The sequence below is a fragment of the Dendropsophus ebraccatus genome, chromosome 1, assembly GCF_027789765.1.
Source record: "Dendropsophus ebraccatus isolate aDenEbr1 chromosome 1, aDenEbr1.pat, whole genome shotgun sequence".
In the NCBI taxonomy this organism is placed as follows: Eukaryota; Metazoa; Chordata; class Amphibia; order Anura; family Hylidae; genus Dendropsophus; species Dendropsophus ebraccatus.
In genome coordinates, this window is record NC_091454.1 from 198,724,887 (window position 1) to 198,869,065 (window position 144,179).

Here is a 144,179-nt window from a genome sequence, read left to right on the forward strand (position 1 = left end):
CTAAACAGCCCAGAGACAAGCCTCACAACTTCTGGAACAAGGCCATTTGGAGTGATGAGTCAAAATCCAACTTTTTGGTCAGAACCATAAACATACATTTGGAGAGATGTCAGCAAGGCCTATGATGAAAGGAACATCATTCCCACTATAAAGTGGATTGCTGATGTTTTGGGGATGTGTTAGCTACAAAGGCACAGGAAACCTGGTCAAATTGAAGGAAAGATGATAGCAGGCGGTTATCAGCAAATACTGGAGGCAAATTTGCACTCATCAGCCCGGAAGCTGCACATGGCACGTACTTGGACGTTCCAACACGACAACGATCCAAAATACGAGACCAAGTCGACCTGTCATTGGCTAAAGCAGAACAAAGTGAAGGTTCTGGAGTAGCTATCTCAGCCTCCTGACCTCAGTATCATTGAGCCACTTTGGGGAGATCTCAATCACGCAGTTCATGCAAGACAGCCCAGGAATTTACAGGAACTGGTGGCCAAGAAGACTGGGCAGATTTACCATCTGAGAAAATAAAGAGCCTCATCCACAACTACCACAAAAGACTTCAAGCTGTCATTATTATTAGAGGGGGCAATACACAGTATTAAGAACTGAGGTATGTAAACTTTTGATCAGGGTCATTTGGATGTTTTTGGTTGTCATTATGATGTAAAAAGAGAAAACACAGAAGTCTGACAATAAATGGCTTCACCCGACCACTAACCACGAGGAAGAGGTTTTTGTGTTATCATTCATATTCTCTGAAACAAAAGGACAAGAAAGCAAAAATTTAACTTTTGAGCACAATTCTAGATAGATGAATAGATAGATAATAGATATAGATAGAAAGACAGGAGAGAAATAGAAAGATAGATAGATAGATAGATAGATAGATAGATAGATAGATAGATAGATAGATAGAGAGAGAGAGAGAGAGAGAGATAGATAGATAGATAGATAGATAGATAGATAGATAGATAGATAGATAGACAGGAGATAGGTAGATAGATTATTGTAAAAACATATTCTTGGTGCCAGTAAATGAATGTCTGTCACGGATCAGATATAGAGATTGCCATATATGAATATATTGTACATTGATGTGTCAGTGTTTCGGGAATGGGCCACATACATGGCACACATTTCTCACTCTGTGTATATATATTACAGCGGCAGCTCGTATATCAGACAGCAGTCAGTAACTCTCTGTATGTTTACAGGATCTTCCTTCCGCCATTGCACTGCCCGGGCTCTGTTTCACGTTCCAGGGATCAGCCAGATGACTCAGACAACATTATGGCGATTCACACTAAACAGAAGTGTAATGGATGACACCGTCCGGAGAATTATTTATGTCGTAAGTCATCCAGCACTGTCTTACGACAGCAACTAATATTGCAAACACTCCTGGCATATCTTTCTGGCTGATATGACTAACTAAACACAATACATTCATGAGTGCTAAACTTCAAATCAATTGGAACCAGAAAGTTAAACAGATTTGTAATTTACTTCTATTTAAAAAAAAAAAAAAAAAAAAAAACACCTCAAGTCATCCCGTACTTACCAGCTTCTGTATGTCCTGCAGGAAGTGGTGTATTCTTTGCAGTGCTCTCTGCTGCCACCTCTGTCCATGTCAGGAACTGTCCAGAGAAGTAGCAAATACCCACAGAAAACCTCTCCTGCTCTGGACAGTTCCTGACATGGACATGGCAGCAGAGAGCACTGTGTCAGACTGGAAAAAATACATCACTTCGTACAGGACATACAGCAGCTATTAAGTACTGGAAAACTTCAGATTTTAAACAGAAGTAATTTACAAATCTGTATAACTTTCTGACACCAGTTGATTTGAAAACTATTCAGTCAGATACATAACCCCCTTGGGGTGTCTTCTCACATTAGGGTTTCTGATGCAGCTTTTGTTGACCAGGAATGGGTCATAAATGGAGAACATGTATAGAAGAAAAATCCAAGAGGTGTCCTCTTTATAAATCCAGTCTTGATGTTAAATTTAAAAACTTTATTAAAAAACTGAGCATGGGAACACACACCTAATGACCATGACCGTGTTTAACCTTCACATCACAATTTTTTTTTAAGTATTTGCACCCCCATATACCATCATCTCTAACTTTTTCTATTTTGTAGGTCATAAAAGTTGCTGTTAATGAACGTATGAACCTTATATTACAGTCTGTTCTCATAGTATGTGGATAACAAATAGGTATATGATAAATTATTATAGTGGAATTTTATTAATATTCATTTTGAATTCTCCCCATCCCCATTTGACTCCATCCTGAGATTACAAAATTTCCTCTAAGACTGAAATACTGACTCAAACATGTCTTATATAAGTATTGCTGCTGTATAACATTACATTACTATCTCTATATGCAATAATGGACAGGCAGCCTCCTAACACATAACTAGATATGTGCTCCCAGGCACCATCATGGGACAGGCCTGGGGTCTTGGCTAGGTTATTGCCTGCCAATCTATGAATGATGGCTATATAAACAGAATGCAGGGGTGAAGATCTTCTATAAAGAGGACCCCCGTCCCTAATGGAGAACCTATCATCAATGTCATGCTGTCTGAACCACAGGCAGCATAAAGCACAGAAAAGCTTTTTTATTACAATGGTTCAAGATTTACTCTGTAACACTAATGTCCCTGTTTCAGGCCATTCAAAACCATTTGTGGAGGAGTTAAATGGCTGGAAGTGGAGTTACCTCTGATCCCAACCATTGCTACATGCAGTTCCTATGAAATAAGAATTCTGGATAATCTTTTCTTATAGCTCGGTGATGTGCCACTCTTTTGTTAGGCTACATAAAGCCACACATTCAGTAGGTTTGACCATAATTGTGGATCCTCAATTTAGGCCAAATTTGAGCTGTTTACACTGTTCATAGCTTTACGGACCAGTAATCTGCATAAATTGGTGCCGCAAAAGTTACTGACAAGCTCTATTACCAACCAAAATTACGGCACAGATTTTCCTATTGAAGTCCATAATTTTTGCAAGTTTATACTTTTTACGGAAGTAACATTCGCAAATCTGTACAAAATAAGGGCCAGTAATCATTTCAACCATTCCCACGTATTTAACTATCACAGGTCAGGACGCTGTACTCTTAGTTTACTCTGTGAAGGTAAAAAGTAGCTACTACTTTTTAACTTGAAATGTGTAAAGCTTTACCTCACTTACCTTGCATCTCATGCAAACATGGGGTGAAAACACAAGTTTCATGCACATGCTGTTGAATTTGATCCCAGAACCCCATCGCCACTCACCACGGTACTGTGCTGTCCCTAACATTACATACCCCACCACGGCACTGTGCTGTCCCTAACATTACATACCCCACCACGGCACTGTGCTGTCCCTAACATTACATACCCCACCACGGCACTGTGCTGTCCCTAACATTACATACCCCACCACGGCACTGTGCTGTCCCTAACATTACATGCCCCACCACGGCACTGTGCTGTCCCTAACATTACATACCCCACCACGGCACTGTGCTGTCCCTAACATTACATGCCCCACCACGGCACTGTGCTGTCCCTAACATTACATACCCCACCACGGCACTGTGCTGTCCCTAACATTACATGCCCCACCACGGCACTGTGCTGTCCCTAACATTACATACCCCACCATGGCACTGTGCTGTCCCTAACATTACATACCCCACCACGGCACTGTGCTGTCCCTAACATTACATGCCCCACCACGGCACTGTGCTGTCCCTAACATTACATACCCCACCACGGCACTGTGCTGTCCCTAACATTACATGCCCCACCACGGCACTGTGCTGTCCCTAACATTACATACCCCACCACGGCACTGTGCTGTCCCTAACATTACATTCCTCACACACACACACAGAGCACAGTGCTGTCCCTGTCATTACATTTAATTTTTTTATACTTTTATTTTTATATTCATATTCTTTTATCTTTTATCTATTTTTTTATACCTTTTTTTTTTTACACTTCTTAACTTTATACGACTGGAAAAAGTTGTATTATAATTTTGTTATAATATTAGTGCACCAATGACCCCTGTAAACCATTCACAATTGTGCGGTGGGGTTAGCTGTGATCTCACCTCTGCACCGAGACCCCCAGTGTGTGAATTAAGGACTGATAGGGAACAGATGCTTGTATATTGTAAGCCATTCATCGCTGCGCTCCTGACTCTCTGTTTAATAATACATTACTAATGAGATGTATATTCTGAGCCTGGTCCTGAATACAGGAGTTACACACCATAATAAATGGATACAGTAGTGTGGAGAATATATAAACATATGAATGAGTAGTCCTCAGATCATGCCGACTCTCTATGGTAGTGAATAATAGGGCAAGGATAAGGAATCTTCGGCCCTCCAGCTGTTGCAAAACGACATTTCCCATCATGCCCGGACAGCTAAAGCTGATGTCCAGGAAATGAGCCACGAAACCTCACATCCAAACTGTGCTGGAAAAAAAGATGTTTTCTCAGTCTGGACAATCCCTTTAAGAGACTGTATCTTGCAATATAAAAAAACGACACTTATTGCACTCAACTCAACACTAGGCCACATTTGCACACAGATACCACCATTATAGCATGCTTATAGTGGGTCAAAGACAATTCTAGTGCATGCAGAACTCAAGAAAGGCGCCCAAGGTTCCTCTATGGCTCTCAAGCTACTATGACACCTCTAGCTCTATCTGAAGTACTACAATTCCCAGATGGCCCTATACAACAGGTACCCTTGCGTGCCATGTGTGGAGGCCACCATATACATAGGAGGCCACCATATACATAAGAGGCCACCATATACATAGGAGCCCGCCATATAAATAAGAGACCAATATATACATAAGAGACCACCATATACATAAGAGACCACCATATACATAGGAGGCCACCATATACATAGGAGGCCACCATATACATAAGAGGTCACCATATACATAAGAGTCCACTATATACATAGGAGGCCACTATATACATAGGAGGCCACCATATACATAAGAGGTCACCATATACATAGGAGGCCACCATATACATAAGAGGCCACTATATACATAGGAGGCCACCATATACATAAGAGGTCACCATATACATAAGAGGCCACTATATACATAGGAGGCCACCATATACATAAGAGGCCACCATATACATAAGAGGTCACCATATACATAAGAGACCACCATATACATAGGAGGCCACCATATACATAAGAGGTCACCATATACATAGGAGGCCACCATATACATAAGAGGCCACTATATACATAGGAGGCCACCATATACATAAGAGGTCACCATATACATAAGAGGCCACTATATACATAGGAGGCCACCATATACATAAGAGGTCACCATATACATATGAGGCCACCATTTACATAAGAGGCCACTATATACATAGGATTCCACCATATACATAAGAGACCACCATATACATAAGAGGCCACTATATACATAGGAGGCCACCATATACATAAGAGACCACTATATACAGTACATAGGTGGCCACTATATACATAAGAGGCCACCATATATCTAGGATTCCACCATATACATAAGAGACCACCATATACATAAAAGACCACCATATACATAAGAGACCACCATATACATAAGAGGCCACTATATACATAGGAGGCCACCATGTACATAGGAGGCCACCATATACATAGGAGGCCACCATATACATAAGAGACCACCATATACATAAAAGACCACCATATACATAAGAGTCCACTATATACATAAGAGACCACCATATACATAAGAGACCACCATATACATAGGAGGCCACCATATACATAAGAGACCACCATATACATAGGAGGCCACCATATACATAAGAGGTCACCATATACATAAGAGGCCACTATATACATAGGAGGCCACCATATACATAAGAGGTCACCATATACATAGGAGGCCACCATATACATAAGAGACCACCATATACATAAGAGGCCACTATATACATAGGAGGCCACCATATACATAGGAGGCCACTATATACATAGGAGGCCACCATATACATAGGAGGCCACCATATACATAAGAGGCCACCATATACATAGGAGGCCACCATATACATAGGAGGCCACTATATACATAGGAGGCCACTATATACATAGGAGGCCACTATATACATAGGAGGCCACTATATACATAAGATTATCTGTTGTAACTAATATCTATTAGTAGAGTAAGTAGAAACCTTGGAGAATTTTTAGGGATTCCTGCCAAGCCCAGGAGATATACAGTAAGTGATCTACTACATCTTATGTGTCCAAGAAGGAATTTAGATTTCAAAACTTAGACAAGCTATTTCTGGTATATGAGTGAAAGTTCCTTCCCAGAAACTAGAAAAAAGCCCATTATAATCTTAGTAGACTGTTGTTCCTGTTGCCTGGTTTACATGTCTTTATCATCTACATGCCAGACTGTGATCTCACCCTAATTCTCCATCACTGAATCAGCTGTAATGTATAGTTGTAGCAGCCATGTGGAGATCTGCCTATGTGCAATGCAGATGAGCTGTCACCAGCTTCTGTGCTTCTTTGTAAATGTCCTGCCGGAGATAAGACACCAGCATAGGGGTCTGATAGCAGCTTATTACACTATTTCTATTGAAAAAAACATTGTATGCCCAGTTAGGCTGGGTTCACACTGCGTTTTCACTGTCCGTTTAATGGATCTGTTTAATGGGGAAAAAAAGATGAAAAAACGGTTGCATTTGTGGGCATCCGTTTGGATCCGTTTTTCCATTAACTTCCATTATTAACCCCTTGATAAACCAGGACGTAAATGTATGTCCTGATGCTGCTAGGGGACTTCAGAGGGGGGCCGCGCCATGACCCCGCTCTGGATTGTCGCACTTCCGGCTACTACCAGTAGCCGGGTACTGCGGCAGTTAGCGGGCACGGTCCGATCACCACGCCCACTAATTAAGACAATTAAATGCTGTTAATCTTTATCATCAGATAATTGGTCTTTATTATGCTACGTTTACACGGAACAATAATTCGCCCGATCGTACGATTAACGATGTCGAAGTAACGATGTGTTTTTCATAACGATCAGCGTTTAGACGGTACGATATATCGTACGGAAAATTTGTTTTGTGATCATTTTGCGATCGCTTAAGCCTATCTCGCACATAGGGTAAGTCGTTGAACGACTGTTTACACGGAACGATCTGTGAATTTTTTAAAAAGCGATCAATGACGATTTGAGAACTTGTTGAAAGATCAAAATGAACGATTTATCGCTCGTCGCTTGATCGTTCGCAGCGTTTACATGTACGATTATCATTTGAATTAGATCGTTATCGTGCAAATTTGCACGATAATCTATCCGTGTAAACGCAGCAATAGATGGAGCAATGATCTGCTGAATCGGCCTGATTCAGCAGATTATCGCTCCATGTAATGTTGCGTACACACGTAACGATTATCGTGCGAATTTGCCTAAGAGTTGGACAGCTTTTGTAATTTGCTTGGATCGGTACAATTTTTTCCATGGGAAATTCTAACATTTCTTTAAATATAACATAATATAATAATATAATATAATAATATAATATAATAAGAGAATACCAAAAACAGGTCTGATATATTTTCCATTTGGTAGAAGAGGCGACTTTAGTTCCCACCAGTACTTACTGGTCAGACTGGACAGAGTACTATGCCTCTATAATAAAAGTCTATGCCAATGGTGAAAGTGGAGGTTGTAAGTGAATATTCTGTTTCCCCCATTTTTTTCTATTTTCACTGAATTCATTAAAAAAACAGTCTTTTCCATTCTCAGGTTCCTTGTTGGCAAAGGTCAAAGGTTAACAGTCTTTGTGATAAGGTTTTTATCAGCACAGAGCGGCTGCTAGACCTGGAGCCTGAAGGTCGAACAATTCTCAGAGTTTAAGATTCCTAACAAAACAAAATCCAGGACTGTGCAAAGAGGGTGTGAGGGTGACAGTGTCAGTCAGTGCCCCGGGGGTGCCTGGATCCTGGCAGGAAAAGCAAATTCTGTAATAACGCTGTTTTCTTTAAATGGAGGAACCATGCCCCCGAGACTCACCCTGTCGCATTACTATTAGATGAGGCAATCAACCATACAGCCCTCTGTCTCTAGGCATGGTATACATGAGCGAGTGAGAAACTATCCAGAGACATGACTGCCCACCATAGCCGATAACCTACCTGGTAAATTTCATTTGGTTGTAGGTAAACAAGTTCCCTCACCTATGCCAAACGTAGCAGAGCCCATTAGAATCCCTTATGGAGCACTTCTGGTTATTTATCAGTATCATGTTATAAACCCAGAAAGGCAGAAAGAATGAGAAATGAGGGCTCGGAGATAAAACCCTATGACCTATCCTAAGAGATAGGAAGCTGATGGGGAGATCTAACCACTAGGGCCCCCACTGATCATGAGAAGGGAGGTCTATCGTCCCCAAGTGAATGAAGCTCATCCACTGCTCCATTCACTATCTATAGGACTCCCGAATATATCTGGTATGTTATCACCTGTAAATAACTTCTTTTTTTTTTACTTGGGATACTTGGGATATCCCCTTTAGGAAGGCCCTTGACCAAAATCCACAGTGACATTCAGTAGTGTTATTAGGGGGTGTATGGTAGCCCCAGATCCTGAGTGTAGCGGAGACACCACTGGCACCAGCAGAAAGTGTTAATAAAGTTTTATTTCTAATGAGAATACTTACCACTTTGGATGGTTTGTGGCGACAGGGCTGCCACACATTACCACTCCATAGGGTACAATATTACAATGGTGTGTGCTACCGAAAGTAAGGAAAAACTTAAATAAGCATTGCTTTTTTTGGTTTTATTCTTCCCCCGCTGCAGGCTGCCACATATGCTTACCAATGCTGATCCAGTCCTACGGTGCAGCTTGGATCTCGCTGGCGGTGACATCACAGCTCTTTTGACCCTTTTTCTTTCTATAGGTCTATTGAAAGCCGGAAGTCATGCTATCCTTTTTATCTTTAGGCGATGTTCACACGGCGTAGATCTATGTTCACTCTGCAAAGATCATCCCGGCCGGTGCTGCAGTAGTTCTGATGCGGGAACATCAGCGTGTGCCCGCATCAGAACTCTCATAGCACACAATGAAGCAAGCGGCCGGAGCCGCTGGCTTCATTGTGTGAACTGACAGGTCTTTCTGCGGCCGTAATTCACTGAATTGGGGCCGCAGAAAACTGACATGTCAGTTCTTTGCGGTGCCGCATGGGCCGATGTGTATACGCTCCGGCCGGGATCCCATAGAAGAAAAGGCAGTGGCCGATGGCAACAACGACCGTACTTTTACGCTGTGTGAACATAGCCTTATAGAAATGCATTGGAGACCCTGACTTCAGGCTTCCAGAGCTGAAGAGCTGAAGCTGAGGAGATCACGTGGGCACCAGCGGGATCTGAGTGGCAACATAGGACCAGAACGAAATTGCACCGAGGGACACTGATCAGCATTGTATATAGGCAGCTGGGGAAGAATATTTAAAAAAACTGACTGCTTCTTTAAGGTCCCCATCCACCTTCAATAACTGATGGCCTGATAATCAGTTACCTTTCTCACCTGGCCCCAATCATCCCCATACACTGGAACATTTGGCACAGCTGAGGGTTAATGTGTTCTCTATAAGGAGGGTTAAGCCCCTTTTACACTGGCCGATTAGCGTTCCTAGAAACAATCCTTTGGCCGCTAATCGGCCAATGTGAAGGTGTCAGCGCGGAAAATGCCCCATCCTCTGCTGATCTTAACTTGGGCGGTAATATCTATCGCTATCGCCCACACATTTCCCTGTGTAAACAGGACATGTGCAGCCGATAGCAATACATTAAAATTGGCTAGGAAGCGAGAGCTGCACTCAATTAGAAGACACAACTAATCGAGCATCAGGGCCGTACAAACAATGCACTTATCATTACTGTGGTGCGAATCAGCCACTTAAATAGGTGCAGACCTTGCTAATGCGTCCTTGCACAGTCCCATATCAGGTCGTGTAAAAGCCACAGCCAGAGAGCTCTGGATGTGCTTATCTCTCCCAGAACAAAGGGGCCAGGCAGTGATTTTCCATAACGCCTGAACCAAATCACCACCGACTTGGAAGAGCCCCATACACCTTATACTGACATCAAACCTGCCCCCAAGTGGCTGGAACAACTGATAAGAGTATAAAGCATGGGGACCTTATCTTTGTCACTTCAGTGGCTGAATGGGCCTGACAACCAGTTTTCTGAGACAGAAATTTGGTCACTCCCTTGTCCCTCCCTTTTTCGCACCTCTTTAGCAAATACATACAGCACGTTACTCAACATGGGACAACAGCGACCTCACAAGAAGGCTTCTTCCACTGTAAATAGACTATGACAACGTATCAAACTTTATGCAAAAGAACAATAGAGAAGGTGCCCAAGAGCAACCAATCAGCTTCTAGTTTTTAATTTTAAAAAGGCTTCTAAAGAATGAAAGCTGGAAATCTCATTGGCTTGTATGGACAACTACACCACTGTTCCTTTGCACAAGCGATATCTGGCCATATCTGAAGATCTGAGCATGATATAGAGACAACTAATTCCCTTTCATGGTATTTATAGCCAAACCATGGGGCCCTTGAAGAAAGAGGGCCCATCTTTTGTTGGTATTAAGCCTTGTGCCATTGAATGGTGTGAACCCTTGCAGGAAGAACTAGATAGTCAACAAGTAAAAGGGTGAACGTTTTGGTTCTTTGGTTACGGAAAGGATATGGAGGTGGAAACCAAACATTATACTCTTCTGTCCTGGGCGGCACCATAAGGGGGGAAGTTTGGTCTTTGCTATGGGTCTCCATCTCTTCTATGTACACCAAGAAATAAGAGTCAATGGACAAGGTGCAGAAAATAGGCATCGGATATGGCCCATAAGCAGAAAGTAGTTTTCTTGTGTAACTTTAAGAATGCTTACATACCACAGGCATTAAGATTAGATAGGTAGGACACTGCCAAAAAGTGGAAGTATAAATAAACATGCGGAAATGCCTGGATATAGGAGACTAAACTGTTACCACTGAGTTCTTCACGCAAACACCAAAAGGGTTAAGTGGGTTCAATAACCTCTAGAAATGATACATAAAAATGGAATGAAAAACATATTTCCTAGTTAGGGCAGATGGATGCCAAATTCTGAAATTTAATTGGCCAAGAACTTTGCAGCGCTCCAAATGTTTACTGTCCAAGCGCAGACACGAAGGAGGACATTACCGAGACGTGGAACATAATCATTTCTATCCCTCTCTATACTAATTTAGGGGGAATATAATTGGGAGAAATACTTTGTATTGCTGTAATTGCATCATACTGTACATACTCATTGTGCGGTGGGACATAATGTACACGCACGCAAAGTAAATAAAACTATCGACTATGAGACCAGACTGCGCAATCTGAAGCAAGGCTTGCTCATAGACATTAATGATAATTTTTCCCCCCAAAATCTAACATGAGTAAACATAAGAAAACCCTTGGAGGACTTTGATGAGGAACTTGAGGTGGATTTTAAGTGTGTGACTACATGTTGCTATTATTATTTATTTATAAAGCACCCTTAATTCCAGAGCGCTATACAATAGATAGGGGTAACAAGCAGGAACAATACAAGAAGGCAACACATTACATGAAGGCAAATGGCAGACTGGTACATGGGGGAAGAGGACCCTGCCCGCGAGGGCTTACAATCTATAAGGAGTCATAGGTAAAAGGGCCTGAGCAGACGGCACAATGAATGTGGCCATACAACTGTTCTCACCTATTTTAATCCTGAAGCACTGTTCACCCTGTCTGTTGCCACAAAGTTCACACAAAGTATTTTTTTGAATTAATCATGGACGTTGTTGCAATTTGTAACAACGGCAGTGATTAATATAAAAAGTCATTTCAATGGAAAATTAATGGGATCCCGTCCGGAGTGTATACACATATGGGATCCCTAGCGGCCGTAGCAACATGTCAGTTTTGTGCAGCCGTTATTCATTGAATAGCGGCCACACAAGCCTGACAGGTCACACAATGGAGAGTGCGGCTCCGGTGTTCAATGGTGAAATGGGATGCGAATGCACATGGATGCCCCCCCATCCAAATTCAATAGAATTGAGAAGTTTATCCGTCTGGCATAAACTTCACTGACACCGGCCATTCTGTGACTTGGCCAGGTCACAGAATGGCCGCTGTGAACCCGGTCTTAATCTGTATAGCCTGAAAAAAGGGAAAGGGGGGGAAATGATCGTAGCCTTTATAAATGTTAAATAAGGTTCAGAAGCGAAGAAACTTAGAGGTTACTGGGAGAAAAATCATGAGCAACGCAAGAAAATATTCCTAAAAGATTAGAAGCAATACCCGCTGCCTGTGGATTCTTGACTCTCCACTGACTGAGATGAAGGGTCAGGCGTGCTGGATTTTTGTTGCCTGATCCTATTGTTCTGAGAGGAATAAGTTGGCGGGCGCTAGAGCTGGCTACGGCCTACACCTCCCCTCCCCATAGAGGAAACATGTTCATGTGTATGGCGTTGGCCGACAACATGGGATTATGACTCTATTGGCCCATTCAGAAAGCAGAAATGCATGCGTGTGCACAAACTATGGCACATCGATATGATGCAGGACACTATGGGGGAGATTTGTCAAACATGGTGTAAAGTGAAACTGCCTCAGTTGCCCCTAGCAACCAACTAGATTCCACCTTTCAATTTCCAAAGCGCCTGTGCAGAATGAAAGTGGAATCTGATTGGTTGCTAGGGGCAACTGAGCCAGTTTCACTTTACACCAGTTTGATAAATCTCTTCCATTATGCCTCTGGACTTTGCAGAAAGTAAGTTTATGGATGGAGACAAATGAAGAAGTCGGTGGAAATTACAGACTTACATCATTCACTCCAGAGATAATCACTTTCATGAGAATAGATGACAAAAACCAATGTATATTGCTCCTTTGTATGAACTCATATACTTTTCCGTATCCCTTATAACTGCACCATTACCTTCTCTTCTAACAGCTGCTTATCCCCCACTAACACACAGGAAATCTGGCAAATACACCATCTATTGTCTCCAATGACCTTCATCCCCGGCTCTGCTGCCTGACACAGGGAGGTATCAATTCCTGGCTCCCAACTCTTGGCTAATGTGCTGCAGATAATGAGACATGGCCTGTTTTATATTAAATTACAGGCATGCGAGCCAGTGAGCAGCTGTGACAGTGTGAGCAGGACATTGTTATACGCAGAAACATGTGGCTTATTTATAAGGATTGTATGACGTGGGTCATCATGGAGCAATGTGCGGAGGCTTCAGACGCCTTATAGTGGCCATTTCTATAGATTTCCAAAGCCGAGATGAGTACCTTTACATGAAAACATTATTGTCTATTTCGTATAGAGAACGTTGATTATACTTTCATGACTTAAAGGGAATGTGTCGCCTAAATTTTCTTTTACTGATTAGAATCAGATACAAAAATTGTTCTTTTATTCTAATCTGTTTCTATTTTATGACTGTATTTTATTTTTTATTTCACTTTTTGTACATTGTTATGGGGGCTGACATATTGCCTGGGATGTTCTTAACAGCATTTAGTGACATGCTTTACAGCAAGACTCATGGACATAGACAACAAAAGACAGCCTCTGTCCCCTTGGAAACCGTTACTGAGCAAGCTCTGTGACCTTTGAAGAGGTCATGCCACAGGGAGCTGCTATTGTCTCCTCTATCTACCAGTGTCACATGTCGCTGCAATCCTGTACAGATCACTTTACAGCAGTCTCCACTTATCACCACAGACACAACAGGAAATCTCGGCTTAGTTTTAGCCCCAGTGGTGAGAATGAAAACTGCAAGATGTCAGGATTATTTTATAATATAGATAGAAAAATAGAAAATTAGAAGAAGAAAAAAAATCCACCAAATTTAAAAAAAAAATGTTTTAGCATGAAAACATTATTTAAACAATAAGTCATTTTCTGATGAAACATTCCCTTTAAGGGTATGTTCACACAAGGAGTTTCATTGCATTATTGCTGAACAGCAATGAAATCATGAATTACTGAAAAGAGGTGATGCAGTATGGCAATGAAATAATCATTCACATTGCATTTTCATTGTGTAACAGCATGTGTGAACATGGCCTTACACATCAGATACAGACTAGACAAACCTACCAATTGCAGTAGAACAGAGCGAGCATCTAATGAAAATTGCAGCCTACCAAGGCCATGTTCACACGTGCAGTAACACAATGAAAATGCAATATGAATGGATCATTTCATTGCAGTGATTATTTGATTGCCGTCTAGTCGCCCTTCATTGCATTAACGCAATGAAACTCCAATGTGTCGGTACATGGAGGTAGGGATGAGACGAGACAGAGGGCCCTGAGTCTGAACCCACCCACTGTCCCTACCTACTTGCCTCAAACGGCCCTAGGCAGCCGTGGACAACCAAGAAGATGTGCCCGATACTGTACAGGTGTAACACAGGATGAGACTAACAAACACAATACAGGAGAGTCAACAAGCCAAAGTTAGAACCAAACAGGCAATGTAGTACAAAATCAGGGAACAATTGGATAGTCAACGGTCAGGCGGGAGGTTAGGTAACAAGTCGAGCAAGCAGTGGAATTAGGAACGGGGATCACAGGAATAGACAGGTGGAGCTGGGATCAGGGTATGAACCTTAATAGCCAGCACTGAGAGACTGGCCACTGCTTTCCTTTATGAGGACCAAAAGCCTAGTCCGGATCCCCATTGGACCGGCGCTCTAAACCTCAAGGTTTTGGACAGACAGAGGCAACTGTCAATCAAACAACACTGCTCAGCTGCAGCGATCAAGGCTAGCAGTGAGCAGTGTAACTCCTGCCTTGCCAGAGGCTAAAGGCAAGCCGGTGTGTCAGACAAAAAGTAAAAACAGACCCAGTTCACACCAGGCTCACTGCACATTCCTGACACAATGTGTGTGAACATACCCCAAAGGCAGATGTTGAAAACATGAGTATGGGGCATTCTGGCAACAGCTATCTAAAGTGTATGGCCTACTTCATGACAGATACACAAACATATTCCACAGGTGTTTTATGCAGGATCCATGCTAAAAGATATTGTATATTGTTTCGTCTATGGGTACACAAGAGTAGAGAACAATCCATTGATTTTGGGTGCCACCTACTTAAATGGGCATTGTCGTTACCAATAAATAAGGATAAATCAGCAGGGGAGGTGATATCCAACATCTTTGCAATTGACTCCAACACTGAGGCCATTTGGTTTTTAGTAACAGCAAAACTGGAGACCAAATGTAGTAGGTGATGTCAGCTCACCCAGTGATGGTGAATGCTGATTGGCCAGCAGCTACAGAAAAAGCACAGTTACTTTATTGCAAAAACAGCACCACCCCTGTCCTCAGGTTGTATGTGGTATTACAATTCATCTACGGTACCTTTACTTCATTGAAACTGTGCTGCAGAAACCACTCTCAAAGTAGTGCTGTTTCTAGAAGAAAGCGGACATGTTTTTCTAAGCTTCAATAACCCCTTAGAGGGTATGTTCACAATGCGGAATACACGCAGAGACTTCAAGTGGGATTCCCCCACACCGCCTCTGCTTGAAGTTCCACCCGTCCCATAGACTCAGTGATATTTGCTGGTGAATTGCACCTTCCGCCCAAAGAATTGACATGTACTTCTCTTTTCTGTTGGATCCTCTGGTTTTGGTACAAAAACTGGCATGTGTGTTTCCAGACTTAGTAAAGCTCTCACAGTCAGAAAAAAGCCTAAACATTGAAAGACTGAGGTAAAGCAGGTGGACATAATTCCTTATGTACATGAATTCTAAGGCCCTTTAGGGTACGTTCGCACTACAGAATCCGTGCAGAGAACTTCCCATGGATTCCTCCGCTCGTCTCCATGCGCTTTCACTTGAATCTCCGCCTGTCCCATAGACTCCATTCTATGCTCAGGCGGATTTCGCCATCTGCCCAAAGAATTGACAAGTCAATTTTATGTATTTTATTGTTTTGCTCATTAAATTTTTTATTTCTTATGATCAGGCCCTTGTGGTGGACAACCTGCGCCTACTCGCCTGCACAGAGCAATTTCCCATTGTGTTCAGTGGGATTTCCATGTCAATTCTTTGGGTGGATTCTGCTAGAGAAATCCCATAGAATTGGGGCTTTGAATTTCTGCTCAAATTCCTCAAGGACTGAAGAAGAGGAAATTTCAATCAGAAAACTCGCCCCGTCCTCAGTGTGAACATACCCTAATATCTTGCAGTTTTCGATTTCATCACTCAGCCCTATTACACGGGACGATTATCGCACGGTAAATCGTTATATTGTTCGAATTTAAACAATAATCGTCCAGTGTAATTGCGGGCAACGATCAAACGATCAAAAAAATCGTTTATGTGTCGTTGATTTGGATCCGACCCTAAAATCATTGTTAATCGTTCATTATAATTCCACATTTGTTCACTATACGTTCTGTGTAACTGCTCATCGTTTTTTTCAGAAAAACACTGCGGCTAGATGTTAGCGGAAAGTCAACAGTGACATATATAACACACATGTTTTTTGGGCACTTTTTATTTAGCTGCCTAAGAAAAAACATCTGAATAAAGCTATGTTTACACACACCGCTGAAATGACGTCCGTTTTTGTCGGATGGTCATCATTTAACATCAAATGACGGCCGTTATTTTAACGTTTTGTGAAAATAGACCAAATTCAATCCAAAGCATGCTGTGTTATAAAAACATGCATGCAAGTACAGAAATACACCACAAAGAAAAAACGTGGCTTGTTGTGTTTTTGTTTTTATAATCTCCCTTATGCCTTGTGACTAACATCTGGCTATAACATTTGTAAAGAATGAAAAATTACTGGTGAAAAATTACAAAAACAAAAGTAAAAAAAAGTTGCAATTTTCCCAAAAATGTAATACTCCATGGCCATGCTGCTGTGCTATTACAGTGCCACAGAGATTCAAACCCTTTTCCCCCTCCTGGCATGATATTGATGCATCATGCCGTGCAGGGAAACAGTCTGGTAAAGGCAGTCACCGCCCATGTTTCACAGACAGAACATAGAACATGTGACTGCAGCCCCGTGCACAATAACATACCCCGTCCCCTTTAAAGTCCGGCGAAATTTTTTTATTAAAGTATTGTATTGCCCCCCAAAAGTTATACAAATCCCCAATATACACTTATTACGGGAAATGCTTTAAGGGTACGTTCACACTTACCGGATCCGCAGCGTATTTTCTGCTGCGGATCCGCAGCAGATTTCATTTAAATAACTGAACACAGCATCAAAGCTGCACCATTAAATCTGCTGTGGATCTGCTGCCGATCCTGTAGGTGTGAATGCACCCATAAAGTGTTTTTTTTTCCCTGCACTTACTACTGCATCAAGGCTTCACTTCCTGGATAACATGGTGATGTCACTTCCTGGATAAACATGGTGATGTCACTTCCTGGATAACATGGTGATGTCACTTCCTGGATAACATGGTGATGTCACTTCCTGGATAACATGGTGATGTCACTTCCTGGATAACATGGTGATGTCACTTCCTGGATAACACGGCAATGACCCGACTCCCAGAGCTGTGCGGGCTGTGGCTGCTGGAGAGGATGATGACAGAGGGATGCTCAGTGTCCCTCCAATGCCCTGTGTCCCTCAGTGTCTCTCTGCCATCATACTCTCCAGCAGCCACAGCCGCACAGCTCTGGAAGTCGTGACATCGCCATGTTATCCAGGAAGTGACATCACCATGTTATCCAGGAAGTGATATCACTATGTTATCCAGAAAGTGACATCACCATGTTAGCCAGGAAGTGACATCAACATGTTATCCAGGAAGTGACATCACCATGTTATCCAGGAAGTGACATCACCATGTTATCCAGGAAGTGAAATCACCATGTTAGCCAGGAAGTGACATCACCATGTTATCCAGGAAGTGACATCACCATGTTATCCAGGAAGTGACATCACCATGTTAGCCAGGAAGTGAAGCCTTGATGCAGTAGTAAGTGCAGGAAAAAGCACTTCATAAGCATTTCCCGTAAGTGTATATTGGTGATTTGTATAACTTTTGGGGGGGCAATACAATACTTTAAAGTGACTGTACCACCAGGCCCAGGCTGAAGCACTAGAGGCGGGCGGACCCACCCTTAGTGGGAAGAAACTCCAGCCCCTCCATGACGTGACTCCATTAGAATCAATGGAACCCTATCATAGAGGGGGAAGGGTTTCCTCCCACTAAGGGTGGGTCGGCCCGCCTCCAGTGCTTCAGCCTGGGCCTGGTGGTACAGTCACTTTAATAAAAAATTTTGCCAGACTTCTCCTTTAACATACTTGGTATGGCTGGGTAGGTAAATGTCAAAACTATTAAAATAAAAAATGATTGATCCCGCCACAAACAAGAAATACCTGATGCCAAAGCTGCTGATTTTTAGTCAAATTTCATCCTAGGAAACTAATAAAAAGTCTCATCTACCCAGAATAGTACAAAAAAAAACTACAGGTCTCCGTGCAAAAAAACATGAACCCCAAGCAGATCAGTGGACGAAAAAACGTCAATGTTATATGGATGCAAAGGATTTTATTTAAAAAAAAAAAAGTTCTTTTTTTTTTTTTTTTTTAAACGTAAATCATAAAAACCTATCTGTATCTGGTAGCTCTGTAATAGTACTGACCCGCAGAATAAAGAGAATATGGAGTTTTGTAGTATTGCGTTTTTGTCAATTAAACCCCACAACATTTTTACAAAATCCTATACATTTTAAAACAGTGTGTGCAGCCTATAGGGTGGCTGACTGCATTACAGACATTGCTCCCGATGCAGATAGATTACTGAATACTCAATATTACTCATTTTATCTGCGTTAAACTGTAGCACAAATAACGCGCGTTCTGTACGCTGTCCTATACCGCGATTACACAGCCGACAGCGCATGCTCAATACTACGGGCAGAGCGCGCGTGCTCCACTGAAGGCACAGTCCGGGCGGTCATGTGATCCTGGTCACGTGTCGCTCCCGGCTCGCCCCTCACTCTCTTTACGGCTACCGCTAAGCGCTGCTAGAGCCAGCAGACGGAAGTGGGTGAGTACGGGCTGTGGGGGGATTTGGTAATTTGTACTGATATCAGGTGGTGGTGACGTATGAAGGCGATCATGTGTTATATACACGGTGCTGTGCGGTATACAATGGCAAGGAATACTCTCCTCTGCATCTTTGTTATGGTTGATGATCCTGCTCCATGGTCGGGGTGTGTATATATATATATATATATATATATATATCTGCCTTCATTATTACATACCTATAATGTATGTATATATGGCTAAAGGAAAGTATTCTTTTGAGAAGTGTTCCTCAAGCTGTTGCTAAACTACAACTCCCAGCATGCCATGACAGCTGATGGCTATGAGGGCATGCTGGGAGTTGTAGTTTAGCAACAGCTTGAGGAACCCAGCCTTAAAGGGGTGTGAGCCTATTCATAGATGTTTTTAGACTGTTGCCCATAGCAACTAAGCACAGCTTATATTTTGTATCCGGCTGTTACTAAAACTATAGCTGTGATTGGTTGTTAGGGGCAGAAGAGTGACGGCAGCATATCACTGCTATCTAAGTCATGTCGGCTGATGTCTTCTATTATGCTACGTTTACACGAAGCGATAATTCGCCCAATCGATCGTTTAACGATTTTGAAACAACTATTTTGTTTTTATAACCATCAGCGTTTAGACCAATAAATCGTTAAAAAAAACGTTTGAAAATTTGGAAGAAAAATCGTTATTGAGTTCGTTTTTAAGATCGCTTAAGCTCATCTTTCACATAGGGGGAATCGGAGAAAGACTGTTAACACGAAGCGATCTGCGAATTATCAGCGAACGACAATCTAAGAACATGTTGAAAGATCAAAATGAACGATTTCTCGCTCGTCGTTTGATCGTCTGCTGTATTTACACGGAACGATTATCTCTCAAATGCCATCGTTTATGCGAAATTTAGAACGATAATCGTTCCGTGTTAACGCAGCATTACACAAGACAATTATCGGCCGCAACGGCTGATAATCGTTTTATGTAATAGGGCTAGGGGGCTTTTCCTATAGCCTTGGTATGAGAGAGGCCCTGTGGAGGGAGGGCTTGTCTGGTCCACACTGCACCAATGATTTGTTTGCCCACAATCCAGTATGGTGGTTAATAAAGTGTCATCGAGTAAGTGAATTATGGACTCTTACTGCAGTCCAGGACTATATGACTATAGTATTATCATACCTGCTCTATCTTTGAGAATTAGGAGTCAGTAGGGGAGTCAAAGGTGCAGCCTTTCAAAACTACAATTCCCATCATGCCTGGGCAACCAAAGCTTAGTCCAGGAATTATGGGAATTGTAGTTTTGCAACAGCTGGAAGGCCAAAGGTTTGACACCTGTGTCTTGGACAGTGGATGGAGCAGCTGTGCGCGCACATGACTGTCGTTGGGGCAATCGGGGCCCTTCTCCTGTGAAAAAGTGATAAATGTTGCATGTGGGACAACACTTTAAGTGATACTGATAATCATTTAGTCTGCTGATCTGTACACATCGATGGATAGCTTCGATTGTAATTAAATAAAAACTAGAAACATATGAATAAGATAAAAACATTGGGTCCATTCCTGCTGACAAAAGAGGGCGTGTCCCTACATAGTTTTAATGTCCGCTCTGATTGGGGGTGGGGTCTCCCCCCCCAACTAGTTGTCCATTTATTCATGTTTTAGGAGAAATGGCAGACTCTGCGTAACACAGCAATAAGAGAAGATGTTGCAGAAGTGTCATTTTATTGTGTATTTACTAAGGTCAGGACAGGCCTTGGGTCCACTTTAAATTGGTAGTTTATCTTCCTTATTACTACTTTAGATCTGAAGTGATATTTTTTTTCTTTGAAATCAACAGGTGTCAGAAAGTTATGCAGATTTTGTAAAATACTTCTGTCTAAAAATCTCCAGTCTTTCAGTACTTAACAGCTGCTGAATGTTCTGCAGGAAGTGCTGTATTCTTTCCAGTCTGACACTGTTCTCTGCTGCCACCTCTGTCCATGTCAGGAACTGCTCTGCTCTTCTTGCTCTAGACAGTTCCTGACATGGACAGAGGTGGCAGCAGAGAACAGTGTCAGACTGGAAAGAATACACCACTTCCTGCAGGACATACAGCAGCTGATAAGTACTGAAAAACTTGAATTTTTTTTAAAGAAGTAAATTACAAATCTTTATAAGGGTACAAACACACACCGTATAAGCAGCGTATTTACTGCTGTGATACGCAGCAGATACACAGCAGATTAGATCTAAATAACTGAACACAGCATCAAATCTGCACCATCAAATCTGCTGCAGATCTGCATATGCATCTGCATCTGCTGCATATACGGTGTGTGTGTTTGTACCCTAACTCTTTGACACCAGTTGATCTGAAAGAAAGAAAAAAAATCACTGGAGTGCCCCTGAAAGGAAGAGCTTTGACTCGGAGAACTCCTCATCCAGTGCCCTGGGACAACTATTTTGCGCCCCTACTGCTGCTTGCGTTCTTTGATGATCTACATTGTGTAACAGAATTTTACAGCTTTGGTTTTTTATATTTGCACCATGCCCCATATGTCACGGGTTATTTCCCCTTTGCACGGCTGTTTAACATGTGCCTATATAACACAACAGACAGAACGCGGAAGGTAGCCCTATAGAACCCAGTTATCGCGCTTTACAAGAGATATCACCAGGGTATAATACCACTCCTCATCCGGCTGCGGCGACAGTACCTCCCAGTACAGGACCGAACGTAGATCTCTATAGAATCCTATGGTGATCTGAGCTCAGTGTAACAGGACGACTACTTCTTGTCTGGGATCTGCAGTAGTGTAGCTGTAGCCTTTGATTATTGGCCAGTTATTGCTCTATGTAAAAGCGATCGGCTAACAAATGACTGCGAGGATCTTGCAGCACTATAAATCCTTGTTAGTCGGCCTCTGTGCTGCTGACAGTGATGGAAGTTAATGGCTAAAAGAACGATCAAGTTGACTTTTACGCATTCACTCCCAATAACTGCACCATGTAAACATAAAGCTTCTCTTAACAAGCTCCAGTCAACTAAAAGTGCTCATATTGGATGCCAAACTGCATAGATGTCACTGTAAGGTGTAATAATATAGATAGGAGTGTTGGTTACTGGAGGCAATGACCTCATCTCTTGGAGATCCTAGGTCAGGGAGTCAAGTGTGTCAGTGCAGGCTGACGGACATACCATAGCATCACATCACTTCCGAAGATATATGCTTATGTCATCCTGACACATGTGTAGAGAGTGGTGACCTCCCTAGCTGATCTTTTCACTGTCCCTATGGAGTGTGAAGGTTCTGTGTGTTGAGGACACATTATTTGCTTTTCATACATCAGAGGTGTCAAACTGCCACCTACCAGCTGTGGCAAAACTACAATTCCCATCATCCCCTGGACAGCAGACGCTAAATCCCCTGACACGTCCACCATGCATGAATGTTTGTGTAATGCTATGTAATCTTTAGTCACGTTTCTTTCATTGTCTTTTCCAGATTGTGGCGTTCGTGGCCATGAGACCGCAGGCAGCTGTGGCTGGTAAAGTCTTCATCCAGAGAGACTACACCAATGGCACCCTGTGTCAGTTCCAGACCAAGTTCCCCTCCGAGCTGGAGGCCCGGGTAGGTTGGGGTGACACATGCAGCGATGTCTCTTCACTGCTATGTATGCTATTCCTTATATAACTCTAGTGGCCATTATTGCACATTCAGGGCCTTCTATATCACAGGAAATCCCGGGCAACCTGTGAACTGTGATTTAAAGCATTACTGTTAAACAAACTTTCGATATGTCAAAAGTTTTGGTCTGTTGGGCCTTGGTGCGGAGATGCCTACCAAATTTTAGATCTGGACGCAAGCTCCATTATAAGTCTATAAAGCCTGACTCCTACAATAAGACAGATTGTGCATTGGGGAGGGAATTATGCTTCCTTATACTTCTCCTAGCTACATCTAAAGATTGGCGGAGGGGTCAGCAACGTGTCAAACTCGCAGACTTCCAGCTATTGCAAAACTACAATTCCCCTCATGCCTGGACAGCCTATCCTATTAGACAGCCAATGATGGCCCAATAAATAATGTAAACGAGCAGTGATCTGCTAGATCGGCGCTCATGTATTGAGCAGATTACACGGATCCATAATCGTTTAGCAAGGGCTGTGCGTGTGTGTGTGTAGATATATTATATAATCTCGATAGTGATGTCTGTGCAGCCCTTGCCCTAAACTGTAAATACATTGCCTCTTCACACTTCCGGTCTTCTCCTGCCCTGTCAGCTCACAGACCGCCCTGAAGCTGCAGCCGTAGCACCAGGAAGCAATGTATTAACAGATGTACGTTTAATAGCAATGTGCAGCCGACGAATAATGATTGAATGATTTTGCTGTCAGACCATTTGACGCGATCAGCCAATGATCGTTGTCTCTATTAGGGGCCATTTACACAGAAAGATTATCTGACAGATTATCTGCCAAAGATTTGAAGCCAAAGCCAGAAAACGGCTGTAAACACAGATCAGGTCATAAAGGAAAGCCTGAGATTTCTACTCTTTTCAAATCCATTCCTGGCTTTGGCTTCAAATCTTTGGCAGATAATCTGTCAGATAATCTTTCTGAGTAAATGAACCCTTACTCGGAGTGGTAATTTGTCTGATTTAAGCGATTATCGATCCATCTAATAGGACCCTTAAGCCGGCCATACACATACTGAGGCTGCGATGTGTATGGGGGGGGGGCTCTTGACTCCCTCGCGAGGGCAGATGTTAGGCAACATACTAGGTGTCTGGCATATGCACCTACAGTTGAGCTGTGCGTGCATGTGTATGGGGGGGGGTAGTACAGACATTGACAGCTATTTTTGGTGTATGGCCAGCTTTGTACATTTGCTACCTGGTTTCTGGATGGCATCCAACACCTACATTCTGGGAGATAAGGTTACCGGTGACTCATGGGTCATCTTTCGGCAGCTAGCTGGAGCCATAGCCGCACAGGCCGGCCATGGTCTGTGTTATATAAAGAGTTTATTTAGGATGGCCACAATGTCTGGTTTTCTACACCTTCTCTCAGGAAGATTTATGAAGATTTTGGTGAAAATTGTCCAAGTCGTTCTTGGCATCATGACTGTGTGTCTTAACCTGAGTGGGTGATACTGACGGGAATGCAGAGTTTCCTTGGCTGCTGTCCTCTCTACTATGGTGTAAAGTATCCTTTCACCAGTCAGCGCTGAAAAGGAGCCAGAACTTCCAGCTCTATTATTATTATTATATTTTTTTCTCTCTCTCATTGGTTTAGCTTGAGCGTTGTATCTTCATTGTGTCTCCATGGAGGGATTACGCTGACTCGCAGTTCTCCACAGAGACTCTATTCATTGTGCTGCGGATTGTTTTAAAGGGGTCATTTGCAGAAATGTTGCTGACTTAGATGAAGGTGCCCTGGGCACAATGTGGGCGGCTTGTCTGATGCCGTCTACATCCAGAGGGCTACATTACGTTCCGTTACAATCGGAAACCTTGCTTTTTTTTCTGGGGGTAAAAAGGGCTAGCAATGGGTAAGATCAATATAGACTGACCTAAAAGTATTACAGGCCAATAGACATTATCTGTCTGCTGACAAATTCTTTCTAGTAAAACAAGTATGGTGTGTTTTTTGCTAATAAATTTCGTTAATGACGTGTTGGCAGCCATTCTAGCATAACTGCTGCTGTCGGTAAGGGCTGTGAGTACACTACTAATACTGTACACTAAACTATTTTGCATAATAGTTTCCTTCTATACTCAAAAAGCTTCAGCTTCAGAAGAAGCAGGATTTCTATATCCATTATGCTCTATGGAGAGGGGACTGGGAAAAGTGATCATGGAGAGGAGAAAAGGCAGCCCTGCACAGCACAACATCCTGCAATCTTCTCTCACCAAGTTCCCAGATGAGCACTGACCTTTCTGATCTGTCAGTCCAGCGTTCTTTGTGCCCCGACAGTCTCCAAACTACACAGCTACTTCTCTGCCCACTCATCCCCCACCCCCCCCTATATTTGTTATATTAAATTCAGCAAACCCATCTCAACTTTGCTTCTCTGATAATGCACAGACAAAAAGTCAGGTGGGGGGGGGGGGGCTGAAAAACAGCTTTTTGAGTATAGAAATAGGCTTTTTTGCCTAGTAAAACCTATTTCAGAGTTTCTTAAAATCGTTAGTACTTTTGATTTCTGCCAAAAAAAATTTAAATGACAGCCACACTTTAAAGAGGCTTTCTTATGAAACCATTAAATCAATGCCCCCACAGGACAGCTGATATAAGGGCTAAGGACTAAAGGCCCCCATACACCTTCAGTAACTGACTGTCAATAGATCGTATAGACCCGCCGGCCTCTCCATACACAGGAACGTTTGGCACTGCCGAGTGTTCCTGTGTCCTTTATGGGTAGGGGAGGGGTAAGCCACAGCGAGAGCTGCCGACCCCTATCGCCAACCAGCATCATCTGCCAGTGATCGTTCAGAATGGACTCGTACACCTGAGATTGACAGCCAAGTCGATAGGTTCGGCCTTCTAAAGTCTGATATGTATGGGGAGCCTTAGAGCAGAGCTGTTCCTGGCGTCATACCCAACACAGCCACTACAGAATGAATGGCGCTGTGCGTGACAATGAAGAGTCTGCAGCACTCGTCAGCTGATCAGTGAGGGTGCCAGCAGTCAGCAGCCCCAGTGATTTGATATTGATGGCCTTATATAAGGATAGACCTTCAGTTTTAAAGTCCTAGAAAGACCCCTTTTATTAAAACCTATTCAGCAGATTGATTATAATAGCACACCTCAATGTCTGACTACATGGATTCCCAAATTATCTAGTAAAAAAATGGTGCCCGATCTGTCTCCACCAGCAGATAGTAGACCATAGATATCAACCTTGCAGCCCTCCAGCTGGTTCAGAACTACAATACCCATCATGCCTGGAAATCTTAAGCAGTGACCTGCGTATTCTGGAAGTGCATGTTTCCTTGGTCATGTTCTCTGTGTAGAGGAAATGCTGACTGAGAATACATGGCATCAAGGAGCCCTTATGCAGAAGTTATTAGTCAGCCGGATTCGGGAGCCGCCATAGAGTTGTGTATGCAATGTTGCTATATAGGGGGATGGGTTGGGGTCGTCCGTCCTGTATCGCGGCTCCCACCATTCTTCCTCTGTTATTTCTCCACATTCCTGTCCCTCGCTCCGTGTTGCCTCAGGGCTTCTCAATATCACATGCATAAAACTAATATTTTTCTGTCCAAAAAAACCCCGGCCTCATTTGATTTTGTTGGCTCTGGTTTAAGCTGAAAATGAGATGACCGAGCCCCTGTCTTTCCCAGGTCAGCTCACTCCTGTCCAGAAAACTTTGGTACATATCCTGCCACACAGTGAGCGTGCATAGGAGTGCCCCTATATAGATGTATATGGGTCATAGGTTATCTCTCTACATGGAAGGAGAAGCGAGACCAGTTAAAGAGACCCTATGAGAAACTACTATTGGGTGGTGAACCATCTATGCCATGGGCACCAGTGACCCAAAGGCTTACTATCTGTCCTTCTATCTTCCTTTTTACAGTATTGTACATAGTATTGAGCTATGTTTTTATTATTATTATTTATTCCCCCCCCCTTTCATGATTTTATTGCTTTGTAATGGAAGTCACCTGACTGATTCTCACTCTTGTTTCTTCCTCAGATTGACAGACAGCAGTTCGAAGAGACAGTACGGACACTGAACAACCTGTATGCAGAGGCGGAGAAGCTGGGGGGCCAGTCCTACCTAGAGGGCTGCCTGGCCTGCCTCACTGCCTATACCATATTCCTGTGTATGGAGACACACTACGAGAAGGTGGGTGTGTGGGCCATGATAATGGTAGGGGCTTAGCGCGGCTTTCCTCCTCTTCTTCACTATAGGAAGAGTCCGCATGCCTCCATCTTGGCGCCCTTTAAACCCTTACAAAGGAGTTAATTTTCCTCCCAAAGAATTAAAGCTTAGTGCGGATAGAAAGCGAGGCGGTTTTTATTCCCGGTCAGCTGTGTTTAGTTGAGGTTTCTTTGGAGAATGAATTGAAACCTTTCAGCAACTCGCAGATGAAATGGCTCGCCACGTACAGACAGATCCTGGATTTATTTATTCAGTCAGGGCTGGCCAGACTCCGGTAAACCCTCTCCCTGCCACTGAGGAGAAAGAGACAGTGCTCCCACCTAAACCCTTGTATGTGCCCACCATCAAAGTGGTTAATAAGCGCTCTCTGTGTCCTCCAAACCCCCCTGCCCCCTTCAACCCGACCGTAAATATTGGGTCCTTGGACAGCTCTTCCTAAGTGGCAGAGAAAGCAATTGATTTGGATGAATTCACCTCTGTGAGAGGTATATAGTGTACGCACACAACTGTGTTCTTAAGCAAGCATTTTATGTATTTATCCGCCTTGATCTTCCTGCGGGTTAACCCCTGTGCTGCTGAAGCAATGTATTTTTGGATGCACCTGACAATTTCACATGTAATGGGCAACAAAAGCTAAAATTAGAGGAGGCTCAGAATGACCTGGCTGGGGTTAAGGCATCATACAATGTATGGCGGCGGCACTCCAAATGTATGGCGGCGGTCTCCAAATTGGACTTACAGTTAGGGTTTGTTCACACTATGGAATCCGTGTGGATAACATCCCGCTTGCCCCCGCTTGACTCTCCACCCATGCCATAGACTCCAATCTGTGCTCAGGCAGATTCCACCGTCCACCCAAAGAATTGATGTTATCAGAGCGGATTCCATAGTGTGAACATGCCCTAAATCTGGATATCTTAGCAGATATGATCAGTAGAGGTTCAAGTCCTCCAGCCGTGCCAGCGAGCAGCCAAAACAAGAAATTCCTTATTTGTCGGCTGATAGCGTCTTTTTTGTGAGCATTAAAGCTATAAGAAAAACCACATCAAAATCCTCACAGTAAATTTCACATAGATTTGTAAGGTTTTTTTTTTTTTCTTTTCCAACAATCCATGTTTAATCTATAAAATATACCCATTTCTGTGTTTTTCTAGGTTCTGAAGAAGATTGCAAAGTATATTCAGGAACAAAATGAGAAGATCTATGCCCCTCAGGGCCTGCTCCTGACTGACCCCATAGAAAGGGGCCTCCGAGTGGTATCTTTTTCTACATTTTTTTTTTTCTAATTTTAGAAAGTCATAGACTGCTTTTTTTATACATATAGAGGTCTGTGATCTGTAAATGGGAATCACTGAGGATGATCCTGCCTTATATGCTATTGATGGCACAGGACATGACCTGTACACATGGGTCGTGATGGTGAGGGGCTCACTACATCATCTTGTACAGGAGGATGATCTTATACCTCCGGCTTATAACACCATTGAGTGTATATAGATTATAAGGAACAGAGGCCAGTGATCAGTAGTGTCAATAGATGATAGACTCCTAAAGGTGTGTTATTAGGATAGGGACATTAGATGACATGCCATTCCAGTCTTATTAAAGGAATTCTCCCATTGAGACTATCTGTGGCCATATAGCCTGTTAAAGGGAGATTCCAGCCCCCCATTTTTTTTTTTTAATAGTAAGTTAAGGTACTGACCTAACCAAAGATCCCACCAATTCTGTTGTTGTCTCTAATGCTCACTACTGCTTTCTGGTCCCTTTCATACATTGGCCCTGCGGGAGTTGCTTACCGCCTTGGTGAGCAGTTCCTGTGGGGACATTGTATCACAGGGACCGAGAGCAGTTGGGCCAGGTGAGTAACCATTCTTTTTTTTTAACTTCATAAAATCCTCGCACATTTTTCTGTGGCTGGTGTACCCCTATAAGGCGTATAGATGTCTTAGAGCAAGGGTAGGGAACCTTGGCCCTCCAGCTGTTGCAAAACGAAAACGTAGTTTTGGTTCCCTACCCCGTCTTAGAGGGAGGTTTCAGCTCTGGTGGACTCTAAACGGACACCATATAATGCTAAATGTCTGCTTGGCCAAGGCTTCCCCTTGCACAATCATCTGTTTGCCCAGGGGTCCCTGTGATGATGCAGCCCCTTTTTCCCAGTTTCAATAATATATTTCAGTATAATTGCGCCAAATAGCATCACTGTCAAACGTATACGGTAGCTAGTTAAAAGGTTTTCTCTGGCCCTTTAAAAGATAAAGAATAATCTAAGATGGTCCTGGTTTCTGAATAGTACATTATGATGACTTCCATCTGTTCCTATGGAAACTAATATAATAGGAGGCAGAATGACAGCCCTGTATAATGCAGCAACCGGTGTTATTAATAAACATAAGGTAACGGGAAACTATGGAGATGTCTCCTTGTAGTCCTCTCATTCTGCAAAGTTCAGCATGGAGGGAGACCCTGCACGTGGTGGGTGGTCGGGTTGGTGTGGTAACTACACATCCAGCGAGTTATATGTATACACTGATATTGGTTAGAAAAGGGCTCGTTCGTTTAACTCACTGGAGGTTGTACAGTTGCATTTGCAAGTGTTCGACCATTGATCACCATAGGGCCCTAAGCATTCAGCATCTGTAACCCCCTGTGGTTTGCATGGAGGGGCTGCGTCCCCCCACATCTATGGTGCTGTAAGTTCAGGTGACCCTTGATGAGTGGGTTTTTACAGATTTTAGTACAATACATTATGCCTGACAGGAGGAGGTCATAGTCTTTCCGATGTTACATGTCTCAGAGTTCCTGTTCCTTGACCCAGTTTACAGATTGAGATTACTATCTATGAGGACAGAAGCCTGACCGGCAGATAGGACAGGTATGTTGGATCACTTATTTTGGAATGTGTGAAAGAAATCCAGTTCTTCATAATCAGATCCCATTCTAGTTTTATGTCTGGTTCACATCATGTTCACCAACTGTGTGTGTGTGTGTGTGTGTGTGTGTGTGTTTACACCCGAATAGCAAAAAAGGTATTTGAAATGTTCACTCATATAGTGAATAAACTCACAGCTAGGTGCTTCCATCCGTGTCGGGGGAACCCTCTAATGCAGGGACGGGGAACCTTTCGGCCCTCCAGCTGTTGCAAAACTACAATTCCCCTCATGCCTGGACAGCCAAAGCTTCACTTTGGCTGTCCAGGCATGATGGGAATTGTAGTTTTGCAACAGCTGGAGGGCCGAAGGTTCCCCATCCCTGCTCTAATGCCATACACATGAGAGAAGACGGCCCTTTTGGCCAACCATACACTTATTGATCCTTTGAGAGACTCCTGCATGCCAATATGTGATCAGAAAGGTTGCCCTTTTTTTTTTACCCAAGCGTATGACGTGACCAGCTGCATTCCGCCAGTCACTTGTCACTTTGCACAAGCCGATCAATTGTCCATGGGAGCAAAGTCCTGTGTTCATAGCCATTACATTATCACCACCTATTGAGTAACATCATTGCCAATAAGGTGTTTCCCTACACACAAAGATGGATGAGCTTGGCCTACATACTGGGTTATACAGCACAATGCTGACAGCTTTATACGACTAGATTGTATATCGTGCACTGACTTTTTCTCTCTTATATCGGTGTATATCCAGGTGATTGATCTTTTGTGTTGTAAATACTCTCCGCCGCAAGACCGTCCTCCCTGACATTCCTTCGGTTGCCATTCCCATGTCAGCAGCACATCCTTACTGATGTCTCCTTACTGTACCTCATGGACCCAGTACCCCTTCCTGTGCCAATCTGTGACCCTGCCAGCTTGCCCTCTTGGATCGTGGCATCTTCTCCACCAGGACCTGATGAGAAAAGGTTGACTGTGGCTCAGCAGAACGGACATCATCCTGTGGGGTGGATTCTAACTCGGGTGGGGGGGGTAGTGCCAAGATTTTCACCTACTTTTAATGCTGTGGCGGGATCTTTGCGGTCACTTTTTTTTTTATTAATTAGAGTGAAAGTATATACAGTAAGGATGGATAGCTTCAGGACATCAGGCTGGTGTGCGGCTGGACTGTGCTTGTGCCAGGTTGTCAGCCATCCGTCTCTAGATGGAATTCATTGTCTTACACAGGCAGCACCTACTGTCAGTGATGTTTTTCCTTAAACTGTATTATTACCATTGTCGTTTCCCCTTTTGTGTTTTCTCTTTTTATGCCCCGACCCTCCTGATTTTTTTTATTTTATTTTTTGCATTATTACAACTTGGTATTTATGATATATGTAAAACACCGAAAGGTTTGTGAAGGTATTATATCCAATAAGGCTGTGGTGGTTGTAAATGGATTTGTTTTTCTGAATGTTGGCATACCATACGGTTGCTCACACGTGGATAGAGACCATATGTGAAGGACGTATACTCATTGGTAGGTTGAGTGCGCAGCCCAAAGCGTCTGAAGAGAGAGGGAGAAAATGTGTTTGCCATGCCAATTCATTTTCCAGCTTGCCCAGTTGTTGCTGGCACAGCTCCTCGGCCACCTCCCTCTGTTCCCTGGCACAGCAGGCTGGTAGCAGATCGGTGAAAAGATCCACTGCGTGTGGTAGCTGGTGTTGAATATAGACCCATTGCTCATGCCATGTAAATCAATGTACATGAAGTCACTGTAAGAAACCATGTGCTTTTATGTATTGGATTTATTATGAATAAACATTAATTTATAGGGAAATCACTATTGGACTGTCTTTTTTTTTTATATTCTTTCTAAGTAAGTTCGAGTCTGTCCAAGCCTGACCGTTCTATATTTGATTACCATTGGCTGGAAAAGTTGGATGCAGCCCTAGGGAGTCCAGGAAAACATGGATATGGCCTATGACTGTATCCATGTTTTCCATGCAGCCTTAGAGCTGCATCCATCTTCTCCAGCCAAGCGAATGCTGAGTGATCACACTCATCTCTAGTAACTATCACTTCAGGTGACCCCTCCCTCCCCCGGAAACTCAATCCCTCTGGCTACTTTCCCTATGCTCAGCTGCAGTTTGGATGCAGACTGGCCTCTGTTGTGGCTCCTATTCACCATATAGTCATTAAAAACAGGATCCTGCAATCCTACCTCACTGTACTTTCAGAAGCTCCCAGACCAGCAATGAGCAGTGTTAGGCTGGGTTCACACTACGTATATTTCAGTCAGCATTGTGGTCCTCATATTGCAACCAAAACCAGGAGTGGATTAAAAACACAGAAAGGCTCTGTTCACACAATGGTGAAATTGAGTGGATGGCCGCCATATAACAGTAAATAACGGCCATTATTTCAATATAACAGCCGTTGTTTTAAAATAACAGCAAATATTTGCCATTATATGGCGGCCATCCACTCAATTTCAACATTGTATGAACAGATCCTTTCTGTGTTTTCAATCCACTCCTGGTTTTGGTTGCAATACTGACTGAAATATACTGACTGAAATATACATATACTGACTGAAATATACGTAGTGTGAACCCAGCTTTATGGTGCATTCATACAGAGAGATTTATCTGACAGATTTTTGAAGCCAAAGCTAGGAATGGATTGGAGAAGAGGAGAAATCTCAGTCTTTCCTTTATGACCTGTTCTCTGTTTATAGTCTGTTCCTGGCATGGCTTTACAAATCTGTCAGATTAATCTCTGTGTAAACACACCATAACATGTGAATCCAGTGTTTTCGGTGGCCGCAAAGTCTGCGGTCCCCTCCATAGGCTGTAATGGGCAACGCAAACCCGACTTCGCTCTGCTGCAAACAGCTTTGCCTTAATAATGAACAGCTAAAAAGGGGTGAGGAAACAGCAGAAGGAAGCTGTTTCGCCTAATAAAATATATAAAATTGATAAATACCAATTTTGCAGGTAACATCCCGTGGATTTTGCCGCACGCTCCCGCTTGAATTTCTGCCCGTGTCATAGACTGCATTCTATGCTAGGGCAGATTCCACCTTCCGCCCAAAGAATTTACATGTCAATTCTGTGGGCGGACGGTGGAATCTGCCGAGCATAGAGTGTAGAGAACGCACCCTAAGACCAGATTTAAAGGATGGCCAGTGTTAATGAAGATCTTAATTTCTTGTGAATATGGGTGCGGGCGCATCCGTGTGTGCCTGCATCCCAATTCACAGCTGCATTATGTGAACTGACATGATCTGTGCGGCCGCTGTTCAATGAATAATGGCTGCAGAAAACTGACATGACAGAAGAGCTGTCATTTTGGAGATGCTTAGAACTTGTCGCCTGACCATCACAACTCGGCCTTTGATGCTCAGATCCTTAGGGTCCTATTACACGGAGTGATTTTTAACGACTAACGATAAACGATCGCAAACGAGATTGTTTATCGTTAATCTGAAATTGTTCACCATATTACACAGAACGATGGTCGTTAGTTACGATTGTTACTATCATCGTTTATTCCTTCTGATCCCAGGAAAACAATGTGCAATTACACTAAACGATTAGTGAAAAAATGCGGAACTTGAGCGAATGAATGTGGAATTAAAGCAAACGATTAGCGATAATTTTAGGTTCAGATCTAAATCAACGACATACGAACCATTTTTCGATTGTTGCCTGCAATTACACAAAACGGTTATCGTTTAAATTCGAATGCTATACCAATTTTTCACATGATAATCGTCCCGTGTAATAGGGCCCTTACACTCATGTTTTTATTTTTTTTCTGCTTTTTCAACACATCAACTCCAATAACCGATTGTCCACTTGGTGCCTTTATATCTCACTTTTCTTGACAGGAGCCATTGTCCGGTTATCCACTTTTCCCATCGGTGATTTTAATGTTCTGGCCGATCTCTGTAATCGGTTTCATGTGCGTCTGCATTTGTGGATTGATGTCTACCCTCCATGTTACACCATGTAACCACATCAGCGGCTCCTCTCTTATTATTGCTTGTAGGCCGAGGTCTCCTCCTCGGTGTTTGTTCTGTGGAGCTGTATCGCTGTCCTTCTTGGCAGTGAATTGGGAGCTTGTGCCAGCGCTGCTGAACCAGGAAATCTGGGAGGCCGGGATAGAAGTTTTAATTTCCTGCACAAGCTCCGGACTCTCAGGCCCTAGAGATTTAATTGTCTGACTGGAATTTGGAACCAATTAAAATTAATGTGGACCCATGGGCTGCAGGAACACGTACACCGTATAGGCACGTATAGAGAACCAGACCGCCAGGGTAATCCCTACTCACTACATTCCAGTTTAATATCACAAATCTAATTTATGAGGAAGATTTTCTTCCCAAGGTGACAAATGCCTGGCTGGCCCCCGAATCGTGAAAAATTAAGAGGGGTTTTTTTTTGTGCATTTATTTAGAGCTCATGTTCACTAGATGGTAAGTTGACCAGGGAGGATTAGATTTGAAGAGTTAAAGGGAAAGTTCACCCAAAAAAAAATTCTTTCAAATCAACTGGTGTCAGAGATTTGTAATTTGCTTCTATTAAAAAAAATATATATATCTCAAGCCTTCCAGTACTTATCAGCTGCTGTATGTTCTCCAAAAAGTGGTGTATTTGCTCCAGTCTGACACAGTGCTCTCCGCTGCCACCTCTGTCCTTGTCAGGAACTGTTCAGAGCAGTAGCAAATCATCATAGAAGACCTCTCCTGCTGTCCAGAGTGGAAAGAAAACCACTTCCTGCAGGACATACAGCAGCTGATTAGTACTGGAAGACTTGGCATTTTTTAATAAAAGCAAATTACAAATCTCTGGCACCAGTTGATTTGAAAGAAATAAAAAATGGGGTGAACTACCTCTTTAATACCCACCAAAGTCTTTCTCAATACACACATCCAAGGTTGTAAATTTTGCAGGCTCTACAATCAGACTTGTACGACCATTTGTCGTCTTAGTAATTTAAAAAATTTGGAGTTGAGCTCCAGTGGTTGTTGCCATACTTCAGAGAAAGTAACCGATCGTAATGGGTCCCGTTCCGTTGTACAACAGGCTCTGATGCTAGCCAATGGAGACATGACGTAGGACCGAGTAGGATGCAGTGCTATAACCTCTGAGTACCTGTGTATGGAGATACCAGCATATGCTGTCAGGTCTATGCTGGTCATCATGGGTGCAAGCCATGGATATTTGGAAGAGCAAAGAGTGCTCTCCCCTCCAATTGCTTTCTCTAAGGGCCCTTTTACACGGAAAGATTATCTGCCAAAGATTTGAAGCCAAAGCCAGGAATGGACTATAAACAGAGATCAGGTAATAAAGGAAAGCCTGAGATTTCTCCTCTTTTCAAATCCATTCCTGGTTTTGGCTTCAAATCTTTGACAGATAATCTGTCAGATAATCTTTCCATGTAAAAGGGCCCTAAACAGCTAAATAGGGGGTCGATTCTTCAATTGCTGAAAAGCATTATTGTGTTTAATTTTTCCTACTGACCCTCGGCTAACATCAGGCCGCAGTATTTATAAGCTAAATGAATGACAAGCACCAATTTGGCGTTATTCCAGCCTTAAAGAATCACGGCCCTTTTTTTTTTGGACAGAAATCAATAGTCCAGGCAATTTTAAGAAACTTTGTAATTGGGTTTATTAACCAACAAAACACAATAATCAGTGAACTCAAGGAGAACAGCGAAAAAAAATTCCAATGAAGTACTCAATCAAGAGTCTCCACTGATGCCCCCAAAAATTTGAATATGCAAAACAGGAGTCCGTGGAGCCTCAGTTGCGAGTCTCAAAACACGGGATAGCCAGATAGCCTGTTGCCAACGGGGTGCCTCCATGATGGGGAGAGCACCACACCACCCTGATAGGTAGCCCCTTAAGTCCCACTCGGTTGCGAGTATTGGAACATAAATAGGGAAACAACAGGGTGGCCCCTTTTGTCAATGTCTAACTCAAGATGCGAGTATTGCGATCATGACAAGGGCTTACAAAGGCAGGCCTCCACCCACAGACAGCCGTTTTGGGGTATTTGCCCCTCGTCGGTGTGGGGTAGGATTCTGGCTAGTTGGGGCAATTACAAATCAACCTAACAAAACACAGTAATCACTGAACTCAAGGGGAACAGCGAAAAAAAATTCCAATGAAGTACTCAATCAAGAGTCTCCACTGATGCCCCCAAAAATTTAAATATGCAAAAGGGGCCACCCTGTTGTTTCCCTGTCTATGTTCCAATACTCGCAACCGAGTGGGACTTACGGGGTTATTTATCAGGGTGGTGTGGTGCTCTCCCCATCATGGAGGCACCCCGTTGGCAACAGGCTAGAGATATCTGGCTATCCCGTGTTTTGAGACTCGTAACTGAGGCTCCACGGACTCTTGTTTTGCATATTTAATTGGGTTTATTAGGCAAATCTGCCATTATCTGCATTCAAAGAGACTTTCCCCAGGTCCCCCCTCCCTCCTCTCTCTTATTCACTGCTCATTATCAGGAAATTGCGTCTTTTTTACATCAGACGTGCCCTTGTCTGTTCTATGGAGAGGGGTGGAGAGAGATTAGTCGCCAGCAGAGAGCAGACAACAAAGGATTACACAGTGGGAGCTGTATGAAAGCCGGTATTTAGAAGTCAGTGAGGTCAGTGCTGACTGTCAGAGGAGATAGCCCGGTGATGTAGCTGTAAATTAACTCTTTGTTGTCCTGTTTTGGTGCCTCATCCCACTCCACCCCTCCCCTGTCCATAGACAACCATGAAGACAGAGGGGAGAGCCTCAAACTGCTTTTTCATGATAAAAATGTATTTTTCAGCTAATAAACCCAATTACAAAGTTTCTTAAAATCGCCTGTACTATTGATTTCTGCAAAAAAAATGTAAACAACAGTGACACTTTAACCCCTAGACGACCCAGGACGTAGAGTTACGTCATGGAAGTCTGTCACCAGACTACCCTGGACGTAACTCTACGTCCTGGGTGTTTCTCCCGCTATGAAGCGCGCTCCAGAGCGGAGCGCGCTTCATAGGAGGTGGGGGCCGGCTGCAGTGAGGGACCTCACCAGTAATGACACGCTGCAGCGATCGCGGCGTTTAAGTGTAAGTGACAGGGGGAGTCCCCTGTCACTTACCGATCGGGACCCCTGCAGTGTGACTGCGGGGGTCCCGATCATTGAAACGGACCGCCGGAGGTCTCTCACCTTCCTCCGTGCGGTCCGATCGGCGATCTGCTGCACTAAGCCTACACAGGCAGGCTCAATGAGCAGATCGCCGATAACACTGATCACTGCTATGCCTATGGCATAGCATTCATCAGTGTAGAAATCAAACTAGTGTATGTAAAAGTCCCCCAAAGGGACTTCAAATGTGTAAAAAAAAAAAAAAGTTAAAAACACCAATACACTACCCAAAGCCCCTCCCCCAATAAAAGTTGAAATCACCCCCCCTATCCCATTATATAAATAAAACATATAAAAATAAATAAATAGATAAACATATAATATACCGTAGCGTGCGTAATTGTCCGATCTATTAAAATATAACAAGCGTCATTGTGATCGGTGAACGGCGTACACGAAAAGAGGGAAAAAAGTGCGCAGATTACCGATTTTATGTTACATTATATATTAAAAAAAATCAATAAAAAGTGATCAAAACGTCCGATCTTCACAAATATGGTATTAATAAAAACTAGAGATCATGGCGGAAAAAATGACACCCCATACAGCCCCGTAGGTGAAAAAATAAAACTGTTATAAGTGTCACAATAGGCCCATTTTATTAATATTTAATTGCCCAAAAAAAGGATTTCATAAAAAAAATATATATAACATTAGAGAATCTGTGTAACCTGCATATGGTTGTGTTCGGACTGACCTATAGAGTAATAGTGTCATGTCGCTGTTACCATATAGTGCATTACGTAGACACAGGAACCCCCCAAACGTTACCATATTGCATTCTTTTTTACGATTTCACCTATTTATATCTTCATAAATAATATATTTGGAATTCCATCATACATGTTATGGTAAAATGAATGACGCCATTACAAAGTACAACTATTCCTGTAACAAATAAGCCCTTACATGGCTTGTAAATAGAAAACTGAGAGTGCTGGAGCTCTTAGAAGGGGAGGAGGGAAAAATGAAAACACTAAGATCAAAATTTGCGCGGTCCACTGGGTCATTTTGGGCCTGGTCCTCAAAGGGTTAAAGGAAAACCTATACTTACCAGTCCCCGTCCCCCTGCGTCCTTCTCCCGGACCCCTGGTGGCGTTCTCCATCTCTCCCCACTGCTGGTGGACATACCAAGAAAAGGAGAGAAAATGACATCCGTCAGGGTCCGGGTGCCTGGTGATGTTGCACTTTGGGGACCCGAGGACTAGTAAGTATGGGTTCTTTATTATGTTACCCCCCCCCCCCCCTCCTGCCTGCAATGTCATTATTAATTTTGCTGGACTTCTCCTTTAATAAGGTTGGGGTTTATTAGATAATTGGTGGTGGTCTCAGTGGCTGGACCACCTCTAATGAGACATATCATTAATGTCTTTGATGAGGAACCCTGTAGGCTTCATGTACATTCTGATGCCCATTCCCAGTCTGGCTATACCCATGTTATATATGATGCTGCCAACTATGGGTCATATAGATATAATTTACAGCCATCTTTCCCATGGTGTATTATATGCATGTAAATGTCGGGCTAGTTCTATAAATCTCTTCTTACTGACCTGTGTGGTCATGACTTCAGGGATTGCATTTTCACTGCTATATCTGAATACAGATTTTCTTGTAAGACGGGGACAATGGCTGTTGTGTCTCGGACAGGACATCCCAGTCATCTCATTTACAGGCCGCCCTCCAGACGTGCCCCCCTCCCTGGGCACAGGGGGTTTGATTACAATGCCTATTATTGGGGGGTCCTGAGAGTCCCCTTTCACTGACAGTTTTGCTCGGCTGAACGCGGGTAATTCAAGTTGTATTCTGATGGGGTGTGTGGGAACATACGGAGCACAGTGCTCCTGTGTGTCTGGGCTGCACATAAAGGAGACATTATTCCCTGACGGCTTTCCCTCAATCCACTTCCAAATTCATTGAGATCCTTTTACACAGTTCAATGTGACGGTCATTTCCCTCTGACCTGGGCCAAGACACCAACCATTTCAATAGCTTACACAGTCACTCAGCATAGGCCGCCGCCATCAGGCCCACACAGAGAGACGATTCCCTATTTAGAGGCAGCCTCTTGTTTTATGATCTGACTTGTTCCATGAAATTTGGGGTCATGGGGGAAGGAGGCCGGGGGGTAATGGCACCATTCTGGGGTTCTACCTCCTTTACATTTAACCCATAATCATAGCTCATGTCTGAGGCCTCAGCGGTAAAGCTGTACTACATTCCCCATGTCCATCATGCAGTGATAAGTGGACTGACATAATGTGTGTTAATGCCAAATTATTCTAGTATGAAGATCATTAGAAGTCAAAATTATCTTGTTGAATCATGGAATAGAAAGCTCTACAGAGAGCTCTACCCCCTTTGCTGCATAGAAATGGTGGGCAATACATGGTACATCTGTGGCTATCAAAGTGTCCGCCTCTTAAAGGAGTTATCCAGGATTAGAAGAAGAATAAAGCTACTTTCTTACAAAAATAGCACCACCTCTGTTTTCAGGTTGTGTGTGGTATTACAATTTATCTCTATTAACTTAAATGGGACTGAGAGGCGAAACCCACACTGAAACTGAGTATAGGAGATGTGCTGTTTCTGGAAGAAAGCTGACTTTTTCTAAAGTCTGGATAACCCCTTGAGCTTTCAATGGGACTGACTTTTCCCTTATCCCATTTCAGCTTGTTAGCAAGAACAAAAGGAGAGATGGAAGGAGACGGAGTATAGCTACAGGATCAGACTACACTGGATTTGTGTGCGGTCTGTTGCCATGGAGACACATAAGTCTGCACAGGAGCTGTGGATATAAATTTTTGTTTTTGCAGTTTCATTTTGAAACAAAATAGTTGTGAAGGTAAACATGCCCAATAAGGTTTTTTTTATTATTATTATTTAACCCCTTAAAGGGAACCACTCACACAAAAATTGGCTATAAAGCTAAGGAAACGTGCTGGTAGATCAGCCAGCATGCTTCCTAACCATCCCCCTGTCCCCTCCGTCCCCTGTACATAGAGCCCGCAAAGTTAGTTTATTAGTCTCCCGGGCTCTATGCAAATTACCTTGTAAGTAGTCACGGTGGGCGGGCGGCTTCTTCAAGTAGTCACGGTGGGCGGGTGTCTTCTTCAAGTAGTCCGTGTCCTGGGCCGGCTCCAGCGCTGTATTCACGCCCCTCATGGTGACGTCATTAGGGGGGCCTGGCCGACGTCTTTATTAAGCTGCGCATGCGCAGTACTGTGGGTGGAGCCACTGCTGTACTACGCCGCGCAGTGCCGCAGTGTCTTCTCCGGCTGCACTGCGCATGCGCAGCTTAGTAAAGACGCCGGCCCCCCCTAATGACGGCACCATGCGGTGCTTTCTACACAAGCCCAGAGGGGCGTGATTACAGCACTGGAGCCGGCCCAGGACACGGACTACTTGAAGAAGACACCCGCCCATCCTGACTACTTACATGGTAATTTGCATAGAGCCCGGGAGACTAATAAACTACCTTTGCGGGCTCTATATACAGGGGACGGAGGGGACAGGGGGATGGTTAGTAAGCGTGCTGGCGGATCTACCAGCACGTTTCCTTAGCTTTATAGCCAATTTTTGTGTGATTGGTTCCCTTTAAGGGCATATAAAACAAATGTATGCCATGGAAGCATGTCACTTGGTTGTTCACCAAATTTTTTTTTCTTTCAAATCAACTGGTGCCATAAAGTGCCAGAGATTTGTAATTCACGTCTATTAAAAAATCTTAAGTCTTCCAGTACTTATCAGCTGCTGTGTGTCCTGCAGGAAGTGGTGTTTTCTTTCCTGTCTGACACAGTGCTCTCTGTTGCCTCCTCTGTTCATGTCAGGAACTGTCCAGAGCAGTAGCAAATCCCCATAGAAAACCTCTCCTGCTCTCCAGACTGGAAATAATACAACTTCCTGCTGGGCATACAGCAGCTGATAAATACTGAAAGGCTTGAGATTTTTTTTAATAGAAGAAAAATTACAAATCTCTGGCACTTTATGGCAGCAGTTGATTTAAAAGAAATTTTTTTTTGATGTACAACCCCTTTAAGTCCGGGGGCTCTATAAAGAGCTCATAGAGGGTGAGGACCCAGGTTCTCACAGTTAATGACGCGCAACAGCAATTGCGCTGCTGCCCGTCATTAACCCCTTGGATACAGCTGATCAGCACCGTGCGGCTCCTGTCACTGTCCGATCGGGTTCCAAAAGTTTTTCCTGACTGATGGAGTTACAGTATAATAACTAACTCCGGGCAGTTTGATTGGCCATCAGGCAGACTGTATGAGAAGATAGCAGATAACACTGATAGCATTGCATTGACACGTGTAAGCAATCTAATGATTGCATGTAATAGTCCCCTAGTGTTAAAATTGTTTACTGTTATTTAGGCCCAATGCACATCACATTTCTGAGGTATATCACTTAGGTACATTTGGATACCAGGGAAAGAGAATGTCCACTGACTTTACAGGACCAAACATGTTTACTAGTGTCTTTTTTTTATGTGAATCTGACATGTACACTCACCGGCCACTTTATTAGGTACACCATGCTATTAACGGGTTGGACCCCCTTTTGCCTTCAGAACTGCCTCAATTCTTCGTGGCATAGATACAACAAGGTGCTGGAAGCATTCCTCAGAGATCTTGGTCCATATTGACATGATGGCATCATACAGTTGCCGCAGATTTGTCGGCTGCACATCCATGATGCGAATCTCCCGTTCCACCACATCCCAAAGATGCTCTATTGGATTGAGATCTGGTGACTGTGGAGGCCATTTGAGCACAGTGAACTCATTGTCATGTTCAAGCAGAAATCGAGACTCATCAGACCAGGCAACATTTTTCTAATCTTCTACTGTCCAATTTTCGATGAGCTTGTGCAAATTGTAGCCTCAGTTTCCTGTTCTTAGCTGAAAGGAGTGGCACCCGGTGTGGTCTTCTGCTGCTGTAGCCCATCTGCCTCAAAGTTGGACGTACTGTGCGTTCAGAGATGCTCTTCTGCCTACCTTGGTTGTAACGGTTGGCTATTTGAGTCACTGTTGCCTTTCTATCAGCTCGAACCAGTCTGCCCATTCTCCTCTGACCTCTGGCATCAACAAGGCATTTCCGCCCACAGAACTGCCGCTCACTGGATGTTTTTTCTTTTTCGGACCATTCTCTGTAAACCCTAGAGATGGTTGTGCGTGAAAATCCCAGTAGGTCAGCAGTTTCTGAAATACTCAGACCAGCCCTTCTGGCACCAACAACCATGCCACGTTCAAAGACACCAAATCACCTTTCTTCCCCATACTGATGCTCGGTTTGAACTGCAGGAGATTGTCTTGACCATGTCTACATGCCTAAATGCACTGAGTTGCCGCCATGTGATTGGCTGATTAGAAATTAAGTGGTAACGTGCATTTGGACAGGTGTACCTTATAAAGTGGCCGGTGAGTGTATACTTATATGCAGGACTCAAATGGTAGATCTTTTTTGTCGGGATCACCATGTATACCAGCAGCATACCCAAAAGGTCATATGAATAGGGCCCCACAAGTGTTTGCAGTTCAGGTCATTAAACCTAGAGTTATGTTGCGTTTACACGGAACGATTTTCATTCAAATTTTCGCAATAACGATGGCATTTGAGCAATAATCGGGGAACGATCAAGCGACGAGCGAGAATTCGTTTATTTTGATCTTTCAACATGTTCTCAAATCGTCGTTCATCATTCGCTTAAAATTCGCTCATCCCTTCGTGTAAACAGTCTTTCACAGATTCATCCTATATGAAATATGGGCATAAGCGATCCTAAAAACGATCACAATAACGATTTTTCTTACAAATTTTTATAGCGATTTTTCTAACGATTTATTAGTCTAAACACTGATCGTTATAAAAACCAAATCACTTCTTCAAAATCGTTAAACGATCGATTTGGCGAATTATCGCTACGTGTAAACGCAGCATTAGGCCGGGACTCCATAAGGCTGTATTCACACTTGGCATTAAAAAAAATAGTCAATAAGAACACAAAAATTCTACAAATGTAGCAGCAGCCGCCAATGGTTAGCATGGAGTTAGTATTGAAATATGAAACGCGCCATACCCACATGGCATTTTTATGGTGTTTTTCAAATTTTAGTGGCGTTGTTAGGCTCATTTAGGGTGCGTTCACACGTACTGGATCTGCAGCAGATTTGATGGCGCAGATTTGAAGGATACAAAGCAAATCAAATGTAGGCCATGAAATCTGCTGCAGATCTGCTGAAGATCCTGTGCGAGTAAACGCACCCTTAGGCCTTATGCAAACGTTCAGTAATTTTTTCTGGTCCTGAAACAACCCGCTAAAATTTACGGATTGGACATCCGTATTGCATCCGTATTTCCGTAAATCCATTTTTACTACTCCAATGCTTTTCAATGCACTTCATCCGTATTTTTTTACGGAAATATGGATGCCAACATGTTACAATCCGTAAACAATCCGTAAACAATTGATTTCAATGAGAGGTTCCGTAAAATATTCAGGGTTCTGCAACGGGTCCGCACTTGTACATGTCCTTTTTTTTTTTTCAGGATTGATTTTCATTCATTTCTGCTACTGATAGTGTCAATAGACATCAATGTGCACTAACTCGGATCCGTAAATTACGGAACGTGTGCATAAGGCCTTAAAATCACAGAAAGCTCCAGGCATGGATCTTTTTGTTCTAGAAATTGTTGAGTTTTTTTCCCTCCCATAGATTCATATAGGTGGGGGAAAAACACACCATGGGGGGAGATTTATCAAACATGGTGTAAAGTGAAACTGGCTCAGATTCCACCTTTCATTTAAAAAAAAATTAAATATATATATATATATATATATATATATATATATATATATATTACTTTACTTCCAATGGAAGAGCGGGCAGAAGGGTACAGGTAAGGTGCCCCTTTAAGGTTGTGTTTGCACGGAAGCATGGTGCAATTTCAGCTCAAGACACTTCTATACCACAACTTTTTCCCCTTTAATTATGATAGCTTTCAGGTTTATAAATATATATATATATATATATTATTATTTTTTTTTTTATTTTTTTTTTAACAAGGCAAAAGTGTTCTCACATTGACAACAAAAAAATCCCATACAGAATGTGACAGGCACAGCAGAAGCCCTCCTCTAACCTAATATTAGCAGTGGCAAAACTACAACTCCCATCATGCCCTGACAGGATGGAGAACATTGCCTCTGCCTTTATGTTTCCCCTTGCTGGAGCGCTAGGTGGCGCTGCGAGCGCTTAACAACCTATATAAAAGCGAGGAGCCACTAGAGGGCGCTGTGGCAGCTGGAGTGCATGTTACAGACTCTAGGCTGGAGGAGGGCTGTTTGTCCCGTGACGAGGTCTCCAGGGAAAGAGAAAACAGCGCCAGAGACGGGCACACGCTGAGAGACTGACAGCCTGCAGGCTCCTGTGTAAGAGACATCCCGAGTGCACGAAGCGGCCGCTCAGCGGGGAAGCTTCTGGCAGCTTCTCTACTAAAAGCCCCCGGCATCTTTACTTGCACCCAGTGCATGCTGGGAAGTGTAGTTCCTTAGCAGCTGCAGAGCTGGCGGTGGTCTTTTCTGCAATGATATAGTCTGACTCTCATAGCTGGATGCAGCAGTCACTTCCTAATGAGACTGGAGTAGTTATCCCAAGCAACCAATCAGATTGCAGCTTTCATCACTCAGGGCAACCTTGGATGCTAATAAGCTGTGATGTGATTGGTTGCTATGGGTAACAGCGCCAGTGCTCACAGATCTCTGTATTCTGTATGAATACTGGCCGCCATGTATGCCCCGTACTCACATATTCTGCCATATTTTCCTAATTGAACTGATTTATGTGATATTTGCAGCAATGTGATGAATTTCCATAGAAACAAGTTGGTATAATGGAGCGGCTTCTTTGGCCATGTACAGACTACGTAAGAGACCGGCCGTTCCCTGACCCGGCCGGTCTCTGAAAAGATCATCTGCAGTACCGGCCGGATGATCTTTGCAGCTGCAGAGTTCTGATGTGGGCGCATCCGTGCGCGGCCGCATCAGAACTCCCCACTGTATACTATGGAGCGTGTGGCCGGTGCTGCTCGCTCCATTGTGTGGACTGACAGGGTTTTCTGCGGCCGCTATTCACTGAATATCGGCCGTAGAAAACTGACATGTCTTTCCTATGATGCCGCTATGGATCTTGGCCAGAGTGTATACTATGTGTATATGCTCCAGCCGGGATTCCTTAGAAGACTAGGCAACATATTTTTGTAAAAAGACCGGCCGTTGTTGGCGATTGCAACAACGGCCATACTTTTATGAAAATATAAGTTGTGTGAACAAATCCTCAAAGTGGCATTTTCATCCCATGGTGTGCCTGGCTGTTACCATGACACCCATATGTGGCCCAGTGGCCGGCCCCTGGGGGCCCCATTCTAGCATCTCAGGTTGGGTACTGCTGCTCCAGAGTATCTAGAACACAGGTATCAATCTCGGGCCCCCTCCATTTGTTGCAAAATTACATTTCCCATCATGCCTGGTCCAGGCATGATGGGAATTGTAGTTTTATAACAGCTGGAGGGGCCTGAGTTTGACACCTGTTTTCTAGATACTCTGGAGCAGCAGTACCCAACCTGAGATGCTAGAATGGGGCCCCCAGGGGCTGCTCCAGAATATCTAGAAGATGCTCTATGACAGAGATGGGGAACCTTCTGCCCTCCAGCTGTTGCAAAACTACAATTCCCATCATGCCTGGACAGCCACTTGTTTTGAGCTGGAAAACACCACAAAGAACAGCTATACTAATACACACTATTTAGGGGAAAAAATGCCACTAATGGCGCCAAAAAAAAAAACCACCCTTCGGTTTCCTACATCTTAGTATTTTTTTTTTTCCTGAACAAAAAAATCGAGATGGAAGTCAGGAGTGAAATATGATTTTTGTGGAATTTATTTTTCCCGGTTCCATTCCAGTAGAAGGCTATGTTCACACACTGTAATGAATTTGGGAAGCTACAGCTGTAGGTTTCCAAATTCATTGAGTTCTATTGATTTCAATAGAACAGCGACCGTTCTTACTGTAAGACAGCTTGATGATATTCCCCAATGTGACATAGCGCCCCCTAGACTTGTAGCAAAGGACTTGCACTAGGCAGCATAGGATCCTATTAAATGGGTTGTGGAGCCTCATTCTGCCATCTAATCCGACATCGGACATAGTGGGAAGGAACGCTTGTTGTGGACGGGTCCTGTTCTAAAAATTTTATGTATTTCCTCAGATTTGTGTTATATTGAGATCCTGACCCTCTGTCGCGCTGGATCCTCCGTGCATTGATGGGGTCTACCTTTCTGGAAAGGAGCATGACTTTTACACACTTGTATCTGAAGAACTAGACCACTACTTACAACAGGGCAACCAAAAGGCGTGAGTACATTGTATGACTGGGCCATCTGCTGCGATCCGGTTCTTTGGGGGGGGGGGGTGTCAAGGAAGAAAACAAGAACTAGATCATTCAATCCCTCTGATCATTATGAGGTCCTGAGGACCTCTATTTGAAGTGAGCAGTTATCTAGTATACTCGCTACACTACTGTACTCTAGTATACTAACTACACTAGTGTACTCTAGTATACTCACTACACTAGTGTACTCTAGTATACTCACTACACTAGTGTACTCTAGTATACTCACTACACTAGTGTACTCTAGTATACTCACTACACTAGTGTACTCTAGTATACTCACTACACTAGTGTACTCTAGTATACTCACTACACTAGTGTACTCTAGTATACTCACTACACTAGTGTACTCTAGTATACTCACTACACTAGTGTACTCTAGTATACTCACTACACTAGTGTACTCTAGTATACTCACTACACTAGTGTACTCTAGTATACTCACTACACTAGTGTACTCTAGTATACTCACTACACTAGTGTACTCTAGTATACTCACTACACTAGTGTACTCTAGTATACTCACTACACTAGTGTACTCTAGTATACTCACTACACTAGTGTACTCTAGTATACTCACTACACTAGTGTACTCTAGTATACTCACTACACTAGTGTACTCTAGTATACTCACTACACTAGTGTACTCTAGTATACTCACTACACTAGTGTACTCTAGTATACTCACTACACTAGTGTACTCTAGTATACTCACTACACTAGTGTACTCTAGTATACTCACTACACTAGTGTACTCTAGTATACTCACTACACTAGTGTACTCTAGTATACTCACTACACTAGTGTACTCTAGTATACTCACTACACTAGTGTACTCTAGTATACTCACTACACTAGTGTACTCTAGTATACTCACTACACTAGTGTACTCTAGTATACTCACTACACTAGTGTACTCTAGTATACTCACTACACTAGTGTACTCTAGTATACTCACTACACTAGTGTACTCTAGTATACTCACTACACTAGTGTACTCTAGTATACTCACTACACTAGTGTACTCTAGTATACTCACTACACTAGTGTACTCTAGTATACTCACTACACTAGTGTACTCTAGTATACTCACTACACTAGTGTACTCTAGTATACTCACTACACTAGTGTACTCTAGTATACTCACTACACTAGTGTACTCTAGTATACTCACTACACTAGTGTACTCTAGTATACTCACTACACTAGTGTACTCTAGTATACTCACTACACTAGTGTACTCTAGTATACTCACTACACTAGTGTACTCTAGTATACTCACTACACTAGTGTACTCTAGTATACTCACTACACTAGTGTACTCTAGTATACTCACTACACTAGTGTACTCTAGTATACTCACTACACTAGTGTACTCTAGTATACTCACTACACTAGTGTACTCTAGTATACTCACTACACTAGTGTACTCTAGTATACTCACTACACTAGTGTACTCTAGTATACTCACTACACTAGTGTACTCTAGTATACTCACTACACTAGTGTACTCTAGTATACTCACTACACTAGTGTACTCTAGTATACTCACTACACTAGTGTACTCTAGTATACTCACTACACTAGTGTACTCTAGTATACTCACTACACTAGTGTACTCTAGTATACTCACTACACTAGTGTACTCTAGTATACTCACTACACTAGTGTACTCTAGTATACTCACTACACTAGTGTACTCTAGTATACTCACTACACTAGTGTACTCTAGTATACTCACTACACTAGTGTACTCTAGTATACTCACTACACTAGTGTACTCTAGTATACTCACTACACTAGTGTACTCTAGTATACTCACTACACTAGTGTACTCTAGTATACTCACTACACTAGTGTACTCTAGTATACTCACTACACTAGTGTACTCTAGTATACTCACTACACTAGTGTACTCTAGTATACTCACTACACTAGTGTACTCTAGTATACTCACTACACTAGTGTACTCTAGTATACTCACTACACTAGTGTACTCTAGTATACTCACTACACTAGTGTACTCTAGTATACTCACTACACTAGTGTACTCTAGTATACTCACTACACTAGTGTACTCTAGTATACTCACTACACTAGTGTACTCTAGTATACTCACTACACTAGTGTACTCTAGTATACTCACTACACTAGTGTACTCTAGTATACTCACTACACTAGTGTACTCTAGTATACTCACTACACTAGTGTACTCTAGTATACTCACTACACTAGTGTACTCTAGTATACTCACTACACTAGTGTACTCTAGTATACTCACTACACTAGTGTACTCTAGTATACTCACTACACTAGTGTACTCTAGTATACTCACTACACTAGTGTACTCTAGTATACTCACTACACTAGTGTACTCTAGTATACTCACTACACTAGTGTACTCTAGTATACTCACTACACTAGTGTACTCTAGTATACTCACTACACTAGTGTACTCTAGTATACTCACTACACTAGTGTACTCTAGTATACTCACTACACTAGTGTACTCTAGTATACTCACTACACTAGTGTACTCTAGTATACTCACTACACTAGTGTACTCTAGTATACTCACTACACTAGTGTACTCTAGTATACTCACTACACTAGTGTACTCTAGTATACTCACTACACTAGTGTACTCTAGTATACTCACTACACTAGTGTACTCTAGTATACTCACTACACTAGTGTACTCTAGTATACTCACTACACTAGTGTACTCTAGTATACTCACTACACTAGTGTACTCTAGTATACTCACTACACTAGTGTACTCCAGTATACTCACTACACTAGTGTACTCTAGTCTAGTATACTCACTACACTACTGTACTCTAGTATACTCACTACTAGTGATGTCACGATACCATAATTTTGAGTTCGATACCGATACTAACTTTTTTATTTCGATACTCAATACCAGTTCGATACTTAGTAAAGTATAAAAAAAAAACAAAAAAACCCCCACAGTGGTAGAAATATAATACCCCCTAGACAGCAAATATAATAAATCGGAAATGTTATCTATATTCTTCAGGTCCGTACTGTTACAGTTATACCAATTTATGGACTTTTTCAAATTATCGACTTTAAAAATAATATTTACATTTTCTAAATAATTGTGGTTAAAATTGTCCTATTCTAATTCAGCTATGAGGATATGCTGGGGGTTGTAGTTTTGTAATATTTCAGCTATGAGGATATGCTGGGGGTTGTAGTTTTGTAATATTTCAGCTATGAGGATATGCTGGGGGTTGTAGTTTTGTAATATTTCAGCTATGAGGATATACTGATACAGTACCCATCACAGAGACAGCTCTGCTGCACCACCCATCACAGAGACAGCTCTGCTGCACCACCCATCACAGAGACAGCTCTGCTGCACCACCCATCACAGAGACAGCTCTGCTGCACCACCCATCACAGAGACAGCTCTGCTGCACCACCCATCACAGAGACAGCTCTGCTGCACCACCCATCACAGAGACAGCTCTGCTGCACCACCCATCACAGAGACAGCTCTGCTGCACCACCCATCACAGAGACAGCTCTGCTGCACCACCCATCACAGAGACAGCTCTGCTGCACCACCCATCTCCCTCTCCAGCCGCGGATACCTCTGTGCAGCTCCGGCTCCTCTGCATAAATCATCTCTCTGATAACAGAGTCTGGCCAAGCCGGACCCTATTATCAGAGAGACACCAGCAGCGGGGGTCTGTTACACATAGTAGCCGACCCCTGCTGTATATGGAGCGGGCCCAGGAGGGGTAAATGCCGCTGTCAGTGTGACAGCGGCATCTATACGCTCAAATAGCCGGCACTAGCAATAGCTAAGTGCCGGCTATTTGAAACTGGCGCTGATGGGAGCGGAGGGAGGAAGGGCAGCGGAGGAGACTGCAGGGGGCGGCACACAGAGAACACGGCCAGCCCTCAGCTAGCCGCCGGCAGTGTTCTCTGCACTGTACTTTATGTTAAGCTGCGTTATTGCACAGCCTAACATAAAGTATTGATACCAGGAAATCCTGGTATCGAACAGTTTTTTTTGCCCGAAATATCGATAGTAGTATCGATATTTCGGTGCATCGTGCATCCCTACTCACTACACTACTGTACTCTAGTATACTCACTACACTACTGTACTCTACTATACTCACTACACTAGTGTACTCTAGTATGCTCACTACACTAGTGTACTCTAGTATGCTCACTACACTAGTGTACTCTAGTATGCTCACTACACTAGTGTACTCTAGTATGCTCACTACATTAGTGTACTCTAGTATGCTCACTACACTAGTGTACTCTAGTATACTCACTACACTTCATTCAAACTCTGCGGTGCTGCCACTGTACTCGCCTATTTTCCGATCTCCTATTGAGTTTGATTAGAGTGGCAGTGAGTCTTTACCATACAATAGCGTCTGACAGTTTTCTCAGTGTTCTATCTCCCCCTAGTGATGACTTTTAGGTATTACCAGCTCGTAAACTCCTCTTCATATCGTCAGACCTAACATTGCACATCTTGTCATCACACACCTATGTGAGCTTGTAGGACATTGCATTGCAAACTCATGGGTATCAGGTCAATTCTTCTGGGAAATTTTCACAGTGCATATGTAGGAATTTATGCTCTTACAGTAAAAGAAGCAAGCACCTGTAAGGTCAGACACTAGTATTGGAGGAGAAGGTCTGGCTCGCAGTCAGTATTTTGTATTGTAGTCATCCCAGAGATGTACAGTAGGGTTGAGGTCAGAGATCTGTGAAGCCTTTCTAGTTTTCCCTCGACAATCCTATTTAACCTTGTTTTTTATGGGTCCATCTCTGTGCACTGGGGCACAAATAAGAGTTGGAAGGATATGATTGTCCAGAATGTCTTTGTTGCATTAACATAACTCTTCAATAGAAATAAATGGACCCCAACTTGTAGGTAGATCTCTGGGTGACCACCAAACCCAGGTTCACTTGATTTACATGTGCCACATGGTTCAGCACTTGTCAGCTATGCTCCGTGAGCTTGTGTGCTCCACCACTCCATGCCTGGGCTGCTACTACTAGACTTTAACTTCATATTAATAGCACTAAGGGTCCATTTACACTAAAAGATTATCTGCCAATTATTTGAAGCCAAAGCCAGAAATGTATTTAAAAAGAGGAGAAATCTCAGGCTTTCCTTTATGACCTGATCTCTGTTTATAGTCTTTCTGGCTTTGGCTTCCAATCTTTGGCAGATAATCTGTCAGATAATCTTTCTGTGTAAATGGACCCTAACAGGGGCACACCTAGCAGATCAGAAGTTTCTGAGAAATGTGGCATCCAATGACTGTCACCAAGCTCTGTAATACTACTCGTACTACTGCCATAGCATGGCAGGATGTTTTACTGTAAGCTTTGTAGTATACTATGGGTCTCTAAACAATAAGTGCATGCTGGTCATAGGTGACTGTAAACCACTTTTATCCTTACAATGTATATCTGCTGCACCTTAACAAAGGGATTTAATTCTGATCATACACTTGATGTTCAGACCCGCCAAGGGGTTTGCATCGGCATGTATGTGGGTCTACAGACTATCCCCCAATAGCGGATCGGCAAAGGGAAATAGGCATGTTGCATTTAATTTCCAGGAACATATTTCTGAAGGATGAGCAAATTTCCGAGGAACCTGATAAAACCACCTTAGTAATACTATAAGGATGTCATTGTTCCTGTATAAAGTGACGTGTCTCTGCTTTGTTTGTTCCTGTACAGAGTCCTGTTGTTTCCTCCGGTTTCTAGCCGCCTCCGATACCTGATCCATCGCCTCACAGAGTCTTATAATGCATTAAGTAGCTTCTCAGTAGGCGAGGGATGGCAGCGCCGTACTGTCATCTGTCATGCTGGCATCAGGTAAGAAAACTCATGACTTTCTTTAGATCCCTCTCCCTCTCATCTCATCATTTCAAAATGACAACTTATCGATAGGAGGACTGTTCTGATCACAAGAATGGGGGTCACTAGCACCCTTGCTCTTGAGTGAGGGTTTAGTGTCTGCACATCTGCTCCCATCAAACTCTGTGGGCCTGTCGGAGATAGCCAAGTGCAGCTCAGCTGTTTTCTGCAGTTCTGTACAGGTTGATGTGGCAGTGTGTATATTTGACTCCATTCAAACAGGGGCACTTGGGACCTTTGTTCTTGTGCTCAGTGGGTCTGACAGCACTCGGCTGTACCCAGGAGCCTCTACTTACTGGAAACGACACAGGATCCACATCAGTCACCAGCTGCAGTAATCCCTCTACTACGTCCATTTAACTATATCCCAGCTTATTTCTATTGCTTCAGTATATACAATGAAGGGTTGATAAAAGCAAGAAGGATTTAGCTGGTTGTTTTATTTTGCATGGAGGTATTAGGCAGATTATATATCCATAGAGCTGTACATAAATTTGTTTTGTACATGTGTGTATTGCAAGATACACCAATGATGGTGCGTAGTGGTCACTAATATGTCTCGCATCCTTTACTCAGGTCTTGTCATCTTTTCTCTCTCTTTCACAGATTATGTTGCATAGAATTGGATATTATATGGCTCTGTAATTTACTTTAATCTGTATTTCCAAAGCCAGCATGATAACCTGGAGATAATTTGCCTCCACTTTGTCCCTGCAGGCTGCCTGATGAAGATGGAGAATCCAAAACTAGTTCCCGTGATCAGAATCGTGGGCGTTTCTGGAGTGCACCATCACAGAACAAAAATTGGGAATCTGGCAGAGGAAGACAAAACTGGAGGCAGCGCAAGGATAGGAGACCAGACCGAGAATTTTATGGAGCCAGAGGAAAGCCCTGGCCAAGAGACAGGGAAGGACAGTGGAGGGGTTATACTAAGGACAAACATGTGCCAGAGGAGAGACAGAGGAGGCCACTAGACAATGGGCAGTATGTGGACGATGGAAATGGACAGGCTCCACAGAGACATAAAGAGGAGACAGAGATGAGGCCATGCCAGAAAGAAATATCGGAGGGACAAGAAGAGGTTCAGCACGAGGCAGAGAGCCCAGAGAAGACATCTGGAAGGAAAGAGAGCAGTGGTGGTGATAGAGAAGAGAACTTAGCAGTATACCAAAATCTTCCTGACAATGAAGGTGAGGAAAGAAGGCCTGGTCAGGGAGCAGCGGTGGAAACCAAAGAGGGATTGAATGGTGGGGATATAAGACAAGATGGCATGAATGTGGAACAGGCAACATCAAATACCCAGGGTATGTTAGACAAATCAATAGATGATCAAGTGGTATCTGAGAAGACAACAAGCAGTGATGGGAGACCATCAGAAAGTTCAGAGAGGGTGGAGGAGGAACTTCAGACAAGTGCATTGACTAAGGATCTGCATGAGCTGAAGGTGGTGGATCAGGAGGAACATGGAAGAAAGATGAAAGCTCATGAAGAGGCAGGGATGCCAGTGGAGCCTAGAAAGGACGTACCAGTAGAAGATCAAAAGCAGATAGAGATGGCAGTGGTGGTTCAGGAGAAGAAAGAGATGAAGGTAGAGGGTCAGGAGCATGCCGAGATGGCAGTGTTGTTTCAGGAGGAGAAAGAGATGAAGGTAGAGGATCAGGTACATATAGCTAAGGGAGTGGTGGTTCAGGACGAGAAAGAGATGAAGGTAGAGGGTCAGGAGCATGTAGAGATGGCAGTGTTGGTTCAGGAGGAGAAAGAGATGAAGGTAGAGGATCAGGTACATATAGCTAAGGGAGTGGTGGTTCAGGAGGAGAAAGAGATGAACATGGAGGGTCAGGTGCAGATAGACGTGGCAGTGGTGGTTCGTGAAGAGAAAGAGAAGATGGACATTCAGGAGCAGGTAGAGATGGCAGCTGTGGTTCAGAAAAAGATGGAGGGTCAGGAGCAGGCCAATATTAGAATGGAGGCTCAAGCATCAACAGAGAGAAGAGTGGTGGCCCAGGACACGGCAGAGATTGAACCTCAGTCTTCCACGAGTGATGAGAAAGACCAAACTGTAGAAGAGGAGACAACAGCAAAGAGCTGTGATCAAGGAACCAAGCTGGTCCGGTCAGCACCAAGTGATGAAGAGCAGCAGAAGATGATGCAGCAGCTCCTAGCAGAGGTAAATGGGGAACACTTACTCTGGGGTAAATCTTGTAGTGAAATTACATGAAACAAGTGTTCAGGTTCAGTAAAATAGGAGGGGAAGGATAAAAGGTTGATATGTAGCATAATGTATTATACAGAATAACAACAACTGGTGATAGACCACTGAGGGCTTCTGTAGCCAGACGTGGCTATGGTGGAGTATAAACAAAGACTAAAATAATATCAAAAGCTTAGGTTCATACCCCAATCTGTTCTAAGGCTGTTCCAGAACCGAGCAGTTCGAGAACAGAGCTGTGTGTTCCCATAGGGAACAATGTAAATGGGTTAAATTGGTTGTTACTCCATGGGTCAGGTGCAGTGCGCCCAGCCCACAGAGTTTATAGACTAGCGGCAAGTAGCCATGCATCGTGCACCACTACTTACTGTAAAGAAGCTGGGAATCCAGTCATAATTAAAATAAATGGGTGTACCACGCAGTGGAGAGGCAGGAGTGGGGCAGCTGTTTGAACTTGCCGTGTGTCGGCTGCTGTTAGAATTCGCCGCCAAATTGAAACTGGACGCCGATTTCTAACAGGACAGAGTGGGGGAGCTGCACCAGCTGCAGGGACTCCTCTTCAGGCAGCCGGTGCTCGTGCTTCAGCGCCGGACGCCCCCCCCCCCCCCCCCCCCCCCCGGTCATAGCTTACGCCTGCCGCCACCGGTGCTTCTCCAGCTGCAGGTAATACCTCCACCTGCCTGTCCAGCTGCGGGCACCCATCTCCAGGCCACCGACACCCGTGCTTCAGCCTCTCTGCTGCAGGGAACACATATTTAGAACAGGTGTCCAAACACCTCAATAACTCAGCTAAACAATAGTTTAGCTGACAGTTATCAACCCTGATTTTTTTTTTTGAGTACCAAAGAAAACTTCAGGGGGAAAAAATGTTTTGAACACCAAGGTATTACTGTAGTTGTTTTCCTAGATAAATTGAGCCTCTACCTATGAACATAATCTGTTTTAGGGCTGAGGTGCAGCACTATGGTCACCTCATTCTTGGTGATCTTGTATACTAGCAATAGGAATTTCCCATTGATGTGAAAAGATTGTAGAACTTGAAGATTATGACAGTCATGGTTAGTGCCCACTGGTGGTGAATAGGGAATACTGCAGGACAATATTATGTGACAAATGTATGTCGTCTACCCATTGCAACTCTCTGCTTTTTGTCTCTTTTAGATTAATTCTCATGTCTGTGAAAAGGATGTCCACATACAGCCCCTTCAGGGGGATTTTTCCGAGTTTTCAGAAGTTCAGGTGGATAGTGGAAGGTTTGGACACATTATTGAGCTATATGGCTTCTCCTCCGAGCTCAGTGCAGAGGATCTCATGGAGCCCTTTAAGGAATATAGGTAATGTTGCAGATCAAGTCATTTTCTTGCCTTAAAGGTTTTTTTGATGAGTTGTCCTTAAGGCCCTATTCCACGGGTCGTTTAGAGGAGCAATATCGTTCGTATTCGGCCGATAACGGCCGCTACGAACGATATTCGTCCCGTGGAATAGAGTGCAACATGAACGATGTCGGCTGATCGTTGCAGTCGCTTGTTTTTCAACATGTTGAAAAACAAGCGATTGATATAGCAGCGATCTGCTGCCGTCGCTCCGTTGAATAGGAGCATCGGCAGCAGATGCTGCTATATCCTATGGGCTGCCCGGACGATCACCGATCCCCCCGGCAGCCCCCCCAGCAGCTCCTCGCCGCCCCTCCCGCACTCACCCGCTCGCTGACGCCGCGTTGAATAGCGGCGGCAGCAAGCGGGGAACGAGGAGCAAACGAGCGCTAATAGCGCTCGTTTGCTCCTCCAAACGACTCGTGGAATAGGGGCATTAGAATATAGCTCATCAGTCACTGATGACTTTAGCAACTTTAGCAACAACTAGAGTAACATTATTTTAATATTGTTTGCTTTTTGAGGACTGGTTTGTCTTCTCGTACTGCAGAAAACTGTCCAGCAACCTGTGTGTCACCTTAAAGGGGTTCACTGGGCAAAAGCATTGTTTGTTCCCAGGCTAGGGCTAGTGGAGGACTGGGGGAGGTGAGTATTGCATGTTTATGCATCTTTAAATACCTTTAAAGCTGTCTGCCTGAGGAAAGCCTTCCTCCACTGCAGTGAATTACAAACCCATTTTTTGCAAACAATAGACAGTTGGATAAAATAACAACAAAAATACTCGCTTTACCGGTCCGCTGCCAACCCTGAGCTGATGTTTCCCTGGTCTCCTGTTGCTTTCCGTTCATCCACCTAAAGCAATTACACTATGATGTTGACATATTACCACTCCAGCAATATCATGGGGACTTGACATATGAACACAGCAGCTAGTTACTTCCTGCGGCAGTGACCTTTGTGGTGACAACATGTCCGACATGTCACGCTTTACAGCCATTGATTGGATGCAGTGGTCACTTGTTGACACACCATGTCATTGCTAAAGTTCTGTTACCAGAATAAAACCAACTACCAAACCCCCCTCAGACAAAGTCCCAACATGTTTCTATCATCTATTACAATGATTTCAGGGGCATAAATGGCCAGACGAAATACAGAATATGGCTGACACAACGTAATATGTTCACACAACGTAAGTAAATTATTAATCACGGCTGTTGTTGCAGATTTGCAACACTGCAGTGATAAATCCTTTACCTAAATTGTGTTGCTGGCTGGCTAAGGGAATCCCGGCCAAAGTGTGTACATTGAATAGCGGCCGCAGAAAACCCTGTCAGTGCACACAATGGAGCGAGCTCTGGCCGCACGCTCCATTGTGTGCAGTGGGGAATTCTGATGTGGGTGTGCACGGATGCGCCCGCATCAGAATTCAGTGGTGCTAAAGATCATCTGGCTAGTACTGCAGACACTGGCCGGGTCATGGAACAGCCGGTGTCATACAGCATCTAAACATAGCCTATTACTGAAAAGCTGAAGGGGGTTGGACACATGGTGGGACTAGTTAGAAAAAATAACTAGTATTGAGTAACTTTTTGTACAGCAAGCAATGTAATAGCAGGCAGAAAATCTCTAGGAATTGTGTTGCACAATATTTCCAATCATAAATCCTTGTTGATGCCATTGAATCCGGAGGCATATGGAATGAAGCCAATGGTAATTTTTTTTCCTTTTTTGCCTTGCAGAGACAGAGGCTTCCGCCTGCAGTGGGTCGATCAGACTCATGCCCTGGGAATATTTTCCAGCCCAGAGGATGGTGAGTTGTGGTTTTGATGTGAGCGCTGAGGAATGCTGGATGCCTAGAAAGAGCGCCGTACAGCCCAGAGCCACATTACCTGGCACTGCCGCCAATATTATGTATCACTCTCAATGTTACATCGATTGTAGAAAATAATCATTTTATTAGTGACTGGCTCCAGTGTGCGGACATAGAGGGAGATTTATAAAACATGGTGTAAAGTGAAAGTGGCTCAGTTGCCCCTAGCAACCAATCAGATTCCACCTTTCATTCCTCACAGACTCTTTGGAAAATGAAAGGTGGAATCTGATTGGTTGCTAGGGGCAACTGAGCCACTTTCACTTTACACCATGTTTTATAAATCTCCCCCATTGTATGAGATTGGAAATTTTGGATATCCACTTGTAGAACCATTTTCCTTAGAAAAAGATGTAGAAACAGTTCAAGTGAAGTTACGATTGTTACTATGATCTTTATTCCTTCTGATCCCAGCAAAACAAGGAACAATGTGCAATTACACTGAATGATTAGTGAAAAAATGCGGAACTTGAGCGAACGAATGTGGAATTACAGCGAACGAATAACGATAATTTTAGGTTCAGATCTAAATCAACAACATGTGAACGATTTTTGGATTGTTGCCTGCAATTACACAGAACAATTATCGTTTAAATTCGAACGATTTAACGATTTTTTTGTACGATAATCGTCCCCTGTAATAGGCCCTAACTGTTCATGATCACTACACAATGTATGGGGCTGTCTACTTCTGCCTCTGTCCATTGTGTGTATGCAGGATGTGTGGCTTTAGCAAACAGCTGGTCAGCGTGGGTGGTGTGTGTTGGCAAACCACTGATCTGATATTGCTGGCCTCTCGGAGGATAGATGATCTGTATGCTGTAAGAATCAAACCCCCATAAAGGTGGAGATGTATAAAGGTCCTACCTGGCCTGCTCACCAGCTCTTTCTGACTGTCTTGGATAATAAATTATCAGACAGGGGGATAGGGAAGGTGCATGTTACGAGCTTTGTGTATGCGCAAAACCATACCTGTATGTAATGTCCAATAGCTGCCTGACACCCATGATGTAAATCAGGTGCTGTTCATAGAATATGGCCCCAAATGATGTGATCCAAAGCAACTTTACATAGAATTATTTTGCAGTGGGCGTAATAAGTATATAGCATTACTGTAGAATGTAATGGTCCAGCAGCTGAGACCCCAACATTCCCTACTATTTAGGATGTGGCTGCACCTGTATGTTTGCTGCCCATGACTATGAGAATGCACAACCACTTTTCTGCCGAGAATGGGGTCACCTCCGTGTTCTGGATTTGTGGAAAACCCCAGTAATGTCCATCCATATGTCTTATATGTATGAACAGATGGGCAGGCAGTGAAGTCTTTTATTTTTTGTGGTTTTTCTCTTGTAATATTAGACTTAATGAACAGTTTCTCTCTCCACACTTGAACTTAAATGATAGGATGGAGAAAATCTGGCCACATGCGGGCATATCCTGGTGCTTGGTATGAATGCCAGGTGCCTGGTATAAGGGTCAGGTCATAGAGCAGGATATCCTGAACATTGTCCATGTGTTCACTGTCCGCTCCTGGGTGGCCATATTGCAGTAGACAAGATTTAGCTGCTCAGTCCGATAGGATTTAACTTCTCTATAACCGTTTGACACACGACTTAACTTATGGCCTCTAATAGATTTGTGTCTGCTCCTGGCCTCCTGCACCTGTTGAGCGCCGAGCGGACGGCGTGACAAGTCAGCTGCGCAGATTGCTCAGTTAACTTAGGATTTATGTGCCAGACTAAATTGTTCAATCTTTCCTAGAAAGTAAATTTATCATGGATTTAATATGTACACTTACATGTCCTTCCTGTATAGATGGTACAGCACAGTGTGTGTGAGCTTTATGGCCAGGACTGGGGGTGCATACCTATCCTCACCTGTGTGTGTATAGTGGCTCCGGCCGCAATCATCGCTCATACCTCAAAAAAATGATGGCAATCTAATGTGTGCAGTTGATATTTTTCCTTCTATGTATAGTGGCACTATCCAGCTTAACTTAACTGGATAGTCATAAAACCACCGTCCCTCTGCCGACTATGTCCAGTTCTACACAGCAAAGCTAAAGAGTACGCTATAGGAATTGTAAGTGTGATGTGTATGCTCCAGGGTGAAAAATTAACATTGTTAGGATAAAAAAATTAAATAAAACTTATAACAAGCTCCAAAGCCAACCTTAAATTAAAGGGGTTGTCCAGACTCAGAAAAACATGGCCGTTTTCTCCTGTTCTCAGTTTGGGTGTGGGGATTTTGCAGCTCAGTTCCATTGAATTAAATAGAGCGGAGTTGTAATACCACACACAACCTGAGGGCAGTGGTGGTGCTGTTTATGCATAAAAGTACCTGAAGGGATGGCAGAGCATCACTCATGCAAGGACTCTCAATGCTTAAAAAAAAAAAAAAAAAAAAAACAGTGAGAAGAAAAGGATGCATAAAAGTACCTGTGTTGGTGTTGTGTTTTTTTTTTCTAATCCTGAATAACCCGTTTAAAGTGACTCTGTAAAACCCCCCTCCCCCCAACAAACCACTTGTACCGTCAGGTAGACCACTTTTAAACTTGCAGCCCTGTGTCAAACTGCCGTGGCCTTGAGTATCTGTGCCCTAACTTTGCACCACCCCTCCGTCCCTCCTCCCCACCCTCTTCATCATTAGGTATGCCACTGGCAGGATTTTTCCTATTCCTCTGCAGTGAACATTGCACAGGTACCTTAACTATCCAGCCCATGTGCCGTGCTCACACAGGTGATAAATAGTAGAAAATCTGCCTGGGGCATTCCTAATGATGAAGAGGGTGGGGAGGAGGGACAGAGAGGTTGTGCCAGCCTAATGCACAGATACTCTAGTTGTTTTTTAGGACAATAACTGCATCACCTGCCGAACGGACCCCAGGACAGATCTTTGATTAAAAGCAGCTATCCGAAGGTACAAGTGGTTTGGGGGGGGGGGGGGGGTGTTGTTGCAAATTGTGGGTACAGAGTCGCTTTAAGAAAGCTCAGACATAGATGTGACACATGCTGAAGGAACTTGGTAATTTGGATCCCAGCTGCAAAGCATGGATATAGAAGGTTTACACATTTCTTAGTTGTCTGTCTGTTCCAATCCTTTTTTTTTATTTTTGCTTTTGTACTATAAATTTTCCTTTTTTGCTATGCTATCCATATGTAACACTTGCCCTGCGTTGCTTGCAGCCTATGCCGCTTCCTGCCAGATGCATCCAGCCATGAAGTTCCGCCCTTTGTCTCAAGGCAGTCGCCAATCCAAGTTTCGAGCGTATGAGAAAGCAGGTAAGATATGGCCTCACCATTGGGTTCCTCACACTACTTGCTGGGTATTGAGGGGTGGAAATAAACATTGCCTTTATAATGGTTGCTTTTCTATGGGGAAATATTGTATAATTTATTCCGGACTCTTGTAACAAAAAAATGGTTCATTGCGCTAAAAAGCGTGTAACCAGAGGAGACTGCCGCTGCCGAGCGGCGTAATTCTCCGTCACCTCTAATCCCTACAATACACAAATAATTCACAGCGGGGGGGCGCAGTTTGAGGCATTGGTGTTATACTCACATATGTTGCTCCTTAGCCTTCAGTCATGTGCTGCCTTTCTTATCTGCATGAAAACGTTACCGGGAATGGCACCACATGGAAATGTTCTGCAGATGCCTGAAATAGTACCTCCTCTGCGACTTATTTGATGTGGTGCCGGACGCTCTGTCTATAATATATTATGCCTGGTGGGAATTGCTGACAGTACCTTAGGAGGTGAAAACCTCTATTTTACTGGAGCTTGGTTAACAAGACCGCTGTGAGAGTAGATTGGATCGAAACGCAGGTAAAATCGGAGCTCACAAAGCAGATGTTACTATTGTCAAGGTTGAGGATATGGATCCCTAGGCCGCAACTAGTTAAACAGGCGTAAAGTCTTAAGGCCCATAAGGGTCCATTTACACAGAAAGATTATCTGACAGATTATCTGCCAAAGATTTGAAGCCAAAGCCAGGAATGAATTTGTAAAGAGGAGAACTCAGGCTTTCCTTTATGACCTGATTGGTCTATAGTTTCTGGCTTTGGCTTCAAATCTTTGGCAGATAATCTGTCAGATAATCTTTCTGTGTAAATGGACCCTTACACCAAGCGATTATCGGACATATTTTCCCCATTATTGGCTGTTATGGCTGATAATTGCTTGTTGTAATAGTTAAAAGGCAACAATGTTGAAAGACAAGGATCAGCTGACATCGTGCATGTCAGCTTATCCTTGTCTTTCAACATGTTAAAAAACTGCAATGATAACAGTCGTCTGGTGGTTGCTCCATGTAACAGGAGTGGCGGCAGCACACCGTCGCTATCTCCTATGGGCTCCCTGGGCAATCTAAAGATCATCTGGGGACCCCCCCCATCCTCTTCTCTTTCCCGCTCGGTCAGTGCAGGGAACAAGGGGCAAGCAAGTGCTGTTCTGACAGGTCGGCGCTCTCTTAATCCTTCAGATCGTTCCGTGTAACATGTCAAAAGTTTGCATCAGTGGTGAGACCGCCACCTAGTGCTAGAACAAAGGTGTGGTACCCTATATCTCTGCTCAGCTTTCATCAGAAAGCCAAGCACAGGGTACATGGGCTATAAGACATTCCTGCAGTAAAATGCAGGATGAATAGGTTAAGTAAATGCAATGAGAATTAGTGATAATGTGTTGACTGTAGTCATTGATTCCTTCCTGGCTAGACTGATTCCAGCAGGCATGCACACATCCTAATGCTGCCGGCTAAGTGATTCAGTGTGTGCTTGGTAGAAGCCGCCCTCTTGTTGTTATTGCTCTGCTGATCCTAGGCAGATTCCCTGACATGCAGATGTAGCTTGGTGGTGGAGCTTACCCCACAGAGTGCAAATGATACACAGGAATTATTGTTAGACCCAGAATAAGGGCCCTATTACACCAACAGATTATCTGGCCAAAGCCAAGAATGGACTATAAACAGGGAACAGGTAACAAAGGAAAGACTGAGATTTCTCCTCTTTTTAAATCCATTCCTGGTTTTGGCTTAAAAAAAATCCGTCAGATAATCTGTTGGTGAAATAGGGCCCTAAAGGACCATTGGTTATCACCTTGTTACTAGAGGATATTAGTATGATTGGGGTCAGTGGGGAGTTATATCTGTAACCTTATTTCCATCCCTCATGATGTGATTGGGGCTACCAGTGGGTTGTCAGCTGGGCTCTATTGAAGGCCCCCAGGGCTTCCATATTACTACACCTAGTAAGTTAGGGTCTAAGAGGATATTTGACAGGCATAATACATTGCAAAACAGAAGTATTGAATAGTCCACTAGTGTAGTGGGGCTGAGAAAATAAATAAAAATGATAGTTAATAAAGTTAAATATTCCACTTTCATCCTTTAGTGTACGTCAATCACTAAGTAGACTTGGGCTACACAGCCGCCTTTATATGCTGGCATCCTGAATACACAGCCAGGGTCTTCCATGCCAGGGTGCTAGCGAGGAGTTTGTTTTTTCTGCCTTAAAGTGTCACTGTCCTATTTTTTATTTATTTATTTTTTTTTGCAGAAATCAATAGTCCAGGCGATTTTTAAGAAACTTTGTAATTGGGATTATTAGGCAAATCTGCCATTATCTGCATTCAAAAATACTTTCCCCAGTCCCCCCCCCCCCCTCCCTCCTCTCTCTCTTTCACTGCTCATTATCAGGAAATCTTGACTTTTACATCAGTCCGGCCCTGTGTAACCTATGGAAAGGGGTGGAGGGAGATTTGTCGCCAGCAGAGAACAGAGAACAAAGGATTACACAGCGGGACCTGTGTGAAAGCCGCTATTCAGAGGCAGAGGTCAGTGCTGACTGTCAGAGGAGATAGCCCTGATGTAGCTGTAAATTAACTCTTCTTTGTCCTGTTTTGGTGCCTCATGTCCCTCCACCCCTCCCCTAGAAAACCATGAAGACGGGGGGAGAACTTCAAACTGCTTTTTCATGATAAACAAAAATGCATTTTTTTTAGCTAATAAGCCCAATTACAAAGTTTCTTAAAAGCGCCTGTACTATTGATTTCTGCAAATGACAGGTACACTTCAACTATCAGGACTGGAGAAACCTCTGGTCCCCTCAGTTTAACCCCTTACATTCTGCAGTCAAATCGCGACCTTAGAATGTAAGAAATCTGCGGGGGTGCTTGTGTGTTTCCATGGCAGATGGGGGTCTTATGAAGGTCCCCAGGTCTGCCATAATGGCGTCTGTATACAGAAAAATTCATAGCGATGTATCTTGAAGGTTACATTCTCATTTTAAGGTGTTATTACTCAACCAATAAAATTGGCAAAATCGTGAAAAATGTTTGTAAAAGCGTTAGTGAAGAATAGGAGTTTGTGCGATTGTGCCACTCTACACCGGTGTAGGGAATGATACGTCATATGGTTACTAGTCTTATCCTGTCACACGGCATTGATTGCTGATTCCTCGCTCCGGGGGTGACATGCCACTTACGCCAGCTTAAATATCAGGTTTGTGTTTGTGAGTTCAGTGAAAGAGGATCCAGATAATCCACCATGGCTCCATTCTCTGTATAGTTGTAGTATATAGGTGACTAGAGGATAGTACATAACCTCATAATAGCGGAGATTTGATCAGGTGTTACTGCCAGCTAGAGGGTTTTTCTGTCTTCACGCTATACTTGTAACAATCCCTTTTTTTATTGTGTGTATGTGATCTCTACCCCCCGCACACACATCCACCCCAGACTGGTTCCTAACAACCACTAAACCCCTGTCACATCTTGTTAGTGTAAATTTAGCTTCAGCAAAGATGGTGAACACATGTCAGCAAATCACAAAGACATCCAAACGGCAACGTACAGTCAGTCGTGGTATCATGTGTGAGCAGCGTTTCTATCCACAGAGAACAATGTACAATGGAGCCCAGGGGATTTGTAGAATGCATCCTTTTAGAGTGACATTTCCAAGTATACATGGGACGTATAGCCAATCTATTACACTGGTGAAGTGCTGTCAGGGAGAAATGGTTTTTTTTTGTTTGTTTAAACCAGATGTCCAATAAATATTTGGTCTTTCATCAGCTGATCGGACTATAATCGTATAGGGCTATCATAGGGCTTTTAGGCTCATAAGTAGACAGATTTTCTGTACAGGGTTCTAGGCTAGTTAGGTGACGGCAATATGAATACTTATCCAGCTTTTCTGAAAACAGATATAACTAAGAAACAGTAGAATTGTACACCTAATTTGAGGTTTTGGTAATTCATCTGCAGCAAACATAGAGTATATCCATCTGGCATGTATGAGCTTTTGCTTATAGACAAGTGGATTCTCTCTATTAAAGGGACGCTACACCTAGAAATGAATGAGAAAATTACACAAGAATTATAAAAGGCTTCACTGTTAAGGACACAAGTGAGCGCCGATTAGCAAGATCAGCACTAGTTTAAAGTGCCTTCAGAAAGGGCCACACAAATGATCCCTGTATCGTTCACGTGCCCCTACCCCACCAACCGCTTGTACCTTCGGATAGCTGCTTTTAATCCAAGATCTGTCCTGGGGTCTGTTCTGCAGTTGATGCAGTTATTGTCCTGAAAATAAACTTTTAGACTTGCAGCCCCTGCCAAATGGGAGTATCTGTGCCCTAACTTTGCACCACCCCTCCGTCCCTCCTCCCCACCCTCTTCATCATTAGGAATGCCACTGGAACATTTTCTTCATGTTGAAGATTGTACAGGTGGTTAATCCACCCTATGTTCAGTATTCACACAGCTGACGAATAGGAGACAATCTGCCTGGAGCATTCCTAATGATAAAGAGGGTGGGGAGGAGGGACAGAGGGGTGGTGCAAAGTTAGGGCACAGATACTCCATCCCAGCCGAAAAGAGTGCGTTTTCCCTCTCCTCAGCTGATCATTGACACACATGGTGCGTTTACACAGACAGATTTATCTGACAGATCTTTGAAGCCAAAACCAGGAACAGACTATAAACAGGGATCAGGTCATAAAGGAAAGACTGGGATCTATCCTCTTTTCAAATCCATTCCTGGCTTTGGCTTCCAAAATCTGTCAGATAAATCTTTCTGTGTAAAACGCATCCTTACACAGGCTTGTTATCAGCTGCTGTGAATGCCATGTCTCCCATGTCTCACAAACAGCACCACTCTTGTTCTCAGTTTGGGCGTAGGTTTTGCAGCTCATCTCCATTGAAGTGAATAAAGCTAAATTGTAATACCACACACAACCTGGGACAAGGGTGGTGCTGTTTTTGCAAGGAAGTAGCTGTTTTTTTTATCCTGGATAACCCCTTTAATCCCCTCAAAAGTGCATGGTCCATGATTGCAGGCACATATGGATGTATGAACAAGGTCTTATAGGAATCCTTTAGAGAACACAAGTCTCCTGCTAATCTATTTCATGACTCACTGAGAGCAAGGGCGTGCGGACATGTGAACGGGGCCATTGAATAATACTGGTTGTATGTTCTGTCCGCAATTGTGGAAAGAACAACAGATGTGTGAATATAGCCTTAAGGCCCTATTCCACAGAACGATTATCGTCCGTATTCGGCCGCTACGGACGATAATTGTCCCTTGGAATAGAGTGCAACGATTAGCCAACATCGTTCATGTCGGCTGATCGTTGCAGCTGCTTGTTTTTCAACCTGTTGAAAAACAAGCGACTGATGCAGCAACGATCTCCTGCCGTCGCTCCGTTGCATAGGAGCATCGGCAGCAGACGCTGCTGTATCCTATGGGCTGTCCGGACGATCAGCGATCACCCCGGCAGCCCCCCGCAGCTCCCCGACGCCCCTCCCGCACTCACCCGCTCGCTGCAGCCGCTTTGAATAGCGGCGGCAGCGAGCGGGGAACGAGGAGCAAACGAGCGCTGAGAATAGGGGCTTTAAAGCGGTGGCACTTAACAATCATTTTATCCTACTGCAGACAGAGCAGAGGGGGGAGGCTCCTGCTGCAGCCAGACACAGAACAGTTAGGAAGAGATAGCAGAATATCACTGCCCTCCTGAGATAACACAACACAAGGAAGATTTTTGTATATATTTCTCAGTCTTTTTATCATATTTGGCCTAATAAAAATAAGGGAGGAAGAGCTGGGTTGGGCTTCCTGCATAATCTAGCCGTCTGTGTTCCTTTAATTCTGTATACTGGTAAACTGAAATATTGGGGATAATTTTTTTTACTCCTGGGTTATTAAGGGACTAGTAGGCTCTGTGAAAACCTCTCTATGTAATGGTAGTCATTAGTGGATGTCCCTTTAAGACGTCCAGCATCTGAGGACAGCTCAAGAAAGTATAAGCCCATGTCATTGCAGGTGCCATTTGGGGAAATGCTTAAGAGTCTCTTCTATTTCCTTCTCACTGACTGTTCTAGATGCTGGATCAGTGGAATTTTATAGTAATGTCATTACACACTTCCCATGTCATTGATTCCTCATATATTAGATCAGTGTGTGATTCATGGCTGACTATGAGGAAACTCCATGCTAATGCTTATTGCAGAACACTAATGAGTTGGTTAAAGTCTCGGTGTCTTTTATAACCTCATCCGGTGAAAGTCTGCTTCTTGAAACACCAAAGACTTTTACTGAGAAAAGGGACCATGTCACATGGAAAAATTAACCTGCTGGATGCGAAGACAGGGCAAGTCTATGAAGTTTTGCTTGCCTGGTCTGCACTGTACAGCCGTATAAAGTCTCCTCCATTCAAACACAATAAAGCTACTGTATGTATACAATGTATGGGGTATTACAGGCAATGCTCCATGACAAAAAGTATGGAAATTGAAGGGGTTATCCAGGATTAGAAAAGCACAGATACTTTCTGCAACAGCAGCACCCATGTCCTCAGGTTGTGTGTGGTATTACAGTTTAGCTCCATTCGCTTCAAAGGAGTAGCAAAACCCACAGCCAGACTGAGGACAGGAGAAGTGCTGTTTCTGGAAGTATGCCGCCATGTTTTCTAAGCCTATAAAGCCTATATGTTTTCTAAAACAATAAAGAGAGTATGCTTACCTCTTCATGCTCCCCGGTGTCCTGCTGCGGTGTCCTCCACTGACTGCAGTGGTGGACACGTCCTGGGAGTGACAGCCTGCTCAGCCAATCACTGACTGAGATGGGACAGAGCTGCTGTCAGTGATTGGCTGAGCATGCTGTCACTCCCAAGATGACTTGGCTGCAGTCAGCAGAGGACACCAGTGACACTGCAACAGGACACCAGTGAGCGTGGAGAGGTAAGTATAGACTCTTGTTTTCTGTATACCAGCAGTGATATATAAAAAAAAAACTGCCTAACACCGGACAACCCCTTTTAAAGATGTTCCAGGTCCAGGCAGCAGAAAAAGTACCTGGTCTGCTCCCTGGCACTCCATTTCACCTTCAGCAAGTCTCAAAGTATACCTCCTGAAATTAAAATAGCCAGCTACCAAATCACAATCATGTACTGGCAAAACCACTGAGCATCCCTTGTGGGGTGGTTATACCTGCACCTGAAAATCACAACTTGGTACCCAGCCCCGCTAGTCTCAGGTGTTGTACTTTCTAAACACGCCTCGGACAACCCCTTTAATATCTAAACCTTCAACATGACTTACAATTAGGGATGAGCACAACTCGAGTATGCTGGAGTCTGGTCATTCAGCATTTTTGCAGGACTCCCTAGGGCTTCATCCAACAACTTTAGCCACTGATAATCAAATGCCAAACAATTGCATAATGAAGTCCCACTAATCTCTACTTACAACGTGAGCATGTATCGTAGCCAATCTGTACATAACTAACATATAAACTAGATGCTCTCTATCACCAAAGTGCAGTATGCAACTTCTGTATATAGGAGAGCATAAGGCGTGACACTAAATGTCTCCGTATTATGTGTAACCACAGTGTCTCTCTTTTCTGCAGCGTTCATGTACCCTCATGTGGAGAGACCACGATGCGATGCAACTGTGGCAAAGAGACTAGTGAGTCATGCGTTGGCACTGCCTAAGGAAGCAGCGGTCCAGTCTGTGGTAGAGCGGGCCCAAACCTAGCATCTGTTACCCTGGAGGAGCTGCATGTGCCAGCCACATGTGTTCTGCTGACACTTATAGGTCGATTGTGTTGGGCGAAGAAGCTTCTATTATCTGTTGATTCTCTGCAGAAAGAGCCATACGTGGCAAACCGGCTCCATCTGTACAAAGAATTTTGTTTTGCATATGGGTTAAGTCTGTAAAAGCACACAGACTTCGGGCTTCTTACGTTTTAAGGTGCTAACATTCCCCCTTTCTACTTATAGTTTGATTTGCCCAGTTAGTTTACATTGCATTGGGGGAGAATACCACCCAGGATGGCATGGGTGCTCAAGGGGTCTATCCACTAGGCTGCCACGCTCCTTCTCTATTACCAGGGGTATAGTATATGTTTATTTGGACCAACCAGATGTTAAAAGCTAAGTGTGTGTGTTTGATTATAAGGCCATCATCCCATAAATCTCTGTGTCCGAAGCAGGGGAGGGGGTCTAGTCTTCCATTCCAGATGCCTTAAAGCAGCAATACCTCAAAGTTTACTTGTTTAGTGTGTTGAATAAACTTTAGTTGCAATGCAGAGCCATGTACATCATCATGTGATGTGATAATAACTTTGGCGTTACCCCTCTGTAGGAAATGATACACATATATTCACAACCAGGTTTATTTCCCCCATCATCACAGTGCCCTCCAGACGGGGGAAAACAACATGGAAGCCGGATTTTCTGCCATAGCCGTTGAGTGATTCATGCATACTGGTGGGTTATAAAGTGATCGAAAGCAAGTGTAAATAATAATAAGTTATAATTTATTCCTAGACATACACAGAAAGAATATAGATATATATTTGTACTGAGTGGACACAGTGCCTCTGCTGGGAGTGTTGGTAGAGAGAGGTGGCCATATGAATACAGAATATACACCGCAATTTTTGATCTACAGGTCTGCTTTGACATAGGAGCAGGTCTGGCCTTGTAGGATGTGTGACCTTAATGTGTAAAACAGCAAAGTGCTGATGGCCCCAATGGTAAAAGTTTATAGCACCATAAGTACCAAGTGGGGGCCCATAAAGTGTGGTTGCAATGGTCCCGGTAGAGAGAGCGAGATCAGGAGTATAAAGTGTAATAAAGCAGTCCCTGATAATCCATGGTGCTGTCATGGCTGCTGGTCGCTGACTAGTACCATACTGCATTGCAGAGTGTTTGCTGTCCTGGCAGCAAAGAAGTTGTATGCAGCAGATGGTTTGTCCGCTGTTTACAGTTCTCGTCCTGTCGCATTCTCTGGCCCTATAGTTAACTGGAGTTTCCTGTAATGTCTCTCTGGAAGAATGGTGACAGTCCTGCATCCAGCATACTGGCCTGGAAATCCTATGACGGTGACATGTTTACATCTTATATTTGGACAGTGACACATAAAGGATTGGATAGGATGGACTGACATCAGAACAAGTTGGCTCACGCTGGTCATGGTTCTGGGTCTGCTCGGTACCAGGGAATGTAAGATTAGCCGGAAGAATTTGCCACATGCCTCGCACTTTGCAGGTGCTCAGGCCCCAGGCTGTAGACCTTTCCCCCTAAGGCCTGTCTGGAGCGCATGAGGCTATATAGTCCTCTTCTCTCCTCAGTGTAGAAGAGATGACCGCAACTCCCTGTCATTTCTACCGGGCTGTCAGCTGATTGTTTATGAGCCCGCTAAACTGTTCAAACCTCTCTTCTGTCTCTGTGCTGTAAGAGCCACCTATAAAAGAAAAGAAAGATGGCTGTGTTACAGTGTGTCCATGTAATGGAAGTAACGCATTTGACACACTGTGGCTGCCCGCCGGGTATGGATAGGCACTCACCTATATGGCAGTTGTACATCCAGATCCGGTGGCCATCATATCTACAGCGACATTTCATGATGTTGTTGGTGTAGTCCGATTCTGCCACCTCCTGGTTTGGATTGATCACAATCTGCAGGAATAAAAAGATTTGAACACTGTTGAAATTCAATGTAAAGGATACTTCTATTGATCACAAGATGGCGCAGCATTTTCAGTATAATGGAACTTAAAACCACAGTTTTACTTGGGCAGTTTATTAAAAGATTGGGACATATCCTTATGGATAATTCATTAACGTTTCTGAAAAGAACAATAAGTAGTCCTCTCCACTATGTGCGTGAGCCCAGTAGTCCTGGATATTCATGAGCAGCAGCAAACTTACCCCACCAGCTGCTGATTGGCAGTTGTCTATCCATGCTGTGTACAGGCAGTCAACTGTCATTCAGCAGCTGGAGGGTGGGGGGAGGGGTGTGGCAAGAATCCTACTCTCCTGCATATTAGGAGAACGGCTGAACAGAACGATGTAAGTAATACACTGTTGTGTTCAGCATTTCTGTCACTAGTATATGCTCCCTTCATGTTAAGGCGGCATTAACCTAGTGACAGATTCCCTTTAATATCTACCGAAAGTCGCTTTACCAACAATCTACATCTCCTGTGCAGACAATAAAGAAATTCAGTGTAGTGTAATACTGCAGTCTCATACTTTCTTCCATTTATCCTCTTCTTTTATGTTAACATTGTACATTTTATAGATTATCCAGATGTAACATACATAGAAGGAAGTGGGACTGCAGGATCAGACTACAGAGTTTGTTGTCTGTTACCATGGAGATACATTAGGAGCGGTAGAAGCGAAACGGTAGAAGATTGTTAATACAGACTCACAGCAAACGTGCTTCACTTCTTATTTTATGTGCAAAGAGAGGATAAGAAAAAGCTAGTTAAGCCACGCAGATCCTTTTAACAATTTGCTAGATCGTGACATGAAAAAAGCAGTAAGTTCCAAGACGTCTTTAAAATGAGTAATACTTTTCCTGACTGTGGTATAACAAACAGCTGTGTCTCTTGATCACTTTCCAAGTTTTTTTTTCTTAGTGAGGTAGCTAAATTCCAGCTGATAAACACCCTAGGCCTTGTCACATTTTCTGTCCACGTTTTGAGGATGAAACGCAGGAAGCATTTATAATCTATTGCTGAGCTGGCTATAAGCCAGAACGCGGCTGCAAAGATCGTGCCACTGCAATCTGGAACTCATGGGTACGTAAATGGATATGCCAGCATATTGTAAATGCTTCACAGGGGAGTAGTTACAGCATATTCTGCCCAATGTGGGAGTCTTGAAATCATCCAACACTGAGGCTCAGGATGATTCCTGGAATAGTTGTGGCACTATGTGAGTTCTGTGTATTATCACTGTATGTATGCTTACATTTAGGCCCTGCTCACTCCATATATCTTTACGTTTTTATGCATATTAATCATTTCCAAACATAAACTGCAATGGTTCCATAGATTCTATGGGAATCCTTGTGTTTAGAGATGAGTGAATTTACAGTAGGAACAAAGCGAAGCACTTCGCTCATGTCGGGATTCTGCACATAATGCTGCAGACTTTGTAGTCTGCTCTGCTCCACTCCTGGGTCCTGGGAAAAGCTGGATCCAGTTCTGGGAAACGTTTCCCAGGACTGGATCCATCTTAGGGTGGGTTTACATTGAGGAATTCTCGCAAACTCAGCGGAATTCCGCCGCCTGCACGCGCATCTTTCCGCCGGCTTCATAGACACCATTCTATGGGTCGGCGAAAAGAATTGACATGTCATAGAATGGTGTCTATGGAGCCGGCAGAAAGGCACGTGTCCGTGAGCGCGTACAGCCGGCGGTATTCCACAGAATTTATCCGCGAGAATTCCTCAGTGTGAACCCACCCTTATGCAGCAACCGGGGAGGAGCAGCATGGAGCAGAGCAGACCACAAAGCCTGCAGCTTGATGAGCAGAATCTCAAAAGGAACAAAGCGCTCATCTCTATTTGTGATCTAGCAAGTAACCCTAATACTTAGATGTATTTAAAGCTTCCCTCCAGGCTCCCGCCCAGGCTAGTTTCCCAAGAGCGCAGTACACATGCCCTTAACTGCAGAATGACCCAGCCTGATCATAGGTTTAATGACCTGAATTCATAGCATCATAGTTTAGGTTACGAGTTTGGGTCACTAAACCCATGGTCATCAGCTGTAATGCCCTCTTGTGAAACATATGCATGTAATGATCCCTTGTGTATACTGACTTGTATATCACTTCTGAGCACTTGACTGAATAGTCAGGATAATGAAGACCACAGACAATGGGGAAGATTTACTAATACTGTCTAATTCTGAAGACAGTATAAACATAAGGGGACATGTATCAAGCGGCGTATTTTATTATTTTGGCGGAAAGTGCCGATGTGCGAATATTTTATGCGCAAATCGGCACTTTCCGCCGCGTACGCCAGGGGGGGCGGGAAGGAAGTGTGGAGCGGCCGGAATGGGGTAGGCGCGGACTCAGAGTCCGCGCGATTCATCTTTAGTTTTGGAAAAAAATACGCAGAAAACCTACTCCAGCTCTCAGCTGGCGTAGGTTTTCTGCCGTGCGCACAGGATTTATGTAGAGGCATTCTGCCTCTACATAAATCTCCGTAGTACCGGAGCTGCGGAGACATTTTTAAATCTGGCGCAGAAAACGTCGGACTTAATAAATGTCCCCCAGAGTGTACCTGTCACCAAAAACAACTTCTGATATGGCACATAGAGATGTAAAATGTTTTTATGGGTTGGGGTCTATATTTTTAAACGTGACTGATCAAGAGAATGAGTTGCCGTGCTAAACTTAGACTTCTCCTGACTAATGGTGTGTACACAGAGAGATTTATCTGACAGATTTTGGAAGCCAAAGCCAGGAACAGACTATAAGGGCCCTATTCCACTGGACGATTATCGTTTGCATATCATTAACGATTAACGATCGCAAACGACCACTATTGCGAAAGACCTGAAAACGTTCACTCATTTCCATTGAACGATAATCGTTACTTATGATCGTAATTGCGATCGTTTTTTCTTCGCTATTTATTCGCTATTGCATTCGTATCTATTGCGAACGACCGAACGATGTCTTATTCAACGCGAACGATTTGCGAACGAGCAACGATAAAAATAGGTCCAGGTCTTATAAAGCGATCAACGATTTCTCGTTCGGTCGTTAATCGTTAACTGCATTTCAACCGAACGATTATCGTTTAGATTCGAACGATTTAACGATAATCTGAACGATAATCGTCCAGTGGAATAGGGCCCTAAACCAGTAACAGGTCATAAAGGAAAGACTGAGATTTCTCCTTTTTTCACATCCATTCCTGGCTTTGGCTTCCAAAATCTGTCAAATAAATCTCTCTGTGCAAACCATTATTGTCCTGATCAGTCATTGTCTGATCCCTCAAATCCCAACTGACAGAGCTTTTGATAATGTCATATCAATCTGACATAAAAGTTTTTATATGGTGACTGTCTAAAACTGCACCAGATTCATCACGGTGGCACATCGCTTATTCATTTCTGAGAAGGAGGGGGTGAGAGAAATTTTTTCTCTATAACCAATGAGGGTTCCATTACATAAACTCACCTGAAAGAAGTAGTCTCCAGGAGCCACATCTGTGATATCTATCCACTGACAGTCAATATCGTGTCTGTAGACGTCCCAGCAGCCGACGCTGATACCTTGTTCTCCAAAGTTAGCACATACATATTGCTTCTGGACATCTGGGGAAAAAAAGTGATAAGTATGTGTGAGATGAGAAAGGAGGTGTGATATAAAGCTGGAAGTTCAGTGCCCTCCAGACAATGGAATGGATGTTCGTTGAGAAGGGACATGGACATATGAGAGTCAGTAACTTGGATGGAGTCTTCCATACCTGTTTCACATTCGGAGTCCTCCAGGCAGAAGCTGGCCTTGTGTCCCTCAGCTATCTTGGTTCCATTTAAGCTCAGTAGGTCGTAGTGCGTGAAGACCTCCATGCTGTGGTAGTGGCTGAAAGGAGAAAATTACGGATTCTATCAGCACCATAAACCTTATGTACCAAGCTACTCAGTGAAACATATATACTGGAGAAAATATGGCATAAACTTCATATGAACAGGTATAGTAAAACACAGAAAACTGCACTGTAATAAACACCTCTAGTAGCTGTGGACAAGATGAAAAAGTACAGATAAAAACAACACGTTGGAAAAGCAATAAAAAGATCTTGGCCTTGTTCAGATGAGATATGACTTTAATTTATCAGTTTACCCCCACCCCCTAAAACATAGGACATCTACCTTCATCTGTAACAAACACATCAGGACTTGATAAAAGACAAACAAACCAGCTGCATGGCCGAACACATTACAGATGGAAGAACTAAAAAAGAAAGGAGAACTAAAAAAGAGAGAGCCACAACAGTGATCAGCACGTGACTCGTCCCTGACCCTCGGAGTGCCTCTAAATACTGAGATGATGGGCAGATAGGAAACCCTTTGTGCTGTCTCTATAAGTAGGGGTTTGGGCTGCGTTTACACGGAACGATAATTTGCCCGATCGTACGATTAACTATTTCGAATTAACGATTTTTTTTTTATAACGATCAGCGTTTAGACGGAACGATATATCGTACGAAAAATTCGTTTTGCGATTGCTTAAGCCTATCTCGCACATAGGAAAAATCGGTGAACGACTGTTTACACGGAACGATCTGCGAATTATTTGCGAACGACGATTTTAGAACATGTTGTAAGATCAAAATGAACGATTTATCGCTCGTCGCTTGATCGTTCGCTGCGTTTACACGTACGATTATCGTTCCGTGTAAACGCAGCATTAGATGGGCCAATAATAAAGAGACTAAGGGCCACATGTATCATCCTGCGAACGGATGATTTTCGGCGGAAAGTGCCGATTTGCGTATTTTTTTATACGCAAATGGCCGATCTGCGAATAAAATATTCGCAAATTGGCACTTTCCGCCGAGTACGCCAGGGGGGGCAGAAAGGGGGCGTGTAGTGGGCGGAACGGAGGGCGCGGACTCAGAGTCCGCGCGATTTACCATCCGTTCCGCCCAAATATACGCCGAAAACCTACTCCAGTCCTCAGCTGGCGTAGGTTTTTGGCGGTGCGCACCGGCGCGCACGGGATTTCTGTAAAGGCAGTCCGCCTCTACATAAATCTCCGTAGCGCCGGAGCATTTTTAAGTCCGGCGTAAAAAACGCCGGACTTAATAAATGCCCCCCTTAATCTGCCAAAGATTTGAATCCAAAGTCAGAAACAGACTATAAACAGAGATCAGGTCATAAAGGAAAGAGTGGGATTTCTCCTCTTTCCAATCTATTCCTGGCTTTGGCTTCAAATCCTTTGCAGATAATCTGTAAAATAATCTTTCTGTGAAAATGGACCCTAATAGAGACAGTGATCAGCTGATGAAATGATCATCCGCTGATCGTTTCTTTAGGTCGAGACCTAAAATAATCTACGAGAGGCACGCATTGCTGCGTGTAATAGCGATGCCCGGCCGATGGCTAATGATTGTAGTATAAAATAATATAAAAGTATTTACTTACCTTACCTTGTACCCCATGTCCTCGGGCCTTCCCTGATCTCTGCAGCTGCAGCTCTTCCTTCTGTTTCGGTCTCTTCATTGATCGGCCGCTCAGCCAATCACTGGCCGTGGTCCTGTCTGAGGGCAGTGATTGGCTGAGGGGCCTGTCAATGCAGAGACGGGAACAGAAGCCAGAGCTGAAGGGATTGGAAAAGGCCTGAGGACAAGGAGGAACGTGGTAAGGTAAGTAAATACTTTATTTTTTACACTAAAGGTAGGGGCTGCATGGACATTGCTGATGATGTCTGTGCAGCCCTTGCTGTCTGATAGTCAACCCATGTAATGGCTCATCTAGCAGATTGGCGCTAGTTTATGATCGGGCCGTGTAATAGGACCCTAACAGCTATCTGACAGTGTCAGCAGTTTAGAATGTGAATTGCAGCTGACAGATTCCCTTTAATTGGAGATTAGGTATTACATGGAACCCATTACAACAATGGTCTGTCCAAGTAAGGAAAGCATGCGATGTATTCACAGCAAGAAGCAGTCTTTGTAGCAGCACTACGCTCTGCCTGGTAGGAGAAAGGTCCAGACCAGATGTTTAATAAGGAGATGTCTAATATATACAGAAGTGTAGGATCTTGTATACAATAATCTGTAAGTATAACAGGAACAGGTTCCTGATCTGCTGTGACATGTACAGTGCCACCATATTATCATGTTATATTACATCCAGATACTTTAAGCATCAAGTTTATGACCCTAGCGTCTAGCGTGAAGACCAGACTTGATATACTATAGCTATCCCATAAAGAATCTGTAAGGACTGGATGTCTGCAAGAGGCTGCCTAAGGGCAGGGAGTGCACCATACAAAGTATTCTGGTAAAGCGTGATGGATGGTTGATATGATCATTATACAGGAAGCTGGATTGTGATAAAAGCAACTATTTAATAAACTGAACTGATTATGTTTAAGAGAACACGTTAAGATTTTTAGAGGCGATATTACCGAGACATGTCCCTGCATATACTTCAGAAGGACGTGATGTTGTCCCTCGGTGGAAAAAAACAACAAGCTCCACCAGATAATTGGCAGCTATTTGTTGTTATAGGGGTCAATTAAGTTCTCTCATTTTAAGGTGGGTTTATTATCCACCCCTGACACCTGCATTTGTCCCACCCTTCAGCACAGCATGTTCTGTACCTTGTCCCAAATAAACTCTACGTGTTCCTCTCCGACTATTGGGCCTGTACCTTTACTGCCCAAAGCCACAACACACAGAATCCACCTCCCCACCTCATACCACCTGGGCCATGGCTTTACCATAGTTATGCAGCCACCCCACCCGGTTCTGGAGCTGAATGCCAGGAGCACAAGCAGGTCTTTATTCATATTCTGTATTCCTCGACTCCGGTCTGGGATGTCCTTTATAATGTATAATTAGGTGGTGGGATGTACTGAAGTGCAGCTTGGCCCGGCCGCTCCTCCATACTATATTTAAGACTTGTTTTGGCCTCCATCTGCTTGGAAACTCTACATTTAGATCAACTAATCTAATTCAGATCAATAGTAAATAAGTGCAGAAAGGAGTATCAGGTTCATGAGGGCAGGAAGGGGAAATGTTCCAGGTAGAAATATTTTTATTTTAGGAGGGAAGTAAGGTTTATTTGTGTATCAGATAGGCTCAATGGTCTAATCTGTTTACTGGAACAGTTCTGCACTTAGAAGAAGGTAAAAGTGACTGGACGGGAAGTGGGAAGGCATATTTGGCATTCCAGCCAGACTTATTTCTTGCTGATATTTAGATGGGAGTAATAAAGGTGAAATTTTGAGCCTCTATCATGAACACAAGTCTTTGCTCGAGCGTGGGTCTAATGACCCAAAATTGAGATTTGTACTACACCCATCTGAAACCACATACCCTCTGACTGTAGGGACAACAGTGATCACTGTTCGCTTTGGAATCACCCTTTGCAAACACATCTTCCCGTAACATGGGATATAAGCAATTACTGTCTCGGAGAAGAAGCCACTAGCCTGAATATAATCAGGAACCATCAGTGTTGGACTGACCAATCTCTAGTGGGTCTGGCATTGACCGAGTTGCGTGCCAACTTGGACCCAGTGGCAAAAAGAGATGCCGGATGAAATCTTAACCATATGTCATAGTTCTGCAATTTAACCATTACCATTTGATTTGGTTGTGGTCATATTTCCATATTGGTATTGGATAATGCATATGTTCTATGTTATCTGCAAACAACACTTGATTTTGAGAGTTTCTTGAACCACTAAATCCTTACTTACCGGTGACATTCATGCCATACCCATGCATGGCGCCCAGCCTTGGGTCGGAAATCAGCTTGGCCATTGTTGTGTATCTGAGAGCTAAAACGCAGCAGCCGGCGGTATCCTGTGGTGTAACTGGTGCGGTCAGCTGTGGAGGAGAGGCAGCGCTCTTCATGGGCACACTGGAGCATAAACATCGGTCTGTCCTCCAGGTATGTTGTCTGCTCAACCAATGGGGCATTAAGGACCAAATCTGGCGCAGCTGTTGAAAAAATAATGTCAGGTTGTTCATCTCAAGTCACGTCGAGACTTGCACATGCTGTAGAGTTACTAAATACCTACTCTCTGCACAAGCCACTCCGGCAGCAAAACGTCCTCCACCTTTGGGACAGTTGAGGTTGGACCCATCATGTCTGCAATGTGCCAGAGACATCTCTGTGCCTGAACATTTGACACCGCTCATGATGACGTCATCTGCTGTGACATCCCCCTGCCAGTACCACGTTTCCTGAAGAGACAAGAGAATGCCATTTGTCAGATTGTAAAGAAGCTACCACTTTTTGGTGCCAATGATCCACCATATTGGTTAAGAAACTAGACTAACAGGGATACCAGTGGACCATGAAATATGATATTAAGCCACTGTATGACCAGTGCTAAATTATTACATCACAAGGATTGGCTACTAGTAATAAGTGGCTACTATGTCTTCAGAGAATAGGCACTGCTGTTGCTAATTTATCCATTATGAATAGACTTGGCATGGGATGTAGAGGGTTAAATAGAGAATAAAATGTTATTTGGCACACAAAGTAGTCCGGAAAGCCACCAAGCACCATCAATATCAAGGCATGAAGTCAGCGTGTAGGTGCCATGAATGGTGAATTATAATAATTAGCTGTAATAACCCTAAGGAGTCTGAACAGTTACATAAGTGGCGGGTGTAACCCAGAGGAGTCAAAATAGATTAGAATATTAAAAATAGCAATGGCATCGAGCCACAGCGAGTTAGAAAAGGTCAGTGCAGTATGAAATATTCAGTGCTTACCTGGAATGCATGGCTGGCGAAACCCAGTCCTAGCTGCCTGCACACAATCATGGCCTCCAATGTTCCCCAGGTGTCACTGCACACAGTGCCCCATTTCAGGGTGCCATTACGTTCCATCAGCACCTCAACTCGCCCCTCGTAGGGGTTACGGCCTCCACTCAGACGGACCTGCGTAGAGACACAATCTTGGATGAGTTACATACTCAAGGCGGAATGTAGTTTTGGCATGGCCAAAATGTAGACCAGACTACTGAACCCAAACTGAACAGGAACAGTGGTAGGCCCAACATTTTTGCATTATGTCACTAGATGGCATACCCCCAAGTATAGCTAAGTGTAATCATGGCTTTTCTTGTAAAGGAGAACCAATGAATGAATAATGGTGGCATCACCAAGAAGGGATCTCTACTAAAGGACTATTGTTGTGAACCATTGGATGTTATCTACCTAGCAATCCTAGTTTATCTCACCTGATTCTGAAATCCCATGGCCGGTACATTACACCTCACCCCCGCATCTTCCTCGTGGTTACAGCTGGTGGAGTGCATATTAAATTTGCAGTCTATAATTGACTTTTCAAAACCAGTACACTCGATCTCACTCATATGGATGTGACCCATTCCTAAGAAGAGACAACAAACTTCATCACTTTTTCCATTCTTGTAGTATACAGTAGAACATACAGTATATTACTGATAACTTTTATATATTACCTTGCCCTAACTGCGCTCCCACCAAGGCCTCCTTGGCGCTTCCAAACCCGAGTTCCCTGCAGACCACACTGGCTGACACCAAGTTCCACCGATCGTCACAGATGGTTCCCCACTCGTTGTTCTTCAGGACCTCAACTCTTCCTTCTCCAATACCTGCTCCACCCCTCAGACGGACCATTGGCTGCTATAAAGTAGGGTTAAGAGAATACCAGTTAGACATTTCTGGGATTGGTATTGGTGGGACCATATATTTTGCCATCTTTCATTTCAGGTAATTTGTGTATTGGTGATATAAACCCCGTTGTACCTCTTGACGGAACGCTTTGCGGAAGCCGCTGTTTGGACTGGGGGCGAAAGCTCTTCCAGGAGTGCAGCTAACCACAGCGGGCATCCCACCCGAGCAAGTCTGGTTAGTGGTAGGATCAGGGGTTAGTATTCCACCCACAATGCAGGAGGAGAGATGCGCCTCACTTCCGGTGCAGTTAGCAGAGAACCGCCAGTAGGTGTGCTTCTTTCGAGTTGCAAACATTCTGGAAAAAGATGAACTTCTATTAGTGTGAGTCTAAAAATTATAGTCATATGTTTCTATACACATCAACTATGGATACTGTAGGCTCTTCTTAGTCTGGATTAGAGTTGAGCAGTACTCAAGCACGCTTGGTTCCGATTGTTTGGCATTTGATTACTGGTGGCCAAAAAAGTTGGATGCAGCCCTAAGGAGTTCGGGAAAACATGGATACAACCATAGGCCCTAAGCTGTATTTCATGTTTTCCATGTTTGAGGATAGTCTACTTACTTGTACACCTTCAGGTTGTATCTCCTCTCTCCGGGGAAGCCAAACATGCCACATATTACTCTGCTGTTCTTCTGGGTCCACTGGGTGTCACACACTTGCTTCCAGGTACCATCTGCCTTGACCTCTACATAGCCCTCTGTTACAGGAACACGTTTTCGGTATGTGGCCAAGATCGGGCGTATACGTACATCTTCCACATGGATTTGCAGATCCTACCATGAAAAAAATATATCATAAAGTAAATTTTACTCTTCATAGGCTTTAATGAAAGTACTAAGTATAGGTGATGGATGACTGTGCATAACATGGAGAATCGCTATAGAAATATGGGGTCAATGTGTCATAAAATTCTGCATCCATTACTTATTCTGCAATGAACATCTCTGGGGGTGTGACTCATCTTACGCCAGAAAAAATCAGAAATTACTCAAGAGAATATGACATACAAAAAGTTTCCCATGACCACCCTGACCTAGAATTAATACAGGATGAGTCGAATGTCTCAGGACACCCTATTATTTCAGAAGGGAAAGGGAAAATGACCCCCTTCAAGAAATGGGGGGGCAATCTTTTTGGCTATAGGAGCCATCTTGAAAGCTGTCATATTTGATCAAGAGCAAGTTTTTCTAATCGGAAGGTGGTCATGTGGCATATCAAAGAATACCATTCATTTTAAGGATCACAAAGGTCTTAGCCCCTGGACCCCCACAAGTATGAAGGCTCTAACAATGCCCTTACTGAGTATACAAACAACAGTGTGATAGATGATATCATAACCCTAGATTAAGATTAGCTGAGACTATATTGTATGATGATGGACAGTACTCCATAAGTAAGACAGTAAGACCTGGACAGTGTCATCTTCATGGTTCAATTTATTTCTAGGTTTGTGGGTCATGAGGTTACTAGTGACCAACAAGAAGATGCAGCTGAAGCGATGTGGTCTGTAATTGCCATTGCAGAGAGTGTTAGCTCAGCAGTCTAGCAGAGCGTCCGGGATAACAGAGGTCTCTTATAGCTCATCCCACACACCCTGAGTGAGTCACAGGCAGCGTTCCACTCTACGTGACCACAGCAGAATGAAGGGGGCGGCTCTGTCCTATAGGGGGTGTCTGACAGATGTCTGTTTAACCCCACAGGACCTGTATACACACACAGATGTATTGTACTTTATAGATGTCTCTTTCCATTCTAAAAGAAAATACTTTAAATTAAGGTAAATTCAGGACAGACGTTCAAACTCCTCCATATAAATTTGCCGGAGGTGCTTTTACCATCTAGACCTCATTCCGGATACAGTGGATGGGATTACACCATCAGGTATACATAAAGAAACCGGCACAATGTAGAACCAAATCCTGAGAGCCAATAAGACCCCAATGATCTGCTCTACATGCAGGTGGTATAGTAATAACTTTTGGATCCGTTACCTATAACCCAATATATTGGTCACTAGTTAGATAATGGGGCCAAGAAAAATTTACATAACAAGACCAGGGATGTACAAAGTTAGGATCGGGCCTGTGAGCAATAAAAGCCCTGTCCTAGTTTACGCCACCACCCAGTAACACTTCTTTTAGACGACTACCCACTACTTTGGACCTCTATAGGGGGGGTCTTCTTGAAAAAAATTGGCAATATGTCAGTGTAACATGAAATAAAAAATTTGGTCTAGATAAGGAGGTTGTCTTCTCAAAGAGGTGGTTTTACTGTACGTAGACGGTAAATAATAGCACCCAGTAGTACCAGTTCACACGTGTAGGCCCACAATGTCTGTAGGTAAGAAAAATTGACCCAACAAAAGCTGTTGCCCCCATTCGAGGACTGCTAAATTTGCTGCCTCTATGTTACATATACCGACAATTCACAATACTACCGCCATATAGTACCACGGTAGTATTACAGACATACAGTAGATGCCCTAGTAGGGGCCAAACCAGTAGGATGAGTAATGAAATGCAGCAGTGACAATGCTGTTACCTCATGACTTTCTATGAGGGGTGCGGAGATGAGAGGCACTTTCTTCAGATATTCATAGAAACCATACCAGATGGGTATACATGGAAAAGAAACTAGAATTGGGTAAACAGGGCTTATCGTCACTGAATAAATGATGAATAATCTAGGGAAGAGCTGAGTTAGAGTCTAAATATACCGCCACACACTCTCTCAGTGTTGAGCTGTGTACACACAGTGTGCAGATGGCCTGCTATATATACCATGGCTAGCCCTCTGTTAGATGTGACCGCACTCTCTGCAAACAAAGCTTCTTCATGCAGAAGAGACGCTAAACTTGTGACCCAGACGCTTCACACGACATCCAGACCAAGCACTCCGGGCTTCAATGCCAGGGTCAGACAGAAGGCGGCAATGCCCGGGCAGAGAGTAAACAGAGCCAAGGGTGCGTTGGTGGCGGCACACCTAAAGCAAATCCCTCACATCATGGTAAAAGTGACAGAAATAGGGAGATGTCTGCAGTGGGCGAAGATGGAGAATAACCCAGGCACTTATTATAGAAGTAATCTCCCATCTGTGACAAAACTACAACTCCCAGCATACCCAGCAACAACCAGAGAACCAATACTTCCCTAAAAGCTGTCGCTATACCACTATAGATGTCTATGGATATAGATAGCTTAGACAGTGAGATGTTTCTAACATCACAATATATTGGTGAATTTCCCTTCTGGAAAGCGGATGCTTGCAGAGACCAGAATGGCCTTGTGTGTGACTCAGCAGGACACGTATAGGACCTACAGTACAGCACTGTGTATATAGAGAGCTTATGTGCTAGGAAATGTGTACTGTATACTAGGTGTGAGAGTGGTGTGCAAACACTAGCCCCCGCAGTGCAGCCGTATGGCACAGACCAACCTGGATATATAACAATGTGCAGTGCCCTGGCCTTGTATATGAAGAATTAAAATAACATTATAGGGGTGAAGTATAAGCAAAGTAGAACTACTGTATCTAACTAGTCTATTATATATTAGAGATATCATATATCTATACACAGGCTGATATATGAATAACTGTATGTACATACAGTATATGTTAGTACTATATTGACTGTGTATATAGGCCGGGTATATGATATACAAGCTGCGGTATAAGTTATATACTGAATAGATGAGATATAGGGTGCTGTATGATCTATGCACTGGGTATAGGAGATACAGGCTTCTGTATACGTTATACGCTGGGTAGATGAGATATAGGCTGCAATATGAGTTATGCATGATATACGATATATAAGTAACTGTATGTACAGACAGTATATGTGAGTACTATATTGACTGTGTATATAGGCCGGGTATATGATATACAAGCTGCGGTATAAGTTATATACTGAATAGATGAGATATAGGGTGCTGTATGACTTTTGCACTGGGCAGATGAGATACAGGCTGCTGTATGACTTATGCACTGGGTAGATGAGATACAGGCTGCTGTATGACTTATGCACTGGGTAGATGAGATACAGGCTGCTATATGAGTTATACACTGGGTAGATGAGATACAGGCTGCTGTATGACTTATGCACTGGGTAGATGAGATACAGGCTGCTGTATGACTTATGCACTGGGTAGATGAGATACAGGCTGCTATATGTGTTATGCACTGGGTAGATGAGATACAGGCTGCTATATGTGTTATGCACTGGGTAGATGAGATACAGGCTGCTATATGTGTTATGCACTGGGTAGATGAGATACAGCCTGCTGTATGACTTACGCACTGGGTACATGAGATACAGGCTACTGTATGACTTACGCACTGGGCAGATGAGATACAGGCTGCTGTATGACTTATGCACTGGGTAGATGAGATACAGGCTGCTGTATGACTTATGCACTGGGTAGATGAGATACAGGCTGCTGTATGACTTATGCACTGGGTAGATGAGATACAGGCTGCTGTATGACTTATGCACTGGGTAGATGAGATACAGGCTGCTATATGTGTTATGCACTGGGTAGATGAGATACAGGCTGCTATATGTGTTATGCACTGGGTAGATGAGATACAGGCTGCTATATGTGTTATGCACTGGGTAGATGAGATACAGGCTGCTGTATGACTTACGCACTGGGTAGATGAGATACAGGCTACTGTATGACTTACGCACTGGGCAGATGAGATACAGGCTGCTGTATGACTTATGCACTGGGTAGATGAGATACAGGCTGCTGTATGACTTATGCACTGGGTAGATGAGATACAGGCTGCTGTATGACTTATGCACTGGGTAGATGAGATACAGGCTGCTATATGTGTTATGCACTGGGTAGATGAGATACAGGCTGCTATATGTGTTATGCACTGGGTAGATGAGATACAGGCTGCTATATGTGTTATGCACTGGGTAGATGAGATACAGGCTGCTGTATGACTTATGCACTGGGTGTGTGGGGAACATCATGATGGTGATTAATGGAAAACGTGACATGATAAGTGATGGATGTAATGGGCTGTCCAGCCTTGTCCTCTGGGGAGTGCGGCCAGTCCCTTCAGTCCAGCTGGACCTCCAAGGATACCATCTGTCCTCTAAATCAAGATCATCCATAGAGGAGGGGGGCTGCATACCGCTGACGGTTCACATCATCACATCCCACCGTCTGGGTCAGGAGAACTATTCTGAGCCTTTAAACCAACTTCTCTTTTTCTTTATTGATACTTATAGAGAAGGGGGGCTCCAACATAAGTTCACATGTAGAAGGGGGTGGGAGAACTTGAGTTGGGGGTATCTCTCTCTTAACTGTATGGTCTGTAGTTCCTAAATGAGTTTTATTGTCAGATTTGTAATTTACTTCTATTTAAAAATCTCAAGCCTTCCAGTACTTATCAGCTGCTGTATGTCCTGAAGGAAGTGGTGTCTTCCTTCCAGTCTGACACAGTGCTCTCTGCTGCCACCTCTGGCTATGACAGGAACTGTCCCCATAGAAAACCTCTCCTACTCTGGACAGTTCCTGACATGGACAGAGGTGGCAGCAGAGAGCACTGTGTCAGACTGGAAAGAATATACCACTTCCTGCAGGACTTACAGCAGCTGATACGTATTGGAAGAATTGAGATTTTTAACTCCAGAGCATCCCTTAAAGGACTATGTACAGCTCATAGCACTAGAGATGTTCCCATCTTTCCTCACCTCCAGCCTCTCCACCAAAGCGTTGTCATACTTGAATCCCGGAATCTTGCGGTCGCTGCACTGTACTCCCACGTCTTCACTATGCTTACAGTCCGTCACTCCCCAGCCATTGTGGCTGCACTCAGCAATGCTTCTCTCCCTGCCATTACAGTGCACATTGTCCATCCAGATATGCCCTGTTGGAGACAGTCAGCATGGTCATATCACATTATTGTGAAACATTATGTATGCTCCTATTGGAAAATCCCTCTAAATTTCTTACCTTCTCCTTTCCCGTACTTGGAGCTGGGCGCCCATGAAACCGCCTCCATGTAGCCCAGGTCTCGGCATACTATGTGAGCGGCATATAGAGAGAAGTCATCATCGCAGACAGTGCCCCATTCTCCATTATAGAAGATTTCCACTCTGCCCTCATTATGCTTGCGCTTCTCTCCGGCCAGCCGCACGTGGATCTTTGCTGGTGGCTTTGGTGGCTGAGTGGGTAGTGGTTCAGGAGCCTGAGGGTGGTGATATTCATTGTAATACTGCCAGTGCTCATATTGCCCCAATGTGGGTACAGTCAGAGCGAGGAAGAGGAGGAACACGTGAGCCACCAACATGGTTTATAAGATACGTGACACCTCACCTGTAATGATAAAGAGAGTAGAGACCTGTATTAATACTTGTGCTATATGCATCTCCTTCAGCTGTCAGGGCATGATGGGAATTGTAGTCGCTTGAGGGCCGCAGCTTGAGGAACACTGCTGTAGGCCTCTACAACACAAGCCATACTATTGCTGATACTTATATACATAGATGTTCACCATCATACTGCTATATGATATAATACACGGGTCACTAGATGGTGCTGTTCTATTGGAGGATAAATAACACCCAGCGCTATGCACTGTTTACATGACTTTAAAGGGCAAATCCACATTTTCCATCTTTAACCATTGATAAGAGGATTTGGGTTGTGTACTCCTTTCTATAAGATTCCCAGCTGTTACATGTTACAGTGATAAGCCCAATGATCAGTAAAAGTGGAATTTCCTTTTAAGTGCATTTCTTTGTCCTTATGATTAAGTAGGAGGCGATGCGTATATATATATATATATATATATATATATATATATATACAATCACATAAACAATTTCTATTCAAGATCACTCTTGCTAGTCAAACGTTTGACAAATGATGTCCCAAGCCATAGCGAGACCCTTTGCTATGACATTCATATCCTCTAAAACAGGGGTGCATGACCTGCGGTCCTCCAGATGTTGCAAAACTACAATTCCCATTGAGCCTGGATAGCCAAATGGTGTCCAGGCATGATTGGAATTGTAGTTACCGAATTAAGTGGGACAATCGTGCAAAGTGGTCAGGCCTTAACTTGGGAAAAATTTCACAATTTCAGGCTCATTCCTGAGGCAGGATTTAGGGGCCCTCTACATTTATTGGCCAAATAGGCTGATATCACCCTGTGTAATAGTGTGTTTACACAGAGAGATTTATCTGACAGATTTTTGAAGCCAAAGCCAGGAATGGATATGAAAAGAGGAGAAATCTCAGTCTTTCCTTTATGGCTTGTTCTCTGTTTATGGTCTGTTCCTGGCTTTGGCTTCAAAAATCTGTCATATAAATCTCTCTTTGTAAAGGCAGCCTTAGTTGTCATTGTGTGCATCCGTTTTGATCTGTTTTTCCAATCACTTCCATTATAGAAAAAAAAACGGCGCAAAATGCAACCTTTTTTATCGTACACAAAAATGTCACCACGTTTTTGTGTATGTTAAATAAAGGATGCGTTTTGATCAGTTTTTTAACAACGGAAGTCAATGGAAAAAACGTATCTAAACAGATGCATACAAATGCATCCATTTTTATTGCAAAAATGTAGTGTGCATCATCTAGCTCCATGAATACAAGTAAGAGCTCATCTACATAGGTGCGCTGGGAATCCATTTTGTTCAGAGCTGTAGCAGAGCTCCTACATGACATAGGTGCGTGAGGCCTTACTGTACCTCCATATGCCTCCAGTTGCATATGACAGCATACAGAGCTGGCGGACGTATACAGAGGCTTTACGGCAGCACATAGAGGCTGTGCAGATCAGTACTATATGTGTGTATGAGCCCTAAAGCAATGTTACGTAACATATTATGCAACTGAACTGTGGGATGTTGTTATTAAAAGCAGTTTTTTCCATTAACAACAACAGAGGAAAGAAGGGGAGACTGGGACAAGGGCTTCTTTACCTCATGGTGACACAGAGATGGAGGGTAAACACCTCACAAGGGTGGTGCTATCTCTATTATTCTATAGGAATGTCTGTTGAAGTGCAAATGCAAATCACATTTAGCTTGTGCAAATATGTACAAGTTCAAACCCATAGAAAAATGTTGAGCACATTCACCGAGATAAGAGAAAGAGGCTGACTTCATTATTTCCACGTCTATATAAACATCTGACAGATAGGGCCCCAAGAACACCTGAGAGGAAACGTGGCCTGGTCACCTGACTAGCAACCAGAGTTCAGCCATCTTTGTGCTAGCTGTATTGAAGCTGTTGTTTGCTATGGGAAACTTTTTTCTCTCAGACTGGTGAAGAATCTGGTATTTCCACTGCCTGAAGCAAGAAATAACCATTTGTTATAGTAATTACTATATGTATATAGGAGTCAATGTAAGAGTGTAGCTAGAGGGTGGCGGATGTGACAGGACACGTGTCTTCTGATGACATGAAGAGTAAAAATGGAGCTAATTCCACATTAACTTATAGCAAACGTGATCAACCCCAACGTACAATCATCACAGATCTGTGTGAATGGATATGCAGAGCTGAGGCTGTCAGCAGTCTTAGAGAATCTCCATCTGAGGTGAGAGGCTCAACTTGCCTCATGGAAAGTACAACTCTGGTTGCTTAGAGGGCAAACCTCCTTGGTCACTTTATATAGATACACAGCTAGGGTAGGAATGTAAATGTTTGCCCCGGGTGAAGGACAGTCTAGATAATACTTTTGAAGCTGACTTTATATTCACATAGGGCAGATTTGTTGCGTGTCCTAATCATCTAAATGCCCTATACACTTACAATTATCATTGCAGCATATATTTCACACATATTGGTAGGCATATTCCACATTGGAATATATGAGAAAACTGCATGCAATATGTGGGCCATTGTTTTTAATGGGGATATGCACTGCAGTAATACATGTTATAAATCCAAGGGTCCTATTAGACAAACCGATTTTTAACAATTAACGACTAACGATAAACAATCGCAAACGAGATTATTTATCATTAACCTGAAATCGTTCACCATATTTCACACAACGATAGTCGTTACTACGATTGTTTACTCCATCTGATCCCAGTTCTTTTACTGGAGCGATGTGCAATTACATAGAATGATTAGTGAAGGAATGCAGAACTACAGCGAACGAATGTGGAATTACAGCGAACGCTTAGCAAAGATTAACAATAATTTTAGGGTCAGATCTAAATCAACGATCAACGACACACTAATCATTTTTCGATGGTTGCCTGCAATTACACAGGACGATTATTGTTTAAATTTGAACAATATAACAATTTTCCACACGATTGTCCCGTGTAATAGGGCCCTAAGGGTAACCTGAGATTTTTTCCACGTATTTCGTGGTTTATTTTTCCACAGGACATTGTTTACATGGTCTACAGCATGGGTCTCCAAACTGCAGCCCTCCAGCTGTTGCAAAACCACAATTCCCATCATGCTCGGACAGCTAAAGCTTTGGATATGGCTGTCCAGGCATGATGGGAAATGTAGTATTGAAACAGCTAGAGGGCCGCAGTTTGGAGATCCATTGTCTACAGCAACATTCCTCCGCTACCACTCCCATCATGATGGAAATTGTAGTTTTGCAACAGTTGGAAAGCAACAGGTTAAGGATCACTACTGTATGGGGTTCAAATACTACCGTAGCATCGCATATGGCAGATCCCCAACCAATCATGTTGGGAGTTATAGTTATGCTTGAGCTCGAGAGTCGTGTTTTGGGGAACACTGCCTTACAGGATCTAGTCCTAAAATAAAGTTATGATAAGTTCGAAAATTATTATTATTATTATTATTATTATTTATTATTATACAGGTTATACGTTTTTCATAAGGGTTCCATGGTGGCATGTATGTATTTTTTGATGGGTCTTCCACTGTTAAAGGGAAGCAGCTCTCTACCCTGGTGTAGAGGGGGGTCCAATTGGGGTGCCCTATATAAGCTATGCATACACTAAGCGAGTATATTAGAAGTATAGCAATACATGTGCGCATATTACTGGCGTCTATGAATATTGGCCAAGTACTATGAATGTGTTATTATACAGAATGTCCTCCGCAGCATGATCATTATGTGTAGGTGGAAGTTCATATCCCCTTGGTAGACAATGTCTTCCTGTACCCCTTCCCCCAGCAGCCTTACAGAAGCTGCCCCCCTCCCTGTCTGACTCTCCTAGACTACTCCACAAGGAGGGAGGGGGGGTTCCTGAGTCTGAATTTTTCCATAGTGAAGTCATGCCGAACATGACATCACTGGAAAAAGGAACAAGGGGATACCCCTGATGTGCGTTCTATTTGCTGAGCTGTTAGAGTCAGCAGCACATCAATCAGGCCCATTGCTATAGAGACATTGCTGAACATCTACAACCGCAGCTAAGATAACCAGCCCGTCCCATGGGAGCCATCATTGTATATGGAAACACTTTCCGTACCTTGTCAGAAATAAAATATTTCAGACAGCTTGAGTTTTTTTATGGGTGAAGGGGCACTGTTTCCGCACCCCTGACTTCCTCTGAAGTCAGAACAAAAGGCCTTCTTGTTATACTGAGAAATAGTATAGCCGCCTGTCACTCACGGCCCATAAAATTCCTGTTGAAACCGGTAAATTAAATTCCAAGATTGCATTTTTCTTATATACTGTAACGCCCGGAGTAGTGGATCCACTGGACCGGCACCAGCGATGGCACAAACCTCACCAGGGAGCGGAGTCTAAGGGGCCGCTGGTTTTCACCAGAGCCCGCCGCAAGGCGGGATGGACTTGCTGCGGCAGGCGACCCCCAGGTCGCTACCCCTGGCTTGGTTGCTGGTGTCGGCAGGCGAGGCGTGGCAGGAGATGGTACAGGCAATAGTCTGCAGATGAGAGAGCACGTGACTGGCTGGACACAGGAACAGGTGGAGTGACAGGGGAACAGGAACCAGGAACAGGGACTTGGGACCAGGTAACGGACAGGACTCAGGAACAGGGACTAGGGACCAGGTAACGGACAGGACACAGGAACAACAGGGAGCTGGGCCAAACGCTATGGGAAGCATGTAGAGGCTCCAACACAGGGGACAGGGCATGCTGGGATTTATAGGGGAGTGATTAGGTGCAACTACCAATTAGGAGCGCACTGCCCCTTTAAATCTGAGACAGCCGGCGCGCGCGCGCCCTAGGAGGCGGGGACGCGCGCGCCGGCCGGCACAGCGGGAGACAGGAGCGTGGAGAGGTGAGGCGCCCCCCGGGGCCGAGGTGATAGCAGCGCCGGGTCCCCGACTATGGACACCGGCTGCTGCATGGGGCAGGAAGCGGTCGCGGCGGCGGCCCGGAACGCGGGACGCCGCCGCGGCCGTGACAGTACCCCCCCCCTTTGGCCTCCCCCTCTTTCTTGCCTGCAGATGGCACAGGAAGCCACAAAGTCTTTGACATCTTGAAACAGACTAGGCCACCAGTAGTGGCGAGAGATCCGTTGGCCGGTCTTACGGACTCCAGGGTGCCCGGCCTCCAACGAGGAATGACCCCACTTCAAAATACCTCTTCGAAGCGCAGGGTGAACATGAGTCTTTCCGGGGGGTACTCTCTGAAGCGAGGAGGTGACGACTGGTGCTAGGCGATCAGGCGGTAAAACATGGCAAGGGACTGTGGGTCTGTGGACGAGGACCTTCTGTAAGTTCTCCCGGTGGTGAGAGGACACGACCTTAGTCTTGGGTACGGAGAGAGGGTACACCTCGGCAGAGAAGGCATCCGCCGAGTCTTGGTCTTCTGCCGGTAGGTCGGGTAGAGGCTTGGCTGGGACAGGAAACGACATAGTACACTTGGTCTGAGGTGACCTGAGACACTGGTTGGAACAGTCCTGACCCCAACTGAGAATCTCCCCGGTCTTCCAGTCCAGTTGAGGGGCATGTTCTTGCAGCCACGGGAGTCCCAGGAGGACCGCGGGGGAAGAATGGGGCAGGACGTAGAAGGATATCTCTTCTTGATGTAAAGGACCCACCTGGAGGACTAAAGGTGCGGTCTGGTAGTACACACGGTCGGTAAGAATTTCGCCTGTGACCGAGGAGATAGACAGGGGCCTGGCTAGTCGGGTCACGGGTAGCCGCCATCTTTGGACCAATGTTGCCGCAATAAAACTGCCTGCTGACCCAGAATCGAGGAAGGCAGTAGTCTGATGATTTCGTCCTGAGAGAGTCCGGATGGAAACTGGCATAGACAGACTTGGAATGGTGGCATTCACACCTAGGGACACCTGTCCCACCGGACCTAGGTGCGAGCATTTTCCGGATGTTTGGGGACGTAGGGGACATCCCAGCCGGAAGTGATCGGAACCACCGCAATAGAGACAGAGATTCTGCTCCAGGCGCCGGATTCTTTCATCAGGCGTCAGGTGAGCCCGTTCCACCTGCATAGGAATCTCAGGAGAGGGTTGGGACATCGAAAGGTCAGGATTCTGGAAAACCGGCGCCAGCTGGGGATGGCGACGGGAACGGGTTAGTAAATGTTCATGCCGAACCTCCTCCTCCCTCTCCGAAAAACGAGTATCAACTCGGGTGGCCAGTAGAATGAGTTCGTTCAGGGAGGTAGGCAGGTCTCGGGCAGCGAGCACGTCTCTCACACGACTAGACAGGCCCTTCTTGAAGGTGGCCAATAGGGCGGCCTCGTTCCAGTCCAATTCGGCTGCCAGGGTGCGGAACTGGATGGCGTAGTCACCAACAGAGGAGCTGCCTTGAGAGAGGTTGAGGAGAGCAGTCTCGGCTGAAGAAGCACGGGCAGGTTCCTCAAAGACGGAGCGAAACTCGAATAGGAAGGCCCGGAGATTGGCAGCAGCCGGATCATCACGGTCCCACAGTGGCGTGGCCCAGGCCAGGGCTCTACCTTCTAATAGGCTGATGATGAAGGCCACTTTAGAGCGCTCGGTGGAAAACTGACTACTCAAAAGTTCAATGTGCATGGTGCACTGAGTCAAGAATCCTCTGCACAACTTAGAGTCCCCAGAGTACTTGCTTGGGAGGGCCAGTCGGAGTGAAGAAGAAGCGTCAGGAGGTGGTGTGCGCTGGGCAGTAGTCTGCTGCTGTAAGGCGGCAGTGAGTTGCTGGATCTGCTGTGACTGCTTCTGGATTTGTTGCGCCTGCTGAGTGACCACTCTGGCGACATCACGGAGATCAGGCACCTCGCCGGGATCCAGGGTTGGAGCCTACTGTAACGCCCGGAGTAGTGGATCCACTGGACCGGCACCAGCGATGGCACAAACCTCACCAGGGAGCGGAGTCTAAGGGGCCGCTGGTTTTCACCAGAGCCCGCCGCAAGGCGGGATGGACTTGCTGCGGCAGGCGACCCCCAGGTCGCTACCCCTGGCTTGGTTGCTGGTGTCGGCAGGCGAGGCGTGGCAGGAGATGGTACAGGCAATAGTCTGCAGATGAGAGAGCACGTGACTGGCTGGACACAGGAACAGGTGGAGTGACAGGGGAACAGGAACCAGGAACAGGGACTTGGGACCAGGTAACGGACAGGACTCAGGAACAGGGACTAGGGACCAGGTAACGGACAGGACACAGGAACAACAGGGAGCTGGGCCAAACGCTATGGGAAGCATGTAGAGGCTCCAACACAGGGGACAGGGCATGCTGGGATTTATAGGGGAGTGATTAGGTGCAACTACCAATTAGGAGCGCACTGCCCCTTTAAATCTGAGACAGCCGGCGCGCGCGCGCCCGAGGAGGCGGGGACGCGCGCGCCGGCCGGCACAGCGGGAGACAGGAGCGTGGAGAGGTGAGGCGCCCCCCGGGGCCGAGGTGATAGCAGCGCCGGGTCCCCGACTATGGACACCGGCTGCTGCATGGGGCAGGAAGCGGTCGCGGCGGCGGCCCGGAACGCGGGACGCCGCCGCGGCCGTGACATATACCCTCATAATCACCGTAATACCCTTCATGAAACGTTTATTGTTTAAATATGTAGGGCCATGTTACAGGGCTGAGGCCGTAGGGAGCCAGGGTAGACATTCGTGGGGCCTACTATATCCTCTGACTATTCAGAGTCATACTGAGATTTTCTCTATCCTCTATTGGATCCATCAATGGCACACGGAGCCCCAGTGGTTCTATAGTAGAAAGTTATGAGGAATTCATGTGCCTCTGTACTGGCTCCATACATGATACATGAGATAGTAGATGGCTAAATGATCATTTGGCTGCCATCTTCCCCACTTCCTCGACACACATAAATATTGGCTTGGCCAAGTTTTTATTTGTTCTTAAAGGGGTACTCCAGCAAAAAAAAAAAAAAACTTTCAAATCATCTGGTGCTGATTTCTGTACTTATCAGCTGCTATATGTCCTTCAGGAAGTGGGTGTATTATTTCCATTCTAGCACAATGCTCTCCACTGCCACCTCTGTCCATGTCAGGAACTGTCCAGAGCAGGAGAGGTTTTCTATGGGGATTTCTTGACATGGACAGAGGTGGCAGCAGAGAGCACTGTGTCAGACTGGAGAGAATACACCACTTCCTTGCAGGACATACAGCAGCTGATAAGTACTGGAGGACTTGAGATATTTTACTAGAAGTAATTTACAAATCTCTTTCACTTTCTGACACCAGTTGATTTGAAAGGATTTTTTTTTTCCGGTAGACTATCCCTGTAATGGTGAAAGAATCGGACAGTCAACAAAAAGATCAGGCAGTGGAAATTTAAAATGCCTGATCCTTTTTTGCTTTAACATCATCTATTGGGGAACAGCTGGTACAATGGTATTTGGATGAATATAGTCGCATACAAGCTGCGGGCCTGTTAAATTTAATAAATCTAATGTGGTCCAGTAGTGATTACACGCAATCAATTTCCTGCAGCAGACCACACTTGTGAATCCTGCAAATAGTCTATTAAAGCTGTTACTAATCACATGCTTTGACTGGGTAAGATCACTAGAATGAGTGGGGAGAAGCACTCGAATGAGTACTTCTCTCTCCGCTTTCTGTGCATGGGAGCTGGGAGAGAAAGCGACCAACCAAATTTAAAGGAGAAGTCCAGTGAAAATTTTTATTAAAGTTTTGTATTGCCCCCCAAAAGTTATACAAATCACCAATATACACTTATTATGGGAAATGCTTATAAAGTGCTTTTTTCCCTGCACTTACCACTGTATCAAGGCTTCACTTCCTGGATAACATGGTGATGTCACTTCCTGGATAACATGGTGATGTCACTTCCTGGATAAATGGGTGATGTCACGACCCGACTCCCAAAGCTGTGTGGGCTGTGGCTGCTGGAGAGGATGATGGCAGGGGGACACTGAGGGACACAGGGCAATGGAGGGACACTGAGCATCCCTCTGCCATCATCCTCTCCAGCAGCCTCAGTCGCACAGCTCTGGGAGTCGGGTTGTGACATCACCATGTTATCCAGGAAGTGACATCACCATGTTATCCAGGAAGTGACATCCCCATTTTATCCAGGATGTGAAGACTTGATGCAGTGGTAAGTGCAGGGAAAAAAGCACTTTATAAGCATTTCCCTGCATCAAGTCTTCACTTCCTGGATAAAATGGTGATGTCACTTCCTGGATAACATGGTGATGTCACGACCAGAGCTGTGCGACTGTGCCTGCTGGAGAGGATGATGGCAGAGGGATGCTCAGTGTCCCTCCAGTGCCCTGTGTCCCTCAGTGTCCCCCTGCTATCATCCTCTCCAGCAGCCACAGCCCGCACAGCTCTGGGAGTCAGGTCGTGACATCACCATGTTATCCAGGAAGTGACATCACCATTTTATCCAGGAAGGGACATCACCATGTTATCCAGGAAGTGACATCACCATGTTATCCAGGAAGTGAAGACTTGATGCAGTAGTAGGTGCAGGGAAAAAAGCACTTTATGTGCATTTCCCCTAATAAGTGTATATTGGTGATTTGTATAACTTTTGGGGGGGCAATACAATACTTTAATAAACGTTTTCGCCGGACTTCTCCTTTAACTTTAAAGTGACAGTGCCCATATACGCTCTATTGGCCACTGCAGTATATATTTTTGACAAAATGCTGCCATAAACCACTCACACACTGCTAAACTTCACTTTGTGAACCCATCTTATACACATAAGGTCAGGGGTAGGGAACCTTGGCTCTCCAGCTGTTGCAAAACCACAACTTCCATCATGCCTCGACAGCCTTTGGCTGTCCAGGCATGATGGGAGTAGTATTGCAACAGCTGGAGAGCCAAGGTTCCCTACACGTGCATTAGATGAACGTTAAAGGAATATTTAAGAAGCTTCTTCAATAAGAGGATTGGGGAATTGTTATTTATGCATTTTCCCACCGTCATTGTTCGTAGCCTGGATTCACCGCAGTCGCATACCTTGTACATCTGCAGTCATATATCTCGCACCTACAGTACGGCATTCTGAGTACACAGTGACGGGGTGGGATGTAACAGATTTTCCATGCCTGGGAGACAAACCTACAGAGAGCTGCATTGACTATGCACATACTGTACTTAGATTTTATTGTCATTTGGAAATATTTAGCAGGCACCTTGCAGCACACCCAGCGCTTCCTGTAAAACTGCTCAGGCATGTAATTTGTCGTCACGTAAAAAGCGAGTGTCTCAAAAATGGAGATATAATGATATGTACCAGGCATGGAAATCCAATCCTGACCATAGACAAGGAGGCTGACTATGTAACCATCTGCAGCTGCTTACGCTGCGTCTGTGAATGCCATTCACATATATTACGTTTGACCACAAACTTGTCTGCAGCCCTGCACTGTGTGAACAGACGCCTACTTATATAGCTGACTGTCATTCATAACCAGTGAATAGGGAGGGAATATTCACTTGGTCATGTTGTGTTTTATTCTGCAGTTACCACCAGCTATTGAAGTGAATGGGGCTGAATTCTATGGGGAATGGGGGGGGGTTGAGTCGGGAGACCCCATGCACCTGCGCCAAACCCACCCCTGTTTGTATAGGCACCAGGGGCGTAACTACCACTATAGTAGCCATAGCGGCTGCTATGGGGCCCACCACATCAGGGGGCCCCACTTCCTGCTCCTGAAATACACTGGGCCCCCTGAGCCGTCATCATTTGCAGCACCAGGTGGCCAAGTGGGCCTCCCGGAATCTGCAAATGTCCCTTTAACTGCAAGTGTCCTGATAAGTCCTTGCAGTTATGACTAGACTTGATGGCTTAGTGGTCATTCGGGAAGGCGGGGGCCCCAATGAAAAGTTTGCTATGGGGCCCACCCATTTCTAGTTACGCCTCTGATTAGGCACCTTTACAATGGGACTTAATACTAAACCAGAACTGCACCCCCATTATTCTAAGGATTATTGGGAGTCTCTTTGACTGGACATATTCTAACCATGTGACATCACTTCATGAGATTAAAATTTCCTTCTAAGGGGGTTATCCCGAGATTGTAACTTATATATCCTGTAATGGAGGTATGACTAGTTGGATCCCCATCGATCAAGTAATTAGGGATCCCTTATCCACCAAGTGAACAGAGAGACTAAGGGGGAGATTTATCAAACATGGTGTAAAGTGAAACTGGATCAGTTGCCCCTAGCAACCAATCAGATTCCACCTTTCATTCCTCACAGACTTTTTGGAAAATGAAAGGTGGAATCTGATTGGTTGCTAGGGGCAACTGAGACAGTTTTACTTTACACCATGTTTGATAAATCTCCCTCTTAGTCTCTCCGTTCACAAGGAGCAAAACTGGCGGTCTATGACAGTCTATGGGAGGCTCGCGCGCCTCTTCTCTCTGCGTTGAAGAATGAACATGTTTATTCCTCAGCATGGAGAGACGAGACGTGCGAGCCTCCCATAGACTGTCATTATGACAGGGAGGCTGGTGGGGTTTGCAGCGGAATTCCGCAAGTTTTGCTCCGTGTACACGGAGCCTTAGTGCTTGGACTTTGCTGCATTCACTTGCTTTGAGACTGCCAAAGATAGCCAAGTCCTGAACTCTCGAGAGCTGGGGACCTGTGACCACTCATGCTAAGTAGGCTCATAGAGGGGATCCCAAGTGCCCTACCCAACATGTACCTGCTTTAATAAGTCACTAGTACATGTGATCTCTTGGTCAGATTCCACAAAGCGATTTTTCAAAGATCAATGTTAAACGATCTCAAATGACCACTATGGCGAACGACCTGAAATCATTCCCCCAATTACACAGAATGATGAACATTACTTATGATCGTTCTTATGGTCGTCCTGTTGTCCCTACTGCGAGCGACTGAACGACGTCTTATTACACCGAACGATGCGGAAAAGATTTGCAAACGATAAAAATAGGTCCGAATTCTATCAAACGACCAACGATTTCTAGTCTAATCGTTGTCTGCTATTACACAAAAACGATTATCATTCAATTACGAACGATCTAACGATTTTTCGAACGATAATCGTCCCTTGGAATAGGGTCCTTAAAGGTGCTCTGCTGTCACCTCTGTCTGTGACAGGAACTGTCCAGAGCAGTAGCAAATCCCCATAGAAATCCTCTCCTGCTCTGCATAGTTCCTGACATGGACAGAGGTGGCGACAGAGAGCACTGTGTCAGACTGGAAATAATACTACACTTCCTTTAGGACATACAGCAGCTGATAAGTACTGGAACTGGGATTTTTACAAATTTATATAACTTTCTGACACCAGTTGACTTGAAAGAAAAAAAAAACATTTAACTGGAGTACCCCTTTAATTTGACAGCCTATTTATTGGGCTATTCCCACTAGATAGCGTATGCCATCATTTTCTGATCCATGGGTGTCCCACATCTGGGGCCCACCAAATCTGAAAAAGAAGAGAACAATATGCATATAGACACCATGGGGTGCACAGATATAGCAGAACTGGATATGCACTATACTTATCCTGGAGGGGAGAGAATATACAGTAATAGTTTTACAATCTCTGCTATATATGACAGACACAGTAATGTCTTACACATGTAACTAGAGCTGAGCATTTAGAAGACACCCGTGACCTTCTCAGTGAGGCATAGCAGACTGCGGACACTTCCTTAGGAAATGTCTTTATCACGTGTGAGCCCCATTGTACTTGGATGTGTATGTTATTCTCATTAGCCAAAGGGGGATTTGTTTGGCCGTTGGTCATAGGTCTTCTCTCCACGGAAAGAATGACATCAATGTTTTCCTAGACCACAACTTGGTAACATCTACATCTATTCATCATACATGGGGAGATCACACAGTGACAAGGCTTGGTTGGGTGGTCTCTGGTGGAGGGGTCTTTGAGATATGCGGAGAAACTGAGATTCATAGGGTCTTTTCTTTACGGCAGACTATGGAAGACATCAAAATGTTCTTCCCAATATAGCAACCCAAAAAGTAACGTTCAAGGTCTTCTGAGACTTGAAGCCGTGTGGCCATGTAAAATGACAGCCAGGACAAGTGTTCTTGTCAAACAGTAAGGAGTCGAGTGTTATTTCGGTCAGTCGGAAATATCTTTACTCTTTGATATTTTAGTAGACGTCCTCTTTGAGCTTATTTATGTCCAATACAACCAAGTTGTTCCGGTTGGGCCAAGGTTACCTCAAGATCATGCAGGAAATCCAACTACATCCAGTATATAGAAACCTGGACTGTCCTATGGCTCTGTTCACACATATGCATCTTACGCTAAATACATTCTGAAATCTCCATTAGGGTGCCTTCACACCTAGTGACTCGCAGCGTAAATTACGCTGCGAGTCGTCTAGGTCCTGGCAGATCACTTTCACTACATACACGCAGCGGTCTGAACGACCGCTGCGTGTATGTAATTCTGCCAGCCCCTTAACCCCTTCAGCTTCCGACCCACCTCCCGCTCCGCTCCTGCTCTGTATACATTACCTGTCCTCTCTGCACGGGGTCCCGGCGTACTGCTCTCCTGCCCGGCCAATCAGTGGCTGCGGCTGGGCAACACACTGATTGGCCGGGCGGGAGAGCAGTACGTCGGGACCCCGTGCAGCGAGAAGAGGTAATGTATACAGTGGAGTGGAAGCGGGAGGCGGGCGGAAGCTGAAGGGGTTAAGGGGCCGGCAGAATTACATACACGCAGCGGTAAGGCACCCTTACAGTGTTCTTTACTCCCTGTTTAACCACTTTATACTATGAAACTTTTTTAAGCATGTACCCATATGAAATTCTTTTTTTTTTTTTTCTTTTTTTTTTTTTAAAGATGTGGACTTGTATGCCTGTATAATGGTATACATCTGCTCTTTTAGTCAGGTATATATTGAGAAATCATCACATGAAATACCTATGATGGAAGTGTGAACAGAGCTTTAGGAAGACTCAGTGGGAGCAGAGCTTTAGAAAGACTCAGGGGGGCATTTATTAAGTCCGGCGTTTTTTACGCCGGACTTATAAATGCCCCCGCAGCTCCGGCTCCACGGAGATTTATGTAGAGGCGGACTGCCTCTACATAAATCCCGTGTGCGCCGGTGCGCACCGCCGAAAACCTACGCCAGCTGAGGATTGGAGTAGGTTTTCGGCGTACATTTGGGCGGAACGGATGGTAAATCGCGCGGACTCTGAGTCCGCGTCCTCCGTTCCACCCACTACACGCCCCCTTTCCGCCCCCCTGGCGTACTCGGCAGAAAGTGCCGATTTGCGAATAAAAAACTACGCAAATCGGCACTTTCCGCAGAAAATCATCCGTTCGCCGGATGATACATGTGGCCCTCAGTGTGTGCAATGTTTTAGGAAGACTCAGTGTGTGCAGTGCTTTAGGAAGACTCAGTGTGAGCAGTGCTTTAGGAAGACTCAGTGTGAGCAGTGCTTTAGGAAGACTCAGTGTGAGCAGTGCTTTAGGAAGACTTAATGTGGGCAGAGCTTTAGGAAGACTCAATGTGGGCAGCGCTTTAGGGAGACTCATTATGAGCAGTGCTTTAGGGAGACTCAGTGTGAGCAGTGCTTTAGGGAAACTCAATGTTGGCAGAGCTTTAGGAAGACTCAGTGTGAGCAGTGCTTTAGGAAGACTCAATGTGGGCAGAGCTTTAGGAAGACTCGATGTGGGCAGCGCTTTAGGGCCCTATTCCACCGGACGATTATCGTTCAGATTATCATTAAATCATTCGAATCTAAACGATAATCCTTCGGTTGAAATGCAGTTAACGATTAACAAGCGAATGAGAAATCGTTGATCGCTTTATAAGACCTGGACCTATTTTTATCGTTGCTCGTTCGCAAAACGTTTGCAAATCGTTCGCATTGAATAAGACATTGTTCGGTCGTTCGCAATAGATGCGAACGCATTAGCGAAAAAAGAAGAAAAAACGATCGCAATTACGATCATAAGTAACGACTATCATTCCATGCGGTCGTTTGAGATCGTTAATGATTATGCAAACGATAATCGTCCGGTGGAATAGGGCCCTTAGGAAGACTCAGTGTGAGCAGAGATTTAGCAAGACTCAATGTGGGCAGCGCTTTAGGGAGACTCAGTGTGTGCAGTGCTTTAGTAACACTCAGTGTGTGCAGTGCTTTAGGGAGACTCAGTGTGAGCAGTGCTTTAGGGAGACTCAGTGGGAGCAGTGCTTTAGGGAGACTCAGTGTGAGCAGTGCTTTAGGGAGACTCAGTGTGTGCAGTGCTTTAGGAAGACTCAGTGTGTGCAGTGCTTTAGAGAGACTCAGTGTGAGCAGTGCTTTAGGGAGACTCAGTGGGAGCAGTGCTTTAGGGAGACTCAGTGTGAGCACAGCTTTAGGAAGACTCAGTGTGTGCAGTGCTCTAGGGAGATTAGGGGTGGGTTCACACTACGGAATCTGCGTGGAGATGTTCAGGTGGATTCCGACACTCGTACCCGCTCGCGGCGGCGCGCATCTCCGCCCATGCCATAGACACAATTCTATGGCCAGGCCTAATCTGCTGTTCCCATAGACTTCATTCTATGGTTGCCAGATTCTGCCATGGTTAGTGATCATATTAGTCCTATATCTATTACAGTGCCCACATTAGATCTATTTATAGGCTTCTTAGGGCCGTATTACACAAAGCGATATTCTGCCCAATCAGGACGATTCGGCAGATCATTACTCCATGTAATAAAGACAATGATCAGCCAGACCTAAGATTGTTGGACCCGCATTGCTACGTGTAATAGTGATGCATGGCCGATGGCTGTGGGAAAAAGAAACCCAAAAACTTACATACCTCTCCGCGCTCCCTGATATCCTGCTAGTTTCAGCCCGCTCCCCACAGTGTCTGAAGTGACAAGCTGCTCAGCCAATCACCGGCAGCAACACTGTCCAGGTGATTGGCTGAGCAGCCCGTCACTTCAGACACTGCAGGGAGCGGGCCAAAGCTAGCAGGATATCAGGGAGCGTGGAGAGGTAATGTATGTACTTTATTATTTTACAATTACTAGGCAAGTGCTGCATGGACATCGCTAATGATTTTATATATATATATATATATATATATATATATATATATATATATATAATATAGCTTTTGATGCATGAATATCATGCTCTATATGGGCTGAGTGAGTGAGCACCGATCTAGAAGATCGGCGCTCGCTTACATCAACTTATGTGGCCATCTAATACGGCCCTTAGACTTGTATTGCGAGATCTGATGTGCCTATATTCTGCATACAATCAACTTCAGTGGAGCTACATTGACTTTTCCACCAAATGTTATCATAAAGAAATGTTCTCTATAAAAACCCATCAGTCTTTATTTGTCTACCTATACAGAAGAGAGAGATGGATAGATCCAGTATCCAGTCCATATGAAGTGCCGTCCACTCTCTGCATATCTGCTCAGTATCTGCATTGTTGCATCCAGTGACAGGCAGCGCTGCGGGGATGGATGATCTGTGAATGTAGACTTTATTAGGCTCTGATCACAGATTCCTGTATGTCTGTTGTCTGCCCCAGGCCCAACCACGTATACAGTCCCTTGTATAAACCCACTGAGCCTGTGTCTGCTTGTCCTGAGTAAGCAGTTTATATCCCATTGTACTAAAAAAAATATATGAGGGACGTTGTATTACCCTGCTCCACAGCACTCGTCCATTATTATCCCTACTGCTGTTTGTCTATGTATAGAAATTCCTGCTTTCACTGCAAGTTTATTGTTCCTTAAATGCATATCCAGTTACCAGGGAAAGGTCTGAGCCAGCCCAGAGGCCTTCTTACACAAAACCTCATATTCCAGTGATGTCATCGCCCAGTTATGTCTGTGGAGTGGAGATGGCTTCGGAGGGAAGATGATGAATGAAGAGGATTAAGGGGAACTCCAGGAAATATGATCATCTCCCCCCATAACCCCAGCACATTGTAAGACTTACCAGTGCCCTCTCCATGAAAACGTCTAATCGCCACTAAATGGGGGCACTATATAAAATCTGCATGTACTGTATATATATACCGAGCAGCCATAAAATTACAACTATCTGCCTAAGGGCTCGTTCACACAGAGCAAAAGCAGCTGAATTTCTGCGCTGAATCAGCGCTGAAATTTCATCCGTTAAAATAGGTGCAGAGCTAATTTCCATTGTGTTGAATGGAAATTCTGCTCTGCAGTTCACACGGTGGAATTTCCGCACTGAACTAATCCGCTTTCCGCCAGAAGAATGAACATGTTCATTCTTCCGCTAGCGGAAGCCTATACAAGTCAATGGGGCTCTGATTTTCTGTTTCAGCGCGGAATACGCGCGTAATGCAAGCGTAATACAAGCGGAAATTACGCGCTGAATCAGCGCGGAAATGGGGAAAAAAGGGGGGAGGAGGATTCTAGTATATATTCTGGTATAGTCTAGTTTACTCGCCAAATACTCGCTGAATTTCAGCGCTGAATGCATGCGGATTCAGCGCGGATTCCTCGAGTATTCCGCGCTGAATTTGTCAAGAGCTAAATACGAGCTGAACACTTTCCTAGCGGAATACGCAGGGATTCTGCTTACATTCTGCTTATATTCTGCTCGGAATTCAGCGTCAGTTGATTTCAGGCGGAAATATTTCCTCGCGTAATCCCCCCCTTTTGCTCTGTGTGAACGTAGCCTAATAATGAGGTGCAGCCTTCATGGATCAGACAGGTTTTTCCAGCACCTTCCACATATGCCCTATTGAGATCAGAAGAATTTGGAGGCCAAGTCAACACTATGATCTCTTTGACATGATTTTAGTGTGGTCGGGGCATTATCTCGTTGCCATTAGGGAATACCTACAATGTTTAGGTAGGAGGTTTATATCACGGTAACATCCACATGATGTCAGAGCCCAAGGAATTCCCTAGGAGAACATTACCCAGAGTATCCATTGTCTTTCCTTGGAGAACTTTTGGTAGCTTCAAACCACTGCATACCAGCAACACCCCACCAGACCTGCCATTTTGGAGAGACCCTGACCAAGTCATGTAGGCATCACAATAGCCTGTGTCGCTTAGGGTCCTATTAAACGAAGCTAGCAATTAACCATGAATAATCGCAAATGAGATTGTTTATCGTTAACCTGAAATCATTCTCGACATTACACAGAACGATAGTTGTTAGATATGATCGCTACATCGATCGTTACTATGATCGTTTACTCCATCTGATTCCAGCAAAAGAAGGAACGATGTGCAATTACATTGAATTATGCTGCGTTTACACGTAACGATTGTTGTTAGAATTTTCGCAATAACGATGGCATTTGAGCAATAATCGTTCCGTATAAACACAGCAAACAATCAAGCGACGAGCGAGAAATCATTCATTTTGGTCTTTCAGCATGTTCTCAAATCATCGTTGGTCGTTCGCTAAAAATTCGCAGAACGTAAACAGTCTTTCAAAGATTCACCCTATGTGAAAGATGGGCTCAACAGATCTTAAAAACGATCGCAATAACGATTTTTCTCACGATTTTTCTAACAATTTTTCTCTGTCTAAACGCTGATCGTTATAAAAACCAAAATCGTTAAACGATCGATTGGGCAAATTATCGCTCTGTGTAAACGCAGCATTAGTGAATCAATTTGGAAATACGGTGAACGATTAGCTAACAAATGCGGAATTACAGCAAACGATTAACAATGATTTTAGGGTCAGATCTCTGACATACGAACGATTTTTTTAATCGTTGCCTGCAATTACACAAGACGATTATCGTTTAAATTCGGACAATATAGCGGTTTTCCGCACGATAATTGACACGTGTAATAGGGTCCTTAGATCCTCACATTTGGCCATTTTTGTTGCTTTCACATCATCTTCCAGGACTGACTATTCACTTGCTGCTAGAGATGAGTAAACCTCGAGCCCATTCAGGTCCGTTGAAACCCAAGCGTGCAGCATTTGATTACCGGTGGATGATGAAGTTGGATGCAGCCCTAAGGCTACCTGGAAATGATGGATAGAGCCATAGGCCATAGGCTGTATCCATGTTTTGCAGGCCTCTCTAAGGCTGCATCCAACTTATGCAGTCACTGGTAATCAAATGCCACATGCTATATATCCCACCCCTTTAAGAGGTACCATAACAGGCATACACTGGTTCTGGTGCTTTAGGGGCCACATAAGAAGACACCAGTATAATGACTATAACATGGTAGGTGTGGGCACCAGATTTACCACTGCGTCCCTAGATCAAAGTAGTGAGTTTGTAGAATTGTGGAAACTAGATGTGTCTGCATACAGACGTCTTCTCCTCAGCCCCATCAATCATCAGGGTTACACCTGGTTCTCACAGGTAACATGTAGAATATTGGTGAGATATTAGGTCATATCAGCACAGAAGTTGCCTGAAGGTACAAACTGCATCCAGCGTGAACACTTCATATCCTCGGGGTGGTGTCACTTTTATTCTGTGTTGTGGTTTTCTTTTTTTTTTTTGCTGTCTTATTGAAATAAATGGATTTTGCCTTGGGGACATTACCTAGAGAGACTCTCCTGCTCCAGCACCTGTTCAGTTACCAACAATGTCTAAAAATAGCTGAGATGGAAAGATGCCGAAGGATGAGCCCTAAATGTGTTATTGTTGGGGATATAACCCCCAGTAGCTGATATATATCTCATAGCACTGCTCTCATCCATGGCAGCCGCTATTAGACCTTATACAGTCTACTGCAATGCAAGGGTCTTCATTCTGTGGATCTGTGAGGGTCCTCGGACCTCCCAGAGATCACACAATGCTAAGAATGCACCTTCAGGCTATGTTCACACACACAGTGAAATAAAAGCTAAACATGGCCTTAAAATAAGGAAAAAATCTGACAGTTTTATTAATGTGCTACATTAAAGTCTATGGAAACATGTTGATCTGTGACATCTAGTTTTTCCATATAATTTAATGTAGTATATAATTAAATAAGAGTTATATTTATTCCTTATTGTAACCGTATTTTGCTTTTATTTTACTGTGTGTGAACCTAGCCTTAACGGGAATCTGTCAGCTCTAGATCATGCCCACAGCAGCGTCAAAAAGGCTGGGCTAAGCCAAAGCTTGCATGTCATTATAATGTTCCCTGACCGGACTTGACTAATTGATATCATAGCTCAGTACTGCAAGATGAGCCCTGTAGGGTGATCAGCAGGGAGGGGTGGGGAGGGAGAAGGCATGCATGCTGCAGCTCAGAACACTCTCTTTGACACTTTAGCACTGAACAAGATCTAGACCCAAGAGTTTGTTTGGCGCAGAAATACAAGCAGAAAGTCTCATTGACATCAGTCAGAAGTTGTCTTGCAGATTCAGCCTTCCATGTGAATTTGGATTGGTGTTAGCTCCAGATCACGCCCACTGTTTGTGTCAAAAAGGCAGGGCTAAGCCAAAGCAAGAATGCCACTATAATGTCCTCCCATCTGGACTTGACTAATTGATATGCAAGGCTCAATGCTGTAAATTAAGCCCTGTGGTATAATCAGCAGGGAGGGGTGGGGGTGGGGGAGGGAGGCATGCATGCTGCAGCTCAGCACCCAAAATGAAATCAATTGGAATCAGATTGCAGGGTAAGGGTATAAACCCACACACCGTATATGCAGCGTATTTACTGCTGCGATACGCAGCAAATACGCAACAAATACACAGCAGATTAGATCTAAATAACTGAACACAGCATCAAATCTAAACCATCAAATCTGCTGCGTATCTGCTGCGTATCTGCTGCGTATACGGTGTGTGGGTTTGTACCCTAAAAGTTGGAAGATGCATCAGTGCAGATTCTGCCTGAAATTTCTATGGACTCTTACTGTATCACTATTTTTGGTGTCTTCACACTATCAATGCATTCTGTCATTTAGGGGCTATCTATCTATTTCACCATATTTTGAAGGCAGGTACGCGTATACTGTTATCTTGTAGGATTCAATAGCCTGAAAACGGGGACCACTTTTTAAAGTGTGAAATGAAGACGCAGATCAGTGCTTATTTGCAGAGCCCATTATTGGTGATGGGCGTTCTTGCCACCCAATAATCGGCCTATGTAAAAGGGCCTTTAGTCTAGTCTGGCTTCCAGTGCACTGCCTCGTCCTGTTTGTTTTAGAGCCCCCCCACATGGGCCATGGGAGACATGAGAAGACTGTTACAGAAATCACACCATTTCGGGATGAGACGTACAAAACAAGGAAAAAAAGAATAAGAGTTTGCACATGTGTGTACTGCGCCCCTGTCCAGTCTGTAGACACATTTATATGCAGAGCTGGATCCATCACGTAATAGTAACGTTCTGGGAATCCGTGTAGAGAACTCTCAGGTTACTAACAATGTATATACAAATCCCGACACATATGGGGTTCATTTCACATTGAAATATGTAGCTATACGTGATTAGCAGGAGGAATGCCCCTAGGGCCATTAATAGGACAAGAAAATACCTCAAATAAACGGGAAGGTAAACTTCATGTTCACGGCCTCAGGTCATGTTAGCAGTGCAGATAGAGGATAGGTACTTCTAGTCATTCTACTGGGACCAGTACACTCTGCATAGTGTGCAGCTGGAATGGGCTCCGGTTGCAAAAGCCTTAATAGTTGAATAATCTGTTCACAAAGTGTTCCCAGTGGGACCTCCAGCGATCAGACCACCAGCAATAAGGGCCCTATTACACGGGACGTGAAAATCGTTATATTCTTCGAATTTAAACGATTATCGTCCTGTGTAATTGCAGGCAACGATCGGAAAATCGATCACGTGTCGTTGGTCGTTCATTTAGATCTGACCCTAAAATCATTGTTAATCGTTCATTAATCGTTCGCTGTAATTCCGCATTCGTTCGCTAATCGTTCAGTGTAATTCCACATGGTGCCGTCTTTTCCTGGGATCAGATGGAGTAAACAATCGTAGTAAGGACCGTTGTAACGATCATAACTAAGGACAATCGCTCTTTGTAATATGGTGAACGACTTCAGGTCAACGATAAACAATCTCGTTTGCGAGGTCCTATTACACAGGCTGATTCACAGGAGCAAGCGAACACCAGCGCTCGATTGCTCCTCGTTCCCCGCTACCTGCCGGTGCTATTACACGCGCCAACAGCGACCGGGTAAGTGTGAGGGGAGTGTGTGTGCGGGGAGCTGTGGGGCTCGTCCAGGCAGCCCATAGAAGATAGCAATGGCAGCAGATCATTGCCAGGCTGATTGTTTGTTCGTGCATGTCGGCTGATCGTTGTCTTCTATTACACGTCCGTAACGGACGATACCGGACGAATGCAGCGATAATAGCTTTCTGTAATAGGGCCTTACGTTGGGCCATATGTTGCTAGGACCTTGTATCTCATCAGTACATCAACTGTGGACTCCATCAACCATACAATTGCCTAAGTCGGTGTTTGTAATAAAGATTACTCTAAAAAAAATAATTCACCAAATTTTACAGAAAGCACCTTAAAGAAAGAAGCCCAAATCGCAGGAGGGTTGCACGGTCCCAATAGGCCCGTCGGTGTGCGGCTAGTGTCTGCAGTGGCAAAATGTGTTCATGACCTGTGAAAGTTGTTAACCTTTCGACAGCAAGTCAGACGTTGAATGCCGACCAGTGCACCTGGTGTCAAACAGAGGAAGAAGGTTTTAGGAAACCAACTGAGAAGACAAAGAGCAACTGTAGTGGAGCAGATCTGAAGCCCCTGAGGTTATTCGGCATCATCCTGAAAAGCCATTTAGTAATGAGAAAGCTGGGAGGTGTGAGACCAGCAGAACGTGAGGAATGGAGGGTAGACAAAAGGGAAAGTGATGGGAAAGCACTCTGCAAATGGTGACAGCTATGGTGGTCAAGTAGAACTACACGGTAGACTTAGGTGGGCGGGGGGGGGGGGGGGGTATTGGAGGACTTGCATATTGGTTGGGTAGAGGTAATGGGCTCCAGATTGTTATATAACCCTTTAAGTGACCTATTAAGGAATGTGCCCCCGTGTAACATCTGTAATCCAGGCATGTACGCAACATATGTACAGTACACACATTATATACTGACTGTCTCCAAAGACAAACACCATGTCATTCAACCATAGACTGTTGGGACCATTACCATCACACATCCATATACTATACAGATCACTGCCATCACACATCCTTGTACTATACAGATCACCTCCATCACAAATCCATATACTATACAGATCATTACCATCACACATCCATATACTATACAGATCATTACTATCACACATCCATATACTATACAGATCATTGCCATCACACATCCATATACTATACAGATCATTGCCATCACACATCCTTGTACTATACAGATCACTGCCATCACACATCCTTGTACTATACAGAACATTGCCATCACACATCCATATACTATACAGATCACTGCCATCACACATCCATATACTATACAGATCATTACCATCACACATCCATATACTATACAGATCATTACCATCACACATCCATATACTATACAGATCATTACCATCACACATCCATATACTATACAGATCATTACTATCACACATCCATATACTATACAGATCACTGCCATCACAAATCCATATACTATACAGATCATTACCATCACACATCCATATACTATACAGATCATTGCCATCACACATCCATATACTATACAGATCATTGCCATCACACATCCTTGTACTATACAGATCACTGCCATCACACATCCTTGTACTATACAGATCATTGCCATTACACATCCTTGTACTATACAGATCACCTCCATCACAAATCCATATACTATACAGATCATTACCATCACACATCCATATACTATACAGATCATTACTATCACACATCCATATACTATACAGATCATTGCCATCACAAATCCATATACTATACAGATCACTGCCATTATACATCCTTGTACTATACTGATCATTACCATCACACATCCATATACTATACAGATCATTGCCATCACACATCCATATACTATACAGATCATTACCATCACACATCCATATACGATACGGATCATTACCATCCCACATCCATATACTATACGGATCATTGCCATCACACATCCATATACTATACAGATCATTGCCATCACACATCCATATACTATACGGATCATTACCATCCCACATCCATATACTATACAGATCATTGCCATCACACATCCATATACTATACGGATCATTACCATCCCACATCCATATACTATACGGATCATTGCCATCACACATCCTTGTACTATAAAGATCACCTCCATCACAAATCTATATACTATACAGATCATTGCCATCACACATCCATATACTATACGGATCATTGCCATCACACATCCTTGTACTATACAGATCATTACCATCACAAATCCATATACTATACAGACCATTACTATCACACATCCATATACTGTACAGACCATTACTATCACACATCCATATACTGTACAGACCATTACTATCACACATCCATATACTGTACAGACCATTACTATCACACATCCATATACTGTACAGACCATTACTATCACACATCTTCCATATACTGTACAGCTCACTTAGGATGACACCAACGTCACTCAGCTACATGGCCTGTACTTGCCATTACTGTCCCTGAACTAGATGGACTGTATGGAGCATTGCTTGTCGGCTGTAGTTATATGGGCGGTAATGGTCAGTGCTGGAGATGTGCTGTGATGCCTTGTCCAGTCCCTCAGCTAGAAGAGTCAGTAATGCCTGCAGGTCATTCATCTAGCTGAACTCTACCGACCATCGCTCAACTAATTGTAATGTAATGAATAGTCCAAGTCACTCAACTAGATAGATGGTAATGACGTCACTCACCCAGAACAATCCTGGTCACTCACTTACCGGCCTCCCAATTGACCAATGCTAATTAGAAATTCCTTAAAGGATTTGTTCTCTTTGTACAGACCCCTTTTTGTTTAAAAAGTCCTGCCATTAATCTTTGGGGGAAACCTTACCCTGCACTCAAGAACTACACAGATAAAATCAATGGGAGAGACAAAAAGATTCTTGAACAGGGGGTCCTATTCTGTTCAATGGGTTATTTGAAGACTACAACATACGCCCCATCTCCTAGGATAGGGAATGACTATTGTATTAGTGGGAATTGTATTGTATTAGTGGGAGTCCAATTGCTAGGATCCCCAATTTTGTGAGATGAGTGAATGGATGGGAAGTGGGCAACCTGGACTCCATCAGGGACTCTCAAAGACTGATAGTCTATGGAAGGTTGAGCTACAGGCCATAACTTGTATAGGTTATTAATACTTTAGTGAAATTAGCATCGATGAGTGTATCATAATATCTCAAAGTATTTGGTTTAGAGATGGTTGTCTGGTCTATTCTACAGAATAGAAGAAATTGTAGATGTAAATTTCTGTACAGAACGCCGACAAACAAGTCTGTACACCGCATATTGTATGGAGTTAATTAAACGGAGCAAATTTCCAGCATGATTTCTCCTTGTGAGAACAGAGGAGGAGTGTGTCTGGCGGCAGCGATCACTCCCTATGTGTCCTCGAAGCATGTGCTTCACCTGGAACAGATCCAAGAGTCACGCTGACATAGACAATAACTAGGCCCAGGCTGAACATAGGCAAGAAAGCCCATTACCGCAAATGGAAACAGGCTTGGTCCAAAATCTATAATAAGCATTGTGGAACTTTGTGGGAACATGTACTATATGTACTATGTATATGATTCCATTGACTAAATCAGATTGGATGGCTTAAAGGGAATCTGTCACTATGAAAATACTACCCAAGCTATCAGCATCATGTTATAGAGCAGGAAGAGCTGAGTGGATTGATATATAGTTTTCTTTAAAAAAAAAATCAGTAGAACTTGTCCTTTATGACCTAAATTCTGAGCTTCGTAGACCAGTGGGTGGAGCCATGCTATGATTGACAGCCTTCTTTGTATGAGTGTGTATACAAAAATAACTGTCAGTCACTGATTCAACCCGCCCACTTCCCAGAATCAGCAGAGGTTTAGATCAATATATTTCAAGTTATACTGAATCAATTCCTATAAAGTTATATATCAATCTGGTCGTCTCTCCCTGCTCTATAACATGGTGCCAGTAGATTGCGCAGTATTTTCAGTCACAAATTCCCTTTAAAGTGAACGCCCACTTTTTTTTTGTAACCTATTTAGCTCTTGACAGACACCTGACTTCAAAAACTCAATGAGACTACACAGGTAGCTTTGGATATTGAGTATGTAGTGGTGCCCCAAAGGTTTTTGGGAAATGTCTGGAGCCAGATTAAGATCTAGATGGGTATCATAGACACATAGATATATAGAGTTCTGTCGGTCATAAATGGAGTACTTTTCATAACATTAGAAGAAGCTTTCACAATCGCTTATGATAATTGTACCATTTTATGACGGGAAGCAGCTATTATGGAATGATCAAGCCAGCAGATGTCTGACAAAACATGATAGTAAGTCATTTTGGCAGGCGGGCTATTTGAGGCAGATGTTAGTGATGTGGACGACCATGAGTGAGGGCAGTGGACATCTAACACACATCTCAGCTCATACATTCCTCTAGTATAAGCCATTCTGTGGATGGGTGAGAAGGTCCCTACTGGGGAATCCCTGAGGTGTCTGCTCTCGGGAAGAAATCAGGTCAACCATGTTGATTCTCAAAGCCTATACTAGTGTCCTTCTTCCTTCTTAAAACAGTCAGATCCAAAGATGTCTTCAAGATGCTCATCCCACCAGGAAATAATACCAATGGTTAGATGGATCATTGTCTGAGTCCGCCCATTCAGCATTTGAAGAAGTTGGATGCAAATCTAGGGAGTCCTGGAAAACATGTCTACTGCCTTTGGCCATAGGCTGTAACCATGTTTTCCTAGACGCTCTAGAGCTGCATCCAACTTCTTCAGCCACCGGTAATCAAATACAGAACGTTCGGACTTGAGTATTCTTGAGGTGCCCTCATCTCTAGTGCTCATCCATCCAAAAATAATCTCAACATGGGAGTCATCTTCTGCTCTCTTCATGAGTCGTCCCCTTTAGTCTCATCATCTTATCTCTGTATGGAAACTAGTCCATACAACGTTGGGAACAAAGACCCTGCAGATCTAACCCGAGAACAAATTAGCTTTTTCCCCCCAGCTTTTGTAATACACAGTGAAAGGGCTCTTATGTGAAACGTGTAGGCGTTGTCCGGGCCATCTTCTCATAGTCTTCACCCTGAAGGACTTACTCAAGTACAATTTCCCAATGATGGTGACTAGAGATGAGCGAACCTGGAGCATGCTCGAATCCACCCGAACCCAAACTTTCGGCATTTGATTAGCGGTGGCTGCTAAACTTGGATAACGCCCTAAGGCTATGTGGAAATCATGGATATAGTCATTGGCTGTATCCATGTTTTCCAGACAACCTTAGAGCTTTATCCAGTTCAGCAGCCAACGCTAATCAAATGCCGAACGTTCGGGTTCGGATTGACTCGAACCCGAACCCGGTTTGCTCATCTCTAATGGTGACCAATGACTCCATTCACTTACATTCCAAAAAAGTTTCGCTCAAAGTTTTCACAAATTTTCAAATTCCAACCATGGAAAAAAATGTTTCCTTTTCCACTTGGGACACGGCTCTTCTATAATGGCAGAGGCTGGTCTTTAAAGGGGTAGTTCACAAAAAAAAAAATCACATTTCAAATCAACTGGTACCAGAAAGTGCAAAGATTTATAATTTATTTCTATTAAAAAATCTTAAATCTTCCACTACTTATCAGCTGCTATATGTCCTGCAGAAAGTGGTTCCATCCTGGAGAGCAGGAGAAGTTTTCTATGGGGATATTTTCCTGCTTTGGACAGTTCCTGACATGGACAAAGGTGGCAGCAGAGAGCACTGTGTCAGACTGAAAAGAATACACCACTTCCTGCAGGACATACAGCAGTAAATAAGTACTGGAAGACTTGAGTTGTTAATAATAGAATTAAATTACAAAACTCTGTCAGTTTTGGCACCAGTTGATCTGAAAGAAAAACATTTTGATGAACATCCCCTTTAATAAAGATGGCTATATATATTTTTGAGGTAAAATTGAACCCTGGGGTCAGTATAAACATCGCCCCCCTTTACTTTTCAGAAAGAGACGGAAATACTAGAGGATTGGAACGCGGCCATAAAGCCATTTAATCTCTGCGCTGTCAGGGTTAATACAGGGGGGGACGTCAGGAATATCCATCACAGGCAGGAAGTCCCCCTGATTGGTAAAGCAGAGGAGTCTGCAGCGCATTATGTAGCTGGGATGGGGGGTACACAGGCAGGGGGAGGGCTGAGCACCTCCGTCCTAACCATGGACCGGTATAATGAGCATCCTGTACTATTAGATGGTATAACGCTCTTCTATAGACAAGCCTCAGTAGCATTGTGACTAATATGTGACTAGGCCACCATAACATCTGCAGAGTATCACTTCTATAGTGCTAATGGGACCAGCACATTGTGAGGGGGGACACATGGAGGTCTAGGAACAAACTCTGGAGAATGTGGTGACAGGCAAAACAGGGCCTCCAGTTTGGGTAATCTCTACTTGTTACAGGGGTCCCCTGATAATAAGCTGATCATAAAGTGCCCCCCCTGCTGAGACCCCAGACCAGTCTGTTCCTATCTGTGGGGAAACCTGGCAGTAAGTGTTTAGTTTCCCTGTAGCACCTCCACTGGAGAAACCAAGTATTACACAACTGCAAATCAAATTAAAGGGGTACTCCAGCATCAACTGGTGTCAGCAAATTATACAGATTTGTAAATTACTTCTATAAAAAAAAATCTTAAGTCTTCCGGTACTTATTAGCTGCTGTATGCCCTGCAGGAAGTGGTGTATTCTTTCCAGTCTGGACATCAGTAAATATATTGTATGGGGATTTGCTACTGCTCTAGACCATTCCTGACATGGACAGAGGTGGCAGCAGAAAGCACTGTGTCAGACTGGAAAGAATCCACCACTTCCTGCCGGACATACAGCAGCTGATAAGTACTGGAAGACTGGAGATTTTTAAATAGAAGTAATTTACAAATCTGTATAACTTTCTGACACCAGTTTTTTTTCTTTATAACCTCTCACCACTGGACCAAGTAATGGGACCCATTAAACTGCTCTAATATGTGGATATGAATATGTAGACAAGTAGTTTGAAATCACACAACCCTCTTTAGAGATTGTACGCCTCTGCATAGCATCATTCCCCATCAGGCTGAACTACATTTACTGAGCGTTTCTATCAATGTGGTAGGGAAGCGCATAGGCAGCATTGTTACTTCTGCAGAGCATCACTCTATACAAGATGTGACATATAGATTATTCTGTATAATGTCTGTATAGGGTAACTCCTCAGAAGCTAGAGAAGTTCTACAAAACATCAGAGCAATCAGGGGACTACACAAGGTGCTAACCATAAACTATATGAGGTCTGCAGAACATCAGCTCTGCTGCAGAGCATTACTCAGAGCATATATAGAACTGCTATATATCACTCCATAAAACTAACATGTTATTCTTCACTGATATAAGCTATATACATCTGCAGATTATCACGCCAAACAAGTGAGGAATACTCTTTACTCTCCAAAAACTATATTTACTCCATACGTGTTAGTAACATATTTACCATAAGCTATCTTACATCTGCAGAGCATCACTCTATATAAGTAACATGTACACTTTACTCACTATAGACTATATCACTGCTGCAGAGCATCACTCTATATAAGTAACATGTATCCTTTACTCACTATAGACTATATCACTTCTGCAGAGCATTACCATATATAAGTAACATGTACACTTTACTAACTATAGACTATATCACTGCTGCAGAGCATCACTCTATATAAGTAACATATACACTTTACTCAATATAGACTATATCACTGCTGCAGAGCATCACTCTATATAAGTAACATGTACACTTTACTTGCTATAGACTATATCACTGCTGCAGAGCATCACTCTATATAAGTAACATGTATCCTTTACTCACTATAGACTATATCACTTCTGCAGAGCATCACTCTATATAAGTAACATGTACACTTTACTTACTATAGACTATATCACTGCTGCAGAGCATCACTCTATATAAGTAACATATATACTTTGCTCACTATAGACTATATCACTGCTGCAGAGCATCACTCTATATAAGTAACATGTATCCTTTACTCACTATAGACTATATCACTTCTGCAGAGCATCACTCTATATAAGTAACAAATACACTTTACTCACTATAGACTATATCACTTCTGCAGAGCATCACTCTATATAAGTAACATATACACTTTACTAACTATAGACTATATCACTGCTGCAGAGCATCACTCTATATAAGTAACATGTATCCTTTACTCACTATAGACTATATCACTGCTGCAGAGCATCAATCTATATAAGTAACATGTACACTTTACTCACTATAGACTATATCACTGCTGCAGAGCATCAATCTATATAAGTAACATGTACACTTTACTCACTATAGACTATATCCGAGCTGCAGAGCATCACTCCTTGAAGTCACACATGCAAATAGTGCAAGAAGCATCACTCCATCTGTAATGTTATGTCTGGATGTTAATGACTCTGACCTGTAGTAAATTCCTCCATGAAACATGTACAAAAGCTGTGATCCTGCAGAGCATCCTTCTCCTATACTCTGCATAACTAGTGTATCCCACTATATTCATGTAACATGTGCAGAGCATCTCTACTCCATACATCACATAACTTCTGTGTATTTCACTCTGTCCTTGTAAGGTGTGCAGACCATTTCTCCCTAGAAGCCATGGGATGTTGCAGAGCATCCCTCTTCCATACTCTGCCCAAGTTTTGTGAGTCTCACAAGTGCAGATTATCTCTACTCCATACACTGTATCACTTCTATGTTTCACACTGTGTCCATGAAACATGTGCAGAACATTTCTCCATCTGCAGAACATCTCTATCCTTTGTGTATCTCAGTGTGCAAATAGCATCTGCAGAACATCTCTCCCTTCATACACTGTCTAACTTTTGTGTCTCTCACAATGTGCAAATAGCATCTGCAGAGCATCTCTCCCTTCATACACTGTCTAACTTTAGTGTAAGTCACAATGTGCATATAGCATCTGCAGAACATCTCTATCGTTTGTGTATCTCATAGCGTGCATATGACATCTGCAGAGCATCTCTCCCTTCATACACTGTCTAACTTTAGTGTATGTCACAATGTGTATATAGCATCTGCAGAACATCTCTCCCTTCATACACTGTCTAACTTTAGTGTAAGTCACAATGTGCATATAGCATCTGCAGAACATCTCTATCGTTTGTGTATCTCATAGTGTGCATATGACATCTGCAGAGCATCTCTCCCTTCACACACTGCCTAATTTGTGTGTATGTCACAATGTGCATGTAGCATCTGCAGAGCATCTCTCCCTTCATAAACTCCCAATAGACTATGCAGCAGGTGGTGAAATATAATATGTAATAGACTGTGACACTAATAGTGGACACTCACTTTGATGGCAGCTCCTTCCCCTTTCTCTCTCCCCCCCCCCCCCCCCCCCCCCCACCTCCATCCCATAGACTGAGTGTGCACTCACAGGTCAGTAGCAGCAGCTGCAGGTCCCCCTGGTGGAGTAGCCTCTGTAGTGTGACAGGGTCTCTGCTCAGTGCTGGGATGATGAGGGTCCCTGGCTGTGTTATGGAAGCTTTCCCTCTAGTGTCTAGGTCTCTGCACACTTTTTGAACTCCCAGAAGCCTCCCTCCTCTCCTCCTCTCAGCCTCCCCACTCCCCTCCTCCCCCAGCCCCCAGCAGACTCTCCCATCCTGACCAGTCAGATCATGGATGGGAGTGGAATAGGAGTTCAGTAGCAGCGCAGGAGCCCACACACCGGCCTCTCAGGGGTTAAACCATTAGTCCTGCAAGTGACCAAAGACATCCTCCATCTGGGGTCTATAGAAAATGATGATGTGTAGTCTAGTGCACAACCCAAACATACCCAGCTCTGCTACATCACACACATGTGTAGGAGCTGTGAGAAAGAAGCAACAGAATGTATGGAAAACCATAGAGCCTGACAGATGATCTGCCCCTTGTCTGTCTGTCTGTCTATCTATCTATCTATCTATCTATCTATCTATCTATCTATCTATCTATTATCTATCTTCTATCTATCTATCTACTTATTATCTATCTATCATCTATCTATCTCCTATCTATCTATCTATCTATCTATCTATCTATCTATCTACCTACCTATCTATCTATCTATCATCTATCTATCTCCTATCTATCTATCTATCTATCTATCTATTATCTATCTATCTATGTATCTATCTATCTATCTATCTATCCCCTATCTATCTCCTATCTATCTATCTATCTATCTCCTATCTATCTATCTATCTATCTATCTATCTATCTATCTATCTATCTATCTATCTATCTATCTATCATCTATCTATCTATCTATCATCTCTCTATCTATCTGCTATCTATCTATCTATCTATCTATCTATCTATCTATCTATCTATCTCCTATCTATCTATCTATCTATCTATCTATCATCTATCTATCTATCTATCATCTCTCTATCTATCTGCTATCTATCTATCTATCTATCTATCTATCTATCTATCTATCTATCTATCTATCTATCTATCTCCTATCTATCTATCTATCATCTCTCTATCTATCTATCTCCTATCTATCTATCTATCATCTCTCTATCTATCTATCTGCTATCTATCTATCTATCTATCTATCTCCTATCTATCTATCTATCTATCTATCTATCTATCTATCTATCTTTTATCTATCTATCTATTTATCTATCTCTTATCTATTTATCTATCTATCCATCTATCTCCTATCTATCTATCTCCTATCTATCTATCTATCTATCTATCTATCATCTCTCTATCTATCTATCTGCTATCTATCTATCTATCTATCTATCTATCTCCTATCTATCTATCTATCTATCTATCTATCTATCTATCTATCTATCTATCTTTTATCTATCTATCTATTTATCTATCTCTTATCTATTTATCTATCTATCCATCTATCTCCTATCTATCTATCTCCTATCTATCTATCTATCTATCTATCTATCTATCTATCTATCTCCTATCTATCTATCTATCTATCTATCTATCTATCTATCTATCATCTCTCTATCTATCTATCTATCTCCTATCTATCTATCTATCTATCTATCTATCTATCTATCTATCTATCCATCTATCTATCTATCTATCTCCTATCTATCTATCTATCTATCTATCTATCTATCTATCTATCTATCTCCTATCTATCTATCTATCTATCTATCTATCTATCTATCTATCTATCTATCTATCTATCACATAGCGCCTTGCAGATGTTTGACCATTCCTGACATACCAAGCGGTGCCAAATCTGGACAAAGTGTATGGGTCTCCTCCCCGTGACCCTTTTGTCCAGGAGAAGATGTCAGGGGGCTTATTAGACGCTTTGTCCATGATTTTTATATTACTCATTTACTACTGGAACATTTTTGATCTCCCTGGAAACCTGGAGTATAGCTGGGAGGATGGGAGGGATGGGAGGGGGAGTCAGTCACATGTGGGATGAGAACTGTCAACGTGCTGCAAATCATGTCCTGGTGGGGAAGAGGTCCTGTAACTTTTACTAATGTTTAGATAAGATACAAGCACCTTCTGTAATTCTAAGAATTATCTCTATACTACAAGGAATTGGAGGCAATAAAGTCACAGCTTTGATAAATGGCTTCTTGTGTGTCTTCCTATAGACTTACAGCTGCAGAGCAGGGAGCTCCCCTTACCTCACATCTTCCCTTTCTATCAGTTATTTAAGATTTTCCCACATACAAATATTCTGTATACCCCAAAATGAATAGAGACCACACACCAAACCGTCTAACTAAAGCTATAGACCCCAGACCAGACCCCCATTATACAAATCCGCTCAATACAGACCATAGACCAGTCATCCCACTCCATACAGACCAAGATCAGACCGCTCTGTATACAGACCGTACACTATACATCTCTATCCACCCAGACCTCAGATCAGATCACTCTGTATACAGACCCCAGACCAGACCCCCTCCACATCACACCCCTCTGTATACAGGCCAGACCCCTTTTAAAAAGACCTAAGACCAGACCCCCCAATCCATACAGATCCCAGATCACCCCCCTCTCTATACAGACCACAGACCAGACCCCCTTTATAAAGCCGCTACAGACACCCCAATCCATACAGATCCCAGATCACCCCCCTCTCTATACAGACCACAGACCAGACCCCCTTTATAAAGCCGCTACAGACACCCCAATCTATACAGATCCCAGATCACCCCCCTCTCTATACAGACCACAGACCAGACCCCCTTTATAAAGCCCCTACAGACACCCCAATCTATACAGATCCCAGATCACACCCCTTTGTATATAGACCAGACCCCCTTTATAAAGACCCTAGACCAGACCCCCAATTCATACAGATCCCAGATCACCCCCTCTGTATACAGACCACAGATTAGACCCCCTTATAAAGACCCTAGACTAGACCCCCCCATCTATACAGGCCCCAGACCCGCCCTTTATACAGACCCCAAACTAGTCCCTCTCCTGTATAGAAAGCACAGACCAAACCCCCTGATCTATACAGATCTCAGATCCCCCCCCCCGTTACCATACACCCAATACAGACAGTGTATCAAGACTCAGTGATCAAGAAATTATTTCTTCACTTCTGAAGATCAGGGAGATCTAAACTTTTTTTTGGAGTCTCCCTGTCATTTCTATAGCTCCAACATATTCCGCCGCGCAGTACATTCTACTCATTGTTCTAGAAGCTGCTCCACTCCAGGCTGCGTCCGGAAGTGCAGCTCAGCCCCATTCAGGCGTGATTTATGGTGGTGCGTCTCATCATGACTCTGCTTGTGATCATGGAAAGTAACACACATATATCACATTGATGGGTTATTCCAGGTCTCCCATAAACTGCACAAAGAGCTACTTGTATCTGTTTCTTGGAGACCTAGGTGACCGGCATAATAGCTCCACCGGAGGGTTGTCACCCAGCTTTCCCATTACTTCTAGTTAGGCCATAGTGATTGTCACCCAGCTTTCCCAAACTAGAATTCCGACTACCTATCCTGAAAGGCCCATCCCTATATTTACTACTATTATGAGTCGCTTCATCCAAACTGGACGTTTTAAGCCAAATCTCCTGCCAGGAGTCGTAACTTTTGCAATCTGTGGCTAAAAACACAAGAACATGAGGGTTTCCGGATATACTGGGGGTCCTGTTAGACAAAGAGATTTTTAACGTTTAGCGATTAACGATGCACAAAAAAAGATTGTTTATCGTTTACCTGAAATTGTTCACCATATTACACAGTACAATAGTCCTTATTCACGATCGTTACAACATTACAACATCGTTACTATGATCGTTTACTCCATCTGAAGGAACGATTTGGAATTAGACTGAACGATTAGAGAACGAATTTGGAATTACAGCAAACGATTAGTGCGCGAATAGCGAACGATTAAAGGCCCTATTACACGGAGCGATTTTCATTTAAAAATTGGCCATAACTATCAAAAATTATCGATTATCTGTCAGTGTAATAACACCCAATGATCAAACGACGAATGAAAAATGTTGAAAAACTATGGTTGGTAGTTCGCTGATCGTTCGCATATCTGTTTGTGTAATAAGTCGTTCGCTGATAAAACCTGGGGTGTGGGTCGTCCTAAGGAACGATTAGCGACCATATAACGATGTAGAAACGATCATCCATGATAGTAATTGGTGAACCTCAGAATCGTTCACCACAAAATTGCTAGTTATCAGTAGCGATCGATCGTTATAGTAAATCTTTAAACGATAATTGCTACGTGTAATACGGGCTTAAAGGGGTTATCCAGCGCTACTAAAACATGGCCACTTTTCTCCCTACTGTTGTCTCCATCTCAGGTGTGGTTTGCAATTAAGCTCCATTTACTTCAATGGAACTAACTCCACCCAATCTGGAGACAAGAGAGGGGGAAAAAGTGGCCATGTTTTTGTAGCGCTAGATAACCCCCTTTAAGTTTCATTCACTTTAATGGAACCACGTTGCAAACCACATCCAAACTGGAGACAAGTGTGGTGCTGTCTCTGGTAGAAAGTAGCCATGTTTTTCTAACGCTGGATAAGATTTGGGTCAGATCTAAATGAACGATCAACGACACATAAACGATTTTTCAATCATTCACGGTACAATCGTTTAAATTTGAACGATATAACGATTTTCCGCACGATAATAGGGCCCTGAGCCGGCGACGGGCGTCCTATCACATGGCGTCAATCCATATAACATTTCATTGGTTCTTATAAAAACCACATGTGTGCGGCGTACGTGACATCCATGACGTGGCAAAATGCCCACACTGAACAATTGCTACTCTTTGTGGAATGCTGGAAAACCACACAACAAATAAAAGTTAATCCAACACTATACAAAGGAAATCCGAGGAGCGAGCGGCTCCAGTATGAGAACACTAAATCCATATGTGCCTAGAGACTGTATAGTCATGAAGTAAGTTCTCTGCAGTCCTTTATGCACTGTAATAAGAGTTGTGCCCAATGGCAAAACCAGCTCTGCTATTCCAGCCTATGTAGAGGCCTGTAAGTTACCATTGACTCTTATTAGTTGTGACATTCCTGTGGTCTTATAACCGTATCTGGCGCTCATCTGTGATTTCTAGTAAGGTATAATTTACTGTAAGGGATAGAGGATTCCATGTCTAGCGTCCACGTGATAAGAGGGGAGAGGAGGGGGGGGGGGGTCGGAGGAATAAGATCATAAGGCCAGGGGTGGTAAAGATGCCGTGTCAGCATCCTGATGGGAGAAAACACAAGAAGGGACATGTATGGGAACGCTGAGGGATTACAGGGTGGCACGATACATGAGACCATTTATGAAAATGTCTCACGTTTCACAAAGGGCACAGCTGGTCCTTGACATGGTTATATCTATGGGGACAGGCAGGCGGTAACCATCATCTCCTGTCAGGGCAAACGGTCACCCAACGGGTTATACCTTTACCTGTAAACTCCACTTCTGGTGGTATCTGGTTGCCGCTTATCACCTTACATTCACAGAAATACATGAGGAACCTTAGATCTTTAAAGGTTATGTGACACACTTCCTGAAAGCCGGGGCTCCTTTAAGTGACCTTACACATTAAATTAAAGGGGTACTCCGGCGAAATTGTTATGTCTTTCAAATCAACTGGTGTCAGAAAGCTATACAGATTTGTAATTTACTTCTATTTAAAAATCTCCAGTCTTCCAGTACTTATCAGCTGCTGTGTGTCCTGAAGGAAGTGATGTATTCTTTCCAGTCTGACATAGTGCTCTCTGCTGCCACCTCTGTCCATGTCAGGAACTCTCCAGAGCAATAGCAAATCCCCATAGAAAACTTCTCTGGCATGGACAGCGGTGACAGCAGAGAGCACTGTAACTTTTCAAGGGAACAGCACAGGCCAAAGTCATAAATAGAAAAAGTAGATGTAGAGTGCTCGTCTCACCAGACAGGACCCCTCCGTCCAGATGCAACTGCTCAAAAATCAACCGGAGACAGCACTTCAAAGTGGAAAAACGTGATGCTTTTATTCACATCCTACTCCCGCAACGTTTCGGCTGGTTCTCTGCCTTTCTCAAGCGTGAGAAAGGCTGAGAACCAGCCGAAACGTTACGGTAGGTAGGATGTGAATAAAAGCATCACGTTTTCTCACTTTGAAGTGCTGTCTCCGGTTGATTTTTGAGCTGAGAGCACTGTGTCAGACCACTTCCTGCAGGACATACAGCAGTTGATAAGTACTGGAAGACTTAAGATTTTTAAAGAGAAGTAAATGGCAAATCTGTATAACTTTGTGACACCAGTTGATTTGAAATAAATCATTTTTCGCAGGAGTACCCCTTTAATGTTGTCTGAACCTGCAGATTTTGGTGGGACCAGCCTACCATCTAACGTGTATGGGGCCTTGCTTAAAAAACATCAATGAATAAATGAGATTAGCCAAGTGATCAAGAGTGCTCTCGGATGTGTTGATTTCCTGTGGGGTCCCAGCACGTTGGTGTATTGCACATTTTATTGGATGTTGGCATAAACTTTGGATTTTGCAAGTCCCGGATCAAGTGTCTTTCCTTAGAGAAGGGTCGGGCATTTACATTATGTTCTTTGGGGAAATATGTTGCCCCTAGAAGTGTCTGACAGCAGCTTACACTTATTACAGGAAATGTTTATAAAGAGCTTTTTTTCCCGGCACTTACTACTGCATCAAGGCTTCACTCCCTGGATAACATGGTGATGTCAGTTCCTGGATAACATGGTGATGTCAGTTCCTGGATAACATGGTGATGTCACTTCCTGGATAACATGGTAATGTCACTTCCTGGATAACATGGTGATGTCACTTCCTGGATAACATGGTGAAGTCACTTCCTGGATAACATGGTGAAGTCACTTACTGGATAAAATGGTGATGTCACTTCCTGGATAACATGGTAATGTCACTTCCTGGATAAACATGGTGATGTCACTTCCTGGATAACATGGTGATGTCACTTCCTGGATAACATGTTGATGTCACGACCCGACTCCCAGAGCTGTGCGGGCTGTGGCTGCTGGAGAGGATGATGGCAGGGGGACACTGAGGGACACAGGGCACTGGAGGGACACTGAGCATCCCTCTGTCATCATCCTCTCCAGCAGCCACAGCCCTCACAGATGTGGTCGTGACATCACTATGTTATCCAGGAAGTGACATCACCATGTTATCCAGGAAGTGAAGCCTTGATGCAGTAGTAAGTGCAGGGAAAAGGGCACTTTATAAGCATTTCCCGTAATAAGTGTATATTGGGGATCTGTATAACTTTTGGGGGCAATACAATTCTTTAATAAAAATTTTCGCCAGATTTCTCCTTTAACTTCAAGGGATCATAGCTCAGCATAGACTTCTACCATAGTGATGAACACCAGAAGCCCTTGAAGCTACTCATGCCGTCTCACAGTCATAAATACTACACATTGATGGCATTAGCGTTGCCTGAGAACTTGGATGCTTGCCATTTGTCCACTGTCAGCGTCCTAGTCCGAAAGGACCTTGTGTATATTACAAATCCACCGCTAACATAATACCGCGTCCATGCAGTGGGGGCATAACTAGGAGGGGGTGATGGAGCATGTGCCCCTGGTGCTGGGAAAATGAGCGACTTTGCTTAGACTGGTGTATTTAGATACAGGGTTAAAGAAGCAAAGTGTATACAATAGATTTATCAAACGTGAAGTGAAACTGGCTCAGTTGCCCCTAGCAACCAATCAGATTCCATTTATCATTCCTCACAGACTCTTTGGAAAATGAAAGGTGGAATCTGATTGGTTGCTAGGGGCAACTGAGTCAGTTTCACTTTACACCATGTTTGATAAATCTCCCCCCCCCCCCCCCCCCATTGAGATAGGAAACCATGACCATGTTATCCTGTAGGAGGATGAAAGCTCTCCCCATGGTGTAGCTTGGTCTACATGGTGTGACTATATAGTGTGAGCAGATGAGTGTGACGTTTACACGTCAGTGCTGAGACCGCCGGACATTCCATTGATCATTGTAATGTCCCGGTCAGTATTTATAATGTTCCATCCAGTATATACTTTGGATATATTGGCCAGACATGGCTACATGCCAGTAATTGAACACATACATGTGTAGCAACAAAATATGCTAAGGACAATTGTCAATGTCATTGTTAGTGACTGCAGGATTCATCAACATCACAAACAGATGTGGAACTACAATGAGGACACCAGTCCTTTATATTAAGGAGTCTGGAATTTATTGCTCACATTCCCATAAAATGTGCAGCGGCCGGGATAGCGCTGAGTCAACCCCTGTGGGTATACGTGATTTAACGCCAGTGATTTAGTGTCACTTGAAAAGTCAGAGCTCGGTCAATGCTGTAAGACCCCCAGTTGGTCATATGGAAATAAGTGGTGTCCAGATAAAGGGGGACATACATTACAAGGGGCACCTACATAAAGTTGGTATAGGGCCTGCATATGGGGCTACACCTCGACCTTAACCCATGCATCTGTGCCCCTCTGTCCCAAGTCACCCCATAAACCCCATAAAGTCACCCACAAATTGGGTTGTTGTGTGCTGGACTTTTTGGGCCTATTATTGTACCCATGGCTGTGCCCACTGGAAAATCTTTGGTACCTGGTGGGCAAATCTACCCATGGCTGATCCATATCCCGGAAGGTGGAGTAAGTCTGCAGGTAAGGTCTTTTAGGAGCCTGATCTGTCATCCGTAACCCTCTGTATCTGATATCTCTATTTTACAGAGCAAAAAAGAGGGGAATATGGGCTACTAAATCACCCCATAAAGTCACCCACAAATTGGGTTGTTGTCTACTGGACATTTGGGGCCTATTATTGTGCCCATGGTGGTGGGTGGAGTAAGTCTGCAGGTAAGGTCTTTTAGGAGCCTGATCTGTCATCCGTACCCCTCTGCATCTACCCATGGCTTATCCATATTCCAGAAGTCTGCATCTAGAGTCTGCTAGCAGCCTGATCTGTCTCTTATCCTAACTGTATATATAAGGTTACATAACATTAGATGGATGGGTAACACTGTCCATACTCCATGCTGACGTCAGACACAGCTTCCTTATATCAGCATGGAAAGAGATTACGGATTCTCATGGAATGGACGAGAGTTACTGGAAATTTGGCGAAGAAAAGCCGGAAGTGATGGGGCTAAGCATAGAAGAGGATAAAGAGAGTGCGGACATGTTGTCTAGCAGCTGCCTCCCCTCATCTCTCCACAGGTCCCCTGAGCTCCTGGGTGACAGGGACACATTCCACCACTGAGCAGTTGCTATGTATAATCCTTTGCTTGCTCTGTGACTCATCCCTGCAGCTGGAGGTCAGCACACCCCGCCAGGGCTTTACCCTATAGGTATCCATCACATCGCTGCCCCAGTGCACTGCTAGACCCTGAACTGCTGACAGATCGCATAGTAAGAGGCCATGATCAGAGGAAACTATATTATGTCTATTGACTTTCCAGGCGACTGGATGATGTCATGCACCAGAGGTTTTACTGCAATGAAATCCTACACTTGACAGACAAGAGGGATGATGAGGCCAGAGGGGCCTATGTACTACCAGTACGTTTGCAGTGAACCACAAGAATAATTTTGAAGCTTATATGGGTAGCACCGCTCTAGATAAGACTTTTATTTTGCTCCCATCATCTAAGGGCGCATGTCATATATAGGCAGCCATGGTGTTGCTATACGGCCCTTGGAAAAAGGTTACATTGAATTGAAGGGAATGAGAAATTCGCACAAAGGTTATAGAAAGAAATGACAGAAAACTGGGCACCATAATGGGCACACTCTCTTGTATGTAATCCCACCATACTTAAATTCATGTACACTCTAGCCGGAAGCTCATATGTGCAGTTTAAAAACTCAAGAGGTTCTGGATTGCATTGCATGTCATTGTTAGCTGTTTCAAGATGCATTTCATAGCTGACAGGTGGCGGCCACCAAGATGAAGCAAGTTTGATGTCATCACCTGTATCATGGACTCTACATCCTCCTGGTCCAATATTTGATGTGATGATGTAAATTGTATCTGGCAAACAAAAGCAAAAAAGTGGTTGAAATGATGGTGGACTTTATTGTCTAAGTAGTTCAGCCTCCAGCTTTGTATCCTTACGGAAACAGATCAGATGAAGGGCAACACCCTGAAACAGCTGTCTGTGGATGGATACCTAGCTTTGGTTTTTCCCTTGTCATTACATTGACTTATAGGGCCACTTAATATGGTGGTTATGGTGGTTTCCCTACAGGAGCCACGCCTTGGTTAGGTCCTTCCCGGAGGGATATCTGGCTAGTCCTGTTTTTTGAGACTCTTAAATGATTCTCTTTTTTGCATATTAGTATTTCCCAGGGAGCAATGCACCTAGGATTTCACTGTATTGAGCGCTTTAACCAGCAGCCAGCAGTGTTAGCTTTGGCTGGTCTCCCTGAGATCAGTGATCTGTTTCCCGTATGGCTCTACTAGGCATTGCTCCCACCTAGCCAGAATCCTGATCCACACTGATGAGGGGCAATACCCCGAAACAGCTGTCTGTTGATGTACACCTGGCCTTGGTTTTTCCCTTGTCATTACGTTGACTTATAGGGCCACATAATATGGTGGTTTTGGTGGTTTCCATACAGGAGCCACCCCTTGGCTGGGTCCTTCCCGGAGGGATATCTGGCTAGTCCTGTGTTTCGAGACTCTTAAATGGGGCTCCACAGGCTCTTTTTTTGCATTTTTTTTATTCTGGCATAGGTACTGGTAAAAATCTGTTGCCTATTGCCACCACCAATATATTGATATTCTTTTATTCAGGTCAATAGGAGATGTTGTCAACTGTATACAGACTGGCCCCCTAGTGGTGGAAAAAAAAAGCTGAGATTTTGGTAAGGATCAATGATATGAGCTTATGTAATAGAGAACTGGAGTCTTATCAAGGGAATTAGAAAAACGTAATTTTTACTTAGTTTTGACGTCATAGTGACATTGTAGAAGGTTTTATAGGTGGGGGTCTTGATGCTGAGACCACTATCAATCTCAAAACAAGGGCAGAAGTTCACCGCTCTGCTGGATCCTTTCTGTTGAGGGGATCTTGGAAAGCTGAACATGCAGTGTATGGATGTCTCATCGACTTTGTAGAAATATTTCTGCCGCTTCCTCCACTCTCCAAGGAGAGTCTAGAACTTGGCTGTCCAGGCATGATGGGAAATGTAGTTTTGCAACAGCTGGAGGGCCGCAGTTTGGAGGCCCATGGTTTAGAAGAATAAGGGGCACCAGGCTTAGCATGCAGACCCCCAACTTTTTACTCCATCGGGAAGTTTGTTAAAACAACAGTTACTCTCTAATGTATTGGTAGGAACCATATGACTACAGTGGTAGTTACTGTACCTCCAGAACAGTAGACGTTCATCTCAGCGTAACCCTATCCCAGCGCTGAGGTTGGGTAATAGACATATGATGGCAATGTTCCCAGGGAAACGCTTCCTATGCTTTATATGGTAATTATATCCTTTATGTCAATGGAAATGATGAAATAGGATTTTTAGGAAATGTCTGCAGGGTGTTTCTTTATAAAGAATGTGGTGGCGTAATTCTGAGAAAACCTATACTGTAGTGCGGTGCTCCCCGACCTGGTGCTAAACAACAACTCCCATCATGTTGTAAAGCCCTTTAATAGAGACGAGACACTTAGGCAGGTGGGATTCCTGACGCTTTCGCTCCGTGTGAACATACCCTAAGAGTGTAAAGCAGGGGTAGGGAACCTTGGCTCTCCGGCTGTTGCAAAACTACAACTCCCATCATGCCTGGACAGCCAAAGCTAAAGCTTTGGCTGCCCAGGCATGATGGGAGTTGTAGTTTTGCAACAGCTGGAGATCCAAGGTTTCCTACCCCTGGTTTAAAGCAAGGTATGAATTCTCCATCCCCCAACCATAAGGCAATGGGGGCCTCATGTTTACAGGGATGTCCCCGCATAGACATTTGGGGCCCTATAGGAAAAAATATTGTCATGAGGGACGGCGAAGGCTTCACATGTTATTGTACTTGTGGCTAATAGATTTCTTGAGGGATTATTATTTTCTTGAATAGTTTCCACAGACGTGCGGCAGAAAGGAACATGTCTCGTGTTTGGCAGATCGAGGGCTCATCTGGCTCAGGAGCCGCCACTTTCCTGGCGGTGGTCACTGCGGCCACTGATGACATACGGCTGAACCAGAGAAAGGTTAGAGTGACTGACAAGGCCATCCATCCATAGCGGTGCATGACTCTACAGGAATGCAGTAACTGCATGGAAAATGCTCATCTCGCCCTATGATTTGTATAATTTATGTATGAACAATGACTAACATCTGGAAACGTTTCAGAGAACATGGAATGAGAAACTTCCTCGGGTTCAGTGACAGCGGCTGCTGGTGGCAATCCTGTAGCTGCTGTCGCCCTCTAGTGTACACTGCAGTAACTACATTAAGAACTATGTAGTACTGTCCCTTATTCTAGTCAGCTCACCAATTTTTTTTCTTTCAAATCAACTGGTGCCAGAGATTTGTAATTTAAGTCTATAAAAAAAAATTTAAGTACTTGTCAGCTGCTGTATGTCCTGCAGGAAGTGGTGTATTCTCTTTAGTCTGGAGAGCAGGAGAGGTTTTCTATAGGGATTTGCTACTGCTCTGGACAGTTCCTGACATTGACAGAGGAGGCAGCAGACACCGCTGTGTCAGACTGGAAAAAATACACTGCTTCCTGCAGGACATACAGCAGATGATAAGTACTGGAGGACTTGAGATTTTTTTTAATCAAAGTAAATAACAAATCTCTGGAACTTTCTGGCACCAGTTAATTTGAAAGAAAAAAAAATGGCAAACAACCCCTTTTGATTTAATTTTTTCAAAAATAAATAAATTCTAAATCTGTTATCAGAAAAAATCCCTGGATCATCGACCCTTCTCCAGAATCTAGTGACTACAACCTGTAATATTATACACTCCAGAGATGTATCCATATACTGTATATTGATTTTACTGTGACCACTGCCACTGGCAGAGAATTCTATTGGGAGACAGACTCCCAATGTAAGTCTATGGGACTGCCTCAGTCACACACAGAGAGCAGAGTGTAAAGTGCTCATCCATGCGCTTCCTCCTCATGTGTTTTAGTGATTGGTCTGAATTCTTACACAATCTGTGCCTTCTCCATGGCGTATGCCAGGGGCGCATCTTTAGTAAATGTGCCCTAAGTATGTTGTAGTTTTGCAGCAGCTGCAGTGCCGCAGGTTGGAGCTTTTTATATTGGAAGAGCATCCTATCACTATTTTTACTGTTCTTGAATATGTGACATCAAGTGTAAGATAATAGGACCAAGAGAGCGCGCCTGGCTGCAGTACCTACAAATGACCTCCAGGTGGTGGGCTTTGCCATACCTAGTAATATACAGGAAGGGTCACCAGGCAAAAACACTCAAAGGGCATGTGTCACTCAAGAAGCATTGCTCTAATCCCATTTTACCATATACTTCAGAACGTTCCGACATCCAGCTTTCTATAGGTCTCATCACCAGTCTCTAATAAATAGTTTCCAGTAGAACCGCCTAATCTTTCCACCACCAATTCTTCTCCAGATGGACTGATATTGTAGTACCAGACCTGTCCAGCAGGAAGTTAATAACTTACTATACTTCTTTGGACAATGCCTGAACAGAGAGAACCGACCAGCAACTTATAGTAGCAGAATTGACATGGACTTTATATACTGTTTCTTATGATGGATTGATAATACAGGATATTTGATAACTCACTTATGTTAGCTCTAGAGATGAGCAACGTACAGTAGGCTGTATCAATGTTTTTCAGGCAGCCTTGGGGTTGCATCTAACTTCCCCAGGCAGCAGAATTTAAATGTGAACCCGAACTTTCGTTAATTTAGCTCATCTCTAAATTGAAGACTTCCTTAGTATCTCACAATTGGTACAAAAATGTTTACACGTGCATTTGACATGTTTAGGGGCCTAGGGGCCATGTTTGGGGGCTTTATGCCATTTTATTACACTGAGCCCTCTATATGTACATCCCTCACAATGACTTTTCATCCACCAATCACTAGAATGGGGGTCCGGACTCCTGTTCCTCCTCAGTGCAATACTGCAGTAAGGTAAGGCTCAGACAAAGCTGAGTACGTTAACATTTATTATGTTAAATTGTTTTCCCTTAGTCCTATTGGCATCACAATAGTTGGGGTGTTCTCACCCCTGTGGGCCACTAGGACGAGTGGAATTTTAATGATACTAAACTTGTAGCTCCTCCCACCCCTGTATATAATGCCCCTCTACCTTCCACCTGTCAGTTTATTAACAAGTCCATTTATCAACAGGGAGGGACTCTTGTGATGCCAATAGGACTAAGGGAAAACAATTTAACATAATAAAAGTTAACTTCCCTGTCGTCCTATTGGCCTCACAATAGCTGGGGAATTAGCAAGCAAACAAATCCCCTAGGGTGGGACATCAGATACAGAACTGAGAACAGATTTTGCAAATCCGGTAGTGGCTGAAAGCAAAGAATCAATCCGATAGTGTTTTAGAAACGTGATGGGGGTAGACCATGTAGCAGCCATGCAGATGTTCTCCATGGGAATAGAACTCCTTTCCGCCCATGAGGTAGAGACAGACCTGGTAGAATGTGCCCTCAAAAATTCCGGAACTGGAGTTTCCGACATGTTATAACAGATCTTTATACAGTCACATATCCATCTAGAGATGGAGGGTTTGGAAGCCTTCTTACCTCTGTATCTTCCCTGGAAGAGGACCAGGAGGTTTTCGTCCTTGCGAAATTGGGCTGTTCTGTGCAGATAGATCTTCAGGCATCGCACTACATCCAGGGAAGAGAAATCCATACCGCCTTCACTAGGCGCAGGAGAATATACTGGAAGAGATATGGACTGGTTAAGGTTAGAAAAGGAAGCAACTTTCGGCCTGAAGGAAGGCAACAGCCTGAGTACCACTCTGTTGTTGAGAAATAGAACATATGGTTCCTTAGAACCCAATGCTTGAAGTTCTCCAACTCGCTTAGCTGAAGCAATAGCTAGAAGAAAAACTGTTTTCAAGGTTAAGTATTTCAAGTCCACTTCCTGAAGAGGCTCAAACGGAGCTGCACATAAACCCTTAAGGACTAATACCAGGTTCCAGGGTGAAACCGATCTTACCACTGGAGGTCTTAATCTGTCGGCTGCTTTGCAAAAGTCTCTTATTTCCTGTATCTGCAACAGTTTCTTGTTAAAAAAGACTGACATGGCTGCTACCTGAACTCTTAGAGAGTTAGGTCTTAGTCCCCTGTCGAATCCATCCTAAAGAAACTCCAGAATCTGTGCAATTGATGGATTTTGAGCATCCACCTGTCTAGAGGCTGCCCAAGTCTGGAAAATTTTCTGAATTCTTGCATACGATTTGTTGGTCGCCTCACTCCTTGAGTGAGAAAGTGTAGCCAACACCCTTTCTGAGAGACCCTCGGTTCTCAATAGGGACCTACTAGAAGCCAGGCAGTTAGGTTGAAGGATTTCAGATTCTTGCATAATTGAGACCCCTGTACAAGAAGGTCTGGTCTCAGAGGGAGTCTCCAAAATTTCCCCTGACTCATCTGCAGAAGGAGAGGAAACCACGATCTCTTTGGCCAAAATGGAATCACTGCTATGACAACTGCTTGATCCTGCCTGACTTTCAACAATACACGCGGTATCATTGAGACTGGTGGAAAAATGTAGGCTAGGTCGTATGCCCAAGGTATGGTCATGGCATCTATCACCACCGGTTTGTCTGTGGGGTAAAGGGAGCAGAATTTCTGGAGTTTTGTATTGTGTCTTGTTGCCATTAGATCTATCTGGGGAAGTCCAAACCTTTTCACAATCTTTGAGAATACCTCCTGATTGAGGCTCCATTCTCCCGACACTGTCAAACCCCTGCTGAGACGATCTGCTAATACATTCTGCTCTCCTTTGATGTGGGATGCTGATAACCTGGTTATCCTCACCTCTGCCCAGTTGAAGATCCTTCCCACTTCTTCCAGAAGGGATTGGGATCTCGTGCCTCCTTGTTTGTTGATGTAACAAACCGACGCCATGTTGTCTGTCCGTATACGGATCGCTTTCTGTCCGATCTGCGAAGAGAAATGTTTGAGGGAGTAAAATATTGCCTTCAGTTCCCTGGTATTGGAGGAAAGCCCTGCCTCCTCCCTGGTCCAGACTCCCGATACCTGTTGATCTTGTAGGTGTGCTCCCCAACCAGTGCCTGAAGCATCTGTGGTAATTATGGTCCAACAGGGCTCCTCTAGACTCTTCCCTTCCTTCAGATCCTTCCACCATGACAGGGACTGTCTGCTTCGAGAAGATAACACTATCTTCCTGTCCAGCGTAGTCTGATCTCTGTCCCATGCCTGGAGGACTTCCATCTGAAGAACTCGAATATGCCACAAGGCCCAGGGAACTGCATCTGCCGAGGAGGTCAGTAGACCTAGAAGTCTCATTAGTGTTCTCAACGATACCTGTCTTGGCACTGAAAGGAAAGAACACCCTTGAAGGATCCTCATTCTCCTCTGTGGTGATAGAAATAATTTCATCTGCAGAGTGTCTACGAGAAATCCCAGAAAGATTTTTGATGTTGCTGGGAGAAAGTCCGACTTGTCTTCGTTGACAATCCAACCTAATTCCTGCAGAAATTGGAGAATTATACGAACCTGGGCGTCTAGGAGGTCTGCAGACTGCGCTATGATTAGCCAGTCGTCCAAATAAGGGATGACTCTCATTCCCTGAAGCCTGAGTTCCGCTACCACTGCGGAAACCACCTTGGTGAAAACAAAGGGTGCCGTGGTTATGCCAAATGGGAGTACCCTGAACTGTAGGTGCTTGAGCTGACCATCGAGATACACCGCAATCCTCAGGAATCGTCTGAACTGTGGATGAATTGGGATATGAAAATACGCGTCTTGTAAATCCAGAGACGCTAGAAAGTCCCCCTGTGAAAGAATAAATGGAACAGACCTTATTGTTTCCATCCTGAATTTTTTCTTTATTATGAAATGATTTAGGAATCTGAGATCTATGATAACTCTCCACCTTCCAGAAGGCTTTGGCACAAGAAAAATCAGCGAATATATTCCCTGTTGCCTTTCTAAAGGGGGGACCTCTTCCAGGGCTGCTTTGGAGAGTAGTAGTCTGATTTCCTCCTCTAAAATTTCTTTCCTTGGGGAAGGAGGAGGATTTGAAATTAAGAATTTCTCTGGAGGGGGAGACTCCAGAGGAAGGGAGTAACCCTCCCGAATGATCTTGAGAACCCATGGATCCTTTATCCTGGATTCCCAAATCTTTACAAAAAAACTTAAACGTCCCCCTACTTGTTGGGGATAGTCAGAAATCTGGCTTTTTGTTTCCTTTGGACTGCTGTCCACCTCTTTTATTGGCATAACCACCTCTACCCTTTGTGGAGTAGCGAAACTGTCGCACTCTTTGGGGAGTTCTATCTCTACGAAACTGACGACGATTTCTTCTCTGCTCATAAGGGAGACTCTTCCCTTTTTTATCAGAGAGATCAAGCATTAACTGGTCCAACTCTGTTCCAAATAGCCTCCCGGGACTATACTCCAAGTTGCACAGATAGTACTTGGAGGCACAGTCACTTGACCAGGGCCTCAACCACAGAGCCCTACGGCTCGCAGTGGAGAGAGACATGGATCTGGCGGCCAGCCTGACCTGTTGTGAGGCCGCATCACAAAGATAATCTATTCCAAGATTAATTTTCTTGAAGGCAGTAAGTATCTCATCTCTCCCCACTCCTGACTCTATATCATCCTGTGTCTTCATAAGCCATTTTCTCAAGGCCTTCCCTACTTCAAAGGCTGAAATGGAAACAGCACCCTGAGCAGAGGCCGCAGAGTAGGCTCTTTTAAGAGATACCTCTAGACGTCTGTCCATGGGGTCCTTTAAACTGGACCCGTCCTCAGCTGGAACCATGGTACGTTTGGATAATTTAGCCACAGCTACATCAACCTTAGGAGGTGAAAGCCAATCTTTAGCCTTGTCATCCATCAGAGGAAACATAGCCTTAAACCTACGGCTTATTACAGCAGCCTTCTCAGGCTTGCGCCATTCATTCTTTAACATAAGCATAGACGTGTCATCCACATCAAAGGCTCTCCTAGATGTGGATGGTCTATCTTCATCATCATAATCTGGTTCATTCTGCTTCTTAACCACTCTTATGAATTTTTGCATCTTTTCAACAGGAAAATATGTTCTTATAGTCTCAATGTCATCATCATCATCAGAGGATGAGCCAATTTCATCCACAATCTTATACTCCCTTCCAGATGGTGAGACACACATAGGCCGCTCATCCCTTCTTGACCTCTTGGAACTCTGGAAGGATTCCTTTAATTCAGACACAGAGTCCTGGATTCCCGTCAGAGACTGCTTTACCCACACCACCTGTGGGAATAGGTATATATATAAGTACCACTTATGGACTCTAATAGAGACAGAATGTCAGGAAGGGGTTAACATACCACATCATGGATGGTAGGTTCATCGCTTGAGGCTGTCATACGACACTCATGGCATTTTAAATATTCCCATCCATCAGGAAGGTCCTTTTCACAGTCGGCACATGAGAAATGCTTTCTCTTAGACAGTGTCTTTCTACCATCAGAAGCTCTCCTCTCAGAACCCTCCTTAGAAGACATCTACCATACATTAAAATGAGTAACAAGTATCTTTTAGAAAAAACAATTAGCTTCTAAGCGCATACACTTACATTAGCTTGAGAGAAGACTGGAAGCAACACCGCTCTCTAGGCACATCCACCAGCTAGAGAGATCCAGAGATACTGGTAATGATCTGTGGTCAGGTGGAGCTTAAAAAACGCCAAACTGGCGCCAAAAGCTACAAGCCCCGCCCCTATTACGCCCCTTTAGGGCGGAGCTGAAACGTAAGTTACCTGTACAGAAACCCAGACCTCAGACCAGCAAAGGTATAGACCATCTTCCTAAGAAAGGCGCCGCCGGTTACAGCGTCTTTCGCAGATCTGCGAAACCCGGGACCTTAACGGGCGCATCGCGCTCCGAAACCGGAAGTGCGTCATAGACACTTCCGGATCCCAGGCTCCAGCAAAATGGCGGCCTCCATCTGAAGAGACAATCTTAATACACAGCGGCCCGGACACCACAAGATGCCGGACCGCCGCAGAAATGCCCGAAGGCAGTAGCGGAGCTACCTCCGGCCCCGGATACCCAGGACCAGAGCTAACCACTTGCCCCTCGTACCCAAAGGGACGAAAATAAAAAACTGACAGGTGGAAGGTAGAGGGGCATTATATACAGGGGTGGGAGGAGCTACAAGTTTAGTATCATTAAAATTCCACTCGTCCTAGTGGCCCACAGGGGTGAGAACACCCCAGCTATTGTGAGGCCAATAGGACGACAGGGAAAAAAGCTTTGTCAGTCCCATAGACTTTCAATGGAGATCATATACTTGACTGCCTTCCATTTGAGAAGGCATGGGGGACAGGAGACATTCAGACCTCTTTGACAAGAGATGAGCGAACCTCGAGCATGCTCGAGTCTATCCGACCCTGAGCATTTGGCATAGTGGGGGCTGCTGAACTTGGATAAAGCCCTAAGGCTATGTGGAAATCATATCCATGTATTAATGTTTTCCAGACAGCTTAAAGGGGTAGTCCACCCAAAAAAATTTTCTTTCAAATCAACTGGTGCCATGAAGAGCCAGAGATTTGTAATTCACTTCTATTAAAAAATCTTAAGTCTTCCAGTACTTATCAGCTGTTGTGTGTCCAGCAGGAAGTGGTGTTTTCTTTCCTGTCTGACACAGTGCTCTCTGTTGCCTCCTTTGTCCATGTCAGGAACTGTCCAGAGCAGTAGCAAATCCCCATAAAAAAACCTCTCCTGCTCTCCAGACTGGAAATAATACAACTTCCTGTTGGGCATACAGCAGCTGATAAGTACTGGAAGGCTTGAGATTTTTTAATAGAAGTAAATTACAAATCTCTGGCACTTTATGGCAGCAGTTGATTTGAAAGAAACAATTTTGGGGTGAACTACCCCTTTAAGAGCTTTATCCAACTTCAGCAGCTCCTGCTATGCCGAATGCTCGGGTTCGGATAGACTCGAGCATGCTCGAGGTTCGCTCATCTCTAGTGGTAATATGTCCTAAACCGCTTCCTCCATGGGACAGGTCCGCAGGTATGTGAATGAGCTCTAAGCAACGATCCTCCTCCAGAATTTACAGTTTTGATGGTGAGCTCATAGAGAGATATCAGCTGCCAAAGAACGAATTGAAGGAGGTATTTCTTTGGTGCACAGATGTCTAACTTTATGACTCTGTAATATGTGATGGACCCCCGACTCAAGAGCAAAATAAGTGAAATGAAAGAACACAAATAAAAATACCACACATCGAAGGCTATGTTCACACTACGTAAAAACACGGCCGTATTTCATAACAACGGTGGTATTTGCGCAAATATGGCCGTTGTTATTAAATACAGACTTTTTTTTACGTAATGTGAACCCGGCCTAATACGGTGTCAAATGGTCCCAATTTTATTAAAAATCACATGACTCTGAAAAAACAAATGGCAGACCCCCAACTCACAAAGAGTCACCGTCCAGCACTCAGGTAAGGAAAAACCTCATGTGGAGGAAACCTCGAGGAAGCCATGGCTGGAGAGTTGCCCCTTCCCTGGACTTAGGGGGTAATACCAATATAACACAGTTGTACATTTAATCTGATTTACAAACAATAACAACAATAATAGACTATAAATATACTACACCGCATGTGAGAGAGATTTGGCTGCCAACCAAAGAAATTGCACAAATAATCTAGAAGTATAACAAATCCTTTATTACCATATACATCATATACATAATATTAAAAACTCTAAATTTCCATGGTGAATGACACAGATAACACTAAGGCCAGAGGGGGAGAAAGATCTCAGTGCGGTAAACCAACCAAATATATATATATATATATGTACATATACATATATATGCTAAAGTGCTATAGTGTAATATGTGCCACTTACAACGCTGCCATCTGGTGGTCACTAATAGTAAAGTACAGGCAGTAATGTTGAACTAGAACACCCCAACATAGAAGTGGACAGCTAAACCAGTACTACTATAGCTCCTGATGAAGAGAGCAAACGTGCATCGGGCTTGTGGGCCGGACGGGGGTAGGATCTCAGTGTGTGTGCGGTGCCTGGGCGCTGGAGTGTGGTCACATATGAACTGCAATTGTATATGGCGTTTTACTTCTGGTGTTCCTTTGTTAGTTGGTGGCCAGCTGAGGAATTACGTACCTGTTTTCCTCTATAGATAATATAGTACTGGTTTAGCTGTCCACTTCTATGTTGGGGTGTTCTAGTTCAACATTACTGCCTGTACTTTACTATTAGTGACCACCAGATGGCAGCGTTGTAATTGGCACATATTACACTATAGCACTTTAGCATATATATGTATATGTACATATATATATATATATATATATATATATATATATATATATATATATATATATACATATTTGGTTGGTTTACCGCACTGAGATCTTTCCCCCCCTCTGGCCTTAGTGTTATCTGTGTCATTCCCCATGGAAATTTAGAGTTTTTAATATTATGTATATGATGTATATGGTAATAAAGGATTTGTTATACTTCTAGATTATTTGTGCAATTTCTTTGGTTGTGTCTAAAACAGACAACCCTCTTTCTCCTGCTAGAACCTATAAATTACATCAAGGGTAGGGGAGGGTAATGTAGTCGAGCTCAAGGGCCTCTGGTGCATCCAAGATGGCAGTGATCCAGGCAGCGGGCCTTTCCTTTATGGAACCTCCTTTATGACATAAGCAATTGTCCTCAGAGTCTGCAGTTGCCATGGTTACTACAGGTGCCCACAGTGATCGGAGACATTAACCCGTTAATGACTGGTGATGCCCATTACTATAGAGTTAAACACACTTGTGACCAAGCAGCTTTTGCTTCGGGCACTAAGTACACTTAACAAAAAGGTTAGAGATGGCTGGTACAGGAAGCTGTAAATGTGATATGTAAGACCGGTTCTGTAAACTCACAGACCTCGCAACTTTTTGGATGACCCCAGAGGGGACACATATGGAGACATGGGGTCTGTGCTTGTCATGGTGATGTTGCCACAACTAATCATGGCCACTTTGCCATTTTGCAGGGCCTTGTGCTGTTAGCGCTGCCCTTGGATGAGATGGCGGAAGCATGGTGGATGATGAACAGATAGTTACATAGATAGCACTTACTAGGTGCAGCACTCGGTAGCTGATAGGGCCTCCCAGGAGGAGGGGGGGGCAGCATTTTTCTGGGTTTGCTGGGTGCGGAAGCTGGACCTGCCACTGACAGCATAGATGGGCGAGTAGCTCTATCACTTATCCATCCTAATGTAGTACCGATAAGCATTCTGGCGGCTGGCACCCTGTGCGACTGCACTGGTCACACATAGCTAATGCCGGCCATGATGGCCGCTATATAAGATGTATGGTGGATTGGTAATCCTGACACAGGATAAGGGGCTGCTCTCTTCACGGTGGTCTTTCGATTTCACTTAATTGGAATGATGTCATGTGTTATTGGTAGGTGGCTTTACGGAGATTGATCCTTAGTGTTATTCAGTACCAGCCTAGTAATTGTGCATTCCACAACTACAGCCTCACTCCTTCCATAGATCCTTTCATGGACCAGTAAAAGCTATGAGACTGAATAGGTCTGATCATAAACATTCTCTTATACACAGGAGGCCTGATGTCACTTTCGCGGTGGTCTATCTGGAGATCCGATTGAGGAGAAGTTGCATGCCAGTATTGGAGGATTATAGTCACAGTTTATAGCGGATGAAAGCTAAATCCCTGACCTCCTATATGTATGGGCCTATTTCCCTACCTACAATACAAAAGTAATACAAAAAAGAGCCTTTTGTGGTAAGAACAGCCTGAATGTAGTGACATATGGAGGCAACACCACCATAAGAATTATAAAGCAACATCACTGGTCCATCACTATCAAGTCAATGTCTTACTACTGATATTATTCCAGCCATAGCAGCAAAATTAAAGGGGTTGAATGAGAATAACGCAAAACATACAGATGAGCTAGTGACAGGATGGCTCCAGATATATCTCCATCTACTTTTAAGAGAAAGATGGTAGACTAGCTTCTCAAGTACCACCTGGGACAAACACAGTGGAATCTTTGTGGCATGGTACAAAGCACTAGTACTACAATGCCCAGAAACTACTTCATGTCCACACTAAGGGGGCATCGTAACTGTCATTTCAGGGCCATTTTTTTTTAAAAAATTAAATAATATCAACAGTACAAGCAATTTAAGAATCTCCCAGCCTCCCCCCTGACTTCAGAAGAAGCAGGATTTCTGTCTCCATTATGTGGCTCTGGAGAGGGGAGGGACTGTTAGGAGTGACTGAGCACGGAGCAGTCCTGCAAAGCACAACACCCTGCAATCTTCTCTCAGTAAGTTCATAGATAAGCACTGACCTTTCTGACCCCAGAATCCAGCGTTTTAGGTGCCCAGACAGTCTACAAACAGCTGACCCTTATGTCACCTCTTCCTGCTCCCTCATCTCCCTAGGCCCCTCCTCCCTCCATAAGGATAGAATGGAGAGAGCAGAGCCCGTCTTCACTGGCTTCTCTGTAATGAAGACGTGTTTGCCTGATAATGCACAGATAAGAAGTCAGGGGGGGAGGCTGGGAGATTGCTTCTTGAGTACAGAAGGAGGCTTTTTTGGCTGATAAAACCTATTACAGAGTTTCTTAAAATCGCTTATACTACTGATTTCTGCAATAAAAAAAAAACGACAGTTACGCTTTAAATCTTCATACCCGCTTATAATAGGGAAAGAATCATCTAAAGCCAGAAGGGATAAAAAAAAAAACCACATGCCCTCCAGCAACCACTGGTGTCCTGACTTCCACGCCACGTGTTCTTCTGTCCTGCACTTTGTGAAAGAGTATTGTGGTGCTAAACCGTAACTTTTTTTTTGTATTCTATCACTATGGGGATCTAACCCGTAAAGGTCCCTCCTGTGTCTTCTCGAAACTAACTCTTTATAAGCTAGAGGAAAACATGACTGCCCAACTGTGCCGTAAAGCATGCGGGCTATATGCCTACATGGCCCTATTTAGTGGTGAAGACCGCTCTACTTAAGTAAGTTAGAGAACAATGCTGAAAAATACAGCAGCCATAATAAGTTGCACATGAGACTTGTGTTCTTGTTTCTTGGTGTTTTGTACATTTCCCCCTCATATCAATCAGGACTAATGTTTTTCTCCCAGAGTTGGATCACGATTGGAATGCAAACTGGGATCTTCACCAACCCCATCCCGGGCCTCCAAGCACTCAATGTTTGCAAGAACTTGGCTCTGGAGGAACACTCATGGTCTGAATGTTTTCTATCTATTGATTTCATCACCACAGCAAAAGAAGATTAAAAACAAAGTCTTTTCAGAGGAATTGTAAACTTATTCAGAAGCCCAGCTAAAAAATTACATATACAATAAAGGAATTTTAAGTCCAGGATCATCAGCTTGTGTTCAAAGTGGAGAGTAGTAACAGAGTGCTTCAATAAAATGTAGTGCTGTAATGCTTCATTTTCCCTGTGGTGGCGCTGTAAGGAAATGTATTGGATTTGTAAAGTGCCAGGTGAGTTAGAGGGATCACAAAAGCAGCCCTGGTTTAAGCAGTGAACTGATGCTCTGTTGTTAGAAATCACATAAGCTATCACATGGAGGGAAGGTGCTGCTGTCACTTTTTTCCCTACACAATGGGCAGATTATTCTAAGCACCTATATCAATGGGATAGAGGACAGAGGATAGGGGAGATGTCATGTGGTGGGGGTCGCGGCACGGATCGTGTGAATGGCTGCTTTCACTCGAATGGTTCCTAAAATTGTCCGTGGTCATAAATCCGCAACCTTAAAGGGGTTCTCCAGCAAAAATCTTTTTCTTTTAAATCAACTGGTTTTAGAAAGTTACATAGATTAGTAATTTACTTCTATATAAAAATCTCCAGTCTTCCCATACGTACAATACGGACAATTTTACAGGTCGTGTGAATGCAGCCTTAGGCTATGTTCAAACAATGCATGGTTTGTATAAATCACGGCCGTTGTAGCAATTTGCAACAACGGCCGTGATTTATACAAACCACATGTCTGTGAATGAATGAATACACATAGCATACGCTCCGGCCGGGATTCCATCTGGCTGCACGAGAAACTGACACGTTAGTTCACACATTGGAGCGTGCGGCTCTGGCTGCATGCAACATTGTGTGCAGCGGTGAATTCGGATGCGAATTCAGTAGAAATGAAGATCATGTTTAGTAACACTGGCCGTTCTGTTACGATGTCTGAACATGGCCATAGA

At 43.8% G+C, this 144,179-nt stretch overlaps 3 protein-coding genes across 5 annotated transcripts; 2 read left to right on the top strand and 1 right to left on the bottom strand.

Moving 5' to 3' along the window:
* Positions 1 to 19,089: 19,089 nt before the first annotated feature.
* Positions 19,090 to 31,763, top strand: GOLGA7 (golgin A7). The gene is made up of 6 exons (XM_069961549.1): positions 19,090 to 19,175; positions 22,663 to 22,788; positions 26,863 to 27,015; positions 28,206 to 28,307; positions 29,877 to 29,926; positions 30,699 to 31,763. Exons 2-5 carry the CDS (start codon positions 22,681 to 22,683, stop codon positions 29,919 to 29,921), a joined length of 408 nt encoding a protein of 135 aa, XP_069817650.1. The 5' UTR covers positions 19,090 to 19,175; positions 22,663 to 22,680; the 3' UTR covers positions 29,922 to 29,926; positions 30,699 to 31,763.
* Positions 31,764 to 44,436: 12,673 nt separating this feature from the next.
* LOC138766720 (M protein, serotype 49-like) lies at positions 44,437 to 71,006 on the top strand. Of its 3 annotated transcripts, none has more exons than XM_069944321.1 (8): positions 44,437 to 44,562; positions 46,398 to 46,543; positions 52,335 to 52,472; positions 53,232 to 54,681; positions 55,885 to 56,057; positions 57,839 to 57,909; positions 61,158 to 61,253; positions 68,880 to 71,006. In XM_069944321.1, exons 4-8 carry the CDS (start codon positions 53,554 to 53,556, stop codon positions 69,005 to 69,007), a joined length of 1,596 nt encoding a protein of 531 aa, XP_069800422.1. In that variant the 5' UTR covers positions 44,437 to 44,562; positions 46,398 to 46,543; positions 52,335 to 52,472; positions 53,232 to 53,553; the 3' UTR covers positions 69,008 to 71,006. The 3 variants fall into 3 exon arrangements, with proteins under 3 accessions (XP_069800422.1, XP_069800424.1, XP_069800423.1); XM_069944323.1 differs by lacking the exon at positions 44,437 to 44,562 and adding an exon at positions 44,853 to 44,921; XM_069944322.1 differs by lacking the exon at positions 44,437 to 44,562 and adding an exon at positions 44,928 to 45,014.
* LOXL2 (lysyl oxidase like 2) lies at positions 69,771 to 118,798 on the bottom strand. Its single transcript, XM_069944320.1, has 14 exons — positions 118,656 to 118,798; positions 86,672 to 87,034; positions 86,410 to 86,585; positions 81,261 to 81,472; positions 80,771 to 80,993; positions 80,464 to 80,647; positions 80,221 to 80,372; positions 79,751 to 79,918; positions 79,045 to 79,210; positions 78,721 to 78,964; positions 74,753 to 74,868; positions 74,464 to 74,600; positions 70,824 to 70,935; positions 69,771 to 70,720 (listed from the first exon to the last, which is right to left on the bottom strand). Exons 2-14 carry the CDS (start codon positions 87,006 to 87,008, stop codon positions 70,641 to 70,643), a joined length of 2,307 nt encoding a protein of 768 aa, XP_069800421.1. The 5' UTR covers positions 87,009 to 87,034; positions 118,656 to 118,798; the 3' UTR covers positions 69,771 to 70,640.
* Positions 118,799 to 144,179: the final 25,381 nt, after the last annotated feature.

Excerpts from the sequence above, each read along its gene's own strand:
- GOLGA7 (XM_069961549.1), top strand. The coding sequence starts at position 22,681 with ATGAGACCGCAGGCAGCTGTGGCTGGTAAAGTCTTCATCCAGAGAGAC. Across the intron at positions 27,016-28,205 it reads TGGAGACACACTACGAGAAG|GTTCTGAAGAAGATTGCAAA; the intron begins GTGGGTGTGTGG and ends GTGTTTTTCTAG. Across the intron at positions 28,308-29,876 it reads TAGAAAGGGGCCTCCGAGTG|ATTGAGATTACTATCTATGA; the intron begins GTATCTTTTTCT and ends CCCAGTTTACAG.
- LOXL2 (XM_069944320.1), bottom strand. The coding sequence starts at position 87,008 with ATGTTGGTGGCTCACGTGTTCCTCCTCTTCCTCGCTCTGACTGTACCC. Across the intron at positions 79,919-80,220 it reads CCATGGGATTTCAGAATCAG|GTCCGTCTGAGTGGAGGCCG; the intron begins GTGAGATAAACT and ends GTCTCTACGCAG. Across the intron at positions 78,965-79,044 it reads CGGAGTGGCTTGTGCAGAGA|CTGCGCCAGATTTGGTCCTT; the intron begins GTAGGTATTTAG and ends TTTTTTCAACAG.
- LOC138766720 (XM_069944321.1), top strand. The coding sequence starts at position 53,554 with ATGAGGCCATGCCAGAAAGAAATATCGGAGGGACAAGAAGAGGTTCAG. Across the intron at positions 56,058-57,838 it reads GAGCCCTTTAAGGAATATAG|AGACAGAGGCTTCCGCCTGC; the intron begins GTAATGTTGCAG and ends TTTGCCTTGCAG. Across the intron at positions 57,910-61,157 it reads ATTTTCCAGCCCAGAGGATG|CCTATGCCGCTTCCTGCCAG; the intron begins GTGAGTTGTGGT and ends CGTTGCTTGCAG.